Here is a 126,971-nt window from a genome sequence, read left to right as displayed (position 1 = left end):
GAGCCGTGTTCCATCCAATCTGGGATGTTTGGGGCGAAAACAGCCCTCTCTCCCCGACTTGAAGGGCTCAGCGGAAGGACCCCGGGCAGGGGCCACGAGGCTCCCCAGAGCGGGGCCGCACCTGGGAGCAGCTTGCAGGCACAATGCCCCTAGGCAGCCAGTTGTGGGGGGCAGGAACTCTTGGGGTCCTCCAATGGACCCTCCTTGGCCACTGCAGGTCCAAGACGGAGGAAGGACTGTTCAACGTGAGGGGCCTGCTCCTCCCAGGACTTGACTGGAGTCTCAAGATTCCAGAAGCAGCTTTCCAACCCCCGTCGCTCATCTCTCAGCCAGGGCTCACTGGAGGATCTCCTGGTTTCTGCCCTCTCCACATACCAGAGACCCTAGCTGTGGCAAAGCTCAGAAAGGCAGCCCCTACTGACACCCCCCACTATACGCTCCCAGATTCCTCCCTCTGGGGAAGTTCGTGGGGTCTACCAGGCAGCAGTGAGGTCTGGGCCCAGGCCCTTCTGTTTCCGGTCCCCGGGTGCCTGGCCCACGCATGCGCCTTAGATGGGTGGTCGTCCCATTCAGTGCAGGGCCTGGACTCTCATGCGGGCGAGAGGGCCTTTGTGACCACTAGGGGGCCAGCGGACTGGAGGCCACTGCTCTGAGCTTCCCTGGTGTTTCAGTGGTCAAGAATCCACCTGCAATGCAGGAGATGCGGGTTCAATCCCTGGGTCGGGAAGATGCTCTGGAGGAGGGCATGGCAACCCACTCCAGTATTCTTGCTTGGGGAATCTCCATGGACAGAGGAGCCTGGTGGGCTGCAGTCCATGGGGTCACAAAGAGTCAGACACGATTGAAGTGACTGAGCACACACACACTCGCAGGGGACGGTGGACTGACAGCCACTGCTCCGAGCAGGATCTGCAGGAGGCAGCAAGCATCCCACAGGCGGTGGGTGGATTCTGGGCTCCCATGGAGCTGGGCAGGGGCAGCTCTGTTCATAGGCCTGGCTTGATCCTGACAGCGGACAAGATCTGCTGTCCCCAGCTCAGGACTCCTCCTGCCATGAGCAAGACTGAGTGAGGACAAGGTCAGGCTCCAAAGGGGCGGCGTCCACTGTTATAAGGACAAGGGGACAGTGGACAGGGGGGCAAGGGCCAGGGAGGATGGTACAGGGAGCAGAGGAGAACAAAACCCTGAGAACACCCACTAAGGCCTTGGCCTGGCCACTGCCCCTCTGTAGTCTGATTCTCAGGGAGACCAGGTAGGGGTCTGGGGGGAGGTGTGAGTTTCTGGGGACCTCAGCTGGAGGGAGGACCCCACCCTTCCCCCTTCTCATGACTCTCAGAATCATCTCAGGGGTGGGAACCCTCTGCAGAGGCCTCCTCGGCAGGCAGAGGATGCAGGGCACAGGTGTGGGTGCTCCCTCTGGGCACAGAGTCCCTCAAGCCTCAGATGGATACTAGCCGCCCCAGGGTCAGCGCAGCCTAACTGCTCTCCTAGGAGCCAGCCTGGGTCTGTCAGGATTGAGTGACCTATGACTCCTTGATCTCTATCCACACCCCTGGGGACCCCTGTCCTGAGACACTGTTATGAACTGAATGTTCATGTCCCCCCTGAAATTCATGTTGAAATCCTAATGCCCAGTACAATGGTATTAGGAGGGAACACCATTGGGAGGTGATTAGGTCATGAGGGTGGAGCCCACATGAAAGGGATTAGTGCCCTTATAAGAGACCCCAGAGAACTCCATTGCCCTTTCCACCACGTGCAGACCCAGGGAGAAGATGGCCAGCTGCGAACCAGGAAATGGGTGGAAATGGGCCCTCATCAGATACCAAATCTGCTAGTGCCATGATCTTGGACTTCCCAGACTCCAGAACCATAAGAATGAAATTTCTATTATTTTTAAGCCACGTAGTCTACATTCAGTTCATAACAGTGTCTCAGGACAGGGGTCCGCAGGGGTATTCTGTTACAGGCTGATTCAGCCACCTGTCCACACTGCTGGGTCTCCCTGTCCTGGGCCCCCTCTCCCCTACATCAGGGGTCTCCTGCCCAGACACACCCTGGGACTTCTCTTCAGAGCAAGGCTTCTTGATAGTGAATTTCATACTTTCAGCATCTTCTGCAACCTGGATAGGCTGCATACATGTGTGATTAGTCACTCAGCCATGTCTGACTCTTTGTGCGACTCAATGGACGGTAGCCTGCCAGGTTCCTCTGTCCATGGGATTTCCCAGGGAAGAGTACTGGTTCAGTTCAGTCACTCAGTCATGTCTGGCTCTTTGCGACCCCATGGACTGCAGCACACCAGGCCTCCCTGTCTATCACCAACTCCTGGAGTTTACCCAAACTCATGTCCATTGAGTCGGTGATGCCACCCAACCATCTCATCCTCTGTCATCCCCTTCTCCCACCTTCAATCTTTCAGCATCAGGGTCTTTTCCAATGAGTCAGCTCTTCACATCAGATGGCCAAAGTATTGGAATTTCAGCTTCAACATCAGTCCTTCCAATGAACACTCCGGACTGATCTCCTTTAGGATGGACTGGTTGGATCTTCTTGCAGTCCAAGGGACTCTCAAGAGTCTTCTCCAATACCGCAGTTCAAAAGCATCAATTCTTTGGTGCTCAGCTTTCTTTATAGTCCAACTCTCACATCCATACATGAGTACTAGAAAAACCATAGCCTTGACTAGACGGACCTTTGTTGGCAAAGTAATGTCTCTGCTTTTGAATATGCTATCTAAGTTGGTCATAGCTTTTCTTCCAAGAAGCAAGCATCTTTTCATTTCATGGCTGCAGTCACCATCTGCAGTGAATTTGGAGCCCCCCCCCAAATTTTAAGTCTGCCACTGATCTTCGTTTTCTGAATGCTGAGCTTTAAGCCAACTTTTACACTCTCCTCTTTCACTTTCATCAAGAGGCTCTTTAGTTCTTCTTCACTTTCTGCCATAAGGGTGTCTTCATCTGCATATCTGGGGTTATTGATATTTCTCCTGGCAATCTTGATTCCAGCTTGTGCTTCACCCAGCGCAGCATTTCTCATGATGTACTCTGCATATAAGTTAAATAAGCAGGGTGACAATATACAGCCTTGACGTACTCCTGTCCTGATTTGGGAACAGTTTCTGTTGTTCCATGTCCAGTTCCAACTGTTGCTTCTTGACCTGCATAGAGATTTCTCAACAGGCAGGTCAAGAGTACTGGAGTGGTTGCCATTTCCTTCTCCAGGGGATCTTCCTGACCCAGGGATCAAACCCAGGTCTCCTGTGTTGGCAGGAGGATTTACAGTCTCAGTCACCAGAGAAGCCCCTAGATAGGCTGAGAATTTCTCAGATCATTGAGTTACTACAACAAACAATCATTTATTGGCTTAAAACAACACATTCCGAAGGCCAGAAGCCCCAAATCAGAGGTTCAGGGTGCTGACTCTAAGGTGTGGGAACCACACGCCCTCAGGAATCTCCAGGGCACCGTTCCTTGCCTCTCCAGCACTCATGCGTGGGTGGCCTCACTACTCGTATCTGCTTGTCTTCTCATCGACTTCTCCTTTGCGCATAATCTCCCTCTGGTTTTTTGTTTTTTACAAAACACTTTATTGCTAAAAAAAGAATACTATTATCTAAGTCTTCAGTGAGTCATGTTTTTGCTGTTGAAGGATTTGAAATATTTGAAATATTTCAAAAATTACCAAAATCTGACGGAGACATGACATAAGCAAATGCTGTTGGAAAAACGCCTACAGGCTCGCTTGATGTAGGGTTGCCAGAAGCCTTTGTAAAAAAATAAAGATAAATGCACTATGCCTGTTATTACCTTTTAAGCGAGGCCTTCCCTCTGGCAACCTATTTAAATTGCCACCACACTTGTTCCCCACCTAGCAAGCACTCTATCCCCTTTTTCTTCGTAGTTCTTTTATTGTTTACCATCTATGCCCAGAAGAAGGTAAACTCCAGGAGGGTGGGGATTTTTGTCTATTTGGTTTTTCATTGCTCTATCCAGAGCCCTGTAACAGTGCCTAAATGTACTGTTGGCACTCAAAAATGGCTGTTGTCCCCAGTGGTCCAGTGGCTAAAACTCTGTGCTCCCATTGTAGGGGAGCCGGGTTCTGTCCCTGGTCAGGGAACTAGATCCCACATGCCGAAACCAAGAGTTCAAATGCCACAACTATTAATACGAGATCCCTCACGCTGTGCTGCTCCGGTGTTCTTGCCTGGAGAATCCCAGGGACGGGAGCCTGGTGGGCCGCCATCTATGGGGTTGCACAGAGTCGGACACAACTGACGTGACTTAGCAGCAGCAGCAGCATGCTATAATGAAGGTCGAAGATCTCATATACCACAACCAAAGGCCTGGTGCAGCCAAATAAATAATTTTATTTATTTTTAGGTTGTACTGGGTCTTCACTGTTGCATGAAAGGGCTAATCTCTGGTTGTGGTGCCCATGCTTAGCTGCCTCGAGGCATGTGGAATCTTCCCAGATCAGGGATGGAACCAATGTCCCCTGCATTGACAGGTGAATTCTCAACCACCCAGGAAATCCAATAAATATATATATATATTTTTTAATGGCCATTTAATGAACGGAGATGTGTATACCTAGGACCCTCTGGATGCTGCAGCCCTCAACATGGTACTGCCTCCGAGTCCTATTCTGTATTTTAAACCCTTGAACCTGCAACAGATATTGCAGTCACTGTCTATTGTTTGTTTGTTCAGTCACTAAGTCGTGTCCGACTCTTCAAGACCCCATGGACTGAAGCAGTCCAGGCTTCCACGTCCATCACCATCTCCCAGAGTTTGCCCAAGTTTGTGTCCTGTCTATAGGAGGACCTTTGGGAGATGCTAGTCCTGCGCTACCTGGGCCATGACATCCTGTAACATAACCATCCTTTACTTTCCTTAAAAACAGTTACAGGACTTCCCCGGTGGTCCACTGGTCAGGACTCTGTGTTTCCACTGCAGGGGCCACAGGGTCAATTCACAGTCTGGGAAGTAAGATCCACATGCCACGTGGCGCAGCCAAAACAAAATAAAACTCTGTCCTCATTCACTAAAGGGATCAAATCAGAATGTATCTGTTGAGTGGAAGACAGGACTGCTCACACAGTTGCCAAATAAAATATGAGATGCACCAAATGCCTAATTAAATTTTGATTCTGGATAAACAACAAATTATCTCTTAGTATAAGTACAACCCATGCAGTTATTAAGTGGGTGTCTTGTGTTTTTATTTGCTAAACGTGGCAATGCTATGCTGGTGACCATCTTATCCGAAAAGTTATAGATTGGCTTCTCATGGCCTTTCTACAAGTTATTATCCTCCTAGAAATGGAGGCAGGGAAAGAGGAGGAGGAGACCGCCAAGAGAAATTAGCGAGAATGCGACTCATTCTCATGGCCCCTGCTCATCTTATGATGACTCATGATGACATTTGGGCTTCCCTCATAGCTCAGTTGGTAAAGAATCTGCCTGCAGTGCAGGAGAGCCGGGTTTGATTCCTGGGTCAGGAAGGTCCCCTGGAAAAGGAAATGGCAACCCACTCCAGTGTTCTTGCCTGGGAAATCCCATGCATGGACAGAGGAGCTTGGCAGGCTACAGTCCATGGGGTCACAACAGCTGGACACGACTTAACGACTAAAGCAGCACCACCACCACCATGATGAATTTAGGGCCACCTGGATAATTTGAAAAACTTTCATATCAAATCCCATTTAATTAAAAATTCTGAATTGCAATATTCACTTTATTGAGGTGGTCTGGGAAAACGCCAATTTATTTAAAAAGCAAAGAAGGAAAGAAGGAAAAGGCTGATCACCAGGTTAGGACAACTGTCTTCTACTATTCAAATATTGGTGAATTGTGAAAATAATTTTATTCTTTTAGACATCTGAAAATAGAATGCAATTGATCATATTATGAGTCAGGAATTAGGATACTGTCAATCTGCAGGAAAGCAAAACAAACAAACAAACAAAACTGGGCCATACCAAGCAAAAAATAGCTTGTTTTGTTTTTGAAGAGAGTAACACATTTTATTTATAAACTGTAGCAATCAGGCATTAGTAAGACATTAACTACTATATAAAACTTTTTAAGTAGTAATAAAGAAAAAAATATTTAACTTAGTCACATCTGCAAAGCCTTTTTTCCAAATAAAGTTACATTTACTTTTGCAGGAATTTAGACATAAATACCTTTGGGGGGTTACTTTTCAGCCTGTCAGAGTCCCATGATCCATACAGACCTCTTTTCCCCACAACCCGGTCCTCACCTGTCCTGAGCCATCCACACCCCAGACTTGCTCACAAAGAGACTTGGGTTCATCTCAGGCCCTGACAGCCTAGTCTGTGTAGCTGCAGCTGGACTGATGAGGAGCTCCAGGACTCAGCTCTGTCCAGGCAGGGTTTCTGGATGCCCCGGCAGGTGCTGCAGACCTGTGGCTGAAGCTTGGAAGCCCCGCCCTTCTGCCAGTCTGCGCCTCCTTCTGCCTCCTGATGTTCCCTTTCCCGCATGGCTGAGAGTTCTCACAGGCCCCCAGTGCACACCAAGCGTTTCCTCCCAGTGTGTGCTGTATTAGGAGAGGTAGGATAGGCCCCTCTGCAGACAACCTTAAGGGCCCCCCTTTCCTGATCAGAGCCCTCCCCTTTTTATCTATGAATTATCCCTCCCAGGGTCAGGGACGGGAAGGGGCTGTTTCCACCAGCTCCTGCCCAGTGAGGGCTGTTTTGGAGAATCACTGGAGAAGATGCCAGGCTGACTTCTGATCTTGGAGCTTGTGAACCGGAGTTGGACTACTGCCAAGCAAAGTCAAAAGGCAAGGATGGGCAGGATCAGACAATGCTGGAGAGCAGAGAAGGGGAGGCTATTGAGATGAGGGTACTGCTCCGAAGGGCAGGCAGGGAGCGGCGCCGGGTTCTCCTGTGGCCCAAGTGGACGTTGGGGTGTGCACCTTGGGGGAGGGTCCATTTGAAAAGCAAACCTGGCGAACAGCAGTCTGGACACGCTGAAGGGCCCGCACTGCCAGACAACCAGATCTAGCGTGAAATAGGCTCTTAACGCCCTGCTGGGCTCACAAAAAACAAGGAACATTCATGGCCTTAAGGATGTGTTTTAGAATAATTAGAAAGGCCCCAATGTCGTGAGCAAATTGTCCAGAATAAAACCATATGAAAGAAACCACAGAATAAATCCAAAGAAAACAGAAGGAAGGAGAAAATAAAGTCAAGAGAAAAAGTTAATAAAATAGAAAGATACAATAGGAATATCAAAGCCAAAAAGTTGATTCTTGGAAAAGACTAATAAGGGACTTCGCTGGTGGTCCACTGCTTAGGGCTGCATTACTACTGCAGGTGAGGGTTCGATCCCTGGTCAGGGAGCTAAGACTCCACATGCCCCACGGCATGGCCAAACAACAGGAAGAAGACGAATAACATAGAAATTCAGAAAAATTTCTCAAGACAGAATGATATAAGGCACAGATAAACAGAAATAAAAGAAGGATATAACTGTAGATTCTATACAAATTATAAAAGAAGAGACAAATGCTACAGATAATGAAATGGGAAGTTTCCCACTAAATTGTAACTTACCAAAATGGATTCAAGAAGAAGAAAATCTGAGCTGCCCTATAGCCATCACAGAAATCAGATCAATCATTAACAGATCTTCCCACAAATATCAGACAGGCAATATAAACTATGCATGTTCAAAGTGCACGATTTGACAAGTTTTTTAAAATAAAAATTTAAAAATTTGATTTACAGAAAAATTGTAAAGAGTTCTCATATACCCTGCACCTAGTTTTCCATATTATTAACCTCTTATATTGATACGATACATTTGTTACAGTGAACAAACCACCAATTATACATTATTAACTGAAGTCCATGCTTTATTCAGACTTCCCTTGGTTTGTCCATAATGCCCTTCTTCCTATTTCAGGATCCCATAGTACATGTAGTTGTTATGACTCCTTAGGTTTCTCTCTGCTCTGACACTCTCTCAGATTTCCCTTGGTCTTGATGACCTTGACAGGTTGGAGGACCACTGCTCAGATAGTGTTGAATGTCCCTCCATTGGGATTTCTTACGTGTTATCCTCATGGTTAGACCGAGTTTAGGGGAGGAAGAGCAGAGAGGTCAAGCGTCATTTTTGCATCACGTTCTATCAAGGGTATATACTATCAACATGACTGATCACTGTTGATGCTGAGCTTGGTCACCTGGCTCGGGGGTGAGTGTTGGGCTTCTCCACTGCAGTTGCCCTTCACCCTCCTTCCCACACGGTCCTCATGGGAAGGAGTCAAGCTGCACAGCCTGCACCTAAGGAGGGCGGAGTTTTTCTCCACCTTCTTGAGGGCAGGATGTCTACACAACTTATTTGGAATTCTGCACAAGAGATTTTTCTCTTCTCTATTTATTAATTCAATCATTTATATCAGAATGGATTCATGGATATTTATTTTATACTTTGGTTATAATCCAATACTACGTAATTTTGTTAATCAAATTGTTCCAACTTTGGCCATTGGGAGCTCTGAAGTCCTCTTGCTATATCCCATTCATTGTAGTTTTTGAGCAGTTTGTTATGATATATATATAAATATCCCATGGAACCACTGAGGAGGGCATGGCAACCCTCTCCAGTATTCTTCCCTAGAGAATCCCATGGATAGAGGAGCCTGGCGGGCTACAGTCCATGGGATCACAAAGAGTCGGACATGACTGAAGCGACTGAGCATGCCTGGAACCACCACCACAATCAACAGTGAACGTATTCGTCTCCACCCCCCCCCCACCCCCTAAGATTCCTCATGCTCTTTCCCTCCTGCCCTTCATCACACACTCCATGCCCCACCCCCAGGCAACCTTCAATATCTTTTCTGTCACCAGAGATTAGCTGGCATTTTCTGCTGCTGCTGCTAAGTCGCTTCAGTTGTGTCCGACTCTGTGCGACCCCAGAGTCGGCAGCCCACCAGGCTTCCCCAGTCCCTGGGATTCTCCAGGCAAGAACACTGGAGTGGGTTGCCATTTCCTTCTCCAATGTATGAAAGTGAAAAGTGAAAGTGAAGTCGCTCAGTCCTGACCGACTCTTAGCGACCCCATGGACTGCAGCCTACCAGGCTTCTCTGTCCACAGGATTTTCCAGGCAAGAGAACTGGAGTGGGTTGCCACTGCGAGGGGTCTCTAAAACACTGGCCTCTCAGGCTTCCAGCCTCTTCCCATTCATTTCCCCATTGAATCCTGATACATCTCAATGCAGGAGACACTAACCATTATCTTTATTTTACAGATGGGGGAACTGAGGCTCCAGAAGGTAAGAAGGGAGCTGATGGTTCTCTCTCCTGACCCTCCTTGCTTCCCTTCCCCTGCAGTGCTATGCAGGCAACAGGATGCTTTGTAAGCAAGTCACATTTGCCAGGGCTCCAGACCACTACCAGCAAAGGAATGCTGACGTCCACCCAGATAGACGCTCTGGCCAACCCAAGAGGATCCACAGCCAGCCCAGTCCCCTCAGGAGCCTCCGTCTCCACCGGGGCTGAAAAAAATGGCTGAAGCAAATCCGAATCCCAAAGGGCGAGTGATCCTGTGGCGGCCTCAGTATCCCCAGCTGTAAAACGGGGCCGGTTCTCCCATGCTGCGGTTTCCAGGGACCTACTCGCAGGTGCTCGCCCCGGGAACCCCAGAAGGGCGCCGGCAGCCCCAGACCCACCCTGGGGCGGGGCATGGGAGGGCTCTGGGGTTCTTTCCCAGCCTCGATTCCCCTTCCCAGGAGGGCATCCCCGAAAAAGCAAAAGTCGCTTCAGCAGCACCCACGCCCCCGCCTCGAGTCACCGGCTTCCCTGAAGCCGTCGTCCTCGCCTTGCGCGCCCGCCTCCACCGGCGTGCCCAGGTCCCGACATTGTAGACACGGGCTCCACAAGGGCCCCGCGAAGATGGGACACGGCGACTGTCGCACAGAAAGGCCGGCACGCGGCGGAAGGTGGGGGCTGTGGACCGAACGCTGGACCGGAGGGGCGGGACGCCGTAGAGGGGCCCCCGGCCCCGCCCCCACACGCTGGCAGACTCTGCCCCCGGTCGCCACCCCACTCAGAGCCGCGGCCGTCCCCACAGCGCTTTACCCTGTGAACAGAACTCTCTGTGCAGGCCCGGCCTTCAACTCCGCCTTGCCCCGCCCACAAGCTGTCCAAGCCCCGCCCACTCATCGAGCCCCGCCCCTTTCCGGGTCCCCGGGAGGGGCCATCCCGAGGCTGCCTGCTGAGAAGCCTAGGCGATGGAGGCTCCAGCCCTTAGCTTGGGTGAAAGAGCCCGACAGAGGGGCGGGACAGCTCGGAACCCCCCATTCTGCCCCATCTTACCCCTGGGGACCTGGGCAAATCGGCGACTCGGCACCTCCGGCTGGGCGAAATCCGAGACACAGGGTTTCTAAGGCCCCACATGTGTATGGAAATTTTTATGGTTCGGGTCACAGAAGAAACAGTGCATCGGCGCGGGAGGGCAGAATAAAAAATCCTGGGGGCGGGGGAGGCGGGGTGCGGAAATCCCGAGTCAAGGGCGTTCACCTGCTACTTGTCGGGATGGATAGTTTCTGCGGCTCTCAGGGACGGGATGCCACGACGCTTTCCCTGATACTGTGAAGGGTTCAGTCTCTTTCGATTGGGTGCCTGTTATGGGTGACACTAAGGGCCACATATTAAAAAGCAGAGATATTATTTTGCCAACAAAAGTCCGTCTAGTCAAAGCTATGGTTTTCCCAGTAGTCATGTATGGATGTGAGAGTTGGACTATAAAGAAAGCTTACCGCCGAAGAATTGACGCTTTTGAACTGTGGTGTTGAAGACTCTTGACAGTTCCTTGAACTGCAAGGAGATCCAACTAGTCCATCCTAAAGGAGATCAGTCCTGAATATTCATTGGAAGGACTGATGCTGAAGCTGAAGCTCCAATACTTTGGTCACCTGATGCGAAAAGCTGACTCATTGGAAAAGACCCTGATGCTAGGAAAGATTGAAGGTGGGAGGAGAAGGGGATGACAGAGGATGAGACGGTTGGATGGCATCACCGACTCAATGTAGACGAGTATGAGTAAACTCCGGGAGTTGGAGATGGACAGGGAGGCCTGGCGTGCTGCAGTCCATGGGGTTGCAGAGTCGGACGCGACTGAGCGACTGAACTGAACTGAGGGCTGCATGCCTGAGTTCCTGCATTCGGCTCCAGGCCACTACCGAGACCAGTTACGTCTACACTCTAGAAGCCGGCGGCAGTTAGCAGACATCCTCAGGTGTTTCTTCGGCTCTGATGGATGTTTTAAAAGTTGGGCCCCGGGGACTCAAGCTCAGTCCCACGAGGGCTGCCCCCGCCTCGCTCGGCGTCACCGTCACCCCTGGCAACCGGCTGGCCCCGCCCCTTCAAGGGGAGCCAGAGCCAAGGCAGTCTTTGTTTCTCGCGCCCTTCCGCGGCGCCGGCGGAGCAAACATGGCCCATGCTGTACGGGCGCTGTGGCCCCTCGGGCGCGCTCTGGCCTGGAGGCTGGGCGATCGGCCGGCGCTGGGACTCCACGCGCAGAGCCGGGCTGGCTTCACCGGGGCAGCGGGAGGCTCGGGCCCCGCCGCTACGGCCCGCAAGGGGGGTCCACGGCTTCTGGGGGCGGCGGCGCTGGCCCTGGGTGGCGCCCTGGGACTATACCACACGGCGCGGTGGCACCTGCGCGCCCAGGACCTCCGCGCAGAGCGCTCGGCCACACAGGTAAGCCCGAGGTAAGGGCTTGGGTAGCAAGCCGCGCAGGTAAGGACCGAGCCTTGGGTAGGGGCCCTGGGGTGAGCGCGGAACCTCGGGACTTCTGGGAACCGGCGGCGTCAAAATCACCTCCTCTGTCGCCTCTTGACCTTGAGCGAGTGACCTGGTTTTAAGCCCTCCAGCCCTCAACGTCCTCATCTGTGAAATGGAGCCTTACTGATGCCGCTAAGTGGAACTGCCTCTGTTTTCAAGTCGTTTTACAAACGTGTTTTAAGACTTTTTAATGGGAAGATTTGGAAATAACTGAAAAGGGAAAGTCTCTTGCACGGTTTATCACTTTCCAAACATTTTCCGCCTCCCTCCCCCTGTCTCCAAATCCTGAGGTTGTGTATTTATTAGTATTATTAGTGTTCTGTTTTTACGAAACGATGACTGGTAGATTCCAGGCCCTGAGATGAGAAGCAAGGGTATGTCCCCCCAGGCAAGGGGATGGCCCAGCTGCCCTTTGCTATGCTTTGTGCACAGCGCCAGCCCCGCCCCCACCACACATCCACAGGCGCCCCTTTCCTGAACCCCCGGGAACAGGATCGGATAGATGGGGAGTGGAGTTCTCTGTGCCTCCCTGCCCACCCACCTCCATGGCCCAGCCTCAGTCTCCCATCTCTGAACAATGGGGGAGGGGGACCGCAGCTGTGACTTTCAAACGTGAGTATGCGGCAAGCTCACCTGGGGCTCTCCCGCTCTATGAAGGCCAGGGGCCCAGATACCACCCTTTCCTGTTGGGGCTTTGTACATGAGTTTGTGCAAACTCTGGGAGATAGTGAAGGACAGGGAAGCCTGGCGTGCTGCAATCCATGGGGTCGAGAAGAGTCTGAGCGACTGAACGACGACCACCACCACCACCACTCGGAAACGGAAACGCTGGGCTCTGCCCCCTCATCCATATATGCCTCGGGGCGAGGGAGTAGGGGTGGGCAATCCCAAGTTGAAACAGTTGCGTCTGGGGCGCACACACCTGACAGTGTCTGACATTCCCTTGGGACCGGAAGGAGCAGAGAGATGTCTATCTAGCATTGGACAAAGATGAGAAGATCCCTCCTACACAGAACAGACTTTCTGCCCAGGGAGCCCCCTGGATGGGCACTTGAGCCTGAACTGTCTTCTGCAAGAGCCCTTCCCCACCTCCCCGCCACCCATCCCCCATTCCTCCCGAAGTTCTCAGAGACACCCTGGAAAACTCCCCTGGGAAAGGTTTGCAGCTTCAAAATTTCCTTCTCTGCTCCTTGCCCAGCTCTCCCTGTCCAGCCACCTGCAGCTGACGCTGTACCAGTACAAAACGTGTCCCTTCTGCAGCAAGGTCCGCGCCTTCCTCGACTTCCACGCCCTGCCCTACCAGGTGGTGGAGGTGAACCCTGTGCGCCGGGCCGAGATCAAGTTCTCCTCCTACAGGAAGGTGCCCATCGTTATGGCCCAGGAAGGAGAGAGTTTGGTGAGCCTTGGGGAGGCCCCCTGGCCCAGTGTCCTGGGTTGTCCTGGAACACCCCTGAGTTGGGCTCTGCTCTGCAGCCCTGGGAGGAACGTGGGCTCTTTGAGTTTCCGCTGAGGATTATAAACCAGTGAGTCTAAGGGAGGCAGAGCGCCACAGAGCTCAACAACGTGGGTTCTGAAGTCTGGGTGGACTGGGTTCAAGGAGGGACTCCGCCACTCCCTGGCTGTGTGACTTAGGACCAGTCACTTAGCCTCTCTGACTTGGCTTCATTGATCAACATAGAACCATACCCTCCGGGGTGTAGGACTTGGCTCCTACTCTGTAGCTTCTGAGTCTACCCAGCCCCTCAGAGTCCAGGAGGCCACCTGAGTGAGGGGGCAGGGCTCAGATCCTGGGTCCTTCCCACCTCCTCCTGTCCATTAGCCACACTTTGTCTCCCTTACACAGGACAGGCTTCCCTGATCGTGGGTACTGCGACCTGTGGGGAGGTAGAACTCAGTGAGCATCAGTTTTCAGGGCAAACCCCCAGGGACAGGGACACAACACCCAGAATCCTCCTGACCAGTTCCTGAATGTCTGGGTGTCAGGATTGTAGAAGAGCCCCTGGTGACCCGACCAGTGGCCAGTCAGCCAGTCCCCACTGCCCTTCCCAGCCCTGATCTAAACCATCCTCTTCTCCAGCAACAACTGAACGACTCCTCTGTGATCATCAGCGCCCTCAAGACCTATCTGGTATCAGGGTAAGGAGCCCCTGTGGCCCAGGCTGGCACAGTGTCTCATGCCCTCTCCTGTCTCAGGGAGGCCTCCCCTGGGCTCCTCCATGGGAGTGGGGGTGGGGCTGCAGCTTAGATTTCCAGAATGGGTTGTGGGTGTCACTCTGAGATCCCCCCCTTCCTCTCCTCCATGCATCTCCCTCTGTCCTGGAGGTGCTTCCAGAGTCTGCCCCAAATTCCTCTTGCTGCAGGATCTCCTGTGTCACCCACAAGAGGGTGGGACGCTTCTGCGGGTTGACTCAGGTCGGGGAGGTATTATTCATCCAGAGGAGGTGAGGGCTTAGTCTCCGAGGAAGAGGGAGTCGGGGTAAAATTCTAGATGTCTCCCAAAGGCAACCCCTGGCGGACATCATCACCTACTATCCACCCATGAAGGCGGTGAACGACCAGGGCAAGGAGGTGACCGAATTCTGCAACAAGTACTGGCTCATGCTGGATGAGAAGGAAGCCCAGCGGATGTATGGGGGGAAGGAGGCCAGGACGTGAGTGGGACCGGGAGTGGCCCTGGGGATGTGGGGAAGGGGTGGTCTCCCCACCGAGGGGACCAGGCTGAGTGAGATGCTGTAAGCCATGAGGGCTGGGGCTGGGCCAACGGGACTGAGTCCCCTTGTGCCTCCCCCCGCCCTGGGCGCTCGCACAGGAAGCCCACCAAGCCGGCCCTCTGCCCCCCTTGCCTGCAGGGAGGAGAGGAGATGCTGGCTCAGGAAGCCCACCTGGCCTGCTCTCTGTCCCCCTCGCCCGCAGGGAGGAGATGAAGTGGCGGCAGTGGGCGGATGACTGGTTGGTACACCTCATCTCCCCCAACGTGTACCGCACGCCGGCCGAGGCCTTGGCCTCCTTTGACTACATTGTCAAGGAGGGCAATTTCGGGACCGTGGAGGGCGCCATGGCCAAGTACATGGGCGCAGCCGCCATGTACTTCATCAGCAAGCGGCTCAAGCGCAGGTGATGGTGCATGTGTCCGTGTGTGGGTGGGTACGCGTGGGTGCACCTGGGGGCTTCCCATCCCCCAGCATTAGCCCATCTGAGACTCAAACCCCAAAACTCCTGATGGCCTCCCCCAGCCCAGGGGAAGCAGGGCTGGCCTTGGAGTCCAGTTCTGGGCCCCTGTCTTGTACCTTCCTCGGTCCCCCTTGCCCGCGCCGACAGCCGCGCTGGCCCCGGGCCTTCCCATGCTCCCCACCTGTGTCAGGGTTTGGAGTCCCCCTGATGGACTCCTTGTCCATCCCTGCCCAGGCACCACCTCCGTGATGACGTGCGGGAGGATCTCTACGAGGCTGCCAACAAGTGGGTGGCAGCTGTGGGCAAAGACCGGCCCTTCATGGGGGGCCAGAAGCCGAACCTGGCAGATCTGGTGAGTGTGGTGATGGCAGGGGGTGCACATATTGAAGGGTCTCTCCTTGGTGGCCCAGGCTGGGAAAACCCAGGTGTGAGCAATACCTGCATCTCACAGTTCCTCCATCCCAGGGGCACCTGGCTTCACTGATCATCAAGGGCCTAAGGAAAACGAGCGCTCCAGGCTTCTACCTAGCGAAAAGTACTGCAACAGGGTCTTGTGAGCCTGACCTCAGCGCCAGTCCTTGAAGTAGTTCTGCCAGGGTAGAATATGTGGCTTGCAAGTTTCAGGTCTTGGAGTAGGTGATGGGGTGGGTCCCCTCTTCTAAAATCTGAGGAACTGAGGGTGGGGGAAGGGCATTTTCTCAAAGGAAACTTTGTCGGGGGAGGGGGGTGGTTTGTTGCCCAGAAAAGGGGATGTAGGTGCAGGACAGGCAAAACCCACAACCAGCCCACACCCTTCATTCAAAGCCCCACGTGCAAAGCTGGCCCATTAGTGGGTGTCTCGCTAATCCTGCTGACCACGCCGGTTCTATCGCTGATCCTGTTCGTGACGCCGGTTGTCTTGCTGTTCACACTGCACTGTTTGCTGAACCCAGGGGAGACAAGGCACGAGCTGAGAGGCTGGAAGGAAGCTCAGGGAGCCATAGGAACTGCAGATGTGGTTATTCTCTCCTGGCTGGCGCGGCAGCCGTAGCAGCAGACATAATATAAGCTCACATAACACAACACAACCTCAGGGGCATTCCACGTGGAGCTTGTATATACTTACAGAACACAAGTAGCCCGTGGCCCAGCGAGCACCTCGTGAGGCTCACGCGCAGTGCTATAAGTGATCTTGGCCATTACATATGGATTATTCACAAAACATGCGGTGAAGGCGAGAGGGTATGGGGCTAGAGAGCCTGACCACCCATCTTGGCGAATTTGCTGTTTCCCTAGAGTGGGTCATGGGGCTCTCAGAGAGGGGAGGTGATGGGCCAGTGTGGACACCCCTCTGTATCCACCCCCAGGCAGTCTACGGCGTGCTGCGTGTGATGGAGGGTTTGGAGGCCTTCGACGACCTCATGCGTCACACTCACATCCAGCCCTGGTACCTGCGGGTGGAGAAGGCCATCGCCGAGGCCCCCCAGTGAGCTGAGCCTCGTGATCCCTGCCAGGGGGCGGGGGCGGAAACAGCAGAAGATGCCGGCTGTGAAGGACCAGGGCCGCTGGGCCAGCACTTGGCGACGCTGAGACACTGTGCAGCGGGGGCAGGATCATTCGGCCTCTTGTGCATCCTACCCTGGCAGCCCCCTCGCTTCTAACACTGGACGTCTGCTGCGGCCCTGGGGGACAAAGCCCAGACTTGGTTTCCATCCACAGGGCATGGAAGGCTACCTCCCTCCACACCAGCCCCAGGGGCTGACCCTCCCCGACTCCCTCCTGGGCCTCCCTACTCTCAGCCTTCCCTGGGGCTCTTGAGGCTGCCCTGTCTGTGCCGCGTGGTGGGAGTCAGGTCAGGCTCCTGCCCTGAGCGAAGGAAGCAGGGACCCTTTGGTTTTGGGAGACCCTGTCCTTGGCTCCCTCTGGGTCCTGTTCCCAGGTGCCCCCGCCACACACACACTGGGACTGTATATCATATTTGCAATAAAGAAAAGGTTTGCGGCTCCCCGCGTGGTGGCACTGTAGTGGAGGTCAGTGCAGGTTAGGGAAGGCCGCTCTGGCAGTTAATACTGTTTGTCCAGGGCTTAGTGAGGGTCAGGCCTGGGTGAAAGGCTCAGCGTGCTTTGTGTCCTGGAATCCTGTGTTCGTGGCCACGAATGCTCAGCAGGGAGGTGCAGAGATGGCCTGGGGCACGGGTCCGGTTTTGCTCCCCACTGACTGTGGGACTCTGGGCAGGGCAGCGGCACCCCTCTCTGATCCCGAGTCTCCTCCTCTGTCAAGGGGGCTCAAGGATGACCCCCACCTCCAGGGACAGTTGTAAGGGCTCAACCACAAGGCCCAGGTCAGTGTGTGGAAGGATGCCCGGCTCAGCGGGGGCTGGAGTTGTTCCAGTCCTGCTCTACAGACCAGGAGACCAGGGATCAGAGGACGCGGGGCCCTTCGAGGCCCTCTGGCTGTGGATGGCCACCCAGGGCTTCAGTCTCAGGCCTGGGACTTCACGGGATGGATGGTAGGACAGGAGTCTATAGAGAGAAACGACTCTGGGAACGAGGAGGGGCTGTGGGGTCCCTGCTCTCCTGGTTTCAGCCGGTGATGGGCGCGCTGGTCCGCCGAGGTTGCCCTCCAGAGGCTGGACAGACAGCCGGTGAGCTGGTCACTATGTGCTGGGGCCTCCCTGTCAGGGAGTGACGGGCCAACTCCCTCAGACCCCCCCCAGGAGAGTTTAATTTTTTAATTTTTTTTAAAACATAGAAATAATTCATGGTCTTTGTATTAGCACACGTTCAAATAAGGTTGGTGATGGACAGGGAGGCCTGGCATGCTGCAGTCCATGGGGTGGCAAAGAGGCATGACTGAGCAACTGAACAGATGAGGTGGCACCAACCTTGAGCCCTCCAGAGGCAGACCACGCCACGTGGGGAGGTAGCAGCCCGAGCTTCTGCAGCGCTGCCCGCCACCTGCTTGGTTTGGTTCCCGTTGTGAGCATCTGCCCTTGTAACACTGGCTAGGTCTTCGCATGTGCGGAGTGCTCCTGTGGGAGGAAGGAGGGAAGCTGAGGCCTCAGGTCACACCCCTGAGGGATGAGGAGCCATGGGAGCCGCCTCTGAGGGGCCAACAGCCGTTCAGGTCTCCAGAGTCACCGCTGGCCGGGATGCTGCTCCCCTGTCACTGATCGGCTTTTAAGTCCCCAAGGGGCCTGTGATGGCCCTAGAGCCTCCCGCAGCAGGGCAGGAACTAGGCCAGGGGTGCCATGACGCGCTGGGGGAGGCCTTCATATATCCCTTCCCCTCCCTGCTTTCCTTCTCTTCAGTTCAGTTCAGTTCAGTCGCTCAGTCATGTCCGACTCTTCGTGACCCCATTAATCGCAGCATGCCAGGCCTCCCTGTCCATCACCATCTCCCGGAGTTCACTCAGACTCACGTCCATCGAGACCGTGATGCCATCCAGCCATCTCATCCTCAGTCGTCCCCTTCTCCTCCTGCCCCCAATCCCTCCCAGCATCAGAGTCTTTTCCAATGAGTCAACTCTTTGCATGAGGTGACCAAAGTACTGGAGCTTCAGCTTTAGCATCATTCCTTCCAAAGAAATCCCAGGGTTGATCTCCTTCAGAATGGACTGGTTGGATCTCCTTGCAGTCCAAGGGACTCTCAAGAGTCTTCTCCAACAACACACTTCAAAAGCATCAATTCTTCAGCGCTCAGCCTTCTTCACAGTCCAACTCTCACGTCCATATATGACCACAGGAAAAACCATAGCCTTGACTAGATGGACCTTAGTCGGCAAAGTAATGTCTCTGCTTTTCAATATGCTATCTAGATTGGTCATAACTTTTCTTCCAAGGAGTAAGCGTCTTTTAATTTCATGGCTGCAGTCACCATCTGCAGTGATTTTGGAGCCCCCCAAAATAAAGTCTGACACTGTTTCTACTGTTTCCCCATCTATTTCCCATGAAGTGATGGGACCAGATGCCATGATCTTTGTTTTCTGAATGTTGGTCATGGTGGAGAGGTCTGACAGAATGTGGTCCACTGGCGAAGGGAATGGCAAGCCACTTCAGTATTCTTGCCTTGAGAACCCCATGAACGGTAGGAAAAGGCAAAATGATAGGATACCAAAAGGGGAACTCCCCAGGTCATTAGGTGCCCAATATGCTACTGGAGATCAGTGGAGAAATAACTCCGGAAAGAATGAAGGGATGGAGCCAAAGCAAAAACAATACCCAGATGTGGATGTGACTGGTGATAGAAGCAAGATCCGATGCTGTAAAGAGCAACATTGCATAGGAACCTGGAGTGTCAGGTCCATGAATCAAGGCAAATTGGAAGTGGTCAAACAAGAGATGACAAGGGTGAACGTCAACATTCTAGGAATCAGCGAACTAAAATGGACTGGAATGGGTGAATTTAACTCAGATGACCATTATATCTACTACTGCGGGCAGGAATCCCTCAATGAAGAAATGGAGTAGCCATCATGGTCAACAAAAGAGTCCTTCTCTTCACAGATGGCCTTTTCCACGTCACCCGCTCGGAGTTACTTGGTACTTTTCCAGCTGTTCAAGGAGGCTGGCTGGCCTTTCTCTGTCTCAATCTCAGAATCACCAAAGGGAGCGTTGGATGTGACCTGCTTGGGATAAGGCGGCCACCTTCAGTCCATGATGCTGTGGCCCAAGGAGGGTCTCACGTCTCACAGCCCCACCCTGTGTTCCCTACCTTTTCTGCTCCTCCTTCTGTATCCAGTGATTGAGTCTCCCAGGCTTGGCTTCCTCGGGAGGCCTGGCCTAGTTAAGGAGACCCCGTGGTGCAGGCCAGACCCCAGCTGCTCATCGCCACCCCTCTCCTCGTGTTCACAGAGATGTTTTCTTCTGACCTTGCGTTTCTCAGAGGAAGATACGGTTAACGACAAAGCAGCCATCCTTCGGATAGGGGCCTGACTCATTGGGGTTCATCCCTGAGGTTGCTGCAGGCAGAGATCCTGTCCATACCCTCCTACCCTCACCCACCTCCACTAAATGGTCACCTTGATGAAAAGTCCTTGGACTTTTAGAACCACTGATTAGAAGTTCCCTGTGATAGGGACTTCCCTGTAACCGGGACTTCGCTGTGACGGGGGCTGGATAATGGCCAGTCAACGCAAGGCCACCAATGGAAGAGGCCCTGAGTCCTGCTTCTGTCAGAGTACTCCCCCCAGAGGTGACAACCTTGCCTCAGTCACCTTTTCCCATAATCACCAGAGGGCCGAAAGAGGATGCAGTCTAGAGGAGCAGGTCACAAGGCCTGGTGCTGCCACCTTGTGGCCAATTCTGGGATTGCATCTTTGGGCCATCTTCCTTCTGCAAGGACTCCTACTTGCCCATCTGTAAAACGGGCTTCCTGGGTAGCTCAGACGGTAAAGAATCTGCCTGCAATGCAGGAGACCTGGGTTTGACCCCTGGGTAGGGAAGATTCCCTGGAGAAGGGCATGGCAACTCACTCCAGTATTCATGCTGGGAGAATTCCATGGACAGAGGAGCCTGGTGGGCTGTGGTCCACGGGGTCACAAAGAGTCGGACAGGACTGAGCAACTAACACAACACAACAAAAGTGGGGTTAGCATGCGAGGGTCTGAAGATGAATGGGTAGGGAGAGTCACGCGTCTCAGGGGAAAGAACTGCAAGCCAGGAACCCTTGCCCCATTTTGGTCAAGCTCAGGTCATGGCGAGTGCCCTGTGGCGGTGGTGGCAGCAGCAGGTTTGAGGTGGGAACTCTGTGGCCTTGGGCAAGCCCTTGGAGGTCAATTACCCCTCATGAGGTTGTTGTAATCGTGGATGGGAAGGTTGCACAAAGTTGATGTGCCCTGTTGATGGGTGAGGGATGTTTTTCTGCAGCCGGTGAGATTCGCTGTTTCTTCTCAGAGCACACTCCAGCTATGTTTCCATCTGGGCTGCAGTTCACAGCTGAGAGCTACTGTTTCCAGACAAGAGCTCAAGGAAGTAAGAAGGGGAGAGTCGTGAGACTGTGCAGATCGTGAGACTGTGCAGATCAGGAGGGCTCCCCAGGGAGAGAGAGCCACAGCAGAGGCTTTAAGGATTAGGATTCTGGGTTGCTTTTTTTGTTAGATTGTTAAATTTTAAAATTTCATTTTTATTATACAAATAACTGTGTATTGTGCATAAACAGATCTTGCAGAGAAGCAAAAATATGATACCAATTATTTATAGACCCATCACTGAGATTTAAAATTTTAAAAAACAATTTAAAAAATTCTGGGGGCTTCCTTGGTGGTCCAGTGGCTAAGACTTGTCACTCCCAATTAAGGAGGCCCAGGTTCAATCCCTGGTCAGGGAACTAGATCCCACATGCTGCAACTAAGCGTTCAAAGATCCTGCATGCCACAGTGAAGATCCTGTGTGCTGTAACTAAGACACAGCAAAGCCAAATAAATAAATATTTTAAAAATAAATACAATAAGAAAAACTTAAAAACTTTTTTTTTTGGAGCCTTCTAGTTATCTTTTTGTAGGCCGCATTTACTATGTGTATATATAGAGAGACATATAAAATATCTTACATTTTTACATATAATTTATATTTTACACATAAGTATTTATATGTAAATGTTCTAGAAGATTCTTGAGAATCCCTTTGACTGCAAGGAGATCAAACCAGTCAATCCTAAAGGAAATCAAGCCTGTATATTCATTGGAAGGACTGATGCTGACACTGAAGCTCTAATATTTTGACCACATGATGTGAAGGGTCAACTCATTAGAAAATACCCTGATGCTGGGAAAGATTGAAATCAGGAAGAGAAGGGGACGATAGAGGATGAGATGGTTGGATGGCATCATCGACTCAATGGACATGAGTGCATAAGCTCCGGGAGATGGTGACGGACAGGAAAGCCTGACATGTTGCAGTCAATAGGGTCGCAGATGGGACACAACTGAGCAACTGAACGACAACAGATGTGCCCCACAGTTGGTGGTGGTTTGGTTGCTCAGTCGTGTCTGACTCTTGCAACCCCATAGACTGCAGCCCGCCAGGCTCCTCTGCCCATGCGATTCTCCAGGCAAGAATACTGGAGTGGGTTGCCATTTCCTTCTCCAGGGGATCTTCCCAACCCAGGAATCAAACCTGGGTCTCCTGCCTTGCAGGATTTCTTTACTGACTGAGCTACAAGGGAAAACCCTCCAACAGTTAAATGGGGCCTATTTTGTGGGCCCCACAAAATAGGGGCCCCACAACTGTGTAAAGCACTGTTTTAAGCACTTTACACAGCCTTTCGATATCTCTCTGAGGTAAGTACAAGTATTCCCATTTTACAGATAAAGAAACTGAGGCATCAGATTAAGTGAATTGCTTGGTGTCACACAGTAAATAGCACAGGAAGGATTTGAACCTAGATTTCCTGGGCCCAGAAACAGTGACCTTAATCAGTATATTATAATATCCCTCTCTCTAGAAATATTTTTTTTAAATAAAAATTCAGATCACAATGTATTCCAGATCAGCAACCGTTCTCCCTCACTGTTTCTAATGACGGCTCCACTGTACGCCACTGCTGCCTAACTTATTTAACCAGTTGGATGGGAAGGATTTGGACGGACAGAAGCATCTAACAGAGAACAGGGCTGATAGTCAGGCAGGGGATGGGGATGGTGCGGTGGGCTAAATAATGACCCCCAAATATATCCAGGACCTAATCCCTGGAAGCTGGGAGCATTACCTTATGTGGCAAAGAGACTCTGTTGATGTGATTAAATTAATGATTTTGAGATGGAGAGATTTTCCTGGATTATCCAGCTGGGCCCTAAATGTAATCACAGTCTGCTTATAAGATGGAGGCAGAGGGAGCTTTGACTAAAGAGATGTGAGAACAGAAGTGAGAGGCTGGAATGACGCCAGGAAGAGGTCACAAGCCAAGGAGAGCAGCCGGTCTCCAGAGGCCGGAAGAGGCAAGAAATGAATTCTCCTTGAGAGCCTCCGGAAGGAAGCAGCCCTGTGGGACACCTAGATTTCAGCCCATTGAGGTTGATTTTGGACTTCCGGCCTCTAGATCTATCGGGAATGAATATGTGCTGTCTTGGGGCACCACGTTTATGGCGATCTGTAACAGCGGCCTTTTGTTGCTCAGTTGCTGTGTCCAACACTCTGCACCCCACAGACTGCAGCACACCAAGCTCCTCTGTCCTTTAATATCTTCCAGAGTTTGCTTAAATTCACGTCCATTGAGTTGGTGATGCCATCTAACCATCTCTTCCTCTGCCTCCCCCTTCTCCTTTTCCCTTCAATCTTTCCCAGCATCAGGGTCTTTTCCAGTGAGTTGGCTGTTTGCATCAGGTGGCCCAAATATTGGAGCCTCAGCATCAGTCCTTCCAGTAAATATTCAGGGTTGATTCCCTCTAGAATTGAGTGGTTTGATCTCCTTGCAGTCCAGGGGACTCTCAAGAGTCTTCTCCAGCACCACAATTGGAAAGTATTAATTTTTTGACACTCAGCCTTCTTTAAGGTCTAACTCCCACATTGGTACATGACTTCTGGAAAAACCATAGTATTGACTATATGGACTTTTGTCAGCAAAGTGATGTCTCTGCTTTTGAATACGCTGTCTAGATTTGACTAGCTTTTCTTCCAAGGAGGAGGTGTTTTATTAATTTCCTGGCTGCACTCACTGTTTGCAGTGATTTCGGAGCCTAGGAAAATAAAATCTGTCATTAGGACACTAATACGAACAGTACAGTCAGGGAAGAGAACTGGTGACAGGGAGCCAAGTGCCAGAGGCAAGTCCCTGGCTCTGTGTTAGTGTATTCTCAATGAGCTGTATTCCCAGCAATCAATAAATGGACACACATTAAAAAAAAAGAAATGCAGGGTAGGGGTTGGGCTCTTTGGTGCAGTCAGGAACCCCCACCAAACTGGCGGGTGTGGGTGGAGCCAGCTCAGGGCCTTCACAGCTACTGCGGAGAGATAGTCATTCCTCCTGGGCCACAGGGACCATGCTTAGTGGTGATGGCAAAAGGCCCAGAGAGACCATTCCTTGGCACCTCCCTTCCCCCTTCTCCAGTGCCAACCTCTGTGTTATGGAAACTGAGAGTTGGAGAGGCCTGGGGGCCTAGGGCAGCCCTCTGGCCCACCTCTGGCCTCAGTCTCCTCATTCCTGGTTCCTCCCTGCTCTCCTGCATCACTGCCCTCCCACTGGCCTTCTTCCCACCCAGCACTGGCAGCCTCTCCAGCCCCTCTGGCCGGGCCTCGCTGGTCTGCTCCTGCTTCCTCGCTGGCCCTGGGCGGCAGAGACCAAGGTCCATGCTTGGGCAGTGTGGCCCGGCGTGTAGGCTGCCCCTCCTCTCACCCTTCCCCTACATTCCAGTCCACTGGGACTGGTGAGATGGGGCCTGGGGGCAGCCTGGCCGTGAACCAAGGAGGAGAACCAGGCTTGGGGCTTCAGTCAGCAAAGCTGTTTTGAATGTTGGTTCAACCTATGCCCTTTAAAAAGAAAAAGAATATATGTATGTTTTAGCTGAGTCGTGGTTTGCAGGACCTTTGTTTCCCGACCAGGGATTGAACCCTGGGCCCTCCATATTGAGAGCGCAGGGCCCTAACCCCTGGACCTCCAGGGAATTCCCAACATTTGCCCTTTGGATGAATCTGGCATTCCACCTGGCCCTGAGCTGTAAGGCAAATACCGTGCCCATCTTCCTCATGAGGAAACTGAGGCTCAGAGAGGCATGAAACTTGCCTGAGATCACACTGCCAGGTACCAGGATTCAAGCACAGCCCTGCCTCACTTCCCCCCAGCTCTCTGGGGCCTCCTGGCCGGGAGAGTGGCCAGGGACCAGGTGTCACCTATCTGAGGTCAGGCAAGGAGCCCCTGCCCCTCACTGAAGCTCCCCGCAGGTGGGTCGTGGAATGGGTCCAAGGCTGCCAGGCCTCGTGTGGGGGCAGGGCCAGCTGTATCTTCACCCCAAAGCACACAGCCATAGTGGGTCACTCTGATCTGCTTAAAGGTCTTGTCACCTGTTCCCAGAGAGGCCCTGGGCAAGCCCCTGCCCCTTCCAGGGTCTTAGTTTCCACCTTTGTAAAATGGGGACATGGCGGCAGCAGCCCTTGTCCCCTGTGTGCACAGAGCTGGAGCTCAGCGATGGCACTCCTGGGACTGAGATGAAAGGGTCTCGCTCCAGGAAGGAAGTGCCCAGAACATGGGCCAGGTCCCCCCACCCTCCCACCCCAGCCCCCAAAGCCAGAGATCCCAGACCTCCTCAGCGGGGGCCAGGGTAGGGGTGGTGGGGGGGGAGGCAGGGGAGGAGTGGAATGAAAAAGCATTTAGGGGAAATTACTCCGTGTTTGGAATCCAGGATAGGGCTGGGGCACTGCAAGTGTTTAAGGACCGGCCATTTCCGTTTCCTGTCTCGTTTCAACGTCCCAACAGCCCTCCCAAGGCGCGTCTGGAGGTCAGAGTTCTGGAGTGTGTCTCACTGGGCTAAAGTCAAGGTCATCCTCAAAGCAGCGTTCCTTCTGGAGGTTTTCTGGGAGGCTTGACCTTGCCTTTTCCAGTTTCTAGAGGCCACAGGAATCTTTGACTCAGGGCTCCTTCCTCCATCTTCAAAGCAAGCAGCCCCGGGCTGAGTCTTTTGTGCAATCTCCCTGGCTCTCTCCCTGCCTTCCCCTCCCACAAGGAAGCATCTTGTGATCTTGGGTCCACTTGGATAATCCAGGCTACTCTCTCTCCCTGTTTGAAAGTCAGCTGATGGGCAAACCTAATTCCATCTGTTACGTTACTTAATTAGCCTTTGTTTGCCTTGCCACCTAACGCACTGGTTCTGGGGATTAGGACGTGCATGTCTTTGGGAGGGGATGTAATCTTGCCTCCCACACGACAGGACATGTGCATGGATTTTATCCAATGACGAACTACTTGCTAGGCCTGTAGTGGGTGCTGGGCAGCTACTGGGACCAGCATATGAGAAAGTTGATCCTCTAGTTGGTGGTGAGAAACAAATGGGGAGGGGAATGAACTGTGCTGTGGAGGGAACAGGGCTGCCCCTGTAACGTGGCCAAGGAAAGCCTCCGTAAGAAGGTGACATGATTAAAGACTGGATGGAGGAGACTCCCCTGGTCCAGGGGCTGATACGGTGCTCTCAAAGCAAGGGCACTGGGTTCGATTCCTGGTCAGGGAACTAGCTCTCACATGCTGCAACTAAGACCTGGGGCAGCCAACTAAATAATTAAGATTGGAAGGAGGGAGGAAGGAACAAGGAGGCAACCTCAGGAAGGTTCGCTTGGTGACCAACATTGTCACCCGCCTCCCAAAACAAACTTCTGTGCTGGAGGAGCCGCTCTCCCAGTGAGTGGGATGGAGCACCTGGGAACGTGGGACCCGGCCACCATCCCAAGGAGAAGCCTGGATGGGGCGGCCAGGTGGGGGGGGGCCCAGTGGTTGGGAAACAGTTTATGCCCGTTGCCCTGGTAACAAGGTGACGCAAGTGGCGTGTTACTTTCCTAGCTGTAACAAACCACCCAGAGCTTGGATGGCGGAAAACAATGGAATGGAATTCTCTCAGTGCAGGAGGCCAGAAGCCAGAAACCCCCGGCGGCAGGTTTGGCTCCTTCCGGAGGGTCTGAGGCGGAAAGCGTGGCTGCCTCTCCCCTCACCTCAGGCGGCTGCCCGCAACCCTTGGTGTCTGAGTGTGCATTCATCACGCCATTCACTCACGTGGCGCCCTCTTCCGTGTCGATTTCCCTCTTCAGTCCTTGGATTTAGGGCCCACCCTCGCCCAGGACGAGCCCATCGTGACTTGATCACTTCCGCAAAAACCCTGTCTCCAAATTAAGCGACGTCTGAAGTTCCCAAAGGACATAAATTTGGGGGGTGTGGAGTGGTCCCTGTCGAACCCAGCACAAGTGGCATACGCATTTCACACACTCGTGTCCCCTTACGGCCTCTGAAAGCCAGAGCTCATAGTAGTACGCTGCCCCACCCCACCCCTACCAGTGGCACCCAGGGCTTGCTGGGGGACTGGGGTGTGGAGTTACTTAATGAACACTTCTTTGCACTGGGCACGGTCTTAGATGCTGGAGGTACGGCTGCCAACATTCCGTTTCCACAAAGCAAAAAAGAGTGTTGGGGGGCCCTCCAGAGGGACGGAGAGGGACCAACTCTGCAGCTGGAGAGGGGCAACCTGCAAGTTTGAGAGGAAGAGGAGTCAGGAGGGGCTTCTAGCAGCATTGAGGGATCAGCTCTGCCCTGGATAGGCTGGACCAGGTGAGGGCCGAGGAAGGACCCCTGGATGCAGGAACTCCCGGGGCACTGGCGACCGGTCGGAGCACCCCAAAGCCAACAAACACCCATTCTAAGGAGAGGGTGCCTTGAGAAGCCTGGAAGGGGGAGCTGCTCTGAGTGAGGGGAGGGCAAAGTTTTCTCATGTCCTCTGAAGAGACAAATGGATTTGTACTCTTAACACGTGGGCTTCCCTGGTGGCTCAGCGGTAAAGAATTCGCCTGCCAGGGCAGGAGATGCATGTTCAATCCCCGGTCCAGGAAGATCCCCTGAAGGAAATGCCAACCCATTCCAGTATTCTTGCCTGGAGAATCCCATGGACAAAGGAGCCTGGCGGGCTACAGCCCATACGGTCACAGAGTCGGACACGACTGAAGGGACTTGAGTGACACAACATTCTAACGAGGAAACAGCCCCGTGCCACCCAAGCCCAGGTCAGCAAAACCATGACTCTGTCATCAGCTCTTAAACAACTTTATTAGAAGGCTGTTTTAGATGACAACTCCCAATTCTTTCTTAATTTGCTTTGTCACCAATTCCAGTTACAACTCTATTTATATATAACAGTAATTTTTGCATCGATCTTTGCATCATATTTGAATTGTCCTCATCGGGCCATTCCGGTGAGTGTGGCCGTGCACGTGCACGGAGACCAGCATCATTGAGCAGGGGGGGAGTGGATTGTGGGGGTGGTGGCCGGGACAGAGGGAGCCCGCTTCACAGGGGATGGCGGGGGGAGCTAGTGGCCTTCTCCTCCGGCCCTCACCCCCAAACTCACAGTGATAGGTACCTCACTGCCCTATCCTTCAAAAAGGGGGGAAAATAAAGAAATCCCTCCCCAGTCCAAGAAATGATTTGGACTTCCATCTTCAACGGAGTGGGAGTTTCCCTCCCTCTTCCCGCCCCGATCAAACCTTCAGCTCCTAAGGCTTCCTGGGTGCTGGCCCCCTCGCCCCCTAACCTGCCAAGGGCCTGTCTCTCTGTGGTCAGGGCCCTTCTGCCTTCTTTGCCTTTCTTTGGATAGGCACGAGGGCCACGCCCACGGCCCCCTGCTTCCTCTCCCCACCTCACCTCACGGGGGCCGGGAAGGTACAATCCACCAGGAACATAAATATGAATAAAAAATGAACTTGAAAATGACAGGCTATTAATTAAACGAATCTATAAAAATAGTTAGGACATAACTCTGTTCAAATAAATACAAAATAAATAGGCTCCAAGCAGTGTGACACATTGCATCAGCGGAATGTGAAGTGGTCCCACTTGGCCCCCGTGGGGATCAGATGCAAGTCCCCAGGGGCGTCAGAAACAGACTTAAATGCAGTCAGCCAAGCCATTGGCTCTCTGTCTTCCTTCTGTAAGACCAGAACCTGCATGTTTGTTCAGCTTCTCTTTCTGAACAAAACCCTTCTTCCAACGATACGTAATCATTAAGGCCTTGAACACCTCTTCCTTCTTTTGCCAGAGCATGCAGACGCAGGGCAGACATGGCCCTTCCTGCTCTGACACGATGCCTACTGCCCTCATGCCAGCGGGGCAGAGGGACTTGGTTCTGAGCTGGTGCCAGTCCTGACAGAGTCCGGGCCCAGCTCAGAGCCTCTGAGCCCCCCTCAGCGGCAGGGAGCAGAGGCCCTCTGGGTTCCAGGACCTGTGAAGCCATGCGCCAGGACGCCAGGCAGCCTGGCCCCCCGTCATGCACACGTGCATCCAGGTGCCCGCCTGCTGGGCAGCTTGGAAGCCCTCTTCCCTGCACCAGCCAGCCAGCGGCAGGGCGGCTGGTTGGGAAGCTGGGCTCAGGTTTCAGGTACAACTACCCTTCCCCATGGACTGAGGGGAGAGGAGCAGCGTGGGGAGAGGGCAGGGGCCCCTCTTCCTACCATTGACAACAGCAGCGAGGAAGGAAGCGAAGTGGGCCCCCTGGGGAAGACGCTCAGCAGGCCAGAAGACGGCCCGCGCCAATGGCCCGGCTGCGAGGATGCGATGGGAGGATGAAGCCGGCCTCCCAGCCCTGCTCTTCTGCAGGCAACCCTGGGCAGCGTTCAGCCCCCACGCGCTCGGGCCCATGTCCTGCTGAGCCCTGGGCCCTGAGGAACACTCACAGGTCCTCCCTGGAATGGACACGCGGGTGGGCCGGGGTCAGCGGGACGCACCCGGTGGGCCTGCCAGCTCTGTCCCCCCCAACTTGCGGGCGCACCCCAGGGTTTTCACAGCTTGGCTTCAGTCAGCGTAGTGTTGGTACATTCACAGAATGAGATGGCTACACATCCCAGGGCTGGGAGCCCGGGATCAGCGAGTCTGTGCAGGCAGCTGGCCCCACGCCTGTCACCGCGACTGCACGCCCAGGGTGATCTTCAGGTTCTCATACACCACATAGCTGATGCTCACGGCTGGGATCACCTTCATGAAGTTGGGGGCCAGCCCCCGGTACAGGCCAAAGGCCCCCTCGGTCCGCAGAATCTGTTTGAAGAGGCTGCTCATGGTCACCTCGGGAGCGCCCTCCATGGAGGCTGTAGTGAGAGAGGCCACCCGTCAGGGGCCTTTCGGCGGCTCCTCCCTATATCCCAACGTGCCCCCAGGGGAGATGGGGCCCTGGGGGCCGACTAGCCTTACCTTGGGCCTGCATCCGGGTCCTGACCAGGGCCAGTGGGTAGCTGGCCAGCTGGCCACAGGTGCTGGACATGGTGCCACAGGCCAGGAGCACAAACACACCAGGGTCTGCACTGTTCACTGCACAGCGCTGCAGCCAGGCATTCTTGAGCGTCTGCAAGGGTACAGCGGGGCGGGGATGAGCTGAAGTGCCTGCAGGCCCCAGGAGGGAAAAGCCTGAGAAGCAGGGAGAGACTGGGGGGGTTGGGGGTTGGGGGTAGATATCGGATCCACATAGGAGGCGCTGCCCAGTCACATGGATGGGATCCGCAAGGCCACAGTAACCCAACTCGCTTGGCCTGGGCTGGCCCTGGGGGCTGGCTGAGCTCCTGACTGGCCTGCCCTTTATTTCTGCTGTCACTGGGGATTCCCAGATAGGATGGTAGTGGGGGAGGAAGCAGGGGCAGCAACCCCTTCTTCTCCTCGGAGGGCTGGACCCCTGTGCTCTGGAGCCTGCAGGGGGCCAGGGAGCCCTCAGGGCACCGCGCTCTCCAGATCTGTCAGCCAAGCCCCTGGGGCACAGACCCTGGGGGCTGCCATGGGCAGGCAGTGTGGCAGGAAACCCCTTGCAAGGGACAAAGGAATTTGGAAGGAGACAACGCGGGGAGGGGGTACTGGGGAGGGATGACACATGGCCGGGAGGGGGTTCTGAATCTCTCCTGCTGCTCAAGGGGCCTGAATCCTCCAGGGGGCCTCACCTCATAGACGGCGAGGTCTATGCCAGCGTAAGGGATGATGCCCAGCATGTTGGGGATGTAGCCTTTGTAGAAGGCGGCCATGCCCTCTCGGGCCAGGATCTTCCTGGCACAGTCCAGCATGCCCGAGTACTGGCCTGTCTTGCGCAGGGCCATCCGAGTCTTCAGGACCTGCAGAGCCCAGGGCGGGTGATGGAAGCCTGAGTAGGGCCCAGTCCGCCCGCCCACCTCCACACGGGCTGCCCGCCCCAGCACTGACGTGGCCCTCACCTCCATCGGGTAGATACTACTCTGGGCGATGGCCCCTGCCAAGGACCCTGCCACAAGCCTCTCGTGAATCCTCAGAGTCTCCTGGTCACTCCCAATGAGACGTTTGATCTGAAATAAGGAGCCAACAAACTGAAACCCCTCTGCTGGAGACCAGCACACCTGTTGCTGCCCCGCCCGTCCTCCTGGAGCCAATCAGGTTTAACTGAGACCTGGTGTCCCCTGGGCTTTCGATGCAGCCTAGAGAAGGCAGGCACTGGCCCCCAGTGGAACAGGCTAGTGGGGCAGGCGGGGCTCAGACCCAGGCCCCTCCATCCCCCACCTGGCCCGGCTGTCCCTCAGGTTCAAGGCCTGGCTCCGGGTTCCAGGGATCAGCAGGGCAGGGACCTTGTCCCAGGGGGCGTTCAGGATGCAGGTGCTAAGGGGCGACTCTCCCTGGAGAGCCGGGTCCTCACCTGCTCATAGGCCATGAATTTGATGGCTGACTCGGGGGCGATTTTGAGGACGTTGATGCCGTTGCCCCGCCAGAGTGATCGGGCTCCTCCTTCTCGAATCATCTGGGTGAACCCACCCACGATGCACATGTTGTTGCTGCGGGAGGCGTGGACCTGGGGAGGGAAGGACAAGAGGTCAGGAGGAGCCACAGGGAGCCACCGTCGTCTGACCAAGAACTAGGATGGGAGGTCGGCAGGCAAGGCTCTGCCCTCTTGTGCCTGAGACCGACTCAGCACCTGAGAGTCTAACGTGGCTGTGGGTCCAACCAGACTTTTTGCTGTGCACCCAATGTTTATATCCCAACACTGTGCTAAAACACCTCTTACACCTCCGTGAGGACTACTTAAAAAAAAAATTGAACTTTTTATTATGGAAAAACTTTCAAGCATATATAAAAGTACAGAGGAGCTTCCATGAACCCATAATAAGGTTCAACCATCATCAGACCAGCCAATCCATGTGCCCCCTACCCACGACCCCTCTCCTACTCCCATTAACTGAACGCATTCCCAGCCTAGTCATTTCACCCAAGGACAGCTTTTCATCTCTACAGCATTCCCGGGGATTGGGGGAAGAAAAACAAACTGACGAGGCAACTGGTTTGAGCCTCTTAGTTTCCAGAGGAATAGAAGTCCTGGGAGTGAAGGGAAGTGCTCACGGTCACCCAGATGGGAGGGAGGGACCCCGGATCAGGTCCCAGGCCCAGAGCTCCTCTGCCCAAACCACTCCATCTCCCTAATTTGGCACCTTCTTCTGTCCATAGACCTTGAACCGAGGCAGAGAAAGGAGGCAGGGAGAGGCTGACACCTTTTCTGAGCAGGGTTCCTGGCATTAAAAAATGCCAGAACACCAGCCAGGGAACAAGAGGGTGACTGGCCACTGTTCAGATGACACTGAAGTCCAGTGGTGTGTCCTCAGGCAGGTCGATTTCACAGCCCTGCCCCTGACGTGCATTCAGCTTATCTCTGCCCTGTGGACTTGGAATCAGGCACTCGGCCAGGGAACTAGTATCTGGGCCAGGTGAGGATCAGCTTGCACAGCCCCCCATGCAGTGGTCTACATAAGATGTACATAAGGTGACAGGTTCCTGCCACACCCCAGTTCTCACTGGGGTCAGCTGACCACATTACAGCCCTGTAATGTGACTCCTGGCTTAAGAGCCTCAGATAAAATTAGATCAGCAATGCACAAAAGGTCACCTGGGCCAGGATCTAATGTCACCCTGGTTGGAGCAATAACTCCAATCTGATTTAAGAAAGGTATGGACCCAGAGCAGGGCCCCAGACAAGGGCAGGGAAGCCAACCGACCAAAGAACTCCAAGGAGGAAACAGGCGGCTCAGGGCCCGTCTTCCTGTGTACATACCTGCATGAGCACCTTGAGTCTGTCCAGGGGGGCCGTGCAGGTTCTCGATACGGCCCCCGCCCCACCGCCGGCCACCAGGTGCCTCCACCACATCCCCGTCTGCCTCTCCTCCACCGTGAACTCATCGGGGACTGTCAGATTCTCACCCACATCAAAGATCTGTGAGGAACGCCAACACCAATAAATCAAGCAGGCTCCCAAAGCTTCTGGCTGAACGATCGCCGCCAGCTAGGTCTACTGCCTTCCACTGTCTAAAATGGAACCACCACCATTCTGCACACCCCCCACCCCCACCCTGTGGAGGTGGCAAAGCTCTGAGCCGTCTGTGGCCTTGGAGAGAGAGGCCGAGGTTAGGGTCTGAAAGCAGAGCTGGAAAAATGCGGGTACAAAACCAGGAGGACAGCCCGTCCAGATGCCACCAGGGGCTCCTGCAAGAACAGCTTACAAAGGCATTTCAGCTGAGGATTGCCAGGCTGGCTGTGCTCAAAGGATCAAGTCGGGGGTAAAAATTCTTCTGAAACACGATGTGTAACCGGGGTAAAAATTCTTCTGAAACCCGAAGAGTAACCGGATCGCGCCGGCAGAGCGTTATGCAAGGCTTCTGCAAACACGAGAGGGCTGTGCTGCCTGAGAGGCGCCCTCTCTCCTGGGGCGGCTGGCAGAGCCAGCTCTGCTCCAAGCCCGGGGGGCACAGGCCCAGCCTGGGGGGCAGCCGGCTCCTACCTATGGCGTGCCCACTTAATTTCACCCCACAAAGATGCCAGGCGTCCCCTCTTAGAGCTGGTGGCATGGGATGGTGCTAGGACTGTGACCAGGGGGCACTCAGCAAGGAGGAGCAGAAAGGGATGCTTGTGCACGGAGGGGGCACGCGGGCAGGGGGGGTCAACAGGGCCACCACCAGTGAGGGTGCTGTGTGCCTCTGATCAGAGGTGAAAGAGCTGTATGTGTGTGGCAGTGGGGAGGCATTCTTTTGCCACAGAGGGAAATGACACAAAAACTGAGGTGGGGGAGGGGAAGACACTTAACAGCTCGGCTATTTGCTCTTTACCAGGCAGCTCCCACTGCCCCCAAGGAGGCTTTGAGAAAACCAGAGGGCTCAGCGAGAAGGGTGGACCCTGAAGATTGGGCAGCAACGGGGGCGACAGGAGGGTACCCTTTCTGGCAGAGGGAATCCGTGTTTGGGAAATGGGCGGGGCCGTTTAGGTTGGCTGGCACGTGGGAGATGGAGGGAGCACCTGGAGGGCTGGCAGAGGAGTGAACAGCCCTGCTGCGAAAGAGGGGGCAGGCCGGGAACCCCCAGCAGGATGGGGGCTGATGCTGGGCGGACGGGACCCTCTGGACGGGGGAAGAAGAGACCACCTTCCGGCCCTGGGAGGTGGGGCTCACCGTGGAGTGCTTCCAGTATAGGATGATCTCAGGGATGTTCTCCACGGGGTGCAGGAGGTGGTAGTCTCGCCACTCGTTCCAGTCGATGGTCATCGTGCCGTTTTTGTCCATGCTGCGAGACACACGCACGGTCACCCAAGTGGACGCAGGCCCCACCTGTCAGCCGCAACCCCCACCCTGCCCCGACCTCCAGGGGAGCCGAGGGAAGGCGCGTGGCCACCAGGAAACCACGGAAGGTGCCCCTGCCCCGGAGGAGAAGGGGCCAGGTGGCTCCACACCCCACTTGGCACAGACACAGGGATGTAATGGCCCATGAGCACACCGATCTGATCAGGCACAGAAGTTAAGGAGGCAGGAAGAGGTCCCCAGGGTGACACGGATACTTACTAGGTGACAGGGCCCCAGAAGTGGCCCGTTCGTATTCTGACAGACAGACAAAAGGAGGATGCAGAGGAGAGAGGAGAAACAACACAAGTAAGTGCTCTGAGCGGAGGTTAGTGAGGTGAGCACACGGCACAGCATGGCGTGAGGACGCGCTCTGCAGGTGAGGGGAGCGAGGGCCAGGGGCTGCATCCCTACCAGCCTGCCAGCCGGCTTTGGACCCCCCGGGACTTAAGGAGGCTGAGGAGGACAGGAGGCGACTGCAGGGCTGCTCTGGTGGGAGTTCCCAGCGCCTAGGATCGCCATTTGCCTGGGGCAGTGCATCTGAGTGTGAAGTTAAGAGGAGGTTCCCCTCACTGGAGGGCAGCCCTGTGAGCCCTGCCCCTCCCTGCACGACCAGCCAGAGAAGAGTGTTCCTTGCTCGCCCTTCACCTACTGAAATCTCCCCACTAGTCTTTGAGAGTGGCTGGCATTGGGCACCCTGCCAGGGGATTTGCGATTCTTCCACTGGGAGCTGACCTGGACCCTGGGGAGCGGCTGGTCTCTGGGAGGGGTTACTTATTCATCCCTTCCAAACACCAGGAGCCAAAGTTCATGGAAACAGGGTTAATACAATGAATGGCACTGCGGAGTGAGTCCAAGAATCTTTCTTTCGTCACACTTTTGTTAAAGCAAACCCAGGGGCTGGTTACGCATGCACTCACCTCTTGAGGATTTTTTCTGCCTGCTGCTCAGATATCTTGACCCCCAGGTCCCGCAGGGACTGCATGATCTCCTGGGCATCGATCCTCCCTGGAACAACAAAGGCCATGAAGCTGGGGCCAGCCTGGCGCAGAGGCCCAGGACTGCCGGGCAGCTGCTGGCCCTGGGGACAATGCTCACCATCATTCTTTTTGTCCAAACTCTTGAACACCAGCCTCAGTTTCTTCTCGTGATCTTGGAGATAGTGGACGAACTCTTCGAAGTCTAGCTGCCCATCGAGGTCTTTGTCGCCAGCTTGTACGATTTTCTAGAAAAGAAAAGAAAAGAAAGGTTTCGTCCCTGGGCTCAAACACCAGCTTCTCCCGCCCGTGGTGCCCCGTCCTCGGGAAAACAACTGCTCATCCATGAGGTGGCCCGGTGACCCGAGACACTTCCCCTCCTCCACTCCCAGGGTCACTGCCTGGATGCCCAAGGGCCGGCCAGAACCCAGCCGAGAGCCCGCCGTGCTTCCCTCGCGATTGACAAGGGAAAAAATCAGTCCCTGAGAGAAGCTCTTCAGACAGAGGCCGACAATGGTGGGCTTGAGCCTTTCTGGTTTCACCCGGTTAGCTGCCCGGCTCCCTGCGGCACTGTCCCTGGAGCCAGGCCTCAGCCCCATGTGCCCTCTGCCCACATGCGGGGTGGCCCCGGAGCTCCAGATTTCTGCAGAAACTCTGCACCTTGCGCTTTTATTCTTAACAGTGGCACTGGCCCAAGAACAGTCGGGGGTGACCCGGGTAAAGGTACAGGGCAGAGCTGGCCCCAGCCAAGGCCTGCTTGGTGGAGACACCGTCAGAGAGAACTCTGGAGGCTGGGGAAGTGCTACGACCCACAGGAACTATTTTTGGGCCTGTGCTTGAAGGCGCTGACTGTCTCAGATCTCGGGGGAGCCAGATGCTGTAACCAACCTCAGCTTCCTTATTAACCAGGCCCTGGAAAGCAGGGCAGCTTGACTCAGGAATAGTTCGGTAACCCAAAGGGGCTTTAAGAGACCCTTTCCTTGGCAGTGAGGGTCCAGAAATCTGCACCTGTGCTTAGAGATGAGCTTGGTTCAAGCAGCTGTAGCCCATTTTGGATGCTCAGCAACTGGAAGTTTTCCACAAAAGCACAAGCACTTGGCTTGTACCCCAGGTCCTGCTAAATGCTTTACCTTGAGTAATCCGATGAATCCTTGCAAATATCTCTAAGAGGTGGGGGGCTGGCATTTCCCTCACTTTTCAGAGTCTGAAACAGAAGTTCTGAGAGGCTAAGTAATTTATCCAAGGTCATGCAGCTAGGGAAGTGGTAGGCGGCATTCAAGCCAGGCCTGTTGGATTCCAGTCACCTCTATTGAGAGAGCCTGCTGCCATTGTAAAGGTTAATCTCAAGAAGGTGGGGAATATACATGAGTCACTCCAACCCAGCAACACCCCAAAACTAGGACTGAAAAATCTAAAGAAAATGGGTAGAGTCTCCTTGCGTTGCCCAATTCTCTCAGCGAGAAATAACATCCTCTATCCACAAACCATTGTGGGTTTCCAAGTCTTCTGAGCCGGTGGATTTGGAAATTGATGGATCATTGGCTAGCTGGTCCTCTCCGGATACTGTGTCACTTAACATGATCCAAAGACCAGCTCGGGGGTGTGACTGGAATGTGAGACAGATGCTGGTACATGTTCTATCAACTCTGTGGACTCGGGTTAACTTCCTGCAGGCATTTCTACTCGAGAATGACACAGATGACACACAGGTAATCATCCTAGTTTTATGAGAGGAGTGGAAGTAGAACCTGCAAGTCATTTAGGGAGGAGGCGAACGCGAGGAACGAAGCTCGCTGGGATCTGCGTTGCTCTGGCACCAGTGTGATCCATGTGACTTGTTGGGGTGGGTGCCGGGGTACAGACAACCCAAGAACATGCTCATGCGGCTGGTTTCAAAACAGTCTAAACCCTCGCTTCTACCCTAGTCAGGTCTCCTTCCTAGGATAAGCACGTCATCACCCCCTGCGCACACTCTGACCGCCACTGCCACCCCATGAGAACCAGGGGACAGCAAGGGGTCTGCTGACTGGCGAAGCTGGGGTGTCCCTGTAGGAGGAGGCGACCCTCTCAGACGCTGTAGCTGTTTCCCCGTATTTAAAATGGTAATGATCTCTGCTGCCTCCGGCTCCAAAGAGACCCCCTAGGAAGGTCCCCTCACCCCTGCCCATTGGTCTGTTTCACCCAGAGCACAGTCCTGTCACCTCTAGCCTCTGCAGCCACAGTTCCAACTCCTGTGCCTCCAAGAGGGGCCTCTCCCCTCCCCTCAGCTCAGAGAAAGACCCCCCGCAGCAGCCAGACCACGCCCCCACTTTCTGGCCCTGCACTGCCCCGCACCCACTCTCCGCAAGAAAATTCCTTTCCCTCTTCCACAAGTGCCTCCCCTATAATTCCAGCCTCCCTTGGAAGTCACATGAGAGCCAGTCTCTCCCGTGACGCAGCCCTGTAGCCAGCTACAGCCATGCGCCTGCTGGGGAAAAACTGGCATGGCTGGAAATCAAGCGAGCTGGAGGCATGGGACCCTCTACCAGCTCGGGCCTTCACTGAGTCAATGCTGATGAAGTGCCCGCCCACCTGCCTTCTGTGTCCCGGTACAGACCTGCTTCCATTGGCGGTAGGTGGAGAACTCCTGGGAGGGGATAAAGACGCTGAGTTTGAAGATGGACTTCAGCTCGGCGGGAAGCCCCTTGGACTCGAAGTACTGGAACTCGGTCTGGGCCTCCCCGATGAGGGGCACATACAAGCACAGGCAGAGCATGCTGGCGGGAGCTGCTTCAGGCGGCGTGGACGCCGGGAATGCTGCCTGGCCCCGGCACACTTGCACAAGATATGCTGGGGCGCAGCTGTCATTGGCTGCCTCAGCCCTGCCCTTTGGCTTAATTGAAAAAAAAAGTCTGCTCACTGTACTTCCAGCCAACAGCCAATGAGCACACAGCCCCGTGAGGAGGCGGGCACTGCCCCAGTGCCAGGGGATAAAGATCAGGACTGACGTCACCAGCTCCCTGATTAACCCTTCCTAGTCAGGCAGCGCATTCGGCCCTGCCCCCCAAACAAACCTTCACCCACCAGCTGCCAACCCCTCCAAACAAACAAACTGCCTTTGGTCTGTTTTTTTCCACAAGGTCCCCAAACGCGTCACACAATACCGTAGTTTCTCCCTTTAGTAAATCATTTCCAGCAGAAAAATTAGTGGAGGCAGAGATCAAATCAGGGCTCACTGAATGGGTCCAGTTTAGCTGTGAGGGCAGAAAGTCAGGGGTGGTGGGGGAGATGCTGGCAGGGGTCCCATGGAATTGTAGGGGGGCTCATTCATCTGTCCCGGAGCTGCTCCTGACCTGGCTGGCTCCAGGGACCTTACTTTCCCAGGCCACCTTGCACATGAGCACCCCTTCTGCGGGTTTTGCCTGGAGACCCCGCCAAGTGTGGAGAGGCTGACGTTGGGGGGGTGGGGCAGGAAGAGGACACCCTGGGCTAAGGTCATTGTGCTGGGGGGGGACTTCTTAGCAGCACCAATCTAGGGTCAGCCTGAGCCTCACTCAGGACCCATGGAAGTAGTCTTCAGAGTCCACGTTCACTCAGAACGCTCCAAAGTTCAGTGGATTGGAGCTTTTCAGCTTAGAACCGTGCTGCTCAATACAGAACTTTTTCAATTTTATTTTCATTAATTTATTTCTGGTTGCACCACAACATGTGGGGATCTTAAGTTCCCCAATCAGGGATGGAACCCTTGTCTCCAATGCAGGGAGTCTTAACCACTGGACCACCAAGGAAATCCTCAATTTTAAATAAATCAAAATAAAATGAAAAATTCACTTCCTTCTGCATGGGTCGCATGGCTTGACAGTCACATGGATTCACCGAGCATTTCCATCAGCACAGAAAGTTCTTCTGAACAACACTGCCCTAGAACAATGAGGTGAGGATGAGGAAAAAAAAAAAAATCTCAGGTCCTGGAGAGTCAAGATCTGATTTTTATTTAAGGGCCACCCCACCACCTCCACCTCGTCCCTTCACACTGAAGTTGTCAGATTCGTGCTGCAGAGGAAGAGCCCATGTCACAGAGATGAAAAAGGAATCCGTCTCGCCTTGTTCCATCTACAGCGCGCTACTTCCTAATACAGACAAACCCTCACTACCAGGATGGGTTAAAAATGGATTTTTATCATTTGTTGATCCACAGAAGTGAAAGGAACTTCTTAAATTCACTAAAAATCTTTTTGTTAAGAACTTGAAAAAGGTTCTGAAAACAAGATGCTGATGCTTACGTACATCAGTATAAAACAGATTTTAGTAACTTATATTATGGGATTGGCCAAAAAGTTCATTTGGCTTTCCCGTGAGAGGCTACAGAAAAACCCGAAAGAACTTTTTGGCTGACCCCATGTTTCAGCCCTTCTAAAGAGATCTCAGGGTAAGTCTGTAAAAACAGGCCTTGGGCTGTTTTATCCATTCACTTGGGTGGATCCAATGATGTACTCAGAGGCAGCTCAGGATTATTTGGGCAAATGCCGCCTCAGCCTCCACCTAAATCCAAGTCACTCAGTTGTGTGTTAACCCACCCAAGCCAGAATGTTCTGCTTTAGAGCTATTTTAACATACATCTTATCTCTACTGTTGGGGTCCCCGAAGGCAGGGCTATTATACCTCCTTGTCTGGAATGAGCCCTTGCCTTGATCACGGAAGGTGCCTGATAGAAGCAGTTTCTGAATGAATGAATCATACTTGGCAGGGCTCTAAGACCCCAAGGAACAAACATGACCATTCTCAATGAAGACCTTAGGTCTGGTTTCCCAAGTGTCTGCAAATAAAGAGTCCTCAGGGCATTTTGTCTACCTCAACAAGATACTGTATTATTACTTTTATTTTAAAGGAAGTTCACATTTATAAATAAAAGAGCTGAACTTTAACTGCTGATCTTCTTTTTAAAACTATTCATGTATGCTTCTGAAATGAAAACAAATTACACAGATCTGTTGAAGTGTTTCATTTCAATGATGACTATAATCCTTCCAATACAAAATGGCAAATATTTTGACTGAACGAGTAAGTTGTTAAATTGGAGATATTCATTTTCTACTAAACTATGTTTGTCAAATAATGGTGGTAAACATAACTGTACCATTGAGGGCTTTTTTTTCTTTTGTTACCACTGAGTTTTATGACATATTTACACACCTGAAAAGAGATTTGAAAACAAAGTCATATGAAAGTGAAATCAATACTTAAAAGAAATGATCTATATGTAACCTTGTTATATATTTTCCAAATCTCCTGTAAATGTGTTATCATATTTTCATAATTTAAAAAATAAATTTAAAAAGCATTATCAAACAAGGGCAACTATCTTCTACAATAAACAGGATGGAATCTTCCTGATCATAACAGGGCTCATCATTCTACAGACCAATGGTACCACCTGGGTCAGAAATGTTCTCTGAAAAGTTCTACATGTGCTTGTCAAGATGTGATCTTAACAACGCTTATATTAATTCTATTCCAATGTTATTCTTAAAAAAGAGCTCCAACGTATTTCTGTTTTGCAACCGTGTTCATGTCCAACAGAATGTCTTCACTGGACAAACGTACACTGGCGTTTGCTTATTTATTTAAACCATCCACCCCCCTGAGTTGCACAGGTCATGCAGAGTTCTTCTGTCACACAGAAATGGCAACTTCCTAGTTGAGACCTCCAGGCACCTGGAGTTCCAAGGCAAATGTTCTTTCCCTGGAATGACAGACACTGGGCCCCAGAAGGGCCCTGGGGTGACCTCTTAATCTCTGAGAAGAACAATCAGACCAGGAGAGGCCACCTGGTTTGCTCAGGCCCCAGAGCCAGCTGGCAGCGGGGCTGAGGCTCACCCGGGGCCCGGCTCTTGTTACAACAGCCATGTAAATCAGCACCCAAGCCTGACACTGCCATAAAGAGATTTTAGAATTCAGTTTTGAAAGAACACTTCCTCAGCCTGACCCTGAGCATTACAATGAGCAGGACCTCACACGGGAGGTGGCAGGTATGGGGGAGCAATTTTAGCCTTAGCTAAGAAAAAAAAAGCCACAAGAAACTCTACCTGTTACAGTGCTAAACACACACGTGGGAAATACAAATAAGGAAGAAGAATAAAGCAGGGCTCGGGATCTGCCTGGCGGTTTGGTGGTTAGGACTCTGCTTCCACTGCGGGGGGCACGGGTTCAATCCCTGGTTGGGGCGCTAAGATCCTACACGTCACGTGAGAGTGAAAGTGTAGTCGCTCAGTTGTGTCTGATTCTTTGTAACCCCATGGACTGCAGCCTGCAGTTTTGTCCTTTGCCCTGGGATTCTCCAGGCAAGAACCCTGGAGTGGGTTGCCATTCAGTTCTCCAGGGGAATCTTCCCAGCCCAGGGACTGAACACGGGTCTCCCGCAATTCAGGCAGATTCTTTACCATCTGAGCCACCATGGAAACCCACATGTCAGGTGGCATGGCCAAAAAAAGGGGTTCATAAAGTAGGATGTTTGACACCAGCCCCAGGCGTTTCTGAACCCCTGAGTGTAATGCACTCTCCCCCTCCCGCCTTCTATGCTCTCTTTACCTGCTCTAATTTTGTGACCCAGATCCATGTTTGTCTCCTTTCTTCCAAAGTCCATTCCTCTAACAACTGGTCCTGGGAAATGACAACAGTCACTCCCGACCCCTGAGAATTCAGTGCTATTTCATTTCCCTTAATCTGCAATTCCTCTCACGAGCATCTTCTCACCTTCAGACCTGCCAATGGGCCGACCCCACAGGCTTTCCTTGTTCTACTACTGTTTCATACCAGAGAAACAGGTGCTTCCCACAAGAGCTGGAATACCATGAGTAAGAACAGGGCAAGTAGAGTACCTTTGGGAGTGTGGCATTAGCTCATAAAGCATTTCCGCCGCCCCCCTCTGATGACTCAGACCAAGCCCAAAATATTAATATGCGAAGGAGCCTTGCCAGCATCCGGCTACTCTAGCCCCGCCCACCCGTAAGGCTCTCAGAGCCTCATTTGCTGCTGCGGTCGGTCGCAGTGTCGTTTGACGATCGGGTTGCCATGACAGCCCATGGAGCTGGTTTCCAATGAAACCTGTCTGCACTTGGCAATTAGACACACAATGAGCAAAAATTCTCTGAGCTTCTGAGGAGACGGCCCCTCGGGATCTGAAAGCTTGAATGCAGCTTGGGGTACCTCCCACTCCAGACTAAAGGCTTTCTTCTCCAACTGCAGATCAACTGGAAGACAAAGATAAACGGTGGAAACTGGAACAGTTCCTAGAATAAAAACTTGCAGGAACCTGACTCACTAGCAGACATATTTAAAAGAGGGAAGTGAGAATTAAACAGAGTAGCAATGCTGGGAAACTGAGAAGCCTGAGAACCAAGGTGAATGTCTCCACCAGTTTCCATGCAGTTGCAGCAGCCTCTGCCTGAGAGAATGACAGAGAAACAGCGAGCTAGGCCCCATCGGCCAAAGATCACAACCCTCAACCCTCTACCTTCAAGAGCAGCTGCGCTGGAAAAGGACACACTGCTGAACCGCTACTCCAGTTCTTAGTTATCTGCCTTTAAAGGGTCCACACTGCCCAGGTGTGCTTTCCTGCTTGCTTCAAACCAAACCGGCTGATCCACCTCCCTCTTGGGGCTCCCCCGAGCCCCAGCCAGCTGATTCATGTCCCTTTTGGGGAGAAGTGCCAGTGAGAGGTGTGGGTCTTACATTCCAGCCCGCCTTGCTCCCAATTCTGTAGGTCAGGAAAGAAGCTGTTCAGAACAGAGTTCTAATGCCAACCAGCCCAGGCGGAGGGGGGAGGGCTGGCAAGGGGTGCCAGTCAGTATGAGTCTGGGAAATGGAGCAGTTAATTATTAAAGTAAAAAGTGGGTGAATTTAAAAGGGAGCCGGCCAATCCCATAATCCCTTGACTATAGGCAAGCAGGTCTGGAGATAAAAGTTCCTTCCAACAGAAAACCCTGCAGCCATTTCCAAGTGCCTCTAAAATGACTGAAAGGTAGAGAGCGACACCTGTCATGCCTCAGGCACAGTACAGACACTCAGACCCCTGCTGCCAGTGGTTGAGCACAGACTAAAGATTTTTCTCATTGCTTAACCTGCAACTACAGCAAAAGTCGCGTCATTAAAAGTCCCTCCCGGGACTTCCCTGGTGGTCCAGTGGCTAAGACTTCGTATTCCCAACGTAGGAGGCCTGGGTTCGATCCCTGGTCAGGGAACTAGACCCCACATACCTCAATTAAAGATCCTGCATGCCACAACTAAGCTCCAGGGCAGGCAAAGAAATAAATTTAAAAAAAAAAAAAAAAAAAGGTCCCTCCCACTGAGCAAAGAAAACGTGAACATCTGTTTCGTAAATGCGGCAATTCAACCCAGTAGAACCTTTTCTGGACTCTACAGTGTGCCACGCACAGGGCAGACTCTCTTTCCTTTCTCCACTTGATTTTTACCTTGAGAAAGGAGAAAAAATCCAAAGTAACCAAGGCTCAGGAGGTGGACCCGGCATTGCTACCTCAGGTGGGAGAAACCACAGCCAAGCAGCCTTTTGGTTCTAATCCTGAACAGAACAGGAGTAGTCCCCGTGGCTTTCTTAACGGAAGGCGAGGCAGTAGAGGGCAAAGTTCCAGGTAGACTAGAGTGAAATCTCACCTCTGCCCTTCCTTTATTGTTTAATCCTGGGCAAGTTACTTAACCTTTCTCCACCTCAGTTTCCTCATCTGTGAAATGGGGATCAGATGACATAACCCATACTCAAGGCGTGAGATGGATGGGAGACCCCCGCACTCAGCAGACCTTAGGACTCCAGAGGACTACCGGCCTCTGTGCCTTGAGCCTCCAGCCTCAATTCTGCCCCCCTGCTCCCCTCCTCCCCAATGGAAAGGTAAGATGGGTCCTCTGCCCACCAAGGCAGAGGGTCTGACCTTCGGGATGCAGGACAGGCTGGTCCTCCCTAGTTCCCAGCACCTGGGTTCACCTTCGAACGTTTGCTCTGTGGCCCACTTGAGGTTCATCCTCCCTGAGCTGTTTAAAATGCTAATACCTAAGACACACTGTAACTGTCCCTTCCTTTCAAATGGCTTTCTGGGGCCACAGTGACACATCCTAGGGTATATCTCCCATTGCATTCCACCTTCCTTCTTCAAATGGCCTCTGAAATGGTCACGTAAGGTAATCAAGCTGGTGCAGCAGCCACAGGGAAACTGGACTAAAGTTGGGCTTCTTTATTGTCTAACACTTCTCCCCAGGCCCCTAGTACCAAATGAATCCATTCATAAGTTTTCTCTTCCTCCCCCACTTTCCAGCTTTCTCCAGGCCAGCCCGTCACCTAGGAGGTCCTCTCGACATTGCCATTACCTTAGGAAATTGCTCTGCAGGTCCGACCACCAGCAAGATGGTGGGTCTCTTTTCCGTGGCCTCAGCCCTTCCGTCCTGCTTCCCCAAAAAGCTTGGCATCTGGTCTCTCCGAGCCGGGGCCGGGGTGCCTCTGGCTTCATTCCCGCTGCCCTCTCTGGAGCCTTGGCACCCGGCCCTGGGGAAAAAGCTAGACAGAAAATGCCACAGCATCTGAAACATTCCGGCTTGCTCCCCACGTTGCCGCCAGTGACCGCTCACTTTTGAGGGCTGTGACCACAACACCGAAGGTCTCTGGCTACACAGCTACTTGGATGACTAGCCTGAGAAGTTGGGAGGGCTGGCAGCTCTGCCTGCGGTGGCTGCTTCCTGCCTTCTCACTGCTGTCGTGCCTTGCCTGCGAAGCAGCTCACTCTGAGAGCCCCGTCGGGGGGTTGCTGGCCACGAGAGAGCCGCTGGAGCTTCTTCCAATAAAAATTCACTTTTGCAGGTGGATTGTGATCAAAGGTTTGGTTTTTTGGCAAAAAAAGAAAGAAAAGGCGGATGGCCCGACAGACCTCTCCCGAGGCAGAAACCAACTTCTTCTAGCTCCGGATCATTCAGCTTGTCCTCTCTGAACTAAGGAGCAGCATCACACCGGCGGCGAGCACCCGAGCATCCAAGCCTGCATTCTCACTGCAGCAGGGCGCGGCCAATCGCCTCTGCCGACACTACCGGGTTCATTATCCCCACCAGCAACGTCCCTCCAATCACAGCCCGCCGATTTCCCGCATGCGGCCGGCAGTTCTGCAGGGAGGTGCCCGCGGCAACCTCCAGAGGGGCTTCCAGCGTCCCGGAATCCACATGGAGGAGCCCGGCTTCCTCCTTTCCAACTGGCTGCTTCCGGGATGACACTCCCCCTCAGGTTTAATACGATCAAGAGATCCAGGCAACGCTTCCTAAAACATCCGGCAACCCTTCCCCTGTTCAGTTATCCCATTCTCTGCAATTGTGCGGAACACAAACGGCGCGCCCTCTATCACGGTCGTTTCTCCTCTGCGGCTCCCTCTACAGGGATCAAGTCACAGATCTTTCTAGCCCTCTTACTCAGGACCAGGCATAGGTGAAGGCTGTGGACTCAACTGAGTAAACGATCATGAATAAAAGGGAATTAATCTTTGGTCATTTGTTTCTTCATTTACTAAGACAAACTGCAGTGTCACGCCATCTCTTGAAAAGGCAACTCTCTGATAGGGTGTTCATAACCATTATTTAAAAAAAAAACACAGCATGGAAAAAGTTTAATAGACTGTGTTGGGAAAACATATATCCTGATGTGCTGTTATAAGAGTGTGAACCAGTGCAGTCTCGCTGGAGGACAATTTACTCACTGCAGATGGTGACTGCAGCCATGAAATTAAAAGACGCTTACTCCTTGGAAGAAAAGTTATGACCAACCTAGACAGCATATTCAAAAGCAGAGACATTACTTTGCCGACTAAGGTCCATCTAGTCAAGGCTATGGTTTTTCCAGTGGTCATGTATGGATGTAAGAGTTGGACTGTGAAGGCTGAGCGCCGAAGAATTGATGCTTTTGAACTGTGGTGTTGGAGAAGACTCTTGAGAGTCCCTTGGACTGCAGGGAATCCAACTAGTCAATCCTGAAGGAAATCAATCCTGAATATTCATTGGAAGGACTGATGCTAAAGCTGAAACTCCAATACTTTGGCCACCTCCTGTGAAGAGTTGACTCTTTGGAAAAGACTCTGATGCTGGGAGGGATTGGGGGCAGGAGGAGAAGGGGACAACAGAGGATGAGATGGCTGGATGGCATTACTGACTCAATGGACGTGAGTCTGAGTGAACTCCGGGAGTTGGTGATGGACAGGGAGGCCTGGTGTGCTGCGATTCATGGGGTCACAAAGAGTTGGACACAACTGAGCAACTGAACTGACTGACTGACCAGCATATCAAACTTCCCTGGTGGCTCAGACGGTTAAGCGTCTGTCTACAATGTGGGAGACCTGGGTTCGATCCCTGGGTTGGGAAGATCCCCTGGAGAAGGAAATGGCAATCCACTCCAGTACTATTGCCTGGAAAATCCCATGGACAGAAGAGCCTGGCAGGCTACAGTCCATGGGGTCGTAAAGAGTCGGACACGACTGAGCGACTTCGCTTCACTTCACCAGCATATCAAAAGCACAAACCCTCTGACAGCAACTCTACTTTCAGTGAATTAACCTGCAGATATGTTTACACATGTGGGAAATCACATATACATATGTTAACATATATGGGATGCATACATGTGATAAAATATAAGGATATTTTTTGCAACCTGATTTACAATAGCACAGGTTAGACACAGGAGAATGCAGGTTCAATCCCTGGGTCGGGAAGGTCCCCTGGAGAAGGAAATGGCAATCCACTCCAGTATTCTTGCCTGGATAATGCCATGGACAGAGGAGCCTGGCAGCCTATGGTCCATGGGGTCACAAAGAGTCCTACATAACTGAATGAGCACAAATGGAAACATTTTTAAGTTCTTTAAAAGGGGAGCAGGTCTAAATTAATGCACCTCCACACAATGGAGCGCTCGGCAGCTGTCAAAAAGAGTACGGCAGGGACTTCCCTGGTGGTCCAGTGGTTAAGACATCACCTTCCAGTGCAGGGGGTGTGAGTTTGATCCCTGGGCTAGGATCTCACATGCCTCACAGCCAAAAAACCAAAACATAAAACAGAAGCAATATTGTAACAGATTCAATAAAGACTTTAAAAACGGTCTACATCAAACCACCCCTCTCACCAAAAAAAAAAGAGTAAGGCAGTACTACATCTACGATTATGGAACGACTTGTAAATATCTTGTTAGATGAAAAAAGCAATGTGCAGAAGGAAGGGGATAGTATGCTGCTGTTTATTTCTATGCTTGTATACATGAGGAATCTCCCTGGAAGGACATACTAAAACCAAAGAGATGGTCTGGGGTGGGGAGGGAGGGGACTTGGGAGTTTGAGGGGAGAAAGGTAGACGGGAGATTTATTTTCACTGAGTATCCTCTTATATCTTGTGAAACCAGATCATGAGCATGTATGACCAAGCACGCATGTGTGCATACATACAGCCGTTATTTAAAAAGAAAACACGAGAAGTGAAAGCAAGACTGCCATGCTTGTTTGAGAGCTAAGGAGCCCATGTCAGTTGCCCTCTCGCTGGATACACAGAACAGTTTTACCTAGAAGGAGTTTTGTGTGTTGACTAAATGTCTAGTCTTTGGAGCCAGACCCCAGGTTCAATCCTGGCTATCACTTATTGGCTATGAGATCTGGGTCAAGTTACTTTACCCCTCTGTGTTTTAACAGCCTCATAAGCAAAATGGGGACAGTAACAGGACTGTACTTCATGGAGCTGGTTGAAGACTAAATTAAATAATACATGAAAGCTCTTAGAACAGTATATAATTAGCATTTTAATCTAGAAAATGACTTTGAGTTCACAGAACTAAATAGTTTTACTACAAAAGAAGGGCCAGTCTAGGGTAAAAATCCCTAAATAAAGATCCACTACTAAAAATTAATCCTTTTTTTTAAGGCACTGAAAATCTGGTGAATTGGGGCAGCTAGTGATCTTTTGGGCCCTCATCTACAAATAAAAGAGAAATCCCTTATTGAGTAAGTAACTGGTTTTTCCTTTAATGGACTCCTCTGTACCACAGAACTAAGCTATCAACTCAGGGCAGGTTCCAGCCAAAATGGAGTAACAGGAACCAATTCACATTCCCAACTATAACAACTAAATGTACAGAGAAAATGTGAGACGATGGTTTTCAAGACATTGGGCAACAAAGGACAGGATGCCTTAGATTTCTAAACAAATGAGACCTGCAATTGCCCAGGTTTCCTGCCTAGAGTTTCCAGGCTATCGTGCAGAGAGTGGACACCCAGCAGAGCCCAGCAGTCTCCCCACACTGAAGAGCAGGAGCTGGGAGGCCAGGACAGCTGGAGTTTGCAGCGCAGAGAACCAGAGAAGACAGAGCTGCAGACAGAGTGAGGTCTGGAGCTCTGCTGAGGGCCCCTGAGAGTCAGAGCATGTGAGTATGAGGAAACTGCCTGTGAGTGGGGAAAGAACTGGCCACAGGCATCACAGAGCTAGGAACAGTTCCTGTTCCCACCAGCTGGAGTGGAAAACCTCATGACATAGGTAAGTTCAGGAAGGGTACTCAGAAGGGTTTGCCTCCATAGCAGGGGCAAAACTGGCCCTAGACTAAATGCTGTTCTTGTTGATCTAACAAAGCTATAAAAAGCTGGCCCAAGAGAGTCGAACTGTTTCTAAATAACTGCACCCCGGAATAAAGCTTAAGAATATTAACAGGAATACAAAAATATCCAAGATAAAAATCCCATTAAAAAAATTAACAGCAATGCAAGGAAGCAAGAGAAGATGTCCCACAATGAGAAATCAATCCATTGACACTGACCCGGAAGGGACAGGTATGATAGAATAAGGACAGAAGGATATTACAAGTCATAACTGTATTCCACATGCTCAAGAAAGATACAGCACGTTAAACAGAGACACTACAGATGCTCTAGATGAAAATTACAATGTCTGAGATGAAAAACACACCTGGATGGTTTTAACAGCAGATGGGCCAATGCAGAAGATTAAGGAACTTGAAGACACAGCAGTAGAAACTTTCCAAAAGGAAACACACATAGAAAAAATAAAGCCATAAATGAGAGAGAGAGAAATGCATTAGTGACCTGTGGGAGAACTGCTAATAGACTAATATCCACCCATCTGAAATTCATGGAGGTGGGAATAGAAAAGATATTTAAATAAATAATGGCCAGGTTTTATCCAAATTTATTAAAACCTACAGACCCAAGAGCTCAATAAACCTCAAGCATAAGGAACGTCAAAACAAAACAAAATTACAGTCAGGCACATCACAATTATTTCTGAAAACCAGTGATAAAGAGGAAAATCTAAAAAACACCTTGAGAAAAACACCCATTACTTACAGAACAAAAACAAAAATGACAGGGGATTTCCATCAGAAACTGTTAACCCAGAATTTTATACCTAGAAAAATACCATCCAAAAGGAAGGCAAAACACTTTCCAGACATACGAAAACTTGAAGAATTTACTGACAGCAGAACTGTATTACAAGAAATGTTATAGAAGGAAAACGATACCAGATGAAGGATGGAATGAAAAGAATGAAAAGCACTAGAAATGGTAATTGTGTGGGTAGAAAGAAATTCTTCTTATTGTTTAAATCTCTTTCAAATATAAGTGACAATTTAAAGCAAAAGTAAAACAATGTATTGTGGGTTTATAACATGCATCCTTCGTTTTAGTCGTGTCCAACTATTTGTGACTCTTTGGACTGTAGCCCACCAGGCTCCTCTGTCCATGGGACTCTCCAGGCATGAATACTGGAGCAGGTTGCCATGCCCTCCTTCAGGGGACCTTTCAGACCCAGGGATCAAATCCACGTCCCTGTGTCTCCCGCACTGGTAGGCAGGTTCTTTACCACTAGCGTCACCTGGGAAGCCCATAAAAAGACAAGCCACAGAGGCAGCCTGCGTGGCTTATAACATACGTAGAAGTAAAAATGTATGAGAACCATTGCACAAAGGCTGGGAAGAAAGAAACGAAAGCACAATGTTTAATATTCTTAAACTAGGACTTCCCTGGTGGTGGTACAGTGGATAAGAATCCTCCTGCCAATGCAGGGGACACAGGTTTGCTTCCTGGCCTGGGAAGATTCCACATGCTGAAAGAAACAAAGATAGCGCTAAGTCGTGTCCAACTCTTGCGACCTATGGACTGTAGCCCTCCAGGCTCCTCTGTCCATGGGATTTTCCAAGCAAGAATACTGGAGTGGGTAGCCATTTCCTTCTCCAGGGGATCTTCCTGACCCAGGAATCAAACCCAGGTCTCCAGCATTGCAGGCGGATTCTTTACCGACCGAGCTAGGTGGGAAGCCCCACGTGCAGAGAAGCAACTAAGCCCGAGTGCTGCTGCAACGACTGAACCCACACACTGCAGCCACCGAAGCCCGCGCTCCTAGAGCCTGTGCTCGGCAACGAGAAGCTGCGGCGGCGAGAGGCCCGTGCACCGCTAGAGGGCAGCCCCCAGCAGACGTCAACCAGAGGAAGCCCGCGCCCAGTAACAAAGATCCAAGACAGCCAAACAAATAAATAAAATGTAAAAGAGAATCTTAAACTGCTTATGAAGGGGTATAATATCAGTTGAGGTAGGTTGTGATAAGTTAAAGATGTATACTATAATTCCAAAAGCTACCACTGAAGACAGAGAGGTTGGGGGGGGGGGGCGGTGCAGGGAGAGAGACAGAAAGTTATAACTAGTAAGCCAACAAAAGAGATAAAGTGAAATTATAAATACTCTTCGACCCAAAAGAAGGCAGAAAGAGAAAGGAACATAGAACAGGTGGTGCAAATAGAAAACAAATAGCGAGATGGCCGATTTATACTCAACCGTATCAGTAACAATAGTAGATGTAAACGGTTTAAACATCTCGGTGCCAAGGTAGAGATCGTCAGGCTGGTCAAAAGAGCCAGATCTAGCTAGATGTTGCCTATAAGAAACACACTTTAAATATAAAGATACACATAGGTTAAAAGTAAAAGAATAGACAATAACAATCCTAAATGTTTTAGGACCACATTACAGAGCTTCAAAAGACAGAAAGTAAAAACCCAACAGAACTGCAAGGAAAAGAGAGTCAAATCCACTATTACAGTCAGGTCTTAACACCCTCGTCTCAGTAAACGGTGGAGCAAGTAGACAGAAAATGAGTGAGCACTCAGAAGACCTGAACAACACCACAGCTTATCTACCGACCTGACCTAACTGGCCTTCATAAAACGCTCCACTGGACAAGACTAGAATGCACATTCTTCTCAAGTACACACAGAACATATGCTGGCTCATAAAACAAGCCTCATTAAATTAAATACAAGTGGATTCAATCTGTACAAAATGTATTTTTGACCACAGTGGAATTAAGTTAGAAATCAATGATAGAAAGATAACTGGGAAATATTTAAATATTTAGAAATGAAATTTGTTGTTGTTTAGTCGCCATGTCTGACTCTTGTGACCCCATGGACTGTAGCCCACCAGGCTCCTCTGTCCACGGGATTTCCCAGGCAAGAAATACTGGAGTTTGTTGCCCTTTCCTTCTCCAGGGGATCTTCCTGACCCAGGGATTGAGCCTGTGTTTCCTGCATTGGCAGGTGGATTCTTTACCACAGAGCCACCAGGGAAACAGAAATGAAATGCAACTTATGTGTTTCAGAAATGAAATAATCTTATGTGTCAAAGAAGAAACCAAAGGAGAAATGAAAAAGTACTTTGAATGGTATGAAACCACCACACAGCAAAACTTGTGGGATGTAGCCAGAGCAGGACTCAGAAGAGAATGCCTACATCCCAAAAAGAGAGGTCTTAAATCCATGAGCTGTTTCTGCTTACCAGAAAAGAACAAATTACATCCAAAGTCAGCAAAAGAAAAGAAATAATAACTAGGCAAGGAAGAGACCAGGCCTATTTATCCTAAAATTTCCTTTGACTAGCACCTGAGACAGCAATCAATGAAAACATATTCAATTTGCATTCTTTGCCAATATTTTGACTTTAAAGCAACCTTTCTAGTACCTTTGATTTCCTTGTGGGTTAATGCAGTTCCTCTCTTTCCTTCTACGACAGCATCACCAATATATGGTCGATCATTAATTTCTTTCAGTCACTATAACACAACTCCACCTCACTTAACTTTCTTGGGGGACCCCTGATATCCAGAGACAGGACTAGAGAGTACAACCCTCCTGCAACTGTAGATTTATAAGCATCAACAGAGCCTGGTTAAGCTGAGGGTAATCACCTGCAGAAGGAACCCACTCTTCCAAGAATCTAGAAAACAGACTTAGGGATAAAAGTGTGTCTCAGGATCTCCTATACTTTTCAGAGAAAACAACAAATTCTAATGGAATGGATTCCCAATGGGAACCTACTCTAAAGTATCCTGATGAATTGCCCTGGGTATAGAGGCCCCTGGGACATCACAGAAAAGGACAATTGGAGGTTCCTGAGGGAGTCTTATAACAGGGCAGAGCGCTCTCCCATGACTGACTCCAGGGTAATGCCCCTCGTCTGCTGTTTACCAGTTTCGCTACCTACAAACCATCTATCTTAGAATTATGATTAGCATTAAGAAGAGATGTAGTCAAAGGGGTGACTACTACTACTTTTAACCAAAAAACATGAAGCCAGATTTTATTTGACTGAAAGCCAAATGATTTGATTTGAAAATGAGAACTGCCTTGGCTAATGGGTTATGTGGAGGCTAACACATGAATGGGTCGAATCTGCAAAAAACTCTAAGGTTTTGACCAAAACTGAAACCCACAAAGTAAAACACTGAAACCAGATACACAGTAGGCCAGAAATTATATCCTCTGCAGCTACCAAACTTGGGACAAAAATTTTTAGATGCCAACTTAATATGCAATGGGGTACATATTTTTTTATATATTCTTTTGAATGGTGCAGGAACAAGACTGTGAAGGATCTCTTTATACACTAGTAGTATTGATTTGCTGTTTCAAAGGCACCACTGTGGCAGGTGACTTACCCTTCTCTGAAATGAGTTAACTGGAGACTTTAAATGCTTAGATCGCGGGTGTTGTCCCATGCCGTCCCATGGCAGAGGGGGTCTTAGGACGTCAGGCAGGACTGTTAAACAGCTTCCTGCCCTCGACTCAGCCCCCAATTAGATGATGAAGAGGAGCCAGGCACTGGCCTCCTTTGGCACTGAAGACGACAAAACTACAGTAATGAAAAAGGTGAAATCCCCTAATCTATTTCCATTTTAGGAAGTAAAACCAGAAAATCTAGCTTTGGCTGAAACTCCCTGAAGGCGACTCCTGTGACTATGGGAAAGAGAAGTGCCCCACAGAGGAAATAGTTTTTTGGACGCTTATTTACTCCTGGTGAAAAGCCAGTCTCCATTGAGGTCCCAAGTTCAAGGTCAATGCTTGTGAACAAAGATGTCTTTTTCTTTTCTCTAAAAGGAAGTCAGGGGTGTGCAAAACTAACCTGATTTTAAATGTAGGGTTTTGAGATATAGAATGTAAATTAAAGAGCTGGAGAAACAGACAGAATAGAAACACAGCATAATTTTTCGTCTTTTTCTGCTCTTATAGGAGCCTGATTCTCCTTTCAGATTCCATAGATGTCAAGTATAAAGTGGGGGAAGGATGGGGTGGTGGTGGTGGGGAGAATATGGTATTAAGCCTGGCCATATAAACACCCTAAGTCACCTAAAGTGATCAGAAATTTCTCAACCAACCCAAACTGACCAGTGGGAGCCAAACCATGGGCACATGTTCAGCTTACTCGTGGAAGCCACACTTTCCTAGTCCTTCTTCGCTCCCACGTGAAATGGCAAGCCAGCAGATTATTAAAGCAACAGTAGATGTTTGCAGTTTCTTAAAGCTGATTTCAGAATTGCCCTCTAAAACCAAGATCATCTGAATGAGTGTGAATGCACGTGCATTTGTGCTAAATCGCTTCAGTTGTATCCAACTCTTTGTGACCCTTTGGACTCTATGGAGCCCACCAGGCTCCTCTGTCCATGGGATTCTCCAGGCAAGGATACTGGAGTGGGTTGCCATGCCCTCCTCCAGGGGATCTTCCCGACACAGGGATCGAGCCAGCATCTCTTACGTCTCCTGCACTGGTAGGTGTGTTCTTCACCATTAGCGCCACCTGGGAAGCCCTGAGTGTGAATGTAGCTGTCACCAGTCTCCTTCTCTGTCCTAGGGGAGGACGTCAGAGAGAGGAGCTCACACAAGGGGTGTGAAACCCACCAAATGGACGGCTGCTTTCTTCAGCAAATACACATCAGAGCTGCTCAGGGTGTGAAGGGCAGATGGAAGACCTCCATGTAAGAATGACTGGTTTATATCAAGTCAGCACTTTAGAAACAATTCAGAAGAGGAAGTTTTTAGCTACAGAACCATTTACCAGATCCTATTTTATATTGCTTATATAGGCTCAAAGAAAAGCCTCTAGCCAAAAAAAAAAAACCACCCAAGATGTAAAGGCAGAAAGGAAAAAAGTTAACCATGTCCATTAATGTATCACTAAAGGCTTCTATGGGGATGTAATCTCTCCCATCGAAGAGGCCCTACGTGACCGCATAAGGTGTTTCAGTAAGACCCTGGACAAGTTATTTAACGTCTCTGACCTGGACAAACCTCAAAGGCCTTTCCATTTCAAACTCAATCCAAGGCCATCAACTAGAAGCAACAGGAGGGATGGAAAAAAGGCCAGGTGAGGATGGTGAAGGTGGGCATGGTAGTGGGCTGGGTTTAACCAGCAGGACTCTTCAACTGCGTCGGACCAAAGGCAAGGAGGCAACACTCTGTGCTCATTCCGGGTGGTCCAAACCATCCCCTGCTCTTTATTTTCCCACTGGCATTTCAAAATTCTTTTCTTTTTTTGCAAGTTTTCACACACAGTGGAGGTGGTTTTTCCTTGTGTTTGGTAAGAAGACTCCAGCCCAGGAGGGAGGGCCGCAAGAAAGAAGGCAGGAGGCCAGGGGTGGCTGGAATGGGGGAAGCTTCACAGACCAGCAGCAGGAACAGAGAGAGCCACGGGGCAACCGGCCCCCCCCCCCCCCCGCCGCCGCTCCCCCCCCCCACCCCCACTCCCCACCCCCGACTCTGAGAACATAAGCCATGAGTCACCTTCTTTTCAAGCTTCCCGGCCAGGAGTTTAAAGCAGATAAGAAGCGCCTTCCGTCCTACCTTTGTTATTCATTTACTTTAAAGGAAGGTGCATCTTAAGTGAACCCCTTCTTTTTTTAGATGCTGTGTTGAGTCTTTTAGAGTCTAGAATGGACCTATTGCTTCCTGAACACCATGGGGGGAGGTCTTAAAACACTCAGCTGGTGTCAAGGCACAGATACACGCCTGTCACAAACTGAAAATAAAGGCTGCAAAGTGTTAAGGGCTACTTAAGTACCGCCAGCCATGAAGGACAGAGGCCGCAAAAGCTGAGCTAAATTGGGCCAAGAACAAATATCCTGGGTTCTGCCACTGACTCTGCCTTCAACCAACCCGACCTCGGAACCTCAGTCCCACTTCTACAAACTAATGAGGTTAGTGAGACCATCTCCAAAGGTGTTAAGCTCTACTTGAAGCTTCCAGATCATCTGTGAAAGCACAACAGGCTGACAAGAACGGTGCTCACGGGGGCCCAGGTCCACCCTGGGAAACATCTGGGCCAAAGACATCATCGTGTGTAGAGTAACACGACCGCTTTTTGGAAATCTCCTGCCGACAGGGTTTCTTTCTCTCTCTCTTTTTTCTGTTTTAATCTTTCTAAAGGCTGCAGGGCCCAGGTTTTCCGCAGCCCCATCAGCTGGCAGGAGACTGTGATGCACACCCTTTATTACCGACACACCCTTTACAACCACATCCCTTCTTTCGAGTCCACTTTTCACCTGAGTAACCTAAGAAAAAAATGTAGCTGATTACTCCCAACTCTGGGCGTTTTATTTTCAAAGACTCCCTGGGAAAAGGTCATTTGGGGTTGAACCCTGTTGCAGGTTCTTTATGAACTTCTTTTAATTCAGTCCCACAACAAGCCCACTGAACTAGGTATTCCTCCCACTAGGATAAGGAGACTGAACCTCCTACTCAGCCTGGAGAGGTTGAGTAACTTGCTCAAGGTCACAGAGTTCGCAAGCAGCTAGGACAATACCCAAACCCAGGTTTATACTGCAAAACCTGTGCTGGGTTATTCAAAAGTTTGATTGAGATATAATTTGCAAACCAAGGAAATCACCCATTTGAGTGTCTAATTCAGTGGCTTTTAGTATATTCAGGGATATTTGCAATCATCATCAGTTTTAGGCCACTTTCATCACCTCACAAAGCACCCTCACCAACCCACCCCTCAAAAGAAACTCCAGACTTATTATTAGCTATCACTGTCCTAGCTCTCCATTGCCCTCCACTCCCTGGCCCAGGCAACCACTAGTCTATTTTCCGTCTCCACTGCTTTCCCTGTTTTGGACTTGCAAGGAAAATCTGTAGTCTTAACTCCAGGGCACACTGCCTCAGAGAAGGGTGCAGGGAAGTGTGGACACGTGAGAAGGGCAAAACTAGTGAGCAGCAGCCGGGATTACAGGAAGACAGCTGCCTTCCGGTAAGACAGCTGTTTCCAAGCACCCTTAGATCCCGTTTCTAGGTTGTTCCTGAAGGTATACCTGGGGCAAATGGGTAACAGACGCAAGGAGACAGACTTCAGTCTGATCTGAGAAAGAACTCAGATGGACCCCAACTCAGTCCACAAAGGAAAGGGCTGGATGGTCCTCTGCAAAGGAGGACATCACTGGAGGAATGCTGGGTGGGAGGCTGGCCTACGATGACCAGTGACCGTCCAAGACTAAATTCTTTGGCTCTGCCAAATTCACATCAGTGAAAGAAGAAACGGTTAAAAATGAAAAGTCAGCTCAGATTTAATGAGACTAGTCCCCTTGGAGTGCAGTTTTATTCACTGAATTCATCCCGCGGCTATGTACTCAGCTGGACTAGAAATGAATACTGGCAAAATATTTGTTTCCCTCATTCCCCTGTGGTTTCTGTGAGGCTTCAACAATTGATGGCTCTTTGAACATCAAAGGAATTCACCCACTGAAGCTCCAAGTCAGGCCCACTCTGGTATGTTCTTATTTAATACTTGGTCTAAGGATCAGGGTACCAGGCTCCACCTTTCCAGATATCAACTAATTAAAAACAAACATCTTCTAGCCGAGTTGATGATAATTCCTCCAACCCAGGAACCAATTTTACAACATAACATAATCAGTTAATTATGTAAAGTCAATCTAGCCTGCGAATGGCATTTTTCCATTTCTAATGTGTCATTCTATTATGCCAAGTTATGTCTCCGCCCTTTCCAGGGAAAAGGGTCTTTGTTCTGTAGAGTCTCTAACCTAAGTGTGACTATTTAGGCAAATACCTGTCCCACAAATGGCCAGACACTGAAAAGGCATACAGTCCAGCAGTAGCATATGATCCAGCAATGCCAACTTGACATTATTCCAGGTCAACAGAGATTGCTTCCTATACACTGCTCAGGTCAAGGAAAGAGTTAGGAGAGGGCAGGCTCTCCTGTTTGATAGGATAATCTCTGAATAATCCTGAAACCTATTTTGGGAATAAAAGATGTGGTTCTAAACAGATGGGGACTTCCCTGGTGATCCAGTGGTTAAGAATCTGCCTTGCAATGCAGGGGATGAGGGTTCGATTCCTGGTCGGGGAACTAAGATCCCACATGCCAAATAAAGATCCCGTAAGCCAAATAAAAGGATCATTCTTCAAGTTCTCCCCAAGGCCACCTTGTGAGGCTCAAACTAGATGGAGCACATGCAAGTATCTTGAGTCAGCAAACTTGACAGTACCATCATCTAGAATCCTCACTTGTATCAAACACCAGCCACTGAGGAGAGTCTCTCAAGCCTCAGCTAGAGGAACAACAGCTGACACGTCACCCAGCTTGGGTTCTTTCCTTAATTGGCTGCCTGAGTTCCAGCCTATGTTTTAAATTTGTTTTCAGACAGATTTTTTGTTTGGTCACATGAAAATGCCTTAAATAGGCAATGCTATAATTAGCTCTCGCTGGAGTCTCATCTCCCAAAGCTGCTACTGTGGTCGTCATCTTCTTTCTGTCTTTAATAAACTCTTCCCTTCTTTTGTCCCGGGACAGGCTTCCTGCTCACATGCCCTTTACAAAGAAAATTTCTCTGGCTGGCTGTCATTGGTGTCTCTGGCCCATTGCCATTTTAAGTAAATTTTCCTCGACTGTTCCAATTTCTTCTGAAACCAAGGGAGATGCCAAAAACTGCTGGCTCATTTCTAAAGAAAGCTCAATCCAGTGGTGGTAAGCTAGTGGGAGGCTCTGTGTCGTCACAAGGCCGGGGTTTACCGGCCGCCCACTGATAAAACCCTCACGGCTGATTCCTTTGCCAACCCGAGCACCTCAGACTGGTCCTGTGGGTTATATGGGGCAGCTGCCAGAGTTGGACGTTGTGTTTTTCAGTGCCTATTCCCGTGGCAGGTAACCCATTTTGAACTGAAGGGCACCCCACCACCACCACCACCAATTCTCTCTTGCCTTTGCTACTTCTGCAAAACTGCAGCACTAGTTTTTCTGTGTGTAGCTAATACTGATAACTATTGCAGCAGGAAGTGGTAAGGGGATTCGTGAGGCAGGGTGTCTTCCTGTGGCCCAGCTATTCACAAGAAGGCAGGTTCTCTCTCTCATACTTAAAACTATGCGCTTGCAGGACTAGCCTGTATTCCTCCACAGGTAATAAACGAATAAAATGAATCATTCCCAATCTCGCAAAGCTGTATAATTTCACATTCATCAGCTGAAAGAGTTGGTAGAAGTAGGCAGAGTCCGTACGAAAACCACACACTGAAAGGAAACTTACTCCCTGAGTTAGAAATCGTGGAGCCAGTGTGACTCCAATGGGCTATGCTCCTTTTGGTTAATCAAAAAAGTTTCAACACTGGAAAGAAAATGATCACTTTCACCTTATTTGCCCTTAAAATTTACATTTACTACCAAAAAAAAAAATAGATTTGGATCCACGGCAGATGTGCCATGAATCATAAAAACACTGACTCCAGTGGAGGTGTAAACATTGAATACACTCCTGCAGCCCAAGGCCCTCCATGTAACCTGGTGGCTAGGTTCACAGAAGCAGAAAGGCTCACCTAGGCCCACACCTCCCTGAGCCCATAAGTCACAGACACTCTGAGTTCAGTCATTTCATCTTTCCAAGTGATTTATTCATCAGTTACGGACTAGAAAATATTCAGCTCAGTTCTGTGTAACACTCACTTGAAAAGACTTAAAAAAAAATCTTGCTTCTAAGCCTGTTGGACTTAACCCAATGATTCTACCTTGCATAGTGTTACCCTTGGTCTCCCTAGGCTGATCCTAAGTAGGTGAATAGCTTGGATGTTGACCCAAGATACTCTGAACATGAGCTTAAAACTTAAGGTACACCTACCTGAAAAACAAATTGCTTAAATTCACTGGCATTTTACCAATAACTTTTTTCACACTTAGCTATGAGATTCTCTAATTGCGGTATATACAAATGGACCAAAGGAACTAACTTACAAGAGAAACAGGTTGCTAGGTAAAGTAGTCTTCCTCCAGGTTATACATCAGGCTAAGCCACAATAAACAAAATACTTGGAAAAGGGCAGCTACAGCTACAAAGTCAGACAGGAAAACATATCACAGGAGACAGAAGAGGAAGAAAAGCCTCTGCTTGAGGGTTTCATACAGAAAGGACAGCACATCTCTGTCCCTCCTTCCCCCTTGGCCAGGAGGCCACTCCAGAACAAGAGTAGCAAAGCCTCCTCCCAGGAGGGCCAGGCTTTCACTTTTAGGAAAAAATTTCCCCTGGATTCTTTCACTCTAATCTGCAAGCTTGTAAGAGATCTTGATCCCATTTTCTGGATAAGCATGTCAAAGGGAACTGAGCGTCACCCAGAAGAACTGTCAGTTCTTACCACCCACATGGCACGATCTGCCTGAAACTCTAGTTCCCATTTTTTCCAACTCCCACATGTTTCTGAGAGGAACCCGATCAGGGCCCACCGCTGGCATGGAAACGTGGGGCCACTGGAAGAGGATGGATGAAACCATTAATGATGGGTAGAGGGGAGCATCAAAGCTTAAGTCTTGAGGTCAGAAGGTGACATACAGCAGACTCTGGAGACCTAGCCTTCTACTTTGGGGAAAGCCCCGGCAAAAAGGGGATTTTCGGCCATCAGAATATCCAAAGGGTACCCACCTGTACCCAGCGAGAGCCTATCCCCGCACCCTCGTCCCTAGCCCAAGCGCCCACAGAGGCCAAGAAGGAGCTCTACTCCCACTAGGGCATAAATGGGGGTGTCCAAGTCTGTCATCCAGGGGTCTCAGCCAGCCCGAGAGGCCTCCACCAAGCCTGCCAAGCTCCAAAGGGCTGCCAGAGAAGCCGGTCGCACAGACCAGACCTGTCACCTGAACCTCCCGGAGGTGCTCGGGCGCGAAGGGGGGTCCTTTCTCCGCCCGCGCGGAGGGGTGCGCGTTGCCTACCCGGAGCTCGCCCTCAGTGCGGTGTAGTCCCAGGCGCCGAAGGCCCACGGCCAGGTCGTTGACACACAGCCCGCCGTCGCGGTTGACGTCAAGAGTCTGGAAAAGGCTCCAGAGGCGCAGCCGGTGGTCCGGCCCCCCGCAGACGGCGCCGCCGCACGGGTCCACGGACGCCGGCGATGAGGCGGACGACGAGGCGGAGGCGGCGGGGTCTGGCGGCGGGGAAGCCACGCAGCGGCACAACACACTGCTCACCATCGGGCGCGAGGCTGGGGCGACGGGCCGGCGGGGAGAGCGCGGACGACACGCCGGAGTTCTCGGTCGACTAGCGCAGGCTCTGCGATGCCGGCAAGCAGGCGGGATGGGCAGCTTCCGGGAGCCACGCCTCGCTGCGCGCCGCCTGGATGGCCACGCCCCGGGTACGATGCCGGCCAATCACAGGCGAGAACGGCCACCGGGGGGCGGAGCCACCCCGAGGACTGCCCACGCAGCCTTAGGCTACCCGGATCAATGGAGAGGGAGGGGCAATCCCGGCTCAACCTGGGGCCGATTCAAACGGAGGGAGGCGGGGATTGGCTGAGTCGGGCCGGCGAGAAGAAATCACGCTGCGATAGGCAGAAGTCCTGTGATTGGCAGGCGGAAAGCCCCGTGTCCTACTTCCATTTAGCAACTCTGTTTATCCAGCGGAATCCTAAAGACGCGAGGAGCCGTCGTGTACGGAGAGATCGTCATCTCCAATGGGAAATAGGATTTGCTTGAGGAGCGATTGTGATCTGCGGTTGCCAAGGCAAAGTTTTCGCCCTGGGTAGAATTAAAAAAAAAGGTTAACTGGTCAACGGCTCAAGGCCGAAAGCACTAGGGATCCTCAAGGAAACCTCCGGGTTTTGGTAATCTAACTCCCTAAACCACCAATAAAATAGCTGAATTTAACGGCGTAAAAGTCGTAGTCAGGTGATTGAACGACAGGACGACTTTCCAATGGGGGTGAGTAAAGACTAGATTGGGTGGGGCGCTCTGTAGCGACAGACACACCTTTAGACCAATGATCAGGCGACTTCCAGTAGGTAGGCGTGCCCTTTAGCTGAGCGACAGGTCAAAAGAACCAGTGATCGATGTGATGTCTGAACTGCGACCAACCGGGAGGGCGGGTCTCCCTAGAGAAGCTCTGGGAGGCGGGAAGAGGGGAAGTGGGCGGATCTCCGCACACCCCGGCGGAAGAGGCAGATTCAGGAAGCCATTACGCAGCTGGCTGGCAGCGGCTGGGCAGGTCGGGGCTGGGCCCTACGCACTTTGCGTAGCGAGGGGGGTTACCAAAGGCCTGGTACTTGGCCTTGGACCAGCCCAGCCTATCCCCTGTAGGGGGAGTGGGTGAGTAGCGAGGCTAAGGAAGACAGAAGGCGAATTGGGGCAGTTTAGGGGATTATAGTTTCTTTAAAAAACCGGATTGGGAGAGGCCATGGCCGTTCCCGCCAAGAAAAGGAAGATGAATTTCTCTGAGCGTGAGGTGGAGATCATCGTGGAGGAGCTGGAACTGAAGAAGCACCTGCTGGTGAACCACTTCAACGCCGGCGTCCCTTTGGCTGCCAAGAGTGCGGCGTGGCACGGCATTCTGAGAAGGGTCAATGCCGTGGCCACCTGCCGCCGGGAGCTGCCCGAGGTCAAGAAGAAGTGGTCCGACCTCAAGACCGAGGTCCGTCGCAAGGTTGCGCAGGTCCGGGCGGCCGTGGAGGGTGGCGAGGCCCCAGGGCCCACTGAGGAAGATGGAACAGGTGGGCCCGGGACAGGCGGTGGCAGTGGCGCTGGTGGCCCCGCTGTAGCCCCTGTACTGCTCACCCCCATGCAACAGCGCATCTGCAACCTGCTGGGCGAGGCCACCATTATCAGCTTGCCCAGTACCGCAGAGATCCACCCCGTGGCCCTTGGACCCACAGCCACTGCAGCCGCCGCCACGGTCACCCTGACACAGAGTGAGTGACCTCTCCCACCCAGTCCGGCGTTCCTAAATGGGAAGGGCCAGCAAGAGCTAGGGCAGCCCAGGGAAGGTTGGCTGCCAAGGGTCAAAGGTCAGATGGGAGTCTTGGACAACCAGGAGGCCTTCCAAGGGCTCCCCAGACAGAAGTGATCTTGTTTTCTCTCTGAGACTTCCTCAGCACGCAGTCTGGACTTCTGAGAGGCTGGCTTGCCCTCCACTGTTTTGCCACCATTTGCGTCCGTGACTGAACTGTTTGGTCCTTGAAGACAGAGACCATGTTTATATTCCCACAGGACTTATCCCAGAGCCTGGCGCCCAGTAGGCAGTCAGGAGATATTTATTGAATGAATAGGCAGATGGACATTGACTCTGGACAAAGACATTGTGGTTTTCAGTGTGAACATCATCAGGCACTGCTGAGGAACCTCCCAGTTTCTGGTGTTAATCTACCCCTCCATTCACTCATCAACCATTAGTGCAATTCTGTGCCAAACCCTGGGCTCGGCGCTGGGATTCCCAAGGTGTCTTAAGAGATAGGCCGGTTATATTCTCCGAGGACAGATAGAGGGACACATATATGAATAACTCCACTGTCAGTCGGGATCACTTAAGGACTCAGAAGAGAAAGGGGACTTCTGGCAGGGGTGGAACACACAGTTGATTTGGGCATTAAAGGGTGGGGAAGAACTGATCTTTCCGACATGCTTGGACGCCCAAACAGCCCCACCAGAGTGCCTTCAAAGGTTCTCAAGCTAGGAATGACAATGAAACTAGTTGCTTGGATTTTTTAGTTCAGATAAGGTTTGCACCAATGACTGTTAAGTGGTCTTTGTGATGGGCTGGGAACTGAATCGATCAGTGGTTTCTCAACTGGGCTTCAGAGAATTGGGTGTGTGTGTGTGAGTGCCATACCCCAGCAGTGTCATATTTCTCAAGGATATGGAGCTGGGAAACACTGGTCTAAATCAGCTGCTGTTCTGTAAGAGGAAGGACCTTTAGGCATTCCATTGATTAAGGTGATCAAGGAGACAGGGAGGCTTACTGGGGACTTTAACTGCTGCCTTCCCACTCCTGCCTCCTTTTCTGCTTGGCCATGAAAGACATGGAAATCAAGAAAGCACTGAAGGAGACAGGACCAGTAGGGTAGCAAACCCTCACCCAGGATGCCTGCTGTGTGCTGGTACTTCCAGGAGCATGTAGCCCTGCTTTTATTGGCCAGAAGCAACCCAGTGGGGTGACTGTGAACACCTTGGACACTAGTTTTGGGGGAGACCTGGCTTCCTATATCTGCTGAATAAGCTGTGTGACCTTAGGCAAGTCATACCATGGTGTCTGAATCTGTCTTATCATCTCTGAAAATGAAAGTGACAGTATCTGCCTCTTGGTGTCATTATGAGGGTTCATGGAGCTAAGGAGGGCAAAGGGTTAGCACCATCCGTGCCTAGCACATAGTAGGTGCTGGTCTTAACTATTAGCATCTTTGCTTTTGCCTGATCAGGGGCTGACCGTTTGGTTATTAAGTAAATTAAGATTCTAAATCCTTTACAGTCTAGATTTATACATGTGTGCTAAGTTGCTTCAGTCATGGCTGACTCTGTGCAACCCATAGACTGTAGCCCACCAGGCTTCTCTGTCCATGGGATTCTCCAGGCAAGAATACTGCAGTGGGTTGCTATGCCCTTCTCCGGGGATCTTCCTGACCCAGGGATCGAGCCCACGTCTCTTACACCTCCTGCATTGGTGGGCAGGTTCTTTACCACTAGCGCCACCTGGGAAGCCCCAGATTTATAAATAAAAGGCTATAAAGCCAGGGAGGCTGAATTCTCCAGAACAAGGCTTAATGGCCTCCCCCCTACCCCATACGGCCAGCCTCGCTCTTTCTAGAAAGTGACCTGCCACTGATTTGCTCTTTCTTCCCCACAGTCCCCACAGAGACCACCTATCACACGCTGGAGGAGGGAGTGGTAGAGTACTGCACAGCTGAGGCCCCCCCACCCCTGCCGGCCGAGGCGCCCGTGGAGATGATGGCCCAGCATGCTGACACCTCGGTCAAGCCGCAGGCGCTCAAGAGCCGCATAGCCCTCAACTCAGCCAAGCTGATCCAGGAGCAGCGGGTCACCAACCTGCACGTGAAGGAGATCGCCCAGCACCTGGAGCAGCAGAACGACCTCCTACAGATGATCCGTCGCTCCCAGGAGGTGCAGGCCTGCGCCCAGGAGCGCCAGGCTCAGGCCATGGAGGGCACCCAGGCAGCCCTGAGCGTCCTCATCCAGGTCCTCCGGCCCATGATCAAAGATTTCCGCCGCTACCTTCAGAGCAACATGCCCAACTCCGCCACCGCCTCAGAGCCTGGACAGGTGGCCCAGAACGGGCAGCCAGACAGCATCATCCAATGAGAGCAGGGGGCAGGCCAGCCTTCTGCTGTGAATGGATGACACCGTGGAGGTCTTGTAAGTGGCTTGTGTGGTTGGCCTTAGGCTAGGCCCGGCCACGTGAACAGCTCCTAGTTTGACAGACATTTAGGGGTCCACTGTTTAGGGAGGTGAAGGAGACTGGGAAAAATAATTTGTTGGGTTCCTGGGACCCAAAACTCTTGTTACCCACCCCACCCCTTGAGCTGTCCTGCTAAGAACCTGAAGACTGGATGGGTGGGGGTCAGGCGCTGGTGACGGGACCCATGTTGTCATGAGCCAGGGCTTGTGACATGACCCACACTCGGACTAGGACCACCATAAGGAGGGCTCTCACTGCGGTGGGGTGGGGGGTGCATTTCACAGCCGGGGGCCGGCGCTGAAATACCCGCCCCCCACCCAGGTGCCACCCTTTGGAGTAAAATAAAGGCATTGGTGCTGGCAGGAGCACAATAATGTCTTCTTCCTCCCTTGGGAGGCGGAGTGACCCGGTGGGCTTGAGGAGGAAGCCCCGCCCTTTTCTTCTTCTCACTGTGTCTCAGTTCTCAGGGGACTCTAGTTAGGGCCGTGCACTTACCCCGTACCCCCACCGCACCCGGGCACAACCGTGTTAGTGCTCTGGACTGCCCCTGCAGTATACCCAGGCTGCAACCGGCCAGGCTCAGGAATGCTGTGTGTGGTGGGGACCAGCCTGACTTCCATCTGGTCTTCCACTGCGTTCCCCGGGCAGCCCTCTGGCGGTTTGTCCCGACAGCTTTTGACTCAGGTCAAGCATCAGGCTTAGGGTGCTGTACGTGTTACTCGTTGCCCCCACTTGCAGCGGCTCTGAGGCCACGGCTTCTTCCAGAAGGCTTTGCTGCGAGCCAGTGGTATTTATGGTACACGAACCCCTCTGGGAAGGCCTCCGGGGCCTCCGAGGGCAGCTCTGGCCACGCCCTTCCTCCTTTCCCCTCTACTGATCGCGCAGTTCCAAAACTCGGTGCAGGAAACAGCCTCCATCGCATCACGCCCTGGACTGCCTTGTCGCAGTTCTCGGCGCCACGTGTTCTCGCGAGAGCCTCACTGACTGGTTGGGTGAATCCGAAGGCCTAATTGGCCCTGAACGTCTGCGGTGGGAGAACTGAAACTGACCCAAGAAGTGGGACCTCTGACATCTGTGCTCGAAGGAGAGCCAACCAACCTCGGAGTGCTGGAGGAGGTGGTATTCCCTGTTCTGTTTTGACGCTTTCTCCCCATTTGTAAGGACTTTACCCAGCTGGCATCTGTCTTGTTTCATTTACAGAATCGCCATCAGTTACTGAGACCCTTGCAGCTTCCCCCGTTCTCTCCCAAGTTTGCCATTTTGCTGCCGAGGAGGTCTTGGCCACACGTTGACCGCTGGTTACAACTCAAGGCTCCAGCTCTCAGCTAAACAAAGAAGGTGCTGCCCTTCTGGCGTACGTCTAGAATCGCCCAGCTCCACTGTGGCAGTTACGGGAAGATGCCCCGAGGACGGTTGGGAGGTGACTCTTCTAGCGTCATCCTTATTATGGGGGACGAGGGCGGTGCCAGCTACAGAGCAAAGGAAAACTCTTCTCAGTGACTGGAAAGCAGCAGCCTCCGGCCACTTGGGCGTCCTCCCTTCATGGAGCCTGATGGCCCCTGAACTTAGGAAGTTCGGGAAATTCCTGAGGGGTTTGCAGCTTGGTTTGGTTTTTCTCTGGGGTTGGCAATCTGAGCCAATATTGTGTCTGTTCCAATTGGGTATAAAGAGGAAGTTTGGATCGCTTTGAGTGCCTGGGTCTTTCCAGGTCATAATTTTAAATTAAAGAAATATCACTTTAAAAAAAGACATATCGGTGTCTTCATTGGTTACATGTAGAGGAGATAGGGGCTGGCAGAGAGCAGGGCCTCACGGGTCAAATCTGGCCCCCCACGTGCCTTTGTAAATCAGGTTTTACTGGAACACAGCCACATCCCTTCATTTCCTTAATGTCTGGCTGTTTTGCTGCTACAACAGCAGAGTTGAGTGGTTGTGACAGATATCTGGCCCACAAGCCAAAGATATTTACTCTCTCACTCTTTCCAGAAAAGCCTGCCTGCCTATCCCTGGTTTACAGCAGTGTCTCAGACTCTGGATGAGAATTACTTGGGAGTGTTTGTTAAATATAACCAATCCCTGGCCCCACGTCAAACCTAGATGAGCTCCTGGAGGGAGAGCTCTAAGAATATGCATTATAAATAAGTTCTTTGGGTATCCTCATCTTTTCTGAAGAACTGTGGCTCATACATAGACTGGAAGAATTCAGTCTATGAATTCTAAATTCAGCTGGAATCAAGATAATGTCCCAGGAAGGACTGGTTCTCAGGAGTTTCTGCTGAACAGTTGAGAAGTCCTGCTAAGCAGTCCTTCTCACTTGAGAGTGGCCCTCATTCTGGAGGGAGCCCAGCCTTTCTGAGCACAGTTAACAGTCTCTCCAGTATTTAGGGAGAATAAAAACTGACAAGTTATCGAGCCCAGGTCTTGTAAGCATTACTTTATAGACTTCTTGCAACAGCCCCATGAACTAGGTAGTAATGCTGTTTTCAGTTTACAGATGAGGCCACTGAGTATCAGAGAGGTTAAACAATTTGCCTAAAGCCACACAGCTGTCTTATACACTGGGGTAGCCTATAATCTTTAACTGCTGTTCTTTAACTTTTACTGCTCTGATCTGGCGGCTGGTGAGATGTGAAATCACTTAGAAATGATTTGAGCCTGATCTTGAGTTTTTAGGTCAGGTGAGAGGCCCAGGAGGCAACTTATGTTGTTCTTCCTGGCACTTGAGAGGGAACACAGTGACTTCTATTCTTTGTAGGCTTTGAACTTATTCTTGTAATAGGAAAAAGGGTGGTTTTAACAGAATTAAATCCACTGCACCTTGGGACGCCCCTGGTGGTCCAGTCGTTTAAGACTCCACGCTCCCAGTGCAGGGGGCCTGGGTTTGCTCCCTGGCTGGGGAACTAAGATCCTGCATGTTACATGGCGTGGCCTAAAAATGAAATAAAAAAAATAAACCCAATGCACCTTGATGGTGCTGGTGAAGAATGGTCACGTATATGAGGGTGATTCATTTGGAAACCTTCCCTGAAACGTGGAGTTTTGTGAAAGTGACATCTTCCAAGCTACTGAAGCTTACTATTTCAAGTATTGAAACTTTTAACTTTTTTTTTGACCCTGCCACATGCCGGATCTTAGTTCCCCAACCAGGGATTGAACCCACACTCCCTGCCATGCAAGCTGGAAGTCTTAACCACTGAAGCACAAGGAAGTCCCACAACCTTTTACATTTTAAATCATTCTGATAGAAGTTTCTCATAAAGATTCTCTTTGTGAGCTGTATTTTACCCAGATGTTTCCTGTTCAACAGAAATTGCACACCAGATCCAGAGAGGCAGTGCTTCCACGTGTAAAGTCCCTGGGACTAGGCAGGTTTGGGCTTGAGATCAACTCCACCCCTTATTCACTGAGTCTCTGAAGTTTTCTGAGCTTCAGTCTTCTCAGTTCTAAAATGATTATGATGAATAATAATCCCTACTTGACCAGGGTGTTACCAAATATTGTACATTTATTGAACACTGACCATATCTAGACCCTGTTCTAAGCCCTGTGCGTATTAACTCATTTCATGAGACCATGTATGTAAAACACCTGGCGCGTGCCTGGGACGGACATAGCATGTGCCAATAAACACTGGCTGCTGCCATTGTCAGTATTACAAGTCTGATATTCCAGAAAGCTAACTCGTGCATCTTTTCTTGAGATCACAATGGGAGCTTGATGGCTTGATGGACTTCTGGGCCTTCCCAGGTGGCTCAGTGGTAAAGAGTCCACCTGCCAATGCAGGAGATGTGGGTTCCATCTCTGGGTCAGGAAGATCCCCTAGAGGAGGGCATGGCACCCCACTCCAGTATTCTTGCCTGTAAAATCCCATGGACAGAGGAGCCTGGTGAGCTACAGTCCATAGGGTCACAAAGAGTCAGACACTACTGAGTAACTGAGCATAACAACTCCAGGACTTCCCAGACGGTCCAATGGTCAAGACTGCGCCTTCAACAGACCCTGATGCTCGGAAAGATTGAAGGTAGGAGAGCGGGCAACAGAGGATGAGATGGTTGAATGCCATCACCGACTCAATGGACCTGAGTTTGAGCAAGCTCTGGGAGATGGTGAAGGACAGGGAAGCCTGGCATGCTGCAGTCCATGGGATTGCAAAGAGTCTGAGATGACTTAGCGACTGAACTGAGGTTTATCCTGGTTGGGGAGCTAAGATCCCATGTGCTTCACAGCCAAAACACCAAAACCTAAATGCAATACTGTAACATATTCAGTAAACATGAAAAAAAAATTATCTACATCAAAAAAGTTAAAAAAGTGGCTTGAGTAAGATCAGAAAAGATGTACAAGGAGCGAAGAGTAGGAAGGATTGAAGGGAGAGTGGGGGATGGGAACCAAAGCCAGGATGGGGAAGATCTGCGCATGGTGGTTCAATCGAGGTGTCAAGTGCCGAGATGTGGGAATCCCCTGGCGGTCTATTGGTTGGGACTCTGTGCTTTCACAGCCAAGCACCCAGGTTCAATCCCTGGTTGGAGAACTAAGATCCCACAAGCCATACAGTGCAGCCAAAAGAAAAACCACAAACCCAAAACACACATAAAAGAGCTAAAATGCCATGAGTCACAGTAGACAACCGGCCCAAATGGGAGGAACAGACAAGGCTTTGATCACTGGCCGTGATGATGTAAGCAAGAAGGGAAAGTGACAGCTCTTCCAGCGTCACATTTTTGCCAAAGCACAGGGCTGGGCAGGGTCAGATGAGTTTCAGGTGGGAATCATTTCACTGTTGAGAGAAGCCCCTGCTTCATGGACTTGTGTGTGTGTTGGGGGAACGAGAGCAGGAAGGCCAGGAGTGCGAAAGCGCTGAGTCAGAGCAAAAGGTCTCCCCAGTCCTCCTGATAAGGAGAGGCTTGGCAGAAGCGTCTGAGGCCTCTGAATGGAAGCACCTAGGCTAGGAATGCAACTTTGCCTAAGAGCATGTAAGGCCTGCCATATAAAGCTTTCGAAATGGCCTACAGTTGTGCCTGGAAGATCACACGTTGGTTTGTGGCCAGGAGCTGGACTCCTCATAAGTTTGTCTCAGGTCTTTGGAGTCAGCCTGCCTCTTACTGGCTGTGTGCCCTGGCATGAGATCATTTACTTTCTCCAAGCCTTGGCTTCCTCATCTAAAAATGCTCGGGACTTCCCTGGTGATAGAGTGGTTAGGACTCCGTGCTTCCAATGCAGGGGCTCAGGGTTCCATCCCTGGGTGGGGAACTAAGATCCCACACACTGGGGGTGGCAGGGAGGTTCAAGAGGGAGGGGATATATGTATACATATAGCTGATTCACTTTGTTGTACAGCAGAAACTAACACAACATTGTAAAGCAATTATACTCTAATAAAAAATTAAAAAGTTCCCAGGTAAAAGAAAAAAAACTGAGTTTCCAAAAACTTAGAAAAAAGTTCTCATTCTTGTGTATTTGAATCTGTGGAATGAAATTTTGTATCAATGGCAATTATATAAAGGTATATGTATATTTGGGTATTAATTATGTCATATCAAATTAATAAATGTAAGCTATCAAATTAAAAGATCCCACATGCCTCATGGTGCAGCCAAATTTAAAAAAAAATCTTTCTCTAATGAGATTGGTATCAAAAGTTAACAAGCTAATGTTCATATTTAACTTATATGCAGAGTACATCATGCAAAATGCCAGGCTGGATGAAGCACAAGCTGGAATCAAGATACTGGGAGAAATATCAATAACCTCAGGTACACAGATGATACCACCCTTATGGCAGAAAGCGAAGGACTAAAGAGTCTCTTGATGAAAGTGAAGGAGGAGAGTGAAAAAATTGGCTTAAAATTCCGTGTTCAGAAAACTAAGATCATGGCATCTGGTCCCATTACTTCATGGCAAGATGGGGAAACAATAGAAACAGTGACAGACTTTATTTTCTTGGGCTCCAAAATCACTGCAGATGGTGATTGCAGCCATGAAATTAAAAGACACTTGCTCATTGGAAGAAAAACTATGACCAACCTAGACAGCATACTAAAAAGCAGAGACAGTACTTTGCTGACAAAGGTCCATCTAGTTAAAGCTATGGTTTTTCCAGTGGTCATGTATGGATGTGAGAGTTGGACTATCAAGAAAGCTGAGCACCAAAGAATTGATGCTTTTGAACTGTGGTGATAGAGAAGACTCTTGAGAGTCCCTTGGACTGCAAAGAGATCCAACCAGTCCATCTTAAAGGAAATCAACCTTGAATATTCATTGGAAGGATTGATGCTGAAGCTGAAACTCCAATACTTTGACCACCTGATGGAAGAACTGACTCCTGAGAAAAGACCCTGATGCTGGGAAAGATTGAAGGCAGGAGGAGAAGGGGACGACAGAGGGTGAGATGGTTGGATGGCATCACTGACTCGATGGACATGAGTTTGAGCAAGCTCCAGGAGTTGATGGACAGGGAAGCCTGGTGTGCTGCAGTCCATGGGGTCGCAAAGAGTCGACACGACTGAGCAACTGAACAGCAACATCTCTCTCTCCTTTCAACCAACCCCACCTTCTCTCTCACCTGGATTACCCAAAGCAGCCTCTTCACTGGCCTCCCTGCCTCCAGACCCTTCAAGGGATGGTATTTTGCAGTAAATCTAGCCAGGCCCCTCCCTGTTCCACCCCTTCAGTGACTTTCCTTAACTCTTGAAATGAAGTTTAAGCTCCTGAACGTAACCTACAGACCTGAGCTGATGCTGGTTCCAACCCTGTACTCCATTCCAGCCACACTGAACGTTTACTTCCTGGTCATTTATATCTCAATAAAACCAGGGGTCAGGGAGAGAAAGTTTACTTCCTTAAAAATGCCAGGCTCTTTCAGCCCTCCAAACCTTTATCTTCGCTGTTCCTTTTGCTGAGAACAACTTTCTTGCTCATGAGTTCCTACTCATCCTTCACATTCAGCTTGGGCGTCACTTCCTCCAGGGAGCCTTCTTTGACCACACCTTGTGTTTCCTCCCTCGAACTGTGCTATAATTGCACTTTTTTTAAAATTTTATTTTTAAAATGAATTTTTATTGTGATATAGTCCATTCTAAAGGAGATCAGTCCTGGATGTTCTTTGGAAGGAATGATGCTAAAGCTGAAACTCCAGTACTTTGGCTACCTCATACAAAAAGTTAACTCATTAGAAAAGACTCTGATGCTGGGAAGGATTGGGGGCAGGAGGAAAAGGGGACGACACAGGATGAGATGGCTGGATGGCATCACCAACTCGATGGACATGAGTTTGAGTGAACTCCGGGAGTTGGTGATGGACAGGGAGGCCTGGCGTGCTGTGATTCATGGGGTGGCAAAGAGTCGGACACGACTGAGCAACTGAACTGAACTCATAGTTCATTTACAATGTTATGTTAATTTCTGCTGTACAACAAAATGGATCAGTTATACGTGTACGTATAACCAGTCTTGAGATTCTTTCTCCAGGTAGGTCATTACTGGTAGCTCAGTTGATAAAGAATCTGCCTGTAGTGCAGAAGACCTGGGTTCGATTCCTGGGTTGGGAAGATCCCATGGAGAAGGAAATGGCAACCCACTCCAGTATTTTTGCCTGGAAAATCCTATAGACAGAGGAGCCTGTAACCCAATGGCTACAGTCCATTGGGTCACAGGAGTCAGACATGATTTAGAGACTACACCACCACCACTCTTCTTTAGATTCTTTCCCCATGTAGGTCATTACAGAGTACTGAGTAGAGTTCCCTGTGTTATACAATAGGCTCTTATTAGTAATCTATTTTATACATAGTAGTGTCTATATGTCAGTCCTAATCTCCCAATTCATTCCTCCCCTCTTTTGAAAAAAAAATTTTTTTTTCAATTTTTCATTTGAAAGTTTCATGTGAAAATTTCAGTTTTCATAGTTTGGGTCCTGCTAGAAATAGAGACACAGATGTAAAGAAGAAACATGGATCCTGAGGTGGGGAAGGAGGGTAAGATGAATTAGGAGGTTGGGATTGACGTATATACAGTGTGCTCAGTCTTTGTGACCCCGTGGACTATAGCCCTCCAGGCTCCTCTCTCCATGGAATTTTCCAGGCAAGAATACTGGACTGGGGTGCCATTTCCTCCTCCAAGGGAATCTTCCCAACCCAGGGGTCAAGCCCACATCTCTTGCATTGGCAGGTGAATTCTTTACTACTGAGGCACCTGGGAAGCCCATATATATACTCTGCTGCTGCTGCTACTGCTGTTAAGTCGCTTCAGTCGTGTCCGACTCTGTGCGACCCCATAGATGGCAGCCCACCAGGCTCCCCCATCCCTGGGATTCTCCAGGCAAGAACACTGGAGTGGGTTGCCATTTCCTTCTCCAGTGCATGAAAGTGAAAAGTGAAAGTGAAGATCCTCAGTCGTGTCCGACTCTTAGTGACCCCATGGACTGCAGCCCACCAGGCTTCCCTGTCCATGGGACTTTCCAGGCAAGGGTACTGGAGTGGGGTGCCATTGCCTTCTCCAGTATATACTCTACTATGTATGAAATAGACAACTGGAACTTCCCTGGTGGTCCAGTAGCTAAGACTCTGCGTTCCCAATTCAGGGGGCCTGGGTTAGTTTCCTGGTTAGGGAACTAGATCCCAGATGCCACAACTAGGACCCGTTGTGGCCAAATAAATAAAAAAAATAGACAACTAAGGAGAAACTACGGTATAGTTCAGGGACCTCTATTCAATGCTCTGTGGTGACCTGCACGGGAAGGAAATCTAAAGCGGAGATACATATATATGTGTGTGTGTGCTTCACTTTGCTGAATAGCAGAAACTAACAACATTGTAAAGCAACTGTACCCCAGTAAAAATTAACAAAATAAATAAAGGTTTGGGTCCAGCTATAGAAGAGTTTCTCAACCTCAACACAACTGTCATTTTGGACTGGATCTTTCTGTGTTGTGGAGGGCTGTCCCCTGCCCTGTAAGATGTTTAGTAGCATCTTCATCTCTGAACACTGGATACCAGCAGCATATCCGCCTCCAGTTGTGACAATCAGAAATGTATCCGGATATCACCAGTGCCCCTGGGGCAGGAGGTGTTCTTAAAACGTCTGGTTAAGGACCACTGTCCTGGGAATTCCCTGGTGGTCCAGTGATCATGTTAGGGGAAGCACACTGACTGAAACCACCCAACCTGACCCTGCACCATAGTAACCACTGGTGTGAGTTATTTTATGACATGAGGTCCTAGTAAGGAACATGGAACTAATAAGCCACCACCAACCTGAAGAATTCAGGAAAGGTCAAAAGGAGACATGGCGTGTCCGACCACCTCCCAGAATCCTTCTTGCTGGCATCCATCTTGGCTGAGCAATGTGTGCACCCCTAGGAAGGACTCTGAGTCAGAATGATGGGCCAAAGACAACCCAGAAACTAATCCCATCACCATGAAACCCGAGACTGTGAGCCACGTGGCAGAGCAGTTCTCCTGGGTCCCCTACCCTGCTGCTCTCCGCCCAGGCGCTCTCCCAACAGTCTCCTGCTTTGTCAGCATGCGTGTCTCCTCAGAAAATTCACTTTCGAGTGTTAGACAAGAGCCCCCTCTTGGGCCCTCAAGGGGTTCCCCTTTCTGCAACAGTCAGGACTTGACACTTTCACTGCTGTGGCCCGAGTTCACTCCCTGTTCTGGGAACTAAGATCCCGCAAGCTACTGGGCGTGGTCAAAGAATAAAAATAAAGAAGAACAACGGACCTCCAGCAATGCCATCTGTCTTACACTTCCTTATCCAGAGCAGAGCACAATGCCTGGAGGTCTATTTAATCCACTTTTCATTGTGGTCTTGGTTGCCTGACCGTCAACAGCATTCCTGTCAGATGTTTGGCGTTTCCCCCATCAGTAGATGAAAGCATTAACGCCAGGACTCTACCGATGGCACATCGTTTGTAAGTGGCGGAGCTGGAGTCCATCTCAGGCGTGTCTGGCTACACAGTCTCCTCCTTATGAGTCAGCTTCCCATGAGAGGCTAAGCATGAGTCACCTTCTGGACCTGTGGCCTGGACCCTGGACCTGTGACAGATGTGTCAGGAATCCCACCTGGAGTGGCCTTGCCCCACCTGAGTGCTGTGACCTCAGGGAAGGTCACACTCCCCACTGGGCTGCAGGGTTTCCCCTGCTATGCCACCCCTCTTGCTGAGAGCTGATGAAAGATACGTAGAGTAGGTGAGTGATGGGAGGGCTGTCTGGGCGCGGGGGCTCTGCACAGGACCTGGCCTGTAACAGGTAAGGTGTATGAAGAGAGGAGGGGGCCCACCTGAGACCCCCACCCCCACCCCCTGACAGCACATTCTCCAAGGATTCTGCTGATGCTGAGGTCTACAGCCACTCAGCTAAGAAGCCCTTGGGTCAGATAACAAGTTCCTGCCTGCATCTGCAGGAGGTCAGATAGAGGTTTAACTGTAGGCTTCAGGCAATCCTGACAGGCAGGAATCTGGGCCCACCTGCCCAATGGTCCTTTTTTTCACAAAAGCAGCCAGAAATCTGGGGCTTTTATGAAAAATTTCCTAGTTGAAATATTTCGAGTACTAAATATTTGTAAATTCTGTGCAAGGCAAACCAAACGCACCCATTGCCTACAGTCATGGAAGTCAGCTTGCAAGCTGTATGTCACCCTCTGGGGGCCAGTCTGTAACCCCTCAGGAGGAGCCAGAGGAAGGCAGAGGTTAGTAGGTAGGAGGCCTGGGCCCCAGATCCCTCATTCTCTTGTGCCTCAGTCTCGCCATACATATGATGGGTGTTGGCCAGCCTAACTGGAATGGTTCCTAGGAAGGGGCCCCTCCTGGACACCCTTCCTTTGCCCAGGCTGGGCCTGACTCACTGGGAGGATCTGGGCTGGGCTCTTCATTTGGCTTCAAGATGAGTCAGTCTGGACATATGTGGTAAATGGTACTCATGTGCCCCCTGCCTGTTAGGAACCTAGCACAAACAGGGACTGGCCACCGAAGCGGACGCCCACCCGGGCTGAGGCTGGCAACGCCACGGTTTCCAGGCAACCCTCCAACACAGTCCTGTCCAGGTGGAAAGTTGGGCCAAAAGCCCTCCATGATCTCCTCTGGATGGTTATTTATTTACTTGGCTGTGTTGGGCCACAGTTGCAGCACACAACATCTTTGGTTGTGGGGCATGGACTGTCTAGTTGTGGCGTGTGGGCTATCTAGTTGTGGGCTATCAGTAGTTCCTGCACGCAGACTTAGTTGCTCCATGGCACGTGAGGTCTTAGTTCCCCAACCAGGGATCGAACTCACACCCCGTGTATAGCAGGGTGGATTCTTAACCCCTGGATCACCAGGGAAGTCCCACCTCTGGCTGTTTTTAGGGTCTGCTCAGCACCCAGGGCTCCTCCTGGCTGTGGCACTCTGGTTTTCCTTTGAGGAACCATTCCTCCTCCACTCTCAGTCCTTGCAGTTTGAGGCAGAGATCCCAATTCTGGCTGTAGTAGTAAGGATGTGGCCCAGGGCTGGTCCATGAGAGGTGCAACATTCCTCTCTCCACAGTGACTGGTTAAGTGGGAGCATGTGACTCAACTGGACCAATGAGAGTCTGCCCTAGGACTTTTGCTCTTGCCACTGATATGTCTAAGCTGGAGGGATGAAAACTTACCTGAGGCTCTGAGAAGGTCACCTAAGTCTTCCTAATAATGAAACCAATGCAGGAAAGTCTAAGCAGAGGGTGGAGAAAGATTTCAGCCATGGTCTGGGCTCCCCTCGTGGCTCAGAAAGTAAAGAATCTACCTGCAGTGGAAGAGACTCGGGTTCGATCCCTGGGTTGGGAAGATCCCCTGGAAAAGGGAATGGCTACCCACTCCAGTTTTCTTTCCTGGAGAATCCATGGACAGAGGAGCCCGGCAGGCTACAATCCATGGGGTCCCAAAGAGTTGGACACGACTGGGTGACTAACACTTTGAGTACCTGAATCCAGCAATTTCCTTCTTTTGAATGGTTTTTTAAAAACTATTTATTTATTCATTTGGCTGCATCGGTTCTTAGTTGCGGTAGGTGGGCTGACCAGGGATTGAATGAACTGCATCCCCTGCTTTACAGAGCAGGTTCTTAACTTCTGAACCAACAGGGAAGTTAAATCCAGCAATTTCTGAAGCTAGATCCACCCTCCTGGATGCACCAGCGGCAACATCTGCAAACCTGCAGTTCTGCGTCTGTCATTTGAAGCAGGTGCTTGCCATCAGTGTGACTTTCCTGGTGGCTCAGTTGATAAAGAATCTGCCTGCAAGGTGGGAGACCCAGGTTCGATCCCTGGGTCGGGAAGGTCCCCTGGAGAAGGGACTGGCAACCCACTCAAAGTATTCTTGCCTGGAGAAACCCATGGACAGAGGAGCCTGGTGGGCTACAGTCCATGGGGTCGCAGAGTCAGACACGACTGAGCAACTAATACTTCCACTTTCACTTTTCCATTAGCAGCTGCTGCTGCTAAGTCGCTTCAGTCGTGTCCAACTCTGTGCGACTCCAGAGACAGCAGCCCATCAGGTTCCCCCGTCCCTGGGATTCTCCAGGCAAGAACACTGGAGTGGGTTGCCATTTACTTTTCCAATGCATGGAAGTGAAAAGCGAAAGTGAAGTCGCTCAGTCATGCCCGACTCAGTGACCCCATGGACTGCAGCCTACCAGGCTCCTCCGTCCATGGGATTTTCCAGGCAAGAGTACTGGAGTGGGGTGCCATTGCCTTCTCCATTAGCAGCTGGAAGAGTCCAAATACTGTTTCCAACCAACCCTAAGGGTCTACTGTTCAGATTCCACGTCAAAATATCTTCAGTGTGCTGGCCTAGATTAGCTGTTTCTCACGCTGTACTCTGAGATTTAGCTTTAGCGGTTAATGTACATTTTTGAGCCCTGCCTCAGAGCAACTGAAACAGATACTGGTGATGTTGGGTTGTGGGTGTGGGTTTTCTACAAGCTCCCACGTGATTCTGACTAAACCTCAAGGCAGAGAACACTGGTGGCCTCTGCCACTCGCCACTTCCCACCCTCCTCCCTGTACGTTTCAACCACGTGAGTCTGTCCATCTGGCCACAGCTGATTGGCCAGGATGGGAAACCTGGTCCAAACTGAGTCATTGGTTCTCTTTCCCTGAAATATGGAATTGGGATCCAGGGACCTGCTCTGTCTTTGTGGCTGTGTGAACCTTCTTCCACCTCACACTCCAGGAAGTAGGAAAGTTTGTTCAGAGACTTCCCTGGCTGGCCAGGGGTTAGGGCTCCAAGCTTCCGTTGCAGGGGCCATGGGTTTAATTCCTGGGCAGGGAAGTAAGATCCAGCATGCTGCGTGGTATAGCCATAAAAATTGAAGGAAAAACAAACAAGCAAATGAAAAAAGATAGCTCAAAAGAGGAAGGAGGGAACACGGGAGAGGAGGCAGGGCTGAGAGAGTCCAGAGGAAATGACCACGTTTCCGTAAGTTTCCCAGCCTGACAACCCAGCGCAGTTTCCCTTCCCTGCTACCTATAGAACCCTGTAGTTTCACAGCCCCTCCACTTTCTGACAAGACTAACTTGGGTGATTTCTGCTGCTTGTAACCAGGAGGCCTTTATCTAAGATGTCATTTATTTCTCAAGGTCTCAGTCTCCTTATCTGTAAAATGGCCAGTGCAGCGATTTGTGATGCCCTCCCCAGTATGCCACAAGTCCTCAGATAGGAGCCCCTGCTTAAACCACTCCTATCAGGAGAGGTCTTGGTGACATGGGGTATCGGGGGCTGAAGGATTTTACTGCAACAGTGCTTCTCAAAGTCTGATGGGCATCGAAATTGCCTGTGCTGTGCTTAGTCGATCAGTTGTGTCCAACTCTTTGCAACCCCAAGGACTGGCTCCTCTGTCTTTGGGGATCCTCCAGGCAAGAATACTGGAGTTGGTTGCCATGCTCTCCTCCAAGAGACCTGCCCAACCCAGGGATCAAACCCAGGTCTTCCACATTCCAGGTGCATTCTTTACCATCTGAGCCACCAGGGAAGCCCGAGAATATTGGAGTGGGTAGCCTATCCTTTCTCCAGGGAAACTTCCAGACCCAGAAATCGAACCACGGTCTCCTGCGTTGCAGGCAGATTCTTTACCAGCTGAGGTACCCAGGAAGCCCTGAAATTGCCTGAGATCTGTTTAAAATGCAGGTTCCTGGACCCTACACGGTAAAGCTATGATCATTAGGTGGGTGTAGGGGGGCCCAATTGTCTATATAGCTACCTGTATTACAGCTTTATTGATGTATAGTCAACTATAATAACTCCATATATTTAACAATTTGATGAGTACGCATGTATATCTGTGACACCATCACCACAATTAAGATGGGGAAGATTGTCTTGAAAATCTCCACTTAGTTTCTTGGTGCCTCTTTATAATCATCCCTCCCTCCCTCTCCCCAGGCAATCACAGGTCTCTTTTTTCTCACTATAGATGAGTTTGCATTTTCCAGAATTTAATCGGAATGAAATCATACAGCGTGTATGCTTCCTTGGTCTGGCTTTTTTTTTTTTCACTCAGCCCAATTATTTTGAGACGCACCCATGTTGATGTGTTTATCAATGGGTTCGCTTTTTATTGCTAAGTAGGATACATTCTAATTTGTTTATCTATTTGTTCTTTTTCGGCCATGCCGCGCAGCATGCAGGATTTTAGTTTCCTGATCAGGGATCGAGTCTGAGCCCGCTGCACTGGAAGTGCAGAATCTTAGCCACTGGACCACCAGGGAAGTCCCTGTTTATTTAATCACAGGATGATGGATACTTCTGTTGTTTCAATATCCAGCTTTGACAGGTCTAGCTGCTGTGAACCTTGTGTTGTCCTGGTGTCCCAGTCTTGGTGGTTATCAAAGTTTGTGCTGTGCTTTGTCGCTCAGTCATGTCTGACTCTTTGCGACCTTGTGGACTGCAGCCCGCCAGGCACCTCTGTCCTTGGGGATTCTCCAGGCAATAATATTGGAGTGGATTGCAATGCCCTGCTCCAGGGGATCTTCCCAAACCAGGGATCGAACTCAGGTCTCCCTCACTGAGGGTGGATTCCTTACCACCTGAGCTACAGGGGAAGCCCAAGAATACTAGAATGGGTAGCCTATCCCTTCTCCAGGGGATCTTCCTGACCCAGGAATCGAACCAGGGTCTCCTGCATTGCAGGAGGATTCTTTACCAGCTGAGCTACCAGGGAAGCTTACATTCAATAAATACCTAGGAGTGGATGACTGGATTATATGGCTGGTGTATGCTCAACATTTTAAGAACCTGCCAAACTGTTTTTCAAAGTGATTGCACCATTTTACATGACCACCAACGGTGCATGAGATCTCTGGTGGCTCCACAGTCTTGTCAATATTTGGTGGGGTTTTCATTTTAACCATTCTAATAGGTGGGTAGTAGGACCTCACTGTGGTTTTAATTTGCATTTCCCTAAGACTAATGGTGTGGTTATTTGTCATCTGTAGATTTTCTTTGATGAGGTGTCTATTCTATTTAAATTGTCTTCTCATCAATAAATGCTACATATATCTAAATACAAGTCCTTTGTCAGCTATATTTTTAAAGAATAAATTTATTCACTTATATTTGGCTGTGCTGAGTCTTTGTTGCTGTGTGGTTTTATCTCTGGCTGTGGCAAGCATGGGCTTCTCATTGCAGTGGCTTCTCTTCTTGCAGAGCACAGTTCTCTAGGGTGCACAGGCTTCAGTAGTTGTGGTACCCAGACCCTGGAGCACAGGCTCAATAGCTGTGGTACATGGGTTTAGTTGCTCTGAGGCATGTGGGATCTTCCTGGACCAGGGATCAAACCTGTGTTTCCTGCATCGGCAGGCAGATTCTTTACCACCGAGCCATCAGGGAAGCCCTCAGCTGTATTTTTGTAATTATTTTCTCCAAGTCTGTGCATGCCATTTCACTTTTGTAACAAATGCCTTGGATGACTTTCATACACTTGGAGTCTGAGAACCTCTCCTTAATGACCAACAGTGCAAATTCAAACAGCAGCAAGCAATGCTGGCCCATCTGACCGACAAAAATAAAAAAGAGGGTCCTCGGGTGTCATTGGTGATGGGGAGTCAGGGGGACATTCCAGATACTCTTAGATGGAGGGGAAAACAGGGCAAAATCCTAGGAGGACGATTTTGCTGATCGTTCATCAAAATCTTTAAAGGCGGATTCCTTTGACTCAGTAAGTTCTCTTCTAGGATTTTTTTTTCCTGAAAAAGGAATAAGCAATAGCAGTAAGTTGTCTCGGAGAAGGCAATGGCACCCCACTCCAGTGCTCTTCCCTGGAAAATCCCATGGACGGGGGAGCCTGGTAGGCTGTAGTCCACAGGGTCGCGAATAGTTGGACATGACTGAGCAACTTCACTTTCACTTTTCACTTTCATGCATTGCAGAAGGAAATGGCAACCCACTCCAGTGTTCTTGCCTGGAGAATCCCAGGGACAGGGGAGCCTGGTGGGCTGCCGTCTATGGGGTCACACAGAGTCGGACACAACTGAAGTGACTTAGCAGCAGCAGCAGCAGCAGTAAGTTGTCTGTCCTGGGATCTTTGGTCCTGGGGTTGTGCTAACAGGAGTGAGTTGCAGACATGCCTGGCTGGCTGACCTGGGATCTTGGTACTCTGCTGTGTGCTCAGAGCCCCAAGTGAAAGGCTCAGAGGGGCCGGGAGGTCAGTGAGGCTGATTTGACTGTCCCCCAGCAGGGAGGCTGGAGGAAAGTCCTATGCGGGTCTCACCCGACTGCGTCAGGAGTCTGGCCTGGCCAGGTTCGAACAAGCCACCACCAGTTCCAACCGGGAACAAGGAACACTTGGCTGACACAGCTACCTGGGACCTAAGAAAGGGCAACCCTTTGCTCCAAATACCAGTAGTTTCCCTGGGACACAGTGAGATGGGGCCTTGGCCACGACCAGCCGGCACTGCTGGAGCCAGGCAGAAGAAGGGAGGTGGGAGTCTGAAGACCTGGGCGGTAGATCAGCCCCTGTTCTTCTGTGTCACTTGGCCCAAGCCTGTTCCTCTACTGAGGCCCCAGTCTCCTGAGTTGGGCAGTGAACGCATGGATCAGGTACTCAGTTCCCTTCTGGCCCCACCAGAGAGGACTGAAAGCATGGGTATTGGAATCTTCCAAACTTGAGTTCCATCTGTCTCCATCACTTTCTGTGACTTGGCATGTTATTTAGCCTCTCTGTACCTCAATTTCTTTTTTAAAGTTTCTATTGACATATAGTTGATTTACAGTGTTGTGTTTCAGGTGTATAGCAAAGTGATTCACACACACACACACACACACACACACACACATATCTATATATATTATAATAATTATTATTTTCCCATGTAGGTCATTACAAGATATTGAGTAGACTTCCCTGTGCTATATAGTCGGTCTTTGTTGGTTATATATTTTGTATATAGCAGTGTGTATATTTTAATTCCAAACTCCCTAATTTCCCCTCTTCTCCTTTGGTTCCATAAGTTTGTTTTCTGCATCTGTGAGTCTCCTTCTATTTGGAAATGAGTTCACCTGTACCATTTCTTAAGGTTCCACATATCAGGGAAACCCTATGGTGTTTGCCTTTGTCTGGCTTCCTTTGCTTGGAATGATCATCTCTAGGTCGACTCTGTTTCCAAGTAGAACCCTGCAGTGGCTCCTCAGTTTGCTTTGGAAAAGGGCCCTCAGGATCTGCCCCTTCCCTCCTCTCCAGCTCCATGTCCTGCCTCTCCCTCCTCCTCATCACACTGCAGTTACACTGTAGGCCCTGCACTCTTCCGCCCCAGCCCAGGGCCTTTACAGATGCTCTTACCTTGTAAGTCTGTGCCTGTCTCCCCGGCTCAGTCCTACTCATTCATCAGGGCTCAGATGCCATTTTTTCAGGGTCAGCCTGCCCTGATCCCAGACACAATCACTCCTGCTACTGACCCCTGTCGTCACACAGCCGTGGTCACTAAACAATGCTATCTGTGATTATTTGTTTGATGTCTGTCTCCACTTGTTTGGTGTCTCCCTGAGAGCAGGGACAAGACAGTCTTGTTGGGGACTGTGTCTCCTGCCCTTTACACAGGCTTGGCAGAGAGTAGGCACCCCAGCAGCTCTGTTGAACAAGTAGTGTTAACACCCTATGCCATCCATTCTAAGACATGTGTTCACCTCACATTTTAACATCTCTGAAGTCAGGACATATATTTTAACTGCAGTGACTGGATAGCAGCTGTGACATATTCTCCAGTACCTGCCGGTTTGTGTGAAAACTTGCAGCTTGGAAGGACACCCCCAAGACAACAGTGGCGTTGTTGTTGTCTAGTCACTATGTGGTGTCCGGCTCTTTGCAACCTAATGGACTGCAGCCCGCCAGGCTCCTGTGTCCATGGGATTCCCCAGGCAAGAATATTGGAGTGGGATGCCCTTTCCTTCTCCAGGAGATCCGCCTGACCCAGGGACTGAACCCACGCCTTCTGCATTGGCAGGCGGATTCTTTACCACTGAGCCAGCAGAGAAGCCTCAAGAGTGGCATACTCTGAAGAAAAGCCGCTTTACCCAAACTCTTGATGATATAGGACAATGTTTTCTGGGACAGCACAGACTTCAGTGACTCCCAATGAAAAAGTGACCTAGAAAAGTCAGATTCCAAGACTTTCCTAGGGATCCAGTGGTTAAAACTTTGCACTCCTGATGCAGGGCACCTGGGTTCTATCCCTGGTCAGGGAACTAAATCCCACATACTGCAACTAAAGATCCCACGTGCTGCAACTAAGACCTACCAGAGCCAAATATATTTTATTTTTATTTTTCCAAATATATTTTGAAAAAATTAAAAAAACCAAGAATCAGAGTCTAAATCAACTATACTCCTCCAGGGGATCTTTCTGACCCAGGGATTGAACCCGTGTCTCATGTGTCCTGCATCAGCAGGCGGATTCTCACTAGTGCCACCTGGGAAGCCCATACTTCAAAGAAAAAGAAAGAAAGAACATGAACTCAAAAAAAAAAAAAAAAGATTCTGCCTGAGCAAACGTTTCAGGAATATCTTCACGAAATTATTTTGATCATAGTTTCCTTTTTAATGTGTGCACATAGTGGTATATGATTAAAATGTCTGTTTAAAATAGTGCGTTCAATAAGCATAAAGATAATAAAATTTCTAAGTGTTAAGGAAGTGTGTGTGTCCTGTTTCACTTGATAGTGCTGGAGACCCGTGTAGGGGGCAGAGCTCTAGGAGGCCACAGGGGGGCGTGCTGTCCACCTGCGCCTTTCCAGCCCAGAGTTTCGGGAATCGGGGCTGGGAGGCTTGTGGCATGTCGTTCTCTGTGTGTCCTGTAGGTGGCGCTATAAAGCCACAGTCAGGCGTAGCCCTGGGAGTCCCAGGTTGGAGGGGTGGGGATGGTGAGATAGGAGAGAGGCCTCAGGAGTGTCCTGTCCTGGAGGGGAGCAGTCTCCTCCACTACCCCAGGGAGAAGCCGTGGCCAGTTCTGCCAGCGTGGCTATCCCAGAGGCAGCTCGGGGTGTGGACCGAGCTTAGGAACCAAAGCCGGCTTCGCTACCCACCTGGGCCGGCTGTGTGATTCTGGCTCCCCTTCCTTTTCTGGCCCCAATCTTCCCACTGCAGTGAGGGTGTGAGAGCCTCATCTGACTCCTGACAAAAGGCCAGAGGTGGCCAAAAGTCTGCCACCAGCTGCCCAGTGGGCCACTCATGGGTTCAGCTGCAGAGCCCCAAGCCCGGTGACAGCCCTCTGCTTGTCTGACCTTGCCCCCTGTCCCTGAGGTCAAGGTGTTGCCCTGACTTCCCCGGTTGGGAAAGAGGGGCCCAAGGCTGCAGATCTGTGAGTGGTTGGAGCCAGGTGTGTGTGAAAAGGAACTCTGTTTGCCCCATCCACCATACCTGTCTGACCTCTTGTGGCGGAAGGGGATGCAGAGCAGGATGGGAGGGAATTTCCCATTGAAGAAAAGGAGCTAATCCATCCTTGGTAAGAAGATGGATTAGTCATACATGCCTGGGATTTCCCTCGTAGTCTGGTGGTTAAGATTCTGCCTTCCAGTGCAGGGGGTGTGTGTTCTGTCCCTGGTTGGGGAACTAAGATCCCACATGCCACACACTGAAGAAGAAGAAGAAGAAGAAAAAAGCCTAATTTATCTCCCTCCCAAAACTAAAGTAAAGAAACTTTTTAAGCCATTGATTTTTTTTTTTTTGGAAAAGACAGAAAAGGCACAAATTATATAAGAAAAACTTGATGAATTAGACTCAAATGTTTAAATTTTTGCCCTTCAAAAGTTGTCGCTAAGAGAATCAAGAAGCAGGCCACAGATTAGGATAAAAATATTTGTAATACATATCCCTGAAAAGGACTTGTATCCAGAATGTACAAACAATGTCTGCTGCTGCTGCGAAGTCACTTCAGTTGTGTCCGACTCTGTGCGACCCCATAGATGGTAGCCTACCAGGCTCCCCCATCCCTGGGATTCTCCAGGCAAGAACACTGGAGTGGGTTGCCATTTCCTTCTGCAATGCATGAAAGTGAAAAGTGAAAGTGAAGTCGCTCAGTCATGTCCGGCTCTTTGAGACCCCATGGACTGCAGCCTACCAGGCTCCTCTGCCCATGGGATTTCCCAGGCAGGAGTACTGGAGTGGGGTGCCATTGCCTTCTCCACTAACAATGTCTACAACTCAATAATAAGACAATCAGCTCAACTTAAAAGTGGGCAAAATATTTGAAAAATTACTTCACTAGAGAAGATACGTGCATAGCCAATAAACATATAAAAAGATACTCAACATCATTATTTGTAAGGGAAAGTGAAAGTGAAGTCGCTCAGTCGAGTCCAACTCTTTGTGACACCGTGGACTGTAGCCCTCCAGGCTCCTCCGTCCATGGGATTCTCCAGACAAGAATACTGGAGCGGGTTGCCATTTTCTTCTCCAGGGGATCTTCCCGACCCAGGGATCGAACCCAGGTCTACCTGCATTGCAGGCAGACGCTTTAACCTCTGAGCCACCAGGGAAGCCCTATTTGTAAGGGAAGTACAAATTAAAATCACAGTGAGATACCCCTGCCTGCCCACTGGAATGGCTAAAATTTTAAAAAGGCCAATAATCCCAAGGGTTGGTGAGGGAATGATAGGAACTCTCCTATCCTGCTGGTAGATTGTAAAATGGAAAAACCACTTTAGAAAACAATTTTTCAGCTCTTATAAAATTAAACCTATATTTACTGCTGCTGCTGCTGCTAAATCGGTTCAGTCATGTCCGACTCTGTGTGACCCCATAGACAGCAGAACCCGCAAATCCACTCTTAGGTATTTACCCCAAAGGAATGAAAACTTCAGTTCAGTTCAGTCACTCAGTTGTGTCTGACTCTTTGCGACACTATGGACTGCAGCATGCCAAGCCTCCCTGTCCATCACCAACTCCCGGAGTTTACTTAGCAGCAGCAGCAGCAGCAGCATGTCCATTGAGTCGGTGATGCCATCCAACCATCTCATCCTCTGTCGTCCCCTTCTCCTCCCGTCTTCAATCTTTCCCAGAATCAGTCTTTTCCAGTGAGTCTGTTCTTCACATCAGGTGGCCATAGTATTGGAGCTTCAGCTTCAGCATCAGTCCTTCCAGTGAATATTCAGGACTGATTTCCTTTAGGATGGACTGGTTGGATTTCCTTGCAGTCCAAGGGACTCTCAAGAGTCTTCTCCAACTCCACAGTTCAAAAGCATCAAACATGTCCTCCTAAAGTCTTGGGCTTCCCAGGTGACACTAGTGGTAAAGAACCTGCCTGCTGATGCAAGAGACATAAGAGACCCGGGTTTGATCCCTGGGTTGAGAAGATCCCCTGGAGAAGGAGATGGTAACCCACTCCAGTATTCTTGCCTGGAGAATCTCATGGGCAGAGGAGTCTGGCAGGCTACAGACCATGGGGTCTCAAAGAGTCGGGCATGACTGAACTGACTTAGCAAGCAAAGTCTTTTCCAGGATGTTCACAGCAGCCTTATTCACAATAGGCAAAAATGGCTCAAATGACCGTGTGGTCATCCATACCACAATACTTGGCAATAAAAAGGAGTGAATCAGGGACTTCCCTGGTGATCCAGGGGTTAAGAATCTTCCTTCCAATGCAGGGGTCACAGGTTGGCTCCCTGGTCAGAGAACTAAGATCCCACATACTATGGGGCAACTGAACCCACGAATGAAGAGTCTGCTCAGCCAAATAAAAAAAGAGTGACTCACTGACATTCATAGCAACAATATGGATGAATCTCAAAATAACGATGCTGAGTGACAGAAGCCAGACAAAAAGCGTTCATACTGTGTGAATCTGTTTAAGTCCCAGAAAATGCAATGACGGAAAATACAGTGACAGAAGAGGGGTGGGGTGTCAGGGAGGGTGGGAAAAACAGGATTACAAAGGAATGTGAGGGGCTCATGGAGGTAACGGATCCGGTCACTATCTGGATTGTGGTGATGAAATCACTGGTGGTCGCATACTGAAACGTGTACTTTTTATGCCTTTTGTGTATGTGTGTGTGGCCACAGGGCATGTGGAAGCTCAGTTCCCTGACCAGGGATCGAACCCACACTCTCTGCACTGGAAATGTGGAGTCTTAGCCATTGGATCCCCAGGGAAGTCTGGTACTTGTACCTTTTAAGTATGTGCATTTTATTGTTCATCAATTATAGCTCAATAAAAAGTAATTATTAGCTTCAGGAAAACAGAAAAAAAAAACCAATGTTTAGCTATATAATATTTGCAGAAGAAAAATCACGTAAACACTGAGCAGTGATTTTTAAATTGAGATATTAAGTATATTCAGTGAGTTGCACAAAAAAGTGTGTAAATCTTAAGTGTGACTAGTGATTTAACACCAAACCTCGACGGTACTTCCGCAGTAGAAGATAGAGTACAGGAAATGGGGGTGGGGATGACGCAGGAAGGCAAAATCCTCCCTTCTCACAACAGGTAGTGGGTAGAGAGCGTATGGAAGACAGGTAAACAGAGCAGGGAGGAAAAATTGGCTAGAAGGTATGTATCAAAAGATAGCAGTATGTGCTGATTGCTTAGAAGGATGAAATGCGTAACTGCTAGAAAAAAAATAAACCCGAAGACTCAAAAGTGGTTGCTTCTGGGGGAGGGGGGTGGCGTGGGGAGACGGGGAGGGACAGACAGGAAACCAATGCGTGTTGTTATCTTCCTTTTCACGTTAAGTTGGTTTTGTTTCCCATACCTGGACTGTATTGCATCAATTCTAAGACGCCCATTTATTCACATGCTTAAAAACTGAAGTATAGCTGATTTTCAATATTATGTTCGTTTCAGGTGTACAGCACAGTGATTCATATGATGCTGGGAAAGACTGAGGACAGGAGGAGAAGGGGACGACAGAGGATGAGATGGTTGGATGGCACCACCGACTTAATGGACATGAGTTTGAGCAAGCTCCAGGAAATAGTGAAGGGGAGAGAAATCTGGCGTGTTGCTGTCCATGGGATTGCAACGAGTCGAACATGACTTAGTGGTTGAACAACAATATATATATATATATATCTTGTATCGATCACTTCCTGGCTGGGTGACATTAAGGACGTCGCTTAGCCTCTCTGAGCCCCGAATTCTTCATCTAACGAATTTGATAATACTCCAGAATTGTAATATTAAGTAAGCACATGGGCAGGAAGCCCAGCGCTTGATCTACAGTAGGAGTGCAATAAACAGCAGCTGTTCCAATTAGCTCTTTTTTAATTTAAAATAATTGTTATTTTGTCAAAATAATGCCACACTTCAGTGAATCTAAGACATCACCAACTATAACATGCACCATTACTTATGCACCATGGAGAAATAAGCACTGCCAATTATACGTGTCAGGTGCACGGCTGACTGTAAAAAAATGCATCTTGATTTTAAAGATGTTAAAATGTGAATCAATGCCTGGCGACGATCATGCTGAGTGAAGTAAGCCAGCCAGCCAGAGAAAGATAAATATGATATCGCTTATATGTGGAATCTGAAAAAAAAAATAAAGAGATACAATGAACTTATTTCCAAAACAGAAAGAGACTCACAGACATAGAAAATACATTTACCAAAGGGGAAAGGTGTGGAGGGGGATAAATTAGGAGTTTGGGATTAATACATACACACTAAAATAGACAAACAGCGAGGACCTATTGTATAGCACAGGGAATTATATTCAATATCTTGTAATAACCTATAATGGAAAAGAATCTGAAAAAGTATATATATATGTATATTACAAAACTGAATCACTTTACATCTGAAACTAACACAACGTTGTAAATCAACTATACATCAATTAAAAAAAAAAACTAGGGCATGACTGACTCCCGAGTATTACCTCTGTTTTGATTAGTTTGAAAGAGAGAGGGACCATCTACGGTCCCTTCAGTTGTAAGGCCCAGAGAGAAACAGAGACTTCTCAAAATCACACAGCCTGACAAAGGTCAAGTTGGGCCTAGACCTGGGCCTTTAGCTGCCAGTCCAGTGTCCTTTTCCAGAAACTTGTCTCTCCCTTACTGTTACCCCGAAACTCAGGACACCACTGAGAGCTTGGATTGCAGTTTCCAAGTACAGGCAACATTTCTGGGGCCCAGGTGGGGCCCTAGGAGGTGGACTCTGGGAAGGCAGGGCCAGGCCTGGTACCTGGAGGGGCTCAACAAACTTGTCACAGGAACACAGCAGGGAGTTCTGGGTCAGCAGCAGGGCGACCTCAGGACTGGGCAACCCCACCGGAGGAGCCTAGGGGCACCAGTGTGGCAGGGCCCAGGGGCTTGTCTGGAAGCTGTCCTTGTGCAGCGAGCTCACTGTTTTTGGGCAAAGGTGTCCATGGACAGAGGAGCCCGGTACTTTACAGTCCGTGGGTCACAAAGAGTCGGACGTGACTGAAGCGACTTAGCACGCACACATGGGCTTGTTCAAGGTCCCTGGGGCACTGGGCTGCTAGTGGTTAGCACAATGGGGAGGGGGATAACAACGGCCAAGCAGTCCTTCAGCTTTGCTTCCTCCTTTGGCAAAAAATTGCTTCCACCTCCCAACACTGAAAAGAACCTTTGTCACTATTTACTGAGTGTCTCGCTGGTCCTCCGAAGAAAGGCCCAGAGAGGTCAAGCCAGGCGTCTGCAGTCACACAGCCAGCAAGGAGCCCGTCTGCCTCTAGAGCCTGCACTCTAACCCTCAGCAGCACTGCTTGCGAATGGTGTTTCTGTGTATCTGATGGTACGTGGCCATCTGGGGCACCTGCCCCCTAAAGGGAAACCTACTTCCTGTGTCCGGTTCCACCTCAAAGATATGAATTGTCAATAGCAGTGACTCAGGAGCTAATCGCTCAGGTGAAGCCCTGCCTCCTCTTTCCTTCCTCTCTCCTCTGGTCCTCTGCAGAGCTCCCAGCAGCCCCCAGTCTGCACGTGACTATGGCCTGCCTGCGGCCTTTGCAGCATTTTCACACCTTCTGTCTCAGAGCCACGTTCTCCTCTTCTGCCAAATGGGAGGGAGGGTAAAACTGACCTCGTGGGTCTCCTTTGGAGACTGCAAGAGTTAATGCATGTTCTGTGCTGTGCACTCCACCTGGTTGGGGATCTGGGAGGAGGGTCAAGGAGTCAGGGGACACGGGTGTGACCCTTGGGCCTATACTGACCAGCTGTGCAGCCAGAGGCAAGTCTCTGCCTCTCTGAGCCTCTGTTTCCTCATCTGTATGATGAAGTCGCAGCCTTGCCCCACCTGTCACTTACCTACAGCAGGTCGAGGGATGAGACTGATGTTACTGTGGTTCTCGGTCATCTTCACTGCTCCGCTCCCTTGACGCTCTTTTCCCATCAGAAGAGCCCATCTAGGGACTTCCCTGGTAGTCCAATGGCTAAGACTCTTTGCTCCCAATGCAGGGGCCTGGGTTTGATCCCCAGTCAGGGAACTAAATCCTATATGCCGCAACTAAGAGTTTGTATGCCACAACAAAGATCAAACATCCCTAATGCCACAACTACGATCCAGCACAAACAACAAAAAAAAGCCCACCAGGAACCTTATCCCAAGACTTCTCTGTTCCCTAGGGTGCTGGGAATCCTCACAGGACTGAACCAAGGGACTGCGAGGATCATCGAATCCTTCATCTGTGAAGCGGGCACGAGGACTATGTCTGCATCGTGGGGAGAACCACGTGAGTTGATGCACGTAAATTGCCCAGGGGATCTTCTCTGATGGAGGGAAACAAGCAAGGAGGCTCACAGCAGCAGGATTTGAGATGAAGAGAAGGGCAAATCTCCACAATCCATCTTCCACGTAGCCCCAGAGTGCCTGGATCCCTGGGATTCCTCCTTGGGAAGCCCCTCCCACATGTACGAGAGATGCTCTGCGTGACAGTGACAGAGTGCCCCACCCTTGCAGTATGATAACCACTTCTTTATTTTTTTTTTTGGTGTGTGTGTACCATTGTAAAGCATTTATTGAATTTGTTACAATATTGCTTCTGTTTTATGTTTTTGTTTTTTTTTTGGTCGTGAGCCCTGTGGGGTCTCAGTTCCCTAATCAGGGATCAGGCTCTCACCCCTTCCATTGGGAAGCAAAGTCTAAACCACTAGACCACCAGTGAAGTCCCCATATAACCACTTCTGAGGTGAGGTTGTGAAAGACTGTGGCCTCCACCCGGAGCTGTCTCCGGGACAAGGAACTGTCACATCCTGGGGACACTCAGACGGCCTATGGGGAGGCCAAGGAACTGAAATGTCCGGTCAAAGCCAGCAAGGAACGGACGCCAGCAGCAATCACAGAGGTGAACCTGGAAGCCGATTCTCCAGCTGCTGCAGCCTGACTGCTGAGAGACCCAGAGCCAGAACAATCCAGCTGAGCCACTCCCGGATTCCTGACCCCCAGGACCTCTAAGATAGTCAGTGTTTGTCTTTTCTTTGGCCGCACGCAATGCATATAAGATCCTAGTTCCCCTGACCAGGGATGGAACTCGCACCTCCTGCAGTCAAAGTGCAGATTCTTAACCCCTGGACTGCCAAGGAAGTCGCTAAATGTTTATTTCTCTAAGCTGCTGAGTTTTGGGGGAGCTTGTTTTACAGCAGCAGTTACTGTTATACAGCAGTAAATAACTGGTACTATTAAATCCGTTTTCATGTACACTTGTTATGGAATGCTGCTGTTGTTTAGTTGTTAAGTCGTGTCCAACGCTTTTATGACCTCGTAGCCTGCAGCCCGCCAGGCTGCTCTGTCCATGGGATTCTCCAAGCAAGAATAATGGAGGGGGTTGCTATTTCCTTCTCCAGGGGATCTTCTGGACCCAGGGATCCAACCTGAGTCTCCTATTTCCAGGTGGATTATTTGCTACTGGGCCACCAGGGAAGCCTATAGTAGTATCTGACTCTTTGTGACCCCGTGGACCATGCAGCCTGCCAGGTTCCTCTGTCTGAGGAATTTTCCAGGCAGGAATACCAGAGAGGGTTGCCATTTCTTACTCCAGGGGATCTTCCCGACCCAAGGATCGAATCAGAGTCTCCTGCATCTCCTGCATTGGCAGGCAGATTCTTTATCACTCCACCACTATGAAATACTAGAAAGTGAAGTCATTCAGTCGTGTCTGACTCTTTGTGACGCCATGCACTGCAGCCTACCAGGCTCCTCAGTCCGTGGAATTTTCCAGGCAAGAGTACTGGAGTGGGTTTCCATTTCCTTCTCCAGGGGATCTTCCCAACCCAGGGACTGAACCCAGGTCTCCTGCACTGCAGGCAGACGCTTTACTATCTGAGCCACCAGAGAAGCTACCACGAAATACTAGACCGATGTTTAAAAAATGAAATGGATTCCTGTGTCCAAACATGGAAAGATATCCACGGTATGCTGCTAAGTGAAAAGAAATCTTGCAGAACAATATGTATAGTGTGATACTTTTTGTCTAAAAATATGCTGTCGTGGCCTAGCCAAAAAATCTAGGGGAATTTATCCAAACTATTAATAGTGGTTTTCTCTTTCATTGCAAAAGCAGGGAGGGTGCACAGAAGACCATCACTCATTATTTCTGTCCTGTTTGAACATTTTACGACATAACTGTCTTAGTTTGGTAAACTGGTGGGGGAAAAAAAGATAAAAATTTTAAACAGATTTGCCTAAAATGAGCCTGGTAGAAAAACAAAGTACACAGGTTACAATAGCCAATGACACTTGAAATCTCAGTGTTGAACAGATTGGGAGTTAATTTCTTTGTCTTGTGAAGTTCAGTCCCCAGCAGGGAGGGGTGGGTCAGAAGGGCTCACAGAGCTCTCCTGGGATCCGGCTGCATGAGGGGGCTCTGAGAGTTTACACGTGGCTTCTCAGGTGGCCCTGGGCACAGACACCCAGCTGGCAGATGGGGAAAGAGAGAGCAGAGGATGAAGTGAGAGATTTTTTTCATGGGTCAGATCAGGAAATGATGCTAGGCCACTTCTGCCCACGTCCCTCTTAGCCAGGACTCAGTCCTCCTCTGGCTATGGCTCTGAGTGCATGACCTCAGGACCAGCTACCCCTTCAGGTCCCCAAGGTGACTGTCCACGTTTCTCGCAGTGTCCCATCCGAGCACCTCGGCCACAGGAATATCAGGGCAAGGCCCTCCTGCTGCCCCCGGATGCTACCGGCCACCCGGAGGAAGGAAGCGCTGATGCTGCACATTCTAGAACTTGAATTCTCCACTGAGGGAGGCCCAGCCTGTCCGGTGTGGTCCGGTCCGTCCATCAGGAACAGTCTTCTGACCTGGTGCCCCCGCCCCGCCCCCACCGCCTCCTCCTTCCAGGGTCAGGGCCCATCTTCTAGGGTGGGGCTGTTAGAGGATGAACTCGGGGTCACAGAGCCCCAGGAATTGCTGGCAAACTGCCACGTGCATCCGTGTGTATCTGAACAGCAGCACCAGACTCGCCAAGGTCAAGAAGCATGTGGAGGCTGCTCTCCATGCCCTCCCGCACACCAGGCCTGCCCCTGTGTGCAGGACCCTCCCAGCAGCTCTCTGAGAGACCCAGGTGGGCAAACTGAGGCTCAGAGATGGGACGTCACTCACCCAAGGTCACACAGCTCCTGAAGGGTAAGGCTGAGAAGAGAGTGCAAGCAGGTCTTCCGACTCCAAAGCCAGTGTTCCTCATCCTCACTCCCCTTCATTCATTCATTCATTCATTCACACATCCCTCTACTGTGTGCCAGGTTTTGTGTGTGCATTTTTTTTCCCTAATATCTATTCATCTATTTGGCTGCTCTGGGGCCTTCGTTGTGGCGCTCAAGCTCTTAATTGTGGCATGTAAGATCTAGTTCCCTGACCAAGGATTGAACCCAGGCTCAGCAGTGAGAGCACAGCGTCCTAATCACTGACCTGCCGGAGAATTCCCATTTTGTTAATACCCTTAAAATTTTTTGGAATAGGGACTTCCCTGGTGGTCCAGTGGCTAAGACTCCTAGCTCCCAATGCAGGGGGCCTGGGTTTGACCTGTGGTCCTAGGGAACTAGATCCCATACATGGCAACTAAAGATCCCATAAACCGTAAGACCTAAGACCTGGCACAGCTAAATAAATAAACAAATAATTTTGGGGAATAATATTAGATTTACAGAAAAATTGCCAAGATAATACAGAGAGTTTCTGTAAACCCCTGACCCGGATTCCCCTAATGTTAGCATCCTAAATTTACCATGTAGCATTTGTCAAGAGGAAACAACGTTGGCGCGTTGCTATGAAGGAAATTCCAGCCTTTACTCACGTTTCGCTGCAGTTCACACTGATGCCCTGTTCCAGGAGCCCATCCAGAATGCCACGCTGCATTTTGGCGCGTCTGCTTGACGTCTCCTGCTCTCTCTCTTGTGTCTTTCCTTGCTTTTCATGACCTGGAGTTTTGAGGAGACCTGGCCAAGTATTTCCTAGAATGTCTCTCAATTCGAGTTTGGTGTCTTCCCCTTTGATTATGTTGGGGTTTTGGATTTGGGAGTAGAAAACTACAGAAGTGGATCCAGCGCCCTCCTCATTACGTCATATTAGCGGGTGCGTGATGCCCATATGACATCACCTAGGAAATAAACTTTCACCTCTTGAGTGTCGTGGTTAAGGCAGAGCCTGATAGATTTCTCCACTGTAAGGTTGCCATTTCCTGCTCTGTATTCTTCGGAAGCGAGTCACCAAAGGGAGCCTATGCTCAAGGACTGGGGAATTAAAACTTCATCTCCTGGAAGAGTATAGTAAATTAGTTGGAATTCTTCTGTAGAGATGAATTGTTCCTTCTCTCCCAGTTTCAAAACAAAATGTTATTATTTTATTTTTTGTTCAAGCCGTGCGGCATATGGGATATTAGTTCTTTGGCCAGAGATCAGACCTGTGCCCCCCATGTTGGGAATACGGAGTCTTAACACTGGACCACCAGGGAAGTCTGTCCTGTTTGTTTATTTTTGGTTGTGATGAGTCTTCATTGCTCTGTGAGGGCTTTCTCTAGTTGTGGCAAGTGGGAGCTACTCCTCGTTATGGTGCAAAGGCTTCTCCTCGCGAGGGCTTCCCTTGTTGCAGTGCCTGGGCTGTAGGGTATTGAGACTCAGTAGCTGCAGTACGCAGACTCAGTAGTTGTGGTGCATGGGCTTACGGGCTTAGCTGCTCTTCGGCGTGTGGAATACTCCTGGATCAGGGGTCGAACCCCCTGTTCCCTGCATTGGCAAGTGGATTCCTATCCACTGTACCACCACAGAAGTTCCCTCCCATTTATTGTTTATTCATTTTCTTATATCAGTATGGACTCACATAGTTATTTTATACTTTGAGTTGTAAAATCCAATACGACATTATTTATTTTGCTGCTCATATGGTTCCAGCTTTGGCCGTTGGGCCCTCTTTAGGGTTGGCTCCTATGTCCCTTTGACACTCCCCTGTCCTTTTGGTTTTTGAGGCTTTCTTAGCTTTCCTGCACTACAAGATGCTTCAGGCTTATTTTTCTACTTTCCCTGTTTTGGTCTTGGACTCCGCTTTTTCTTGAAGGAACCCAGATTAGTTTTATTGGAGAATGGTATTTAGAAACCAAGATCTGGGCATTTGGTCTTAGTAGCTTGTTGCTACAAGCATGTCACAGCTTCTAAGCCTTGCGAGCCATCCCGTGACTTTCGCTATATCTGTTCATTAAAAGCCAACCTCTAGACCAGCCTGCTCTCAGGAGGCAAGGATTGCACATGGAGGCAGGCATACCAGTAGGCGGGCATCCCTGGGGGGTCATCTTAAAGACTGTTTGCCACCATGCCTTACACCAAAACGGGCAGTTGTGATGGTCGGGACCAGCCCCATGTGCGTGGTCAGAGTACAGGCAGGAACACGACACAGCTGTGAACAGGAATAAGGAAGCCCTGTCTCTACCGATATGCAACGATCTCTAAGATCCTCTGTTAAGTGAAAGAGCGTGGAACAGAGCTGCAGATGTGGTGTAGGACTTTCCTTCTGTTAATGAGAGAAAAAAAAAAACAAAACCCAGAATATGTATTTGTGTTTGCAGAAACTATCTCTGAAAGACACCCAAGAAGCCCAGAACACTGCCTTCTCCTGGAGAAGGGTGGATACCGTATCTAGATCTATCTTTCTATGTACACATAATTTTATTAAATTTATTTATTTATTTTTGACTCTGCTCTGTCTTCATCACTGCGAGGGTTTTCTTTAGTTTCAGAGAGCGGGGGCTGCTGTCTAGTTGTGATTCTTGGGCTTCTCATTGCAGTTGTTTCTCTTGCTTCAGAGCACAGGCTCGTGGGCTCCTGGGCTTCAGTAGTTGTGGCTCCCGGGTTCTAGAGCACAGGCTCAGTAGTTGCGGTGCTCAGGCTTAGTTGTTCTGAGGCATGTGGGATCGTCCCGGATCAGGGATCGAACCCATATCTCCTGCATTGGCAGGCAGATTCTTCACCACTGAGCCATTAGGAAAGCCCTGTACACATAGTTTTTAAAAATTTTGGAACCATGTGAAAGCATTATCGATTCCAAATTAAATTAAAAACAAAAGAATTTGCTGTTATGCCAAGTGGAGGACAAAAAGCCGATGACTTCCCTGTGGTTTGGAAAGAGAAATATAGCAGGCAGGCCAGGGACCCTGGGGAACACACAGGCTGAACTCAACACGGTGGTGGGCCAACCTCACTTCTGCAAAACATCACGGTCTGTCACACTAGGTTTGTGCAGTAGCTTTAAATGCTGCTGTTCTTGCAGTTTGTTTTGTGCTTAATTTGTAGCTGTGTGGTATACTGGCTAAGAATACAGGACGCAGGACCCTGACTTTGTGTGTCCAAAGCCTGGAGTGTCCAGCCAGGTGATTATGGGCAAATGATGGAAGTCTCTGAGCCTCAGTTTCCTCTTCTGTATAATGGGGACAATAATGGTCCCTATCTTGCAGGTGATGACAAGGATTTGGTGAGTTAATACATGTCAGGGGCACAGAGCAGGCTGGAGCAAATGTAAGCTAGTATGGTTATCAAGTTCATAGATATTTAGGGAACAGAATAATTGAAATAATCTATATCACCTCTGGGACTTTTTACGGTTTTCTCCTTTTATTTTTTTAATCAAAATTTTATTTAATTAATTAATTTATTCATTTTTAGGTCATGTGGCATGTGGGATCTTAGTTCCCTGACCAGGAAGCATGCATTGGAAACATGCAGTCTTAAGCACTGGACTGCCAGGGAAGTCCCAGGTTTTCCCTGTTTAAATGAATGCTTTTATTATTTGAGTTGGAGGAATGTGGGACTGCCACGTGTGCATGGCCCATGTACAGCCTAGCACTGTTTACCTTTGGACTGGCATGGTCTGTCTCCTTCTCAATTCCTTCCCAGCCTCCAGCCCCAGGGCAGGGAGGGTCTGTTCACCCCACATCTCCGCTGTCTAGCCTGGTGGCTGGCACAGATTAGCATCCAGTTAACGTTGAGTGAATGCAAGCAGGAATGAATGAATAGAAAATCCAGCAGTGTGCATGTGACCTTGTTACTGAACTTCCTCTCAGGTGATCAGGGAAGGCTTCCAGGAGGAAGTGTGAAGCAGGTGTGTGGCAAAGGGGAGGGTGTTTAGGCAGGGGGTTAGCCTGGAAAAAGGTTCAGAGATCAGGCAGCATTTTATTCCTTTGGAAACTGAAAGTAATCCGGGTGGAGGTCAGAGGGTGAGGGTGGGATGTCATGAAGGAGAAGGGGTCAGGCAGGTGAGCAGGGCCCAGATCACTCACTGTCAGGAGGGGATAGACTTTGCCCTGAGCAGGAGGGGAGACAGGGCCTGGGATGAGGCATCAGAGACTAGAGAGGGAGCAAAGGACTCCCAGCTGAGCTGGTACCCCCCTGCCCCCAGGCTGCATATTGCTGTGTTGACTTTGGGCAGGTTGCTTCCTCTTTCTGGGTCTCAGTTCTTCCATCTGTGAAATGGGCCCTGGGTTCTTATGAGGGTGGATACCAGACTGTATCACAGCGCACACTCCCCTAGCTCACTGATGGGCTGGGAGAATCTGTCTGCTGGTTGACAGGACAATCTGGCATAATGTATTACATCCTTAACACTGTTCCTAACCTTCAACTCAGCAGTTCCTTTTCTCAAAACTTATCCTGAGATAATAATTTAGGACTTGTGAAAATATTTGGGTCAAAGGATGTTCATTAGAATGTTGCCTGCGATGGCAGAAAAATTAGAAATGGCCCAAATGTCCAGCATTAAGGAAGTGGGCGTGACACTATCAAAAGTTGTACTGAAAATTTTCATCTAACGACATGCAAAGGTTTCCATTGTACATTACAAAAAATGTTTACTGCAAAATAACACATCTCACTTTTAAAACAGTCAGATCCTAAAGAAAATTATAAAGTAAAACCTAAAGATTCCACTTCTACCCACCAATTTCTACTCTTGAAAGTTAACCATTATTAATAGTTTTTTAAATTGTCTTCCAGACTTAGATCAACAGGTATGCAAACATATAAACATATATACATACCTATGTGTGTTAAATATCACATATGTAAGATGGTATTTCTTTTTAAGAACATGCACAGTTTTTCTTTGTTTTTTTTTTTCTTTTCTGAGCCTAATAAAAGATCTTAATTCCCCTGCCAGGTATTGAACCCATGACCTCTTGCAGTGGAAGGACAGAGTCCCAACCATTGGACCACCAGGAAAGTCCCAAGAACATGCATAGTTTCCTAATAAAATATTATTTAATTGCATATACTGTGTTAGATCATTATTGTAATGGCCCCCAAAGCATCTTGCCTCCCTCCATCTGTACCCTGGGGTGGGCCCTTCTTATGTTGAATTTGGACCTGATCATGTCACTTGCCTTGGACAAGGGGGCTTTAATAAGCCAGATACAAGGAAGGGCTTAAGAAGAGCTTGCACACTGAGGTGTGTTCTTTTGAAATACTCATTCTTGGGATCCAGCCACCACACTACAAGGAAGCTCAGGTTAGATTGCAGAAGGATTAGCCGCCATGTGGAGACAGGCCCTGGAAGATGAGAGGCCACCTTGGAAGTTCTACCCCAGCTAAGCTCTCAGTTGAAGGCAACCACACGAGTGAGCCCTGCAAGGGCCTATTTTGGAGTGGTTTGTTACTGAGCAATAGATGATAGAAACACGGATTGTTCTGCAATGGTTTGAAAAATCTTAACAATACATATATTATGAATATTCTCCTAGGTCAGTTCATATAAATCAGCTCATTCTTTTTAATGGCTGCATAGTTTTCCATGGGCTCAATGAAGCATAATTTACTTACCTGCTTCATACTGATGGACATTAGGTGGCTTCTGATCCTTTGCCATGACAAACAACACTACCTGCTTGTGTGGACTGTTGCTGTTGTTCAGTTGCTAGGTTGTGTCTGACTCTGTGACCCCATGGACGGCAACATGCCAGGCTTCCCTGTCCACCACTATCTCCCAGAGTTCGCTCAAATTCATGTCCATTGAGTCAGTAATGCTAACCAACCAGCTCATCCTCTGCCACCCCTTTCTCCGTTTGCCTTCAATCTTTCCCAGCATCAAGGTCTTTTCCAATGAGTCAGCTCTTTGCATCAGGTGGCCAAAGTATTGCAGCTTCAGCATCATTCCTTCCAATGAATATTCAGGGTTGATTTCCTTTAGGATTGACTGGCTTGATCTCCTTGCAGTCCAAGGGACTCTCAAGAGCCTTTTCCAGCAGCACAATTTGAAAGCATCAATTCTTCAGCACTCAGCCTTCTTCATGGTCCAACTCTCACATCCATCCATGACTAATGGAAAAACCATAGCTTTGACTATACAGACCTTTGTTGGTAAAGTGATGTCTCCGCCTTTTAATATGCTGTCTAAGTGTGTCATAGCTTTCCTTCCAAGGAGCAAGTGTCTTAATTTCCTGGCTGCAGTCACCATCTGCAGTGATTTTGGAGCCCAAGAAAATAAAATCTGTCACTGTTTCCACGTTTTCCCCTTTCTATTAATATTTGCCATGAAGTGATGGGACTGGATGCCATGATCTTAGTTTTTTGAATGCTGAGTTTTAAGTGAGATTTTTCACTCTCCTCTTTCACCTTGTGTGGATATCATTGCCAACTGACACTAGAGTGTCTTTAGGATAAATTCCCAGAAGCAGAATTGCTGAGTCAAACGGTATACACTTGAAAACTTTTCGTGGATGTGGTCCAATTACTTCTCCAGAATGCTTGTGGCAATTGGTGTCCCTGCCCGCAGTGGGTAAGCAGGCCAGGCCCCTAAGCCTTATCTAAGCTTGAAAAAACACTTAAACAGCGTGAGTGCGTGAAAGTGTTACAGAAGTGACTGTGGTGGGGTGAGGGCCGGGACCGTGGGGAAGACTCTGCTACAGCTGCAGGGAGCAGGGTCTGGGGCCCCAGCTCGACCCCGCCTGGTTCCTTCCTCTTCTGCCAGAGCAGCTGTGCTCAGCACATCCTCTTTTAGTGCAACCCTTGAAGGCGCTTCCCCAGCAGACCTGCCTCGAGGGGGAGGCTCAAGTTCCTCCAGCCTCAACCCCTGCTCACAGTGACCCACTAGCTCGGACAGGCCCCGGCCCCAGCCCCCACCTCCTGCAAAGACAGGCGCTCTCAAGATTCACCTGTGACTCTAGATGAACCTCTGAACTTCTCAGAGCCCATAACTGATTTGAAAAAATGTTGGATGATAACCATATTAACCTTTGGGTGCTGTTGTGTATTTCTCCAGTAAACGTCTCTCTGTATCTATCTATCTATTGCTTCTGCAAGCTTCCTAAAGAAGCATCCTGGCCTCTTGGCTCCCATGGTCTGTCTAGTGGGAGGCAGAGATGGCAGGTAACTGTAGAATTATCTACTTCTGTGTACTGACATGTGGGGGAAGTGTCATCTGAAATCGAGAGCAAGTCCACAGGAATCTGATTTAGCTGGAAGGTGGGCAACTAGACAGGCATTGAGCTTAGGCCATAGAATGAAGATGTTAAGAGGGTGAAAAGCAGAGTAACTGCATTCCTGGTGGGTGGAATGGCTTGTATAAAGGCCCTGAGGTGGGAGGGCCATGTCACAGTCACTTCTGATACTGAAAGAATCTGAGTACAGAGAGGGAAGGGGAGAGAGGACTGAGATAAACTGGAGGGCTTAACAGCATCACACTGGCCTTATCAACCAGGGTTGACCATTGAACTAAGAACCCGAAGGAGCCATTGATCTTGTACATTTCTTTATCTGTAGTTAGGGTTAATAAATGTTGTTATTATTATTAATTTTAAATTTCCTCACCCTCTGGGGTATAAAGCCAGAGAATTCCCTTTGGTCCCAAAAGGCCCTGACTATCCTGTGTCAGCTGTGACCCTTGACTGGCAAGGACCCCAGAAATAGCCCTCTTGTTTTGATAAATTCGAGTCCAAAGCCAGGGAGCTTCAGTAACTAGCCCCCAAGGTCACCAAGGGAGACAAGCCTGGGAACCCAGTTCTCTGACTCCAGGCCCTTGGTCTTGCCTATTCTCATCATCTCCCCACCCTGCTTGTAACCCCCAAGGGTTCCCCACTGTCTCCAGAAGGCACAGTCTGGCACTCGATCCTCTGCTCGAGGTTGTCTCTCTCTGGCATGAGTCCACAGCAAAGTGAAGGGCACTGTTCAGTGTCGCCCAGAGGCTGCCAGAGAGCCTGCTACCCCACGTTCACAGGTGCTGTCCCCCAACCAGGAAATCGGGAAATGGGGGCACTCCAGTCTCTTCCACGGTTATTCTTGCAGCTCATGGGGCCCAGCTGTCCTCCTATATTAATTTCCTATGACTGTTGTAATAAATGACCACTTAGTAGCTTAAAATAGGCCTCCCTAGTGGCTCAGCAGTAAAAAATCCGCCTGCCAATGCAGGAAACGCAGGTTCGATCCCTGGGTTGGGAAAATCCCCTGGAGAAGGAAGGGCGACCAGCTCCAGTATTCTTGCCTGGAGAATCTCATGGACAGAGGAAGCTGGCAGGCTACGGCCCTTGGGGTCCCAAAGAGTCAGACATGACTTGGCGACTAAACAACAACAGAAAGCTTAAAACAACTCACAAGTATTACCTTACAGTTATAGATCCTAGAAGTCCGAAATGGGCTAAAATGAAGGCGGCAGCCTCACTGAATCCCTTCTGGAGACTCTAGGAGAGAATTCCAGCTTCTAGATGTTCCCTGCATTTCTTGGTTCATAGCCCCTTCCATCCATCTTCCAAGTCAGCCCTGTAGGGCTGAGTCCTTCTCACGATGCCATCTCTCTGTTTTCCTTCAGTCTCTCTCTTTCACATGGAAGGATACTTGTAATTACATTGGATGTAGTCACACTCAGATAATCCAGAATAATCTCCCTATTTTAAGGTTGGCTGATTAGCAACTTCAATTCCGTCTGCAACCTGAACTCCACTTTGCCAGGTAGCCTAATGTACTCATAGTAATCCCAGGATCAGAATGGGGACATCTTGGGAATTCCTCGGTGGTCCAGTGGTTAAGACTCAGCGCTTTCATTGCTGTGGCCCCAGCTTGACTTCTGGTTTGGAAAGGAAGAGCCCGTAAGCCACATGGTACAGCCAAATTAAAAAAAAAAAAAAAAAAGAAAGATAAAGGCCTTCTCTGGTGGCTCAGTGGTAAAGAATCTACCTGCCGATACAGGAAACACGGGTTCGATCCCTGATCCGTGAAGATCCCACAAGCCACAGAGCGACTAAGCCTGAGCACCACCACTACTGAGCCTGTGCTCGAGAGCCTGGAAGCCACAATTACTGAGCCCATGTGCCGCAACTGCTGAAGCCCACAGGCCCTAGAGCCCACGCTCCACAACGGGCAAAGCCACTGCAGTGAGAAGGCCGAGCACCGCAACTAGACAGGAGCCCCCGCTCGCCACCACTAGAGCAAAGCCTGTGCAGCAAGGAAGACCCAGCACAGCCAATAAATAAATAAATATTTTTTAATGATGTTATCCACATCAAATTATCTGTTTAAAAAATAACTACAAAAAAAGGAATATGAACATCTTTGGGGGACACTATTCTGCCAGCTACCCCTCCCTTCCCAGGCTCCTGGTCCTGCCCTTGTTAGCTGTCCTCACCAGGCAGTTGCCCCCAGGGAATAACCTGGGAGGGAGTGGGTGTTCTTTGTGGCGTGTATTTGAGTTTGTAATGCGCTTTCACATACTTGGGGGCTAGTAGTATTCGCTCTGCTCCACATCTGAGAAGTTTGTGGTTGGAAAGTTTAAGTGGCTGGCCCAAGGTCACAGGTCAGAGATGAACATTGCTGGGCTCACCCCCAGGCCTGACCCCAGCTCTCCCTTTCTCCACTAACTGCCCTGCCCCCCACAAATGGTCTCCCCTTCCCCAGATCATCTTAATGATTTTCCAAGGCCACTACAAGGGAGTTCTGTGGCCAATTTGCCCTTATTTCTGGCTGCTGCCCAAAAGTCATGGGGTCATACTTGAAAGACTTCCTCAAACCTTGCAAGCCCTGGCTCTGGAGATTTCTGCCTGAATTGGAAGCAGGCCTATTTCCTATACCCTGCCACCCGGACTTTAACCAGGGCAGGTTTCCAGGGGAGCTGTCTGTCGATGTGTTTCGAAAGCGTTAAAAATGTGCAATTTATATGATTTCCAGTGACTCTACATCTTTGCCAATCTTTGATAGGGTCAGTCTTTTTTTTAAAACTATGGCTTCTTTAGACATAATTTTTATTTTTATTTTTTTTTATTTATTTTATTTTTTTTTTAACGATGTCATTGTTTTATTTTGAACATAAGTGGGAAAAAATTTTGAATACAAGAATAGAAATACAATTCCAGAGGAAAACATTCCAGTGCATTGTGGTTCTTTGTGGGGTAGAAGATGGTGATAATGCTGCCCATAATATACTCACCTAGTTTGTAAGTTTTACGGTGCAAACTCCAGTGAGAGAGAATATCACAGACATGGATCATAAACCTAACTTTTAAAAAAATCTATGAAGCAAATGCTTAAATTTATTTTTGTGATCTGATAGCGTACAAATCATGAATCACTTTAAAACTAGAGAGTGGGGTACACACAGTATGTGAGGTACTTATAAACAAGTATGTAAAATGGCATTCCCTATTTATAGGAAATGTTTACAGAAAAAATATAGCTAGAGGGATCAAACTACAGTTGATGTGAAGGCCATACATTTTTATTTTTCCATTCTCCCCTTTAAACCTTCCCTAACACTGCAGCCACATAAAGTTGAATTTTAGAACTGGTAGAATTTCTAAGTGTGGCTCCTAACTGGCAGCATCACGTAGGACCATAACAGAAATGCAATCTTTCGTATGCTACTCCACACCTACTGCAACACTCTAGGGGTGAAGCTAGCCATGTTTTAACAAGCCTTCCAGTAACACTGGAGCAGGACTTGCATAATCTTTTCCAGTCTCTTCTGTAAAAATTTCACTTGAGTAGCCTCCTGGGATAGTGGGCCCTGACAGGGCCTTCTTCCAATTAAATCTTGAATTCTGTTAGTTGCATTAAAATTAATATGCTTACTATATGGATAACCTTTTTGCTCTTTAACAACTTCAGATGCCTCACTGGAAAACAATCAGAGTTGGGTTTGATATATCAGCAGTATTTAAAACTGGTGTTCTAAAATTATTTGCCACTGCAAAACAAGTCTACAGATGTTAGAGATTATTCCACTAGAATTCACCCACTTTTATCATATACACAACAGTGCTATACTCTACATACTGTCTTCTTTAAAACCACAAAAGGAAAAAAGGAATGCCTCTTAACATACTTAAGAATAAAAATAGTAAAAAGCTAACTCTGACAAACTATAAATTCCTGCCTCTACATCAAATATCTTGGCAGTTTTATCAACATATTCCCAATTGTAGAGAATAAATCACTTTAAGAATCAATGTTCTTTTTGCTAAAAGGAGCAACTGCTATAATCCGGAGGAGGACTTTTTAAAAAAGACAATATATGTTAACTTGGTTGCAGTTCAGTTACTTTTAGAATTCACAAGTTTTTACTTGTTTTGTCCTTTCCAGTGACTATAAGAACACTCATGATCTTTGTACAGGTGGAGAATCGGGTCTCTTGGCTACATCCTGGAATCATTCAGGAAGCAGTCCTACAGGTGATTGCAATGTATAGCTGAAACACCACCTCAAAACAAGATTTCAACAACCTATTTCTCAATCAAAATGCTACAGTACCTTCAGAAGCATTTAACAGTTTGAACACAAACTGGATCTCATCAAGTGTGGGGTCACTGAATATATTCTAGTGCCAGAGGCTCTAGAGTCATCTAAGTCGCCTCTGCTGTGAGACTGTCGATGCTTCCTACTACCAAGACTACTAGAGTTCTCACTGAGAAATCCTTTGCAACATGGATTTGCTTTGATAATGGACTGGGTTTCTCGGGACTTTAAGGCACTAAAAACCCTTTGAAAACATCATAAACCGCCCCCATCAGTGACTCTAAACCCCAGTTGTCAGACTCTTTGCGGCCCTGTGGACTATAGCCCACCAGGCTCCTCCGTCCATGGGATTCTCCAGGCAAGAATACTGGAGTGGGTTGCCATGTCCTTCTCCATAGACATTATTTTTATAATTGTATTTATTTATTTATTTTTGACTGTGCTGGGTCTTTGTTGCTATCCATGGGCTTTCTCTAATTGGGCTAACCAGGGGCTACTCTCTGGTTGCGATGTGCAAGCTTCTCATTGTGGTGGCTTCTCCTGTTGTGGAACACAGGCTCTAGGGTGAGCTGGCTTCAGTAGTTGTGGCTCCCGGACTCTAGAGCACAAGCTCATAGTTGTGGCGCACAAACTTGGTTGCTCCGGGGCATGTGGGATCCTCTCAGATGAGGGATCAAACCTATGTTTCCTGCATTGGCAGGCAGATTCTTTAGCACTGAGCCACCAGGGAAGCGCGTTGATATAGCCAATCTTTTTAATTTTAGCTATTCTAATAGGTGTGCCGGGAGAAATATCAATAACCTCAGATATGCAGATGACACCACCCTTATGGCAGAAAGTGAAGAGGAACTCAAAAGCCTCTTGATGAAAGTGAAAGAGGAGAGTGAAAAAGTTGGCTTCAAGCTCAACATTCAGAAAACTAAGATCATGGCATCTGGTCCCATCACTCCATGGGAAATAGATGGGGAAACAGTGGAAACAGTGTCAGACTTCATTTTTGGGGGCTCCAAAATCACTGCAGATGGTGATTGCAGCCATGAAATTAAAAGATGCTTACTTCTTGGAAGGAAAGCTATGACCAACCTAGACAGCATATTCAAAAGCAGAGACATTACTTTGCCAACAAAGGTCTGTCTAGCCAAGGCTATGATTTTTCCAGTGGTCATGTATGGATGTGAGAGTTGGACTGTGAAGAAGGCTGAGTGCTGAAGAATTGATGCTTTTGAACTGTGGTGTTGGAGAAGACTCTTGAGAGTCCCTTGGACTGCAAGGAGATCCAACCAGTCCATTTTAAAGGAGATCAGCCCTGGGTGTTCTTTGGAAGGAATGATGCTAAAGCTGAAACTCCAGTACTTTGGCCACCTCATTGGGAAGAGTTGACTCATTGGAAAAGACTCTGCTGCTGGGAGGGATTGGGGGCAGGAGGAGAAGGGGACGACAGAGGAGGAGATGGCTGGATGGCATCACTGACTCGATGGACGTGAGTCTGAGTGAACTCCGGGAGATGGTGATGGACATGGAGGCCTGGCGTGCTGCGATTCATGAGGTCTCAAAGAGTCGGACACGACTGAGCGACTGAACTGAACTGAATAGGTGTGTAGTAGTATAGTAGTATAGTGTGTAGTAGTATCTAATCATGGCTTTAATTTGTGTTTCCTTGCTGACTGTGGAGTAGAGCATCTTTTCATGTGCTTATGTGAGGCCATCTTTGTATGCCTATGTTGTCATTCCCCTCTTTTATTATTAAACTTTATTACAATAAGGTTTAATGAAACAGAAAGGTCACCTGGCCTTGATTGTCATTTTGAATCACCGTGTGATTAGTCACTGTCTGGGACTTCAACACCAGATCCATCCTTTTGCTTCTTCCAGACCCTGTTGATGGACATCTAGGTTGGCTTTGATTTTTTGCTGTTCTTCCTAATGCTGTGATGTATGTGCTTTTCTGCATATTTGTCCATTTCCTTCATGTGACATCAGTGAGTAAAAGGGATGCACATTGTTTTGCTTTGACCACGCTGTGGGGCTTGTGGGATGTCAGTTACCCAACCAGAGATCAAATCCATGCCCCCTGCAGTGGAAGTCTGAAGTCTTAACCACTGGGACGCCAGGGAAGTCTCAGTACAGTTTTAAATAAGCACTAGGAATATACCATACAACATGATAAACATAATTAATTCTGCTGTATGTTATATATAAAAGTTGTTAAGAAAGGAAATCCTAAGAGAAAAAAAAATTTTAATTTTGTAACTATATGAGATGATGGATGTTCACTAAATTTATTGTGATAATTCTTTCATGATGTATGTAAGTCATATCATTATGCTGTACATAAATTTATACAGTTCTGTATGTCAAGTGGAGGGGGAAAAAAGGCACGTTCTTCTTTTTTGAATATAGTTTGTTTTTGGTTGCGCTGGGTCTTGGCTGCTCCCAGCCGGCTCTCTCTGGTTGCGATGAGTGGGGCCTACTCTTTGCTGCAGGTGCCCAGACTTCTCACGGCAGTGGCTTCTTCTGTTGCAGAACACAGGCTTTAGGCACATGGGCTCCGTAGTTGTGGCCCACCAGCTTTAGTTGCCTGTGGCCGCAGGGTCAACCCAGGGATCAAACCCGTGACCCCTGCATTGGCAGGCAGATTCCTATCCACAGCACCACCAGGGAAGTCCTAAAGGTGTGTTCTTGATACACTGCTTTTTTTTTTTTTTTTTTTTGAAGGCTAGTTCCAAACATACACATGGTCTGATGTTCTTTCTGGGGGGGAAAAAGGTGTTCGCGTGTGTGTATATTTCCTGGGTAATGGGATCGGAGGTGAAGTACTTTTTTCTCTAAACTTTTCTGCTGTAACGCTTTTTAACAACCACACGTTTGCCTTTTTATTTTACAACAAATAAAGCAACTTGAATTTTGCAAAAGGAAAAACCAAGCAGAGTCTAGCCCCGCCCACCCATCGGAGGCTCCACCCCCTGCTCGTCCGGTCCAGCTAGGGGCGGGAGCTGACCCAGTCTCAAAGGCTTCCTGAGAACTGGTTCCCGTGCGCAGCGGCCCTCGGGGCAGTGACGAGAGCCGCCCTGCAGATGCTTCCCGGAAAGCCCGAGGGTCAGCTGGACTAGACCAGTAAATCACCCCAGGAAGGGGCCTGAGCATTTCCTCTGCTGAGGGAGGGCCAGCGGGGAAATGCGTGCAAATTTTGGATGAGTAAAGAGCCCCCACTTATGCTAGGGTGAGGGATTAAAAGAAGAGGCAGTGCAGCCAAGCTTGCACGGAACCAAAACAGGGCCCTGCAAAACCAGCAGGACCTTCCTGAATTCTCAGTGCCAGGGGCTCCTCGCTTCAGTCTCTGCCTCCCTGAACACGTGGTTACCCCTGGTGGGTAGTGTCCAGCTGCCAGCCAAGACTAGTTGAGAGCCAATTTCCCAAGATAGAATCTGATTGGCCTACCTTGGTCACGTGGTACTTATTGATCCGGCCAATGGGGAGGAGCCCAGGACACCAAAATGCCTGCTAAGGGGATCTGAGGGAAGGGGCTGTCGTGGGCTGGGTCGCTCCCCAAAGGCTGCCGTCTAGGGCTCCACAAGCAGAGAAAAATCTGACGGGGTGGTTTAGCCTCCGGCCAGCATGGTGCCTCCCTGTGCGACAGCTGTCCTGAGGGGCCCAAGTATTAGAAAGACAGCCGGGGCCAAGCCCCCTCCCATGGAATGGATCCCCACCCAGGTCTGTGCCATAGCACGACCCTGGTGACAGCTGCCAAGTCGCCTGCCCCAGGGCAGCAATGGCAAAGTCCTCTGAGGAATCTGAACGGGGCTGTGCGGGGAAAGGTCAGCTGTGTCGCTAGGAACAGGGATGAAGAGACAGGCACGGAGCAGGCAGAGGAGAGATGGTGACAGCTTTTGACCAGAGCAGCAGTACCACAACCGCCACAACAAGCCACGGGAAATCACATTTCTGACAGGCGCAGCAGTTCGCATGCAGGAGAACCCTGAATAGGAAGATACACAGACGCTCAGAGGCCCTTGGCTAACCACTGGCGGGGTTTTCTGTTGCTGTTTTCAGCTCTTTTTTAAAAATACGGCTGCGCTTGGTCTTAGTTGTGGCATGCGTGTGAGCTCAGTCGTTCAGTCGTGTCTGACTCTTTGCGACTTCATGGACTGTAGCCCTCCAGGCTCCTCTGTCCATAGAGTTTGCCAGGCGAGAATACTGGAGAGGATTGCCACTTCCTTCTCCAGGGGCTCTTCCCCACCCAGGGGTTGAACCCATGTCTCCTGTGTCTCCTGCATTAGCAGGCATATCCTTTACCGGTACTGCCACTTGGGAAGTCCTCCGGTTTCAGCACTCGGGATCTTTGATCTTCACTGCAGCATTCGGGCTCTTCAGCTGTGACGTGTGGGATCTAGTTCCCTGACCTAGACCACCAGGGAAGTCACCAGAACTAGTGTTGAATGCTAACATTCACACTGATCCAGCACCTTCTACAGCGGAGGCACCGTTTCTAAGCACCTCACATACAGCCCTTCATGCAACCCTCCTAACAACTCGAAGAGGTTGGTACTGTTACCCCCATTTTATAGATGGGAAAACTAAGGCACAAAGAGGTTCAGTAACTTGAGGTGGTTCACAGGAGTAGGATTCCAACCTGGAGAACCTGGCTTTGGTGCCCTGCTGGTAGCCACTGCCTCCTCCTCAGTCACTGGCAGGTGCCTGACACTGAGATGCAGACCAAGACACATATCCTACTTGTGGGCCTGGGGAAAATGACCCAGATATTAACAGTGACCCACATCAGGAGCTGTCACTGTTGTTTTAAGAGCTATAAGTGTGGTGGTGGTTGTTGTTTAGTCATTAAGTCATGTCCAACTTTTTTTGACTCCCATGGACTGTAGCCCACCAGGCTTCTCTGTCCATGGGATTTCCCAAGCCAGGATACTGGAATGGGTTGCCATTTCCCCCTCCAGGAGATCATCCCAACTCAGGGATTGAACCTGCATCTCCTGCATTGACAGGCAGACTCTTTACCACTGAGCCACCGGGGAAGCCCAAAAGTTTGGTGCCCTAAGAGAATCTGAAAAGGGACCAACGCAGCCCAGAGGAGTCAGGGAGGGCTGCCCTGCAGCACTGATGCTGAGGACTGCAGAGTCACAAGGAGCAGGCAGGCGAGGCAGGGAGGACAGAGCCTATGGCAGGAAGAGGCCAGGCGAGAGGGAACTGCGTGCAGCACACCCTCGATCAGGTGAGTGCTGCAGGTCACCGGGACGAAGGTGAGAAAGACCCCGCCCTGGACTCCAGGTGGCTGGCCTGCTCCTCTGTGACCCTGCACCACTTCCCCACTGGCAGTCACAGTCACGCGGAAATGCCCGTAGCTGTCTGAGGTGACAGCAGGACCAATCCGTGGATGTGTTCGATCACTGTTTGCTACCAAATGGCCCGGAAGGACGCTAATCACTTCAGTGCCCCTTTTGCGGGAGTCATGATGATTCAGGGAAAAAGCCACTCGCTGGCTTCTGGAAGGGAATTCAGCCAATCCAGCTATCCAAGCAGAGAGATGCTATTCAGAGGCCAGCCTGGGCACCAGTCACCTCAAGAGCGGGGCCCTGGAAGTCTATGGAGCAGTCCTTGGCCTTTTTCCAAGGGCTTGCTGTAGGCACTGCTAGCTTTGCTGTATCAGTTCAAGAGCAAGCAATGGGGTTTTTGAGAAGTGCTTCAGCCTGAGCATCTGATGATATTCTCAAAGAGAACGGTCAATTTCTGGACCCTGGCAGCAACAGAGGGAATGCCATCATGACAGGCTGGGTCACCGTTGAGGGTCAGGCAGTGCTCAGCAGGGCAAGACAATGGTTTGGGCTCATACTGACCAGCTGGGCAGAGGTGGCAGCAAAGAGGTGAGGGCAGAGAACTCACCATCTCCTGGCCTCCAGGCAGAGCTGGTTTTGCCTTCCTGAAGGGAATGTTTAAAATGCTCTTGAGGGACTTCCCTCATGGTGGAATGGCTAAGACTCTGAGCTCCCAGTGCAGGGGGCTGGGTTTGAGCTCTGGTTAGGGAACTAGATCCCACAGGCCACAACAAGAGCAACAACAAAAAGATCATGGATGCCACAACTAAGACCCAACACAGCTAAATAAATAAATATAAAACAAAATGCTCTTGACCTTTGGCCCAGAGAGTCCACTTCTGGAAATTATCCCCCTGAGATCTACCAGCACACAAGGAGCATTTACAAGGGTGCTCACTGCAGTGGCTTGAAGTAGTTAAAAACTGCAAGCACTGCAGGCATGTCCTCATGTGGGCTTCCCTGGTGACTCAGACAGTAAAGAATCCACCTGCAATGCAGGAGATGTGGGTTCAACCCCTGGGTCCAGAAGATCCCCTGGAGAAGGAAATGACACCCACTCTAGTGGTAGGCTGCAGTCCATGGGGTCGCTAAGAGTCGGACACGACTGAGCAACTTCACGTTCACTCTTCACTTTCATGCACTGGAGAAGGAAATGGCAACTCACTCCAGTGTTCTTGCCTGGAGAATCCCAGGGACAGGGGAGCCTGGTGGGCTACCGTCTATGGGGTCGCACAGAGCTGGACACGACTGAAGCGACTTAGCAGCAGCAGCTAGTGTTCTTGCCTGGAGAATCCCACGGACAGAGAAGCTTGGATGGAACTGGCTAAATCTGCTGTGGATGTCCTCACTAGGGACAGCTGTAGCCCCTGAAGAGAATATTCCAGCAAGAGGCAGCCTCTAAGAGTCGCTTTTAGGTAAAACAAAACAAAACAACTTGGAAATGACAAAACAATGTGTATTGAATTATTCCCCCCCCTTTTTTTAAGATGCCCAAATGACAAACTGCAATGAAGCTCCCTGAACAGAGTCAGGGAGTGTCTGAACAGAGGTCACCTCTGGGAAGGGGGACTGTCATTCTTTAAACTTTCGGTTTCTAGAGCATAAAATTATGCAATGCTTGAATTTTTCAAAGATGAGTGTGCTACTTTTGTTTTGAGATCTTTTTCATGGTTTTGTCCACGTGGTCTGCGGGATCCTAGTTCCCCGATCAGGGATCAAACCTGGGCCCCTGCAGTAAAAACACCAAGTCCTAACCACTGGAACTCCCTGAGATCTTTCTTTCTTTGTTTCTTTCTTTTTAATTTATTCATTTATGTATTTACTTTTGGCTGTGTTGGGTCTTCGTTGCTGCACACGGACTTTCTCTGCTTGTGGTGCAAAGGCTACTCATTGCGGTAGCTTCTTTTGTTGCAGAAAACAGTCTCTAGGGTACACAGGCTTCAGTAGTTGTGGAAGCCTGCAGTGTGTGGAAACTTTCTGGACCAGGGACGGAACCCATGCTCTCTGCACTAGTAGGTGGATTCCTAACCCCCTGGGCCACCAGGGAAGTCCTAGATCTTTCTTTTTTAATGTAAGAATTGGCTACTGTAACTTTCTCTCTTAGTACTGCTTTCCTTGCATGCCATCCCATAAATTTTGGTATGTTGTTTTTGTTTTCATTTGTTCTCAAGATATTTTCTCATTTCCCTTGAGGTTTCTTCTTTGACTCATTGAGTGCTTAAGAGTGTGTTGTTTAATTTCCACGTACTTGTGAATTTTCTAGTTTTCCTTCTGCCATTGATTTCTAGTTTCAACCTGTTGCAGAGCATGTGCTACATTTGAAATCAGCAGAACAGTGATTAAAAGAGAAAGAGAAAGTTTGGATAGCACAGTGGTGAAGAGCTGAGGCCCAGGGTCCAGACTGCCTGGATTTGAAGTCAGCCCCATCATTGATTATCCATGTGACCCTGGGCATAACGTTACCTATCTGTGCCTCAGTTTCTTCACCTGTGAAATGGGACATATCTCATGGGCTTGTGAAGACTGAGAGAGTTCATATGCTGAAGATCTTAGATCAGTGCTTGGGGCACATACTAAGGTTTGGGGAAGTTTCAGCTGTGATGATGCGGAGGAGGACAGGCCAGTGTCAGAGGCACCATCTAGAGGGTGTTCCTGCTGAGCCCTGTATGGTGACCACAAGCACATATGATGGAGTTCCCCGCAAAAGGGCCCCTGAGCCCTGTTGTGATGCTTGCCCCTGAAAGGATTACTGTCAGTAGCGGCCTTTTTAAAATATCTCTTTTTATTTATTTACTGCTCTGACTGCACCAGGTCTTAGTTGCAGCACGTGTGATCCTTAGTTGCAGTGCTCGAATTCTTAGCTGCAGCATGTGGGATCTAGTTCCCTGACCAGGGAGGGAACCCAGGCCCCATGAGTTGGGAGTGCAGAGTCTTAGCCATTGGACCACCCGGGAAGGCCCTTTCTTTCCTTCGACACTGATTCACTGGCCTCCTGTTATGTGCTTGGCCCAGGAGGGAGAATGGACGGAAACTCTTTCCTGAAATGGGAATAATGACTGTTTGTTCTTGTTCTAACAAAATATCACAGACTGGGTGTTTTACAAGCAACAGAAATGTATTTCTCACAGTTCTGAAAGCAGGAAAGTCCAAGATCAAGGTACTGGCAGATTCTGTGTCTGTTGAGGGCCTGTCTTCTTGTGTCCTCACATAGTGTGCATGGGGTAGGGGAGCTCTCTAGGGTCTCTTGTATAAGGGCACTAATCCTTTTTATGGGGACTCCACCCTCATGACCCAATTACTTCCAAAAGCCCCACTGTCAAATACCATCATGCTGGGGGGTAGGGTTTCAACACATTAATTTAGGTGCGGGGATAGGAGCACCTAAATTAGGTGCTCCTAAATTGGCTTAGGAGCACAGGGCTTAGCCCCAGGCATGTTCCCCCAGGGTGAGGTCAATACCTAGAAGCTGTTATCTAGACAAAGAGAAACGACAGCATCAGAGTATCAGGGCCTCCTTGAAGGCCAACCCCCTTGCCAGAGACGGGTCAACACTGCCCTGCCTTGGGGCTGTGTCACTGGGGATACATCACCGCGTTGATTTCAATCCTCCCTGCCAACAAAACCGCACTGAGATCATGCCTCTTTTCTGATTGTTCGCACTTGTGCTTACGTCGGTGAATGGCACAGGACACTCGGTTTTTGATCTGGTTGAATAGGCACTATTCTAAGCACTTTACAAAAATCTACTCATTCATTACTAATAACATCCCTGGTAAATAAATAGGTAATTTATTTCCATTTTAGAGGTCAGGAAACAGACGCATACAGAGGTTACATAACTTGTCTAAGGTTACATAGCCAACTAGTGACAGAGTTGGAATTTGGACCCTGGGAGGTATTTATTGAAGGAAGGAAGGAAGGGAAAGGTGAGGGGTGGGGCCTGGGGGCTGTAGTTCTCAAATGCAGAATCAGAGAACAGGGTCTACCCCACTCCCCTGTTGTTCTACAAGTGGGAAGTGGGGACCAAGGTCTGGGAGGGTGGGGCCCTACATCCAACCAGGAGAAAAAATTCAGGATTCCCAGTTCTCAGTTAGAAGTTTGGGATGCATTAGAAAATTCTAAGCACTGAATTCCTCACTATCCCTGGAAAGACTTTCACAGTAAGTTGAGTAGAAGGGACAGGTTACAGAATGGTGTGATGTTAATCTTTGGTGATATTTCATAACATCTTATGAAATTCAAGAACTTTTTGGCCAGTCCAATAGCTAATATTTGACTAGTGTGTCCCTTCTGCCAGGTAATTTGTGTACATTACTATCTTGTAGAATCCTTAAAAGAATTTCCTGAGGTAATTATGGTCGCTGAACCCATTTTACAGCTGTAAAAACTGAGGTTCAGAGTTTTCAAGCAACTGGCTCCAGGTCGCAGAGCTGTTGACTGAAGGAGTCTGGAACTCACACCATGGTCCCTGCTGCAGCCCCTGTCCCTCTCTGATCCCCCAGTGCCTCATCATTAAATGATAGGACTGATGATCTTCACATTTAAAAGGAACAGATAGCTACTGGGGACCTGCTCTGTAGCACAGGGAGCTCAGTTTGGTGCTCTGTCATGACCTAGAGGGGTGGGACAGAGGTGAGGTGGAAGGGAGGTCCCAGAGGGAGGGGATATATATACATATAGCTGACTTACTTTGCTGTACAGCAGAAACTAACAGGACCTTGTAAAGAAATTATACTCCAATAAAAAAAATAATAGCTATCATTATGTATTGAATGGATAACTAACAAAGTCCCACTGTATAGCACAGGGAACTATATTCAGTTTCCTATGATAAACCATAATGGAGAAGAATATATAAAAAAGAATCAGTTCAGTTCAATCGCTCAGTTGTGTCCGATTCTTTGCGACCCCATGGACTGCAGCATGCCAGGCTTCCCGGTCCATCAGCAACTCCCGGAGCTTGCTCAAACTCATGTTCATCAAGTCGGTAATGCCATCCAACCATCTCATCCTCTGTCATCCCCTTCTCCCCCTGCCTTCAGTCTTTCCCAGCATCAGGGTCTTTTCCAAGGAGTCAGTTCTTTGCATCTGGTGGCCAACGTTTCGGAGTTTCAGCTTCAACATCAGCCCTTCCAATGAATATTCAGGACTGATTTCCTTGAGGGTTGACTGGTTGGATTGCCTTGCAGTGCAAGGGACTCTCAAGAGTTTTCTCCAACAACACAGTTCAAAAGCATCAATTCTTTGGCACTCAGCTTTCTTTATAGTCCAACTCTCACATCCATACCATAGCTTTGACTAGAAGGACCTTTGTTGGCAAAGTGATGTCTCTGCTTTTTAATATGTTGTCTAGGTTTGTCATAGCTTTTCTTCCAAGGAGCAAACGTCTTTTAATTTCATGGCCACAGTCACCATCTGCAGTGATTTTGGAGCCCATAGAAATAAAGTCTGTCACTCTTTCCATTGTTTCCCCATCCATTTGCCATGAAGTGATGGGATTGGATGCCATGATTATAGTTTTTTGAATGTTGAGCTTTAAGCCAACTTTTTCACTCTCCTCTTTCACTTTCATGAAGAGGCTCTTTAGTTCTTCTTCACTTTCTTGGCATAAGGGTGGTGTCACCTGAGTATCTGAGTTTATTGATATTTCCCCTGGCAATCTAGATTCCAGCTTGTGCTTCATCCAGCCTGGCATTTCACATGATGTACTCTGCATAGAAGTTAAATAAGCAGAGTGACAATATACAGGCTTGATGTACTACTCCTTTCCCAATTTGGAACCAGTCTGTTGTTCCATGTCCGCTTCTAACTGCTGCTTCTTGACCTGCATACAGATTTCTCAGGAGGTAGGTAAGGTGGTCTGGTATTCCCATCTCTTGAAGAATTTTCCACAGTTTGTTCTGATCTACACAGTCAAAGGCTTCAGTGTAATCAATGAAACAGAAGTAGATGTTTTTCTGGTATTCTCCTGCTTTTTCTATGATCCAGCAGATGTTGGAAATTTGATCTCTGGTTCCTCTGCCTTTTCTAAATCCAGCTTGAACATCTGGAAGTTCACAGTTCACTTGCTGTTGAAGCCTGGCTTGAAGAATTTTGAGCATTACTTTGCTAGCATGTGAGATGAGTACAATTGTGTGGTAGTTTGAACATTCTTTGGCATTGCCTTTCTTTGGGATTGGAATGAAAACTGACCTTTTCCAGTCCTGTGGCCACTGCTGAGTTTTCCAAATTTGCTGGCATATTGAGTGCAGCACTTTCACAGCATCATCTTTCAGGATTTGAAATAGCTCAACTGGAATTCCATCACCTCCACTAGCTTTGTTTGTAGTGATGCTCCCTAAGGTCCACTTGACTTCACGTTCCAGGATGTCTGGCTCTAGGTGAGTGATCACACCATTGTGGTTATCTGGGTCATGAAGATCTTTTTTGTAGAGTTCTTCTGTATAGTCTTGCCACTTCTTCTTAATATCTTCTGCTTCTGTTAGGTCCATATCATTTCTGTCCTTTATTGGGCCCATCTTTGCATGAAATGTTTCCTTGGTATCTCTAATTTTCTTGAAGAGATCTCTAGATATTATTATATAGAAAAGAATATATATATATATATATATATATATATATATAACTGAATCACTTTGCTGTATAGCAGAAATTAACACAACATTGTAAATCAACTATATTTTCATTTTTAAAAATAGTTGTTGGGCTTCTCTGGTGGCTCAGTGGTAAAGAATCTACCTGCCACTGTAGGAGACATGGGTTTGATCCTTGGTCAGGGAAGATCCCACATGCCCTGGAGCCAGTAAGCCCGAGAACTGCAACTAGTGAAGGCTGCGTGCCCTAGAGCCCGTGCTCCCCCAAAGAGAAGCCACCACAAGGAGCAGCCCAGAGCACCGAGCACTGCAACCAGAGAGTAGATTCTACTTGCCACAACTAGAGAAAACCCCACACGGCAATGAACACCCAGCCCAGCCAAAAACAAATAATAAAATTACATGAAAGTAAAAAACAGTTGTTGCTGACAGTAGCACCGAGCACTGTGACTAAGAAATCAGAAAAGAAGCAGAACTCAGCAAGGGCTAAAGGGCTGTGCACATACCTAAGAGGCACCTAGGAGGACAGGGAAGTGACCTGGGAACACCTCTTCTCAGTAAACACGGCTCCGATCACCGGGTGAGAGGTGTTGGACTCTTGACCGGTTATATAAGCTCAGGGGCCACCTGCTGATGCCTGGCCTGCTGGTTGGGGGTCTGAAAAGGCTCAGAAGACAAAATCTAGCTCCAGAGTTCCCCTTTGAGGTCACCTCCACATGGTCAGGCTTCCTGAGAAAGGCCTCGGCAACACATCCCAGAAATGGGACTTCTGCCTGCCCTTTAGGAAACCCCCAGAGGCCCCGTCTGTGGCTTCGATTTGACTTTGCACAGAAGGAATTCAACTGGACTCCATTTCCAGGGTGGCTCTGTGCCATACACTTTCCCCTCATGGTTTGTGTAACTGCGCAAAGGTGTCATTATCTTTGTTTTATGGGTGAGGACACTGAAAGTGGTTAATAACTTACTGGAAGCAATAGGGCTGGGATTTGAACCCAGGTCACTTAAAACAAAAGGAAGGCCCCAGGAACTGTGTGTTCATGACACATCTTGAGATACATGTGGCAGGCAGAGAAGGAAAAGTTAAAGAGGCTAAATTCCTTTCTTTCTTTCTTTTTTTTTTCCCAGCTGTGCCCCTTGTAGGATCTTAGTTCCCCAACCAGGGACTGAATTCAGGCCTTTGGCAGTGAAAGCATGGAGTCCTAACACTGGACCACCAAGAAACTCCCCAAATTCCTGAATCTTACTGTCCATGTGGGGAACTGGCCTGAAATAATCACATCATCCTTTCTCTAAAATCTTCTAGGCTCCCCATTACCTTTAGCATAAAGCACAATACACCATCATCAACATGGCCTGCAAGGTCCTCCTGCATACCTTTCTAGCCCTCCCCTGGCCTCGCATAGATCCTGGATGCCTATCTCAGTTTACAATTTCCTCTCCACCAACTCTCCTCTGCTCTGGCTGACTTCTATCCATTGCTTGGACTCAGGCTAACATGCCACTTCCTTACGAAAGTCTGCCCTCATCACACGCACCAGGTTGGGCCCCTCTAGGTTCTCACTGCTCCCTCGACTCCTTCTGACCCCAGGTGTACCACAGCTCTCATCGCCTGGGCCACAGTCACAGAGCAGATGGTGTGATAAATGTCTGTGAATGAAAAATGAATCAATGAAGTGCTTGGCAGACCTTGGAAGACTGGGGCCGGGGGCAGACAGAGGGCGAAGGTGGCAAGGCTGCTGGCTTCACCTGCAGGTTGTATTAATGACATTACCGCAAGGGCAGGGCCAGTGCCCAGAGCTGGGAACACAGGCTGAAGTTTGGACTGTCCCATCAGCAATCTAGAATCCTGGGCTGAGGGCTGATGGGAGCCGAAGTCCTGGTTTAAGAATATAAGCCTGGTCTTGAAGCTGTGGGGGAAGATGGGCAGCTCTGGGGAAGACCACTCATGGGTCTCTGAACACAGTGGACATGAGGCCCAGCTGCTGGGAAGGCTCTCATGTTTCAACCTGGGAATGTGGCCTGACTTTCCACAGTGTCGGGTCAGTCACTGGGCCTTGGCCTTCACATACTCACTAATCAAATCTGCCCCCAAACCCCAGGAGTCAGGGACTGCTCTGGCCCCACTGGACAGATGGGAAAACCAAGACTTAGAGATGTTGAGTGACCTGCCCCAGGTCACACAAGGACTCGTCACTGCTGCCTTAATTAAGCTGCTATATTACAGCTTCAGTTCAGTTCAGTCACTCAGTCATGTCCAACTCTTTGTGACCCCATGGACTGTAGCATGCCAGGCCTCTCTGTTCATCACCAACTCCCAAAGCTTGCTAAAACTCATGTCCATCGAGTCGGTGATGCCATCTAGCCATATCATCCTCTGTCGTCCCCTTCTCCTCCTGCCTTCAATCTTTCCCAGCATCAGAGTCTTTTCCAAGGAGTCAGTTCGTCGCATCAGGTGCCAAAGTATTGAAGTTTCAGCTTCAGCATTAGTCCTTCCAATGAATATTCGGGACTGATTTCTTTAGGATGGACAGGTTGGATCTCCTTGCAGTCCAAGGGGCTCTCAAGAGTCTTCTCCAACACCACAGTATTACAGCTTACTCAGGGGCTTCCCCCATGGCTCAGATGGTAAAGAATCTGCCTGCAATGCAGGAGACCCAGGTTCAGTCCCTGGGTCGGGAAGATCCCCTGGAGGAGGGAATGGCAGCCCGCTCCAAAATTCTTGGACAAAATGGACAGAGGAGCCTGGCGGGCTACAGTCCATGAAGTCACAAAGAGTTGGACACCACTAAGTGACTAATACACACACACACACACACACACACACACACACACACACACACACAGAGCTTACTCAGAAGTGGGGGACCTAAACCATCCAGAATTGTACCGTGTAATATGGTAGTCACTAGCCACCTGTGGCTATTTAAATGTTTAACTTAAATAGAGTTTAAAATTCAATTTCTCAGTCACATTAGCCACATTTTTAAGTGCTCAGTGGCCACATGCGCCTAGTGGTTAGCACACTGAATAGAGACAGAACATTTTCATCATTGCAGAAAGTTCTATTAATAGGGCTTGTCTAGACCATGGAGGGGCTTCCTAGGTGGCACAGTATTAAAGAATCCATCTGTAATGTGGGAGATGCAAGAGATATGGGTTAGATCTCTGGGTGGGGAAGATCCCCTGGGGTAGGAAATGGCAATCTGTTCTGGTATGCTTGCCTGGAAAGTTTCATGGACAGAGGATCCTGGCAGGGTACAGTCCATGGGGTTAGACATTACTGAGCCACTGAGCACACAGAGCACAGACTGTGGAGGTGGATGGATCTACAGAGACCACTTAAATCAAGGCTCTTATTTAGCAGATAGTGAAAGAGGGGTCAGGGACTCGTTCAAAGTCATACAGTGAATCAGTGACCGGCGTGGAACTCAAAACCCGGGCTCCTGGCTCCTAATTCAGTGCTCTCTCCACTGAAGTAGGTTGATTCTTATCTCTTAACTGGGATTTGGTAAGAGCTGCTGTGAGACAGACACCACAAAGTTCAACGACCACTGATGAAGTGGAAGTAATACTTTAACATATATAATAGAGGTTGATATCCATAATATATAATAAGCTACTACAAATAAATAATGAAAAGATGACTCCGATTTTTTAAAATGAACAGAGGACATAGTCAGGCAATTTACAGAAATTCAAAGTGAAAAAAAAAAAAAAAGGAAAAGATGCTAGTGAAAGAAAGGCAAGCACAATAGTAGAGGGTTTTTTGTTTTGTTTTCCAAACAGATTGGTAAAGATGGAGAAAGTATGGAATGGGCACTGTCTTATACTACTGATGAGAGTATAAATGGGCCCAGCCTTTTTGGCAGTTTGACAGCATCTCTCAACAGCAAATATGCAAATACCCTTTGACTCAGTAATCCTTGGGGTGGAACCCAGGGCCGCCTGACTCCAGATCTCATGTTCTGAACCATGACTACTCTCCGTGACTGATGGTCAGGCTTGGTTTGGGAAGGACAGAGTTGGCTGATCAACAGGGGGGACTTGTGGACTTGGACGTGGGAGGTTTAAGTAGGACAGATCACCATGGGTGACTTCTCTGGGGCCTTTATCTTTTTCTGTGACTGGCTCAGATATTAGCAAGGAGCGTAACATGAATCGATACACCCCTGGTCAGCTGCTGGGGTGGCTCAGCTGCCATTCCGGTTCTGCAAATAATTGGAGCCCAGTCACCGGTGAATCAGCACCGACTGCCCTTGGCAAGCAGCACTGGGAAAATGGCTTGGCGTGGCACTCCACGCTGGCTGTCAGGTGACCGAGAGAGCAAGCCAGCTGGGCAGATGCCCTTGGGGTGATTTGGACAAGTGACATTTTCCACCCCAACCTCAGTTTCCCCTTTCTTTCTTCCTTTCATCTTCTTTTTTTTTGCTCCTTACTTTTTTCCTTCTGCCCTCCTACCTCCCTTTCAATGAGTGCCAAGTAGGCACCAGTTGTTGTGATGGAAAACAGAAGACAGAGCCCTCATTTTCTCTGTATACAGGTTGGTAACTTGGGAGCACAGAGCAGGGAGAGAGTACTGTGCCTGATGTGGGGGAATGGGGTGAGGGAGGAGGCTTGAGCTGAAACCTGACACTTACTAATAGTAGCTGTCACCAGTTGGGGAAGAGGACAAGGTCAGGAACTTTGGGCAGAGCTACAAGGGGCCCGAGAGGGGCAGGCAGGGAAAGGCTGAGCAGTTGATTCCAGAGGGACCTGAATGCCTGGCTAAGAAACTTTATTTTTTTCTAAGAAATTTTGACTTTATCCAGACCATGATGGAGAAGCATGGAAGGCTTTCTGTTAATATCCTTATAAAAACTAATATCCTTTTAATTATACAGTATTAAATTATAAAATAAATCTATCCTATTACAAAAAAACACAATATCCCAGAATATTCATTAAAATAAACATTTTCCAAACACTCGCCTTAGGTGGAAGCTTCTGATAACAATTCAGTGTATCCTTCGAGATTCTTTTCCGTGCTGTGGTCAGTCGCTCAGTTGTGTCCAACTCTATGGGACACCGTGGACTATAGCCCACCAGGCTCCTCTGTCTGTGGGATCCTCCAGGCAAGGATACTGGAGTGGGTTGCCATGCCCTCCTCCAGGGCATCTTCCCGACCCAGAGATTGAACCCTTGTCTCCTGGGTCACCTGTGTTGTAGGCAGATCCTTTACCTGCTGACTCATCAGGGAAGCCCCATTCTTTTCTAGCACACATAAGAAACAAGGTGCGTGCTCAGTCATGTCCAACTCTTTTTGACCCCATGGACTATAGCCCACCAGGCTCCTCTGTCTGTGGAATTTTCCAGGCAAGAGTATTTAAGTTGGTTGGCATTTCCTACCCCAGGGGATCTTCCTGACCCAGGGATCGAACCCATTCTCTTGCATCTCCTGCATTGGCAGGTGGATTCTTTACCACTGCACCGCCTGGAAAGCCCCATAAATATGTCCATTTTTCCTGACAAAAGTAAACTGATCCTTTACATAGCTTTACAAACACATCCTCTGTGTTTGCTTTGCCACAATAGAGTGGGTATCTCCCCCTCTGGCACACACATCTCCTTCTCAACAGCTGAGAGCATTTCATTGATGAGGCTTCCCTTCATTCCACAAATATGTATGTATTTAACCATACTGGGTACCAGGCATTGTCCCAGAAGCTGAGGATGGAGCAAAGCACAAAATACATTACCTTCCCTCAAGACCTCCCTCTTCCTACTGCCAGACATCAGGTTGCTTCCAATATTTTTGTGTAATATATAAGGGTGCAAGCCCATCTTGCACATCTAATTGAATGCATGTGTGAGTATTGCTTTGGGTAACTATTTTTTTAATATTTATTTTTATTTATTTATTTTACTGTGCTGGGTCTTAGTCATGGCACTTGGGATCTTTAGTTGCAGCATGTGGTATCTTATTTCCTGACCAGGGATAGAACCCAGGCACCCTGTAATAGGAGCCTAGAGTCTTAGCCATTGGACCACCAAGGGAATACCTGGGCAACTTACTGAAAATGGACTTGTGCACATTGAATTTTGATAGTTATTGACGACACTGAGGAGTTTAAAGTATGAGGTGACAAGGTTAAATCTTCAGTCATCCATCTACTCATCTATCCATGTAGCTATCCATTCATATATGGGGCTTCCTAGGTGGCTGGGTGGTAAAGAATCCACCTGCCAGTGTAGGAGACTCAAGAGACATGGGTTTGATCCCTGGGTTGGGAAGATTCCCTGGAATAGGAAATCATTTTTGATTGTACTCACTCCAGTACTCTTGCCTGGAAAATCCCATGGACAGAGGAGCCTGGTGGGCTGCAGTCTGTGGGGTTGAAAAAGAGTCAGACACAGCTAAGCAACTGAACATGCACATGCATTCAAATATACACACGTACATCATATATACATGCATCTGTCTACGCATCAATTCCTTGGGGCTTCCCTTGTAGCTCAGTTGGTAAAGAATCTGCCTGCAGTGCAGGAGACCCAGGTTCGATCCCTGGGTTGGGAAGATCCCTTGGAGAAGGAAATGGCAACCCATCCTTAGGCAACCATTTACTGAGAGTCTATCACGTGACAGGCCATGAACTGGATGTGGGGACACCATGAGTGAGGTGTCTGACCCTGTGAGGCTCATGCTGTAATGAGAGAGAAGAAAAATATCATCACAAGAGTTTGTCCAGCATCAGATAAAGGTAGGGGTTCTCTAAGGGTACACCTCTTACTCCAGCTGTGTTTCTGTTCTACAGGCCGATGCCCCGGGCAATTCCTCCCATTCCCCTGTATTCCTTCTTCACTCCTATCCCAGTGCTTCTGCTCACTTGCTGTTGTTTTGTCTATCAGTCATGTCTGATTCTTTTGCAACCCCATGCTGTAGCCCACCAGGTTCCTCTGTCTGCGGGATTTTGCAGGCAACAGTACTGGAGTGGGTTGCCATTTCCTACTCCAGGGGATCTTCCTGACCCAGAGATCAAACCCGCATCTCCTGTGTTACCTGTGTTGCCAGCAGACTCTTTACTTGCTGAGCCACTGGGGAAGCCCCGTTCTTTTCTATGCACACATAAAAAAAAGATGCATGTTCAGTCATGTCTGACTGTTTGTGACCCCCCCTGGACTGTATCCCGCCAGGCTGTTGTGTCCATGGAAATTTCCAGGCAAGAGTACTGGGGTGGGTTGTCATTTCCTACTCCCGGGGATCCTTCTGACCCAGGGATCAAACCTGCATCTCTTGCGTCTCCTGCACTGGCAGGCGGATTCTTTACTGCTCAGCCACCAGCGAAGCCCATATGCTCACATAACTCCTGCCTTAAAGAACCTGGTGGCATTCAGTCAAATTCAAAATCCTGGGAATATTAAAAAGTTCTAGTGAGTAACTTTTATCTCTGCTTCACAGGAGTTCCCTCTCTCTTCCCGTCGTTCTGGCTTCACCCTGGTCTGAGCCACCAGTTTCCCGTTGGAATGGCTGTAACAGCCTCCTCACCTGCCTGCCTCTATTCTTGCCTGCTGATGTTCAATCTGTTCTCCAAAAAATGGAAAAAACTGGCAAGAACTTTCAAAAAGGTGTTTGGATCTTGTCACCCACCTGCTTATATCCTCCAGTGGTATCCTTTTGGGCTTAGAATGGAGTCTAAACTCCTTCCAGGCCCATAGGTCTCAAGTGAGCTGATTCCTGCCTGACTCCAGGCCTCTCTCTCCTCCCTCTATGTGCTCCCTTCCAGGCTCCTCTGTCCATGGGATTCTCCAGGCAAGAATCCTGGAGCAGGTAGCCATTTTCTTCTCCAGGGCATCTTCCTGACCCAAGAATCGAACCTGGGTCTTCCACATTCCAGGCAGATTCTCTACCGTCTGAGCCACCAGGGAAGGCCTCCAGGCACAGAGTCCTGGAGGCATGCCAGCTCCGCCTCTGCTCCCAGAACGTCCTGTGCTTGGGGTCTGGGCTGAGATAACGCCTCACGGAGGCTTTCCTTGACCACTGCATCTAAATCAGGACAACTCCCAATCCGTGTATCCTCTCTCACAGTGCCCTGAGAGCCCTTCTCCAAACCACTTCTGTTTGTTTTAATGTTTATTTATTTGTTTATTACTTTTGGCTGCTCTGGGTCTTCGTTGCCGTGTGGGCTTTCTCTAGTTGTGGCCAGCGGGGGCTACTTTTCATTGCGGTGGTTTCTCCTCTTGCAGAGCACAGGCTGTAGGCACGTGGTCTCAGTAGTTGTGGGTTCTTATCCACTGTACCACCAGGGAAGTCCTCCAGACCACTTACGTGTCTGAATTATCTTGTTAGGTACTGGTTTCCTTACATATCCGGTCAGGGCCTCAGGGAGGAAGTACAGGTTCTACCTGGGAATTTGGGGGGCTGGAGAAGCGAGGAAGTACTGGCCTGGAGCTCCCTGCTGACTGCTCACTCAGAGCCCCACATCCTGCCAGGCCTGAGCCTTTTGCAGGCACAGCCTCTTGAAGTCCTCACAACATTCTGGAAAGGTTGGTATTCTTATTCCCAGTTTATAGGTAAAGAAACTGTGGCTCAGAGTTGGGAAAGTTTGAAGTGTCTCCTTCAGGGTTCCTTCCTGTGCACCAGGAAAACTACACCCAAAGTGTATGTGACACTGGTGGTCAATGTTGTGCCTGCCAGATTTCAGCCCCTGCTCAGCTGGCACCAGGCAAGCGGTCCTAGCCAGCCCATACTGAATCCCCTCTCTATTCAGAGCCCCTGAGCTCTGATGTCTGAAACCAAAGCCATAGTACTAACATGCATCAGGGCCAGGACACTAACTCAGGTTTGTCTCACCCCAAATGCGGCATCCTGCCCTGGCGCCTAGCTCTGTCCCAGGACCCATCTGGGAAACGAGGGAAAGGAAACTTCCTGGGTTCCCAGCCTCGATGCGGCAGAGAGATAAATACCCTACCGGAGCTAAGTCTGGCAGCCAGACCCACCCCGCTTCCTGTTGAAGTCCGGGGTTACTCGCGGTCACAGATGAGAAGTCAGCCAGGGACATCCTTCACGAGCTCTCTCCTCTGAAATCTCCTCCTGGGATCAGGTAGCCACAGGTCCTTCCCCAGTGAAAGGGGCCCAGCCAGGATTAGTGAAGAAATTCCCACCTCATCACAGGCAGCACAGTTTAGCACTCTAGAGCTTGTGCTCTGGGGTCAAGACCCAAGTCAAGTAATTTAAACTCTCCAGATCTCAACTTCCCTGGCTGTAAA

General features: G+C 49.5%; 3 protein-coding genes across 7 annotated transcripts; 2 read left to right on the top strand and 1 right to left on the bottom strand.

Annotated features, from left to right (window-relative positions):
• The first annotated feature begins 11,292 nt into the window (after nt 1–11,292).
• PTGES2 (prostaglandin E synthase 2) lies at nt 11,293–16,978 on the top strand. Its single transcript, XM_052648774.1, has 7 exons — nt 11,293–11,739; nt 13,022–13,219; nt 13,901–13,959; nt 14,325–14,474; nt 14,737–14,937; nt 15,229–15,346; nt 16,341–16,978. Exons 1-7 carry the CDS (start codon nt 11,293–11,295, stop codon nt 16,461–16,463), a joined length of 1,296 nt encoding a protein of 431 aa, XP_052504734.1. The 3' UTR covers nt 16,464–16,978.
• A 10,714-nt stretch (nt 16,979–27,692) lies between these two features.
• SLC25A25 (solute carrier family 25 member 25) lies at nt 27,693–61,015 on the bottom strand. 2 transcript variants are annotated; one of them, XM_052647920.1, is made up of 11 exons: nt 60,761–61,015; nt 35,344–35,470; nt 35,166–35,253; nt 34,468–34,503; nt 34,081–34,192; nt 32,695–32,853; nt 31,291–31,443; nt 30,839–30,946; nt 30,572–30,739; nt 29,838–29,988; nt 27,693–29,734 (listed from the first exon to the last, which is right to left on the bottom strand). In XM_052647920.1, exons 1-11 carry the CDS (start codon nt 61,013–61,015, stop codon nt 29,550–29,552), a joined length of 1,542 nt encoding a protein of 513 aa, XP_052503880.1. In that variant the 3' UTR covers nt 27,693–29,549. The 2 variants fall into 2 exon arrangements, with proteins under 2 accessions (XP_052503880.1, XP_052503881.1); XM_052647921.1 differs by lacking the exons at nt 34,468–34,503; nt 60,761–61,015 and adding an exon at nt 37,819–38,047.
• Nucleotides 61,016–62,022: 1,007 nt separating this feature from the next.
• NAIF1 (nuclear apoptosis inducing factor 1) lies at nt 62,023–66,904 on the top strand. 4 transcript variants are annotated; one of them, XR_008200155.1, is made up of 4 exons: nt 62,023–62,724; nt 64,653–65,179; nt 66,108–66,338; nt 66,423–66,904. XR_008200155.1 is itself a non-coding variant. In XM_052648922.1 (2 exons), exons 1-2 carry the CDS (start codon nt 62,214–62,216, stop codon nt 65,123–65,125), a joined length of 984 nt encoding a protein of 327 aa, XP_052504882.1. In that variant the 5' UTR covers nt 62,023–62,213; the 3' UTR covers nt 65,126–65,583. The 4 variants fall into 4 exon arrangements, 1 of the variants encoding a protein (XP_052504882.1); XR_008200156.1 differs by lacking the exon at nt 66,108–66,338; XR_008200154.1 differs by having other exon boundaries at nt 66,108–66,904.
• Nucleotides 66,905–126,971: the final 60,067 nt, after the last annotated feature.

Source organism: Budorcas taxicolor, chromosome 11 (genome assembly GCF_023091745.1).
Source record: "Budorcas taxicolor isolate Tak-1 chromosome 11, Takin1.1, whole genome shotgun sequence".
NCBI lineage: Eukaryota > Metazoa > Chordata > Mammalia > Artiodactyla > Bovidae > Budorcas > Budorcas taxicolor.
Note: the sequence above shows the minus strand (reverse complement) of the source record. Positions and strands in the feature narration are given on the sequence as shown.

Bases quoted from the DNA above. Each gene is read 5' to 3' on its own strand.
- PTGES2 (XM_052648774.1), top strand. From the start codon at position 11,293: ATGGATGTTTTAAAAGTTGGGCCCCGGGGACTCAAGCTCAGTCCCACG. The intron at 11,740-13,021 runs GTAAGCCCGAGG...CTCCTTGCCCAG, and splicing joins CAGAGCGCTCGGCCACACAG to CTCTCCCTGTCCAGCCACCT. The intron at 14,938-15,228 runs GTGATGGTGCAT...ATCCCTGCCCAG, and splicing joins AGCAAGCGGCTCAAGCGCAG to GCACCACCTCCGTGATGACG.
- SLC25A25 (XM_052647920.1), bottom strand. From the start codon at position 61,015: ATGGTGAGCAGTGTGTTGTGCCGCTGCGTGGCTTCCCCGCCGCCAGAC. The intron at 35,254-35,343 runs GTGAGCATTGTC...TTGTTGTTCCAG, and splicing joins TTTGGACAAAAAGAATGATG to GGAGGATCGATGCCCAGGAG. The intron at 30,740-30,838 runs GTGAGGGCCACG...TGGGCTCTGCAG, and splicing joins GTAGTATCTACCCGATGGAG to GTCCTGAAGACTCGGATGGC.
- NAIF1 (XM_052648922.1), top strand. From the start codon at position 62,214: ATGGCCGTTCCCGCCAAGAAAAGGAAGATGAATTTCTCTGAGCGTGAG. The intron at 62,725-64,652 runs GTGAGTGACCTC...TCTTCCCCACAG, and splicing joins CACGGTCACCCTGACACAGA to TCCCCACAGAGACCACCTAT.